Genomic DNA, 121,896 nt, shown 5'->3' with positions numbered 1-121,896 from the left:
CAGCTTTGAGCAATCTGGTGTAGTGAGAGCTGCCCATGGCGGGGGGTAGAATTAGCAATTATTGTATCACAAAAGTGGCTTACAGGAACAACTGAGAGACTTGGTCAAGAACAGAATAAAATTATCATAGGTTTTTACATTTAGAATAACATTACTCTCTTGTAATTGCAGGTATGCTGGGATGGGTGTGTGAAAACAGAAGGAGCAAGAACACAAAAAACAAGCTGCTGGTGGTGGATGTTTTCCCTGTGAAGGCCATATGGGAAGGACAGGAGTGATGGGAACATGGTGCCTCTCTTTTCCTCAGCTGTACTGGACAAGTGAGTATAGATGGTGAGATCAGAAAGGAGGACAATCAAAGTGTTGTGGCAGAGAGTAATATGCTCCAGAATAGAGTGTAATGAAACAGCCACAGTTTTTGAAACAAAGTAGTACAGAAGAAGTGACCTGAATATTGTTAAAACCACCAGAGGGAAATTATGCAAAAGCAGGTTTCTTTAGTTGGCTTTACACTGTCAGCTATAAAGTGAGCCCTCAGAAATGGCCGAGGGAGAAGCTGGGCTTGCTGGCTTTGGGGCTTTACTTGTTAAATGCTGAACTACATCAGATCATAGAAACCTGAAACTTTGTATCTCACAGCAAGACAGCGTCATGAATACCTAAATTTACCACCTGATTGCTGCGATACCTGGGATTTACTGCTCAAAGGGAGGACAAATATAGCTGTTACAAAACCACACAAATCTGCTTTGGTGCATCTTGGCTGTTGAGAAAGGCAAGAGTTTTTGAACACAGCCTTCCAACAGCCACTCTGTCCAAAGAACAGAAAGCTTGCTTTCTTAGAGAAGTTCTCAGAAGTCCTGACCTTGGTAGGTCCTGGCACCACTACACCAAAAAATTCCCCTAGATAGATCCGGTGTATGGGTGCTGCCAAATTCTGTCCACAAAACCTAGAAATTATGTCATCCTCGTAGAAATAAAAATTGCTTTCTATGATTCAATGAAAAAAAAAAAAAAAAAAAAAAGGAAGAACCAAAAAAAAAACCCACCCCAAACCCGCCAACCAAAAACGCCCGACAAAAAAAGCCAAACCGAGAGCAACCATGAGCCCCGGGATGCCACCAGCTCCGGACAAAACGGTACCAAGTGTCTCTGGCCGCGCTCACCTCCGGGCGCCCGCGGCGCTTTGCGCCGCCAGAAAGGGCGCGCGTGTGCGTGGGGGGTGCGTTTCGCTTTACGGAGTCAGGCAGGCGAAACTTTTTCTTTAAATAATTTAAATTTTGTGAATGGAAGGGGTTGCCCTGCCACCCCGGGGAGGCGTAGGGGACACGGCGTGCCCGCGGCAGGATCCCGGGCTACCGGCGGGCCCCGAGCGCCACTTCCGAGGCGCTGCCCCGAGGGCCGGGGCCGCGGCGGGAGTCGCCCCCCACGGGGCCGGGCGGGGCGGCGGGGCCGGGGCCGGGGCCGGGGCCGGGGCGGGCGGGCCGCGGCGATCGGCGATCCGGCGGGGGGCGCGGGGAGCCAATGGGCGGCGGGGATCCGCCGGCGCGGCTCGGGGGCCCCTGGAGGAGGAGGAGAGGAAAAACCACGGGATTGAGCTCTGTCAGTGGCGCTCGCGGCTTCCAAGGGGGAAGTGCCGGGGAATAATTAATGTTTTTATTAAATTTGGAGGGAATTTTTTTGCAGCCGATCGCCGCGCGTGGCCTTCAGGTGGGTCTTCCCCCGCAACTTTGCCCGCCGCCCCGCAGGATTGCGCGGCGGCGGTGGGGCTGCGGGAGCGATCCTGTGGGAGAAGGTGGCTGGTGCGCGGGGCGGGGGGGCCGTGTCTGTGTGTGTGTGTCTGTGTGTCTGTCTGTGTGTGTGTGTGAGGGCGGTGAGTGCGTGGCCGCCGGGCGCCGCCGCCGCCGCGAGGTGCGCGGCGAGCCCCGCGTTCGCCATTACGAGTTGAGCACACGCTTGCGAGAGCCGGGGCTGCCGCCGGCGCGGATCGCCCGCGGGCGCGGCGCGCAGTGTAAATAAAGCCCTGCCTCTCGCTCCGCCGGCCGCCGCCGAGTGCTTTTGCTCCTCCGCGTTTTGCTGGCAGGAGCGTGTAACCCAGGTGAAGGCAGAGAAGGGAGGGTTGTTTTTATGAATGGGACTCTTTGAGGTTAATTAGGTATGCAAATGCAAGCAGTTCATTCATGCTGCCTCTTTTTTCTTTTTTTTTTTTTTTTTAATCTAAAAGCCATCTTGTATTCCCCTCTAGGCTGATTGGAGTCCAGATCCCGAGGAAATCTCCAGATCAAATGCCCAGTAAATAAAAAACACTGAGCTAAGACTCGTGGAAGAGCTGCAGAATGGATGGATTTTATGACCAGCAAGTGCCTTACATGGTCACCAATGTGAGTGATCAGTTCAAAGTTGGTGTTTATAAACTTGACTCCGACTTATTTCTGTGGGGGAGTTTTACAGACACAGTCTCTGCTTTGTTACGGCTGTAGGGGCGACTCTTCATCTGGGAGCTTTGCTTGCAAGATGAGCCTATCTTCTTAGTTATTGCAATAAAGCATCGTGTTCTTTTAAAGACAGTTTTGGGATGATTAAAAAATCATGCACATGATTAGCGGATGAGGGAGGCGAGAGCAGCAGCAGCTGCATTCAAAGTTTCTGGCTGCGTTTGCCTGCAATGTTCAAAAGAATGAAGTTGAGGCAAACATTAACCTTTTTTTTTCCCCTCTCTGTTTTTGTTTTTTTTTCTTTCAGGACTTTGCAAACAATTTTATAAGTAACACAGGGAAACAAAGCAGTCTATTATAATTTCATGTCTGGGTTCTCCTGCATAGCTTATGCTATGGGGATTTATGGGCTATTGTGTAGGTTTGTATACTTTAGATGCTAAAAATACGATTGGCATTGTGTTGCTGCTTGAGCACATTATATATGTATTGTACAAATAGATGTCTACATAGATAGATAGAAATGTGTTGCATTTAGATATAGGACTCTTTGGGAGGATATTAGGTGCTCAGCAATATCTTTTGTTTGAAATTGAAGGCTGGCAAGAAGTCCCTGTTTGAAAATATAAAGAATTTATGCCAAGTTTGCATATTCCTGATTAATTAAAAAAAGCCCAAAACAAACCCAACCAAATCTCAAACCTCAGATTTCTAAAGTAACTGATCTTTCCTGTTTATAGAATCCGCGTGGGAGAAACTGTAATGAGAGACCGACAAATGTCAGGAAAAGAAAATTCATTAACAGAGACCTGGCTCATGATTCAGAAGGTGAGGGCTTGTTGTTTCCCCCCCCCCCCCCCCCCCCTTTTCTTACTAATGCAGAGAAGCTTTTTGAGAGCTCTTTATTTATTTATTTTGGAGATAAAAATATCTAGATCAATCTGAATAAACAAGACAAGAAAACTACATTTACTAATGCAAAACAAACTGGCAAAGGCAATAAATTTATAAAGTTGAAAGTCTTTCCTTGACTTACCCTGTTGCATTTTGTGCACATGTGGCACACGAATGTCATGCACTGAGGACAAGCCTTTGCGGCATCTGACACAAGTCATGGCACCTGGGTTTTCACCATCAAGCCTCTTCATATTTAGGGCATTCTTCATCCCTCCCATCTTTTAACGTCCTTTTCCCTGGTATGTCTTCACTAGTGGTAGCAGGAGTGAGAGAATGTGGGTGTGGAGATTTGATTTTCACCAGCTTTACTGTATAGTCAGGATTCTGGTGCCTGCTGGCCTGTTTCTCTTGTTGTATAACACTAACAGGGTTAAAAATCCAGGGAATTTCGATTAAGAGAACCTACAGTGGAGAAAGTTTTGGAGGCCCAGAGGTTTGTAACTTAGTCCCATCAGTAGCCACCCAGGACTGTAGGTTGAGAACTGTAGCTGTTAACACTTCTTTAGGTTACAAGGTCTGTATTATGCTACGCCTGCAGCCCTGAAAGTACATGAGACCTACAGGAAGATATGTAGAGGCCTATAACTTACCCCTATGTAAATCTTATCAGGGTAACAACACACTGACACACTTTTCAAAGTCCATACTTGCCTGGAAAAGTAGATTCAAAAAAAAGCAACTTTCTGATTTTCAGTTAAATCATTTCCCAGTGTGCATGTGGGGTATCAGTCCACAGGATAAATGAATAGCCTCTGTCATTTAAGTATATGTAAATAGTTATCTGTCAGCATTCATAAAAAAGGAAGTCTCTCTCAAAATACAGTAAATTAAAAATAAACCATTTGTTAGTTCAAATATCCTACTTAGTCTTAGCAAACAGAATTTTCGTAACTGAGTTTCGGAGGCTTGCAAGTAAGCTGAATGCTGCTCTGCTTTACACCCATTATAAGTAACTGATTTCAGTGCATTGCAAAAGATAAGCTGCTGCAAAATTCAGTCCATGAAGAAGGTGGTTTTAGTTTTAAAGAAGTACAGTGAGTACAGCATAGAGGAAATAGTGGTGGTTCTCATGTCATATGAAGTAAAACATTAGGGGAAGTACAAAAGATTTCCCATTTCTCTTTGCTATTGCAGCATCTCAGGTCACGGCTTCAGAATTTTTATATGATAGTTATGACCCTACTATTAAAAATTCTCAGTTGTTGCTCAGGCAGAACTGTGGAAGTCCAAGCAAGCTTTATCTGGGGCAGATATTACAGGAGGAGGCCTGAATTGTATAAGAAGAAATTGTTCACCTGTAAGAAATATTACGATTTTTAACTTTTCTATGTGTTGCTGAATGAGCCTTTTATACTAGAGAGCTCTGTTAAGATTCTGGTTATTATTTCAGGAGCTGAAAATACAGTAAGTGCTTGGGTTTTTATTAATAGGTGTAGAAAAATCAGTAACTGATGCCTCAGAATGCCTGCTTTTTCTGTGCACTTGACTGCCAAACCAGAATTAATGTATATTGCTCTTAAGGAAAAATATATTTTTGAACCTATTTTAATCTTTTGAAGAGATAAAATTTTATCCATGTCTTTATCTTTTTACAGAACTCTTTCAAGATCTGAGCCAATTACAGGAGACATGGCTTGCAGAAGGTAAGGGAAAAAACTGCTTGTAAAAAGAGGAAAAACAACTCTGGAGGGGAAAAAAAAAGTCCTGAACTTGCTGTCTTAATGTTCAGCCCAATTAATTGAGCTCTAAAAGAGCCACCTCATGTGTCATGCATACATTAGAGCCTCTGATGAGTTTGTCTTTGGGGACTCTGGGGCTGCTCTACCCAGTGTCATCACAAATTACCAGGAGAAATTGCTTCCAGCTCACAATCACATCTGCTTTTGGCAAGAACTAATGCACCAAGACTTCAAGTTCTAAGCCTCTGTTCAGATTTTAATTGCAATTGATCAGGTTTATATTATTGTACCTCGAGAGACTACATACAGCCAGAACTGGGCTTGCTGTTTCCTTTTCAGCAGCACATATAATTATTTGGTGTTCTGGTGGAGTACTTTTCTGATGGCAGAAATTAGTTTCTCTGGGTTCATCGGGACGGGATGCTTCAAGATTTAAGTGCAAGTGTCTTCTTTCCACCTTGTTCACAACACAGAACATTAGGTGTGTATGAAATGCTTAACCAGTACTTTTTCTTTCTTTTTTTTTTTTTCAGAAACCTTTAAATATTTTGCATGTTATTTTTGTCTTTGTATTTGTAGTTGTGAGATTCTGTACCGGGTGATTAGAAAACTAACATCGGTCTGTTTTACACATGCATGCTCTTTTAAGTATTTCAAATAATCTTGCAGAGCACATTCTAGTGAAGAGACAAGATTTAAGAACAATAATGTACAAATCTGAATTTCGAGTAGTTGTTGAGATATTCATTTAACAGTAACAAAAATGAGCTGCTGCATTAGAACTTTAACAAGTTGCAAGGTACCTTTTTGCTTGTTCAAGTCTATTTGTTTTCAGCAACATTTTCCGATTTTTTTTTCTTTGATATTTGCAGTACTGTTTATTTGAAGCATAAAGATTTTTGTGCATTATCTCTTCTCAATATTTCTGGTCAATTTTTTTATGTAAACTTCTGTATCTGAAATAGACATAAATTTGATGCAAGTTAAAATAATCTCTCCAGATTCATCCTGATTTAAATGAATGTGAGTATTCACAAATGTTTAAGTTTTTTCCTGTACAGGACTTATACTCTATCTGTGCAGCTGTTTATAGAAGAAATGGTCTGTGTTTAGTTTTTTTTGATTTTTTTTTTGGTTTGGTTTTTTTTGTTGTTGTTGTTGGGGTTTTTTGGGGTTTTGATTTTTTTTGTTTTGTTTTGTATTTGTTTTAAAGGAGGGATGTTGGGGTGAAATGCTTACTGCTTGTGTTCATAAAAAGGGAAATATTGCTGACTACTTGTTTATACCCTGATTCTGTTTTAGCAGCTTTTTGTGTGGTTTCTTTTACCTATTAGTAAGTTGTGGGGTATTGTTTATTTTGATGACATTTTTATTCTGCTAGTATTAGTTTTAGTATGGGGTTATTCTGTGTATAATCAAAAACCCCTCCTGAAATTAATGGAACAGAGGATATATTTTTATGAACTAATAAAATTCTTCCCTAATAATTGAAAACAGGCTGTCCTGAACTAAGATCATTTTTGTAGTATAATGGTCAGCTGTAGCTGTCTCCCTGTGGTGATTTTCCTAAGGAGCTCTTTACATTGTATCATCTCATTCATGTCAGCAATCAGAAACATGTTAAAATGCTACTCAAAAGATACTATATTTTAATTTAGAGGTTAACTTTCAGTTTGATTGTTTCACTGGCATGGATGTTTTTGTTTCTGAAAAATGATTAAATTTCTTTGATCTTAAGTCAGAAACAATGCAGGCAGATTCATAATGCATGTGCAGATAATAATGGAAGTTGGAAAAATAATGCAGAATTTAAAACTGAAATTTGATCATTTCCATAGATACATAAATTAATGTAATGGCAATTTTTTTTTCTGAAGGCACTGCTTATTTTAGACTAGAATCATTTGTTTGAGAGCCTTTTAACCTCTTTATCAGAGAGTATTTCACTGAATAACTTTAGATAGGTTTTGAGAGAGAAGGTGTCTAGTCCCATGTCAGCTAGGTTGAATAACCTTTATAAAGGCAGATAAAATAATCTGGGAAATGGTTAAAAATGAAAAAAAGTTCCTTTTTTTTTTACATTGCAGAAAGAAATAAACCTAACTAACACTATTTGTCCACGCTATATTTCAACTAAATATTACAGGTTTTGCAGTGTTCTAGAAATACTTTAAGAAATCTCTGTTTCGGGCCATGCCGTGGTTTGAGCTGTTTCATGGAACAAACTTTGCACAGCTTTTCATAAGGCTAAACTAAAACTGAAATAAAAAGTTAAGATGGCAACATCAAATATTGAACTGTTAGCTTCATCCCAAAGTTTTATGGAAAAAAATAAAAAAAACACCCTTAACAACTTCTGTTAGTCTTTATAATATGGTAGTGTTTGAGGACATTGTAGCTCTGCTCAAATGTCTATATGGATGAGCTTAGCCAGGAAACAGATTTTGAAATCAGACTTGTTTACCCATTGCTAGATGTGTCCATTTATGTTCTTCTGGACCTTCCTAGGCTAGAAGTCTGCCAATTTGGCAGCATCAGTACTGTTTACATATTTCTTTTCATAATGCTCTGGAGCCAGGGAAATGACCATGAAATTTTAAAACATCTTGACCCTTTTTAAGAAAAGCAGTGGCAGCTGACCAGGTTTCTCCCACAAGTTCAGATCCCCACTGGGGTGTAACCAGGTCAAAAATCTACTTATTTGCTAGGAGAAGAAAGTGAGTTGCATTTTATGACACACAAAAATAATGCTTGTGGATTTTTCTTTGTTTTGCTTTTCTTGAAGCTGTCCTTATTGCATCACATATTTTAGCCTGAAGACTTTTACAGTTAGTATCACCTGTGACAAGTTGGTGGTAAACAAGTAAACAGAAAAGATATGTATTCTTTTCCTCTTGAAAATGGTGGGAGGTTCACTTGTATTAAAGAATTAATCCAAATGTAAACAATTTGTGTAACCTGTTTAATATTTTATCACTACATAATTAACAAGCTGAATACTACTTACAGAGAGCTCACACATGTATTCCACTAGCTGCATAGTAGATTTTTATGGAAATGAGTTTTACTTCTTATTCTGTGTTGTATTATATATGTAAGAAAGAATCTAAATTATTTTGATGTAAAACAACTCTAAGATTGCCCTGTGTCAATTGTTATGCAAGACAGAAGATAGAGTATAAGTTTTCTCATGCTAGAAATTGAAAATGGGAAGCCTTTAATAATTTTTTCAATGTTCAACCTTGAAATAGTTAAACTTGCCTATTGCTAACCAAGACAAATATTATTTGGGTTTTATCTTGTCTATTTAAATAACTCAGTGGCAACATTTTGACATGATAATACTATAAAATGACTTTATTGATTCCATGTGTTTGGAATCAGATTGGTTCTGTCAGGTAGCAATTGTTCAGTGACTTGAAAAAAAGTGGTTAAAATATTAATCTAATGTTATCTTGTCATGGCAGCTCTACCTACTTGTGGAACAAAATGTAGAGAGAACAAATTGTTAGTGAGTGAGCGAGTGTCTCCTTTCTATGCTGAAAGCATTTGGTTTTGGGGAATACTAGATTAACAAAGAACTCCAATTTTTTTGAAATATTATTTAGACACTAATTTCTCCTACAGCTTGTTTAAGATACATAAAATGCATCCCAAGTGAAGACAGATAATAAATTTATGTACCAGATCTGCTTCTTGGAGCAAGCTAATAAGCTTCTCAGATGGCAATATGCTAAAAACTAAAATATAACATTTTTTGTGTGATTTGAAAAACATACAAAAAGATTAAGTAAACAGAAAGGGGTCTGAAATAACTGCTACAGGTAACGGGTTCGTGCCTCTACCGCAATTCTGCTAAAGTGAGGGGATGGCTTCTTCAGCTAGTGGTATTCAGAAGCCCCTTCTTAGTATCTGAAAGTAAGTAATTTCTCTCAAATAATTATTGGCCAACTTTGGAATGAACTTGAGGAAATAAGTTTCTTCCCTCTGTTCTCCTAATGTGAAGGTCCCACCAGTGTTGCAGTGCTGTCTAAGCAAGTGTTGACTTGTAGTTTGTTTCTTGAATGAGGAGGTGTGAAAGGAAATAGTTTCTAGGTCTTGAAGGATTGCTTTTATTAAAAGAGAGTACTGGATCTTCAAATATTAGTCTAGTTAGAGTGGCTTTGTTTAATCTGGTTAACTAGCTTTTTTCTGCCAAAAAGTTGTAAAATTTAGCCAGTGTAAGGCAGATGGTATGTAGCCACATTCAAGACCTGTCCACATTTTTATAGGAGCAATAAGAGTCAAGAAATTATAATTTAGTACCTCCATGACTGAAATCTGCCTGACAGGAACAAACACTCTTAAAAGAAGTGAAAACACTTTCAGTTTGTAATACAGAGAATATCTTATTCTCTTTATTTTTTGTGGAGTCTAGTGATCTGATAGATTTGATTTTCTAATTCAGCTCGTGATCATAAATATCTGCACAAAAAAAGAACAGTTAGATTAGGTAAAAAAGGAAGTCAAGGCATGTTACTAAAATAAAAATCCAAAAGAAATAAACCCACCAAAAATCTACAAGTCTGAAAGTCTGCGTAGTAATAAACTTTTTCATGTTTTTCTTGTTTGCTAGTAAAGTAAATACTTTTACTCAAAATCATAATTTTTAAATGCGGACAGGGTTTTGCTAACCATGAGGCATGTAGCAAAATACTAAATGTGAGAACTCCTTTTAAAACTAACTTTTTTTCTCATTTTTAGTATAGCAGCAAATGAAGAGCAGATTCTGCAAACCCATCCTCATATTCCTAGGGATTATTCACATAAGGAAGAATTTTGAGATCTGGAACTAGTTTTGAAGTGCATTTAAGTTTATTAGTGTGAGCATCTCACGTTATGTAAAAAGGGTTTGGGGTTGTTTTGACAGCAAATCCAGTGCTTATGGGTAATAATTTTTTTTGCCATCTTGAAATTTATCACTGTTTTACCTTCCCGATGCTTCTTTGTTAGAAACAGTTGTTCCCGTGGAAAAAGTACAGCCACCAACCAACACCCCCCCCCCCCAGCTCTTGCAGGAATACTTACAATTCAGCCAATCTTTCAGATATTCAGAAGTGACAATGAATCAAAGAAAACTCAATAGATCCATTACTGTTGAGGCCCAAAGTCTTATTTTAGCTAAGGCCAAAATGCTACTGCTCATATAGAATTTCCTGTCAATTTCAATTTCTTTTGCCACTTTGAATAAATGATGGATATTTTAAAACTAATTGCGCTTAGCTCTAAAAGTGAAGCATGAGGTCAGAGCACACAGTACCGCAGGAAGTGTTCTGCTACCCAAAATAAAGTTTTAAGTGAAGCATTTTCAGCTTCTTGTTTTTCTGGACGGTTTCCAGTTTGTTATTTTTTTTTTTTTTTTTTAAACAAGAACACCTTTCTCTGGAGTGCAGCTGAGCTTTTGGAAGCAGTTTTTGAGTGGGAGAAGGAAGAGTTAAGTTTAAACCCTTTATAGTTTGCTTAACTTTTCATTTATTAAATAACGTTCCTCAGCAGGTCTGTGCTGCATCTTGAGACAAAGCAGTGAAATCACTGTGTTTATGCCTAAAGTTCAAGTTTACTTTGCTGTAGCTTTCTGGAAGGGTGTGACATGAAAAGCTTGTGGTTGGGGCCACATGGTTCATGCTGGACTGTGTTTTTGTGAATGGAGGCAGAACTCCAGTTCTGACTGCTTGTCTTGAGGAATTGCTTCGGAGATCAGCTGTCTCATTCACTGGCAGAAAGAATGACTCATACATCTTCTGCCTTGTTTGGCTCCAGGTCATTGTTACAGTGGATAGAGCTGGTTTTAATTAAATATTAACTCCTTTTGTCCTGGATGCTTGTTAATGGGAACTTTTTGTGTACTTGCGATGAAAGCAAGCTAACAGGCCCAAGTTCTAAACTTTTTTTTCCCTCCAAATTGCTTTCCCTTTGCAAAATGAACCGTCAGTTCAGCCTTTCAAAGAGTGTTTAAAGCTTTAAAAACTACAAACAAGCATTAAGTATTTTTGTGCTGTGAATGTTTGCATATCTCAGTAGGTAGTGAAACTGTAAAACCTAAACTGATAACATCTTCAAGATCGTCATTTAAATTTCTGCATGCTTTTCAAATCCTCTTGAGACATTATAGCTATAGTCAGAAGGAAAAAAAAACTTTTGGTAATATTCTAGGCTGAGTTGGATAGCTTATGCTGCAGATGTTGTCTGCTTCAGGAGTCTGAGGCTTGATGGCTCTGAATGTGGAATGAACTCATGTAGCTGCTTCTGCTATAAGCAGTAAAAGCCACATGCTTAATATCCTTCAAAACCTTTTATCAGTCTTTTGGAATATACTTGCCTTCTCAGACCCCCATAATTAAGTAGCTCAAGGAAATGTTCTCATTCAGATAGGTGATCATTTCAGATATCTTTTTTCAATTTCCCTCTGAATGGCAAAGTAAAAAAAAAAGTTTTGCTGATTTCTGCATTGTGACTTGTGTATGTTAACAGAAGCTTTTATGGTGGCCTTGCTAAGTTGCAGTATTTATGAATAAAAGAGGAAATGAATGGCCATGTATATAAATGTGTAGACAGTTGTGATGCTGCAAGTTACATTTTCCGTTCAGACATTCATGTTGAGGTGTCTTTACCTGCCTATTTAATTTGCTGCAAAATCTACCTGTGATTATCCAAAATCCAGGTACAAAAGCCCTCCTCTGCCTGAGCGATGGGATGGTGTATCCCAGTGATGCAGCATCTCACAGCGAGATGCTGGTGGAAGGAGTCTGTATGACGATGAGTGCTTGCATTTCAGCAGTATGAGCATATGCAATTTCAGTTTTGCTTCTTTAGGAATAATATCAGATTAAGTGAAAGAAATAAGTACTCATTTCCACCCGTTAGCAGGTCCTTTTAATTTCTCCATATAGGCTTATGGGCTCATTTCTAAGGTACTGATGCTACTAAATTTGCATTCCAGTTGGAAATGCATGTTCCTAGTTTGAATGTTTTGGTTGCTGTTATTTGTTATGTTTATATTTGGTAGGGTTTTAAATACTCTTTAACTTGCATTGTTCCTTTCTCTACAGAGGCTTTTAAGGCTATGTTAATATTGCATTTAAAGTAAATTTTGACAGCATAGTCTCCACCTGTTTCTAGAGTGCCGATAAAATGATGTGCTCCATCTCTATTAAATATGCCTTCATAAATTTTGGGGGTCCATGAAAAAAGTACATTATTCTTGTTTACTCCATAAACAAGAGCAAATCAGTGGTAATGGCAGTAATGTAGTAGTTTCTATGACAGTTCAACCAGATATATTTTATTTTTTTGAGAAAAAAAAGGACCTTACTTACTGATATATACATAAATCTCTACAACAGATTTTTTTCTGGACTAAGTCAAATTAAACTGATAAAACCAGAATGAAGCACTGGTGAAGCTGTCCAGTGCACAGAGGATGCTCTCTGGAAAGTTATATGAGATTTCTATCCCTGTTCTGCAGCCACTAAATGTAGCTTCTTTATTTAAACAGAAGGCAGTTTTGTTTTCTTTGAGGCTTTTAAAGATATCCTAGATTCACAAATTTATATCTATATATCTCTCTACATATACATGTATATATGAAATGCAGGTGCATGTTAAAAAATTAATTCTGCTAGTCTTCCTGCTGCATTTGAAAATGATGTGTGGCTTAAGAAAAATGTGTGGGATGTGTCTTCTGTAAACAAGTTACTTAATTCAATTACTTTAACTCTGAATGTACTCACAGATGCTTCAAAAACAAGTGGACTTATTAGAAATCTTAGGTACTAACTTCTAGTAGAAGATCTTGATTTCATAATCAGATATTTCTGTGACAATCAAATAGTTAGCATTTTTGTAAGGAAAATGCCAAACATTCACGTGTAGTCAATTGCATGAAATGTCAGAAATTGTGGAGTGTGAGTATTTGGGCTCATTCTGTCCCTGAGTTCTTTCTTTGTAAAACTTGCATGGTTTCTCTAGAAGAAAGAGAAATTGAACACATCAAAATACTGGGTATATTTGGGTTGGTAGTGTTTTATACAACTTCAAACTTTGAGGAGCCAATATGTCCTCAGAGGTACTGGTTTATTATAAAAGGATGAGTTACTGTCAGGTTTGATTTTGTTCAGTTTTTTTTTAAATTAGAAACCTGAACAACAAAGCAACAGTAGCCATGCTTTTTTTTTCAAAGTAAGGCTAATTACACTTAGTGTATTTATCTCACACTTCTTTTCAAATCTGTATTTGCAAATTTCCAAGGTCATTTGTTTTTAAGGGGTATTTGCTGCAATTAAGACAGTAGGATTTTATTTTAAAACCCAGAGCAAATAGTTTTTCAGTATTATGAGCCTGATTCTGAACTCTTTACCCAGGAAAAAAACTTCCAGTTAAGTCATTAGAAATATTTCCTGAGTAAAGGAGTGGAGATCTGGTCCATGAAGAGCACTGTAATGCACATTCAAAATAATTGTGAGTAATTTTAATTAAATATATATTTTTAATTCAAACAAATTATATAAAAACTAGTAGAAATTGCACATATATAATGGGGACTATGCATTTCCTATACTAGAAAATGTTCTGAAGGGCACGAAAGTCACATTTTATCAATTAATGTATTTGAGAACATTTGATAATCACAGTTTCGATAAAAGATTATATAAGCAGCATTTACCTTTCCAATCTTATTGGGTAACCAGATCATGGCAGATGTTAACTTTTAATTAAGATTGTATGAATTATTTGCTTGTGTTTGGACAAGAACTGTGGAAAGTATTTTTAAACGGGAATTTTACGCAGCTTTGCTGCGGTGATTCCAGTTAGTGTGGATGCTGAGGAAAAGATGACAAAGTTAAGAGAAGATAAGCGGGATCTCTCTTGGTGTACCAGAAACAGTCATGCTCCGAGGACGCCGCTTCTGTGTAATGTTCTGCCGTTATTTGAATGTATTCATCTATAATAAACGTTTAGTGCTATTTCAGCTTAAATGGTTTAAATGAGTTTACCACACAGTTTGAGAGATGGATAATGTCTTAGATATACAACGAAAAGGAAATGTGGTACCAGAGGAGCAAAATTATCTATCAGCAGACCGTGAAATGATTGTATTTAATAGCTCAGGTTTGTGATGGCAGTTTCCTAAAAGCAAAGACGATCTTACAAAAGGCAAATGGATGTTAATCGTGATTTTTGTTTTAAGTAAATCTTTTTTGATGTCTGAAATGTTGTCTTTGAACCAGGAATTCTGTGGTCTGGTAAAATAGTTCTTTTTGAATATTTAAAATAATAACAGAAAATCCCTACTGTGTTGGCTGACTGCCATGAACAATTGGAATCACTTTTAAGTAAGCCCAAGGTGTGGTAGTTTCAGGTTAAAGAAGCATTGGTGTTAATCAGTGGGATTTGGTTTTATGTGGACTTGATGTGCAGATATTTTGAAAATAAGCACTGATGAGTTTTACCAGTGGCTTGGTGGGTCCAGATCCTGGTACAGGGAGTGAGGCAGGGCCAGTGAGTCCCCACATCCTCCCATTCACATTGTTCTGTGCCAGGACTTCTCTGGACTCACGCTGCACCACACAGCTTCACCCCAGGGCTTATCTGATATTAAAATGATGCGCTTGCCTGATTTTCATACCCAACAATGAAGAAACAAAAAATCATAATTTTAAATTTGACTGTGCTTTAAATTAAGCACAAGAGTCTTTATTTATGCTTTAATAGCTTATTTTAATTCTTGGTTTTTGTTTGTTTTGTTTTTGTTTTCCTTTCTTCAGCTCAGGTACCTGACAATGATGAGCAGTTTGTGCCAGACTATCAGGCTGAAAGTTGTAAGTATACTACAAATCATCACTTTCTTGAAATATACATATTTGTATGTTTATATCTGCATCTTCATACTTGTTATTTATTTTGTCATCTGCGGTCATGTGATAGCTCCTTTTGCTGATCAATGACATCAGTGTGATGAGTAGATAAAGCAAGTGGCATTTTGATGTGCAGCCAAAAGAACTTCTTTGGGCTGAAGGTATAACCTTTAGCATGGGGCCCTTCCCTATCATTTCCACCCACAGCCCCAGGGAAGCACGGAAAAACTTAGGTTGTGGAGGTGGAAGGAGTTTCTTTGTCTGTAGAGTGTGCAGAGGAGCTTTTTAGCCGGTACAGATCAGATACTGTGGGACGGAGGATGCCTCTCTGCTGAGCAGAAGTCAGGCTGCTCGACACATTTTGTGTATGAACAAATAAATAAAATTCTCCATGTAATCAGTCAAATACAGCCACAGCTGAAGCATTCTAAATTTGTCTTAGCATGTGGCATTTTCTTGCTCAAACAATATTTTCCTTTGAGTTAATCGGTGAAAACAGGAGTTATGTTAAGCTGGGTTCTTTGCATTGTTTTCTACTTACTTAACAAGAGTCTAAACTTATTTTTATCAGCCTGTACTCCTCAAGTCTTGCCTTTACGTATTAAAATGCTCCTATTCAGTTAAATGCTGGCTCCATTTTGCTGTACCTGATGTTCTGTGGTATTGGGTGATTGCAAGGGCATAGCATGAGAAACGTCTGACAGTCACAGGCTTCTTGGAGCTTCTTTTTGTAGTTCTGTTCTTCATGGCAAGGCTTCTCCCCATCATCAGAGATCTGTTCTAAAAAGTGTCTGCTGATTGTAGCAAAACACATGGTAGCTTTTCCATTTTGCTAAATAACTTAAATAGTTTATCCTATTGGAGTGAATTACTGCAGTTCACTAAACCAGATAGCTGTTAAACACGGCATTCATATACTGAAATATTAAGATTAATATAGAGAGATTAGGAAGAATTGCATTTAAATTGTCTTTAAACCAAAAAAAAAAAAAATCACACTTACTGAATTTTCCTATAAATCTTTCAGATTATTTTTTCCAGTTATTAAGTAGCTGTTTTAAGAAGAATTCATTGAGAGTATTCATAACAGCATTTTGTGAGGCAAAAAAACCCCCACACTTTTTTTTTTAATCCCCTGGAATTGTTGCTGTGCAGGATAGTATCCCTGCACAGCCACAATTTAAATTAGTTTTTCTCTCAAAGTTCCTGTACATATGCTAACCAACAATCGTGGTCACTTTTAAACTTTGAAAATTGCCTTTTATAAGAGAGGTGTCTTTTTTTTTTTACCTCTGTCTTCAAAGACCTTTTTTTTTAAATTAAATTATAATACAAAAGAGAGAACAATCTATACATTGAAAATCTGATATGTTACTTTACATATGGAACTGTGTCCAAATATAGTCATTCATGCATATGCCTTTGTGTAAGAGTACAAAGTTCAACTGGGGCTTCTATTAACCCACAATTATCGTTACACAACAAGTCAATGATTCTTGGAAAATAATTTGTGGACTATGAAAAGCCCTATTGAAGCTGGCCACTGCTTTTGGTGATAAAGAAATTTTCCTAATATGGCTATTTTATTAATGCTGTTGTGTTTCAAAGTTCCTTAGCCACAGCTTACACAGTATTATCACAGGAACATTTATTTCTTCATTTCAGTTGGTTTCTTTATCTTAAGTAAAGGTCAGGAGAGCTTCCTGGAGAGTTACTCTGGCAAAGGTTATGGAGTTTCAGACATATACTTGGATATAATGTACGTAGCTGTGGGCTCTGCAAAACAGGAACGGAGATCAACATAACCAAAGCCATGGGGAAATTACTGCTGCAGAAGTAGCACAATTGTGACTGTTTTCTCTAGATCCAAGCCTGCCTTCAAACTCCATTATAATGACTTGCTCTATATAGTCTATAACTCTGCAGTACTGAGCCCATTACTGGCAGCAGTCTGGCAGAAGCGCTTGATTTCCTTTTTTAAAAATCTACTTAAATTTATTTTATTTTATTTATTTTTATTTTTATGTGGGAGAGAATGGACAAGCTGTCATAGATTTATTGTTTAATACATTTAATTGAGGCAAAAATGAAGAAGGACACAAGTGTATACCGATGAAGGGGGTCACAGCCACATGAGTTAAGGCATCTAAACTAAACTGTGCTTTGCTACAGAAATTTCATTTATGGAGCTGGATACAGATAGGGGTGTGTATAAGTGTGTAAAGAAAACTGAAGTGTTCCAGTAAAACAGGTACAATCTGCAGTCCAGCTAGAAAAAATAATGACATTTTGTTTATAGCTTCATTGCTTGAGAAAGGGGCTTTCAATTTAACAGCACAGATTTGTCTCGGCTTTAAAGTTGTGATGTTAAATTGAAACATTAAAAGGAGACTTAAGAAGCTTCAGTAACAGTGGCAGTTTTGGAAGAGTGGGGTTAAAATTTTCTTGCCTAGAAATCACCAGCTTGGTGATCTGAAGAAATCAGCTCTTGAAACAAGACGTGGAAGATAGTGGAGGAGCTGCTATGCCAAGATCATGTGCTGTGTCCTAGCACTGAGCAGGATTAAATGCCCCTTGAAGTGCTATGGCTTTTGCCTTTATTTTCTGTAATAATGATTTTAACTAGTGAAACTGCACTGGTATTAGTAACTAGGGGAAACATTTAGTTTAGATTAGATATACAGTCCACTTTGTCCACTCAGGGATTTAACTTCAAAGCTAGCTTGGGACCATGAATATTTCAATTATGACTTGCTATTAAACTTCAATCAGTTTTTGAAAAGCAAACATAATATGTGTATTTATAGTTAGGTGTGGGCTTTAGATATTATGGGTGAGATCAACAGCCAGCATAACTTCATGTGGTATTATTGACGTTATTGGAATTATGCACATTTCTATTTGCTAAGGATCCAGCATGTCAAGCTTTAAGCTGTTTAAAAGTAAAATTTGTTTTGTTACTCCTTTATGTCTTCTGGAAAGAGGCCCTTCCTACCATAAGAATCTTAGTAATTCTTATTTACTGCACTTTCAAACCTTAATTTTTGTCATCATAGTCCCATCTTCTCTTACTCTTTTATTAAATATTTTTAACTTAGCATATCTATCACAAAGAACCTTTTTGTAATTTTATTTAGAGTGAGTGGAATTTAGAGTAGATAACAACTAGCTTGTTTGGCTGAAATTTGAAAAACAAAATGCAGTTTGGTTTCTTGTACCTTTCTACTTTCTTTGAGCACTGAAATTCTTGAGTTCTAAGAGGCAACAATGTGTATAAAAAAGGTTTTTTTTGTTTGAAATTATACTGGAAAAATATTGAATTGCATATTAAATATGTCATTTTCTTAGTTTTTCAATTTCATTCTCACAAGACATAAAAGTTCCACAGAAAGAGTGAGGAATCTTCTACAGGCTTTTTCCCAAAAATTCTGTTTTAGGCAGGTTGGTTTTGTCTCTTTCTGAATCTGCTTCTATAATGCGGGTCACTTGTTTGCTGAACATTCAAGTAACTTCCTAATGACTATTCTTTAACAATAACATGAAAAGTTGTGTAAAGCAAAGATGTAAAAATCTGTTTGCTCTAAAAAGGTGAATGTTTTGGTGTGCTTTTTAATCAACATACTTCATGTGACACTTTTTCCTAATTCTTATCCAATTCATAAAACCTAATTAAGCTGGTTTTCCCTCCATGTAGAGTCAGTATTCACATTTGGAGAAGGGTGACCTGTGTTAACTTCCTCAGATAAGGTTTCCTATTGTTTCAAGTCCATTTTCATATACTGAGGAGGAGCCAGATCCTGAACTGGTTGTAATCAGTGGCAAGGTTTTCAGATACCGTAGAACAGCAAGGACTTGCCACTCCAGGAGCAAAAATGAATAAAGTGTTGAGTTTGCTCGAAGTCAATAGCTGTTGAGGTGAAGATTACTTGCTCCCATTGTTTGGATGGTTTCTGTGACAGACACAAGAGGAAGTAGGTAGGATTTGCTGATGTTTAAAAGATGTAGTTGACAAAGAAAACTTGGTATTGTCAACAAAACACTGAATTGTAACGCGACCTTGGTACAGTTGGTTATGAATGGGGATTACTCGGCACCAAACTTGATTGCCTGGTGTCCTAATAGTATAATCATGGTTTATTTTGTTTTAGTAATATGTATTTGCATGGATCTACTTTTTCAGAGTTTTCTTTTTTTTTTTCTTTTGCCCTGAAGTGTTAGTTATGTATTTAAAATTAATGATAAATTCTAGATTTTGGCTTTTATTTGCTACGGAGTTTTAGTTAATGAGGATTTGTCTTGTGCTTCACCTTCTTGATCAGTTTCCTTCCTTCTTGTTTATTTTGTTCCTGTATTGTTTCTGAGATCATCACAGCCTTACCTTACCACTGCCAAGGGGTAAATGTTAGTGTTAGACCACATCTGTTGACAGTAAATGGGAAGGGCTGGCTGTAAAAATCCATGCTTCTCCACGTCTGATTAAATTTTAAGATAGGAAAAAATACTTTTTTTAGCAGTGATTTTGTCACTGATCTTTTATGACCTTTATTCTTTCTCTTACCTCTTTTTTTGTTCCTCCAGGTTTAGTAAAGGGGCGCTTTCAATGTAGATGCCAGGAATCTTAAATTATTCAGGGATGTGCTTTTTAGATGCTCTGCTTCCATCTTTAAAAGCCTGTTAAAGAGAGATTCTTTACATAGGCTTCAGGTAGCTGTATTCTTCTGTCATTTTAACTGATGGTGTAGGATATTCCAAATGCAGTTTAAATGAGAAAAAGCTTTAATATTTATTTATATATTTGCAGCATACAAAGGAATTATTTTTTTACATTACCATATTAAAAAATGCTTCTTTTGGTTTATTTTCTTTCTGTTTCTTTTTGTGATTTAAATTTCAAAAGTGAATTTCAGAATTAGAAGAGCATTTTCTGCTTGCTTTAGTATGGCAAGAGCTGGTGAGAAATTGACAGAGGTTAATTTTCCCTTCTTTTGACATATTTTGGAGAAGAAACCCCACACAATAAAAGTAGAAAACACCAGAATACTAGGTGTATTGAATAGAATACAGTGTACAGAATACAGTGACAGGTCTACTGAAGTCAAAATGAGGTATATTTACTGGAATTAGTTTTGGTTTTCATGCAGAATAGTTTAATTTTGCAGCTTCTAGAAGAGATTTTTGTGGACTAAAAAAAAATGTCATTTTTTAATGTGATGATTCACTTCATAGGCAGCTGGTAGTCATGTCTTGGTAGTGCACAATGTTCTAGAAATTACAGTTGGTAGCGTTTTGGTTGTGGCAAGTTGCACACACCAGCATCTTTTCAGAGTTTCTTTTTTGAGATTTATTTTATTTTATTTTATTATGCCTTTATTTAGAGTCTGTGTGTCTGGAATAACCTTTTCTTTGAGTGTAGCTCTGCCAGTGTGGTGCTACAGCAGGCAGTCTGACAAATATCCTGCAAGGTGGTGCTACTTATTCCTGGTGCTGAGCTATTCCCTGGTAGGGCTTTTGCTGCAGCTGTGTTTTGTTTCTTGCCACTTGTCTTGAAACTACTTCCTTCCATAGGTCAGATGTTGTCAAATAGAGAGACATTTGCTTACTTCTTTTAGTCCATGCCCGACTGTGATGGATTCTTTCTTAAGGGCTGTGAGAGTCGGGGCTCTGCGGTTTGTTCCTGCCTTTAGCTTTGCATGACCTTGGGCATGTTGCTTAACATCTTTGTTTCTGGTTTGAAGTAGGTACAGAAATGCATGTATCACTCTGCTGTGAGATACACAGCTTTCCTAATGATCACTTATCTGGAGATCTCAAAAGCATTTTACAAAGACAGTCCAGTGCAATTGCTGTTGTAAGAGCTGGAGAGGTCAGCCTGAGGAGTCGATGCTGACCACCTTATCTCCCTTCATAGTTGCCTTAGATAGCCTTGCTTCTTTCATTGTATCCCTGAGCACTTGTTTCCTTTGTTTAAAGCGACTGAAACTGTTACCACCTGTTAACTTTCTTTTTCTTTTCCTATTTTTTTTTCCTTAATTCACATTCAAAAGAAATTAGGATTTGGTGTCTTTCAGAAAACTCATTTTGTAGCTCATTGATGGGCATTAGCCTGTGCTAATAAGGGTTTTGGTTTTCTTCTTTTTCCTCTAGAAGGTTTTTGGAAATATTTAAATCTACCATATAGTTGTGACCATAATTGCAAGATTTGATTATTGAAAAAGTTTTACCATGAGGGAGAGTGTCGACCGTAATGCCTTTAATTTGTGATCTTAATAGTAGAGAATTTGTGGGCTTGCTTTGATTTTAATAAGCAATTTCTGTTTATTTGCTTATCTGCTTGTATTTTTATACTAAATTTCCAGCTTTGAAGGTGCAAAGATTGGAGATTCTCTAGGATTGCAGTACTGGTAATGTCTCACAGATTATGTAAATACTTGTGGTGGTAGTAGCCCTGTGAAACAAATTAGAAGACCCCCATCAAGAACATAGCTTTTGATTTTTAAAACTTCTAAAGCGGAAGCTTTCTTTCAGAGTGCCCAGCAGGCTGTGATGTGAATTTTATTGCTAATGGAAAGGTACCTCTGGGCATCCACAGAGACAGCAGACACCTCATGCAGACCGGTTTAACTGCCCAGCACCAATCTGAAGCTGATGGTCTCCAGCAGTGTGGGGCATGGGGGAGCCCAGGCAGCTGGACAGGGCTCTTCCTGTGGGGCTTTGTGCCCCTGTCTGCCCACTGCCCTTCCACTGCCATGTCCCTGCTCATCCGAGCTGAGTTAGTTTCCTTTCCTTAGAGCCCCGTCCTTGTTTGCTGCTTTATTGCAGATAAAAGGCTTGGGTTGCATGTGAAGGTTATCAGCTAATGAATAAACTTCAGTCATCCTGTCCTGTGATAAATCTGTCTCCTAGATCAAAGATGAAGCATGTAGACCTTTTTCCTTTCAAATGGTAATTTCTTAAGGCTGTCAGGTCACTTCCTAACGGCTGTTTACATGAAAACAAAAACATTAAACATATTTTATTCAAAATGTTGAATTCTCAGATTTGAAAAAACCTTCTATTTCCTCTCTGAGGGAGCCTCCCCTCCTTCCTTCTGTGGAGGTCTCGTCTGTGGAAATACAAGTGATCCTCACATTGTAACTTGTGGTCACGGCAGTATTTTCTTAACACTGCCATTATTTCTGTTACAAACCAGATAGTTGTTAATTTCATCAGGAGTATGTGTATGTATTAGAAATTTTTTTCACTTCCAGTTGTATTAAAATGTGCATAAACTTCTTTTAGCTGTATTTTCACACTGAAACCAAGCAAGGCAGACTGAAGGGTCTTTGTGATTCTATTTTGATACAAAACCCTTACTCTCCTAAAGCTCCTTTCCATGCAGTGTTTTTGCAAAATGAGTTTTGTATTTCAAGAGCAGTGTAAATACTGATTTGAAAATCTATAAGCTCTGGAATGGTCTAAAATAAGGAGGCAGTCTGCAAGCTGAGTTCATCCACTTCTATATATCACATATGTTTCTTTACAAAAAATGTGTTTGCAGTCTGTATAATTTTTTTATCTTTTTATTTCTGCTTGCTGCCTCAGCAACTGGAGATAGAAATCAGGCTCTCCTACAGAGTGCTGTGAAGTTTTCAAGGGATATACCAGTTAAAAAAAGGAGGAGAGAGTGAAACTCCTCAAGATGTCAGTTAAGCACTGACATGCTTAACACACATTTGTGTCATGTAGGACAGAGGTAGTCCTCTGTAAGCTTACAGGAAAAATAGCCCTTGTTTCAGGTTCTAAGTCCTTTTGTTTTGGTGCATTTCAGTACTAGGAAGTAGTTACAGTGAAGCCATTTATAAGCTGATAAATATGCAAAAATGATTATATTTATTAATTCTTTTGAAATTTAGAAGTCATCAGTGGTTTTTTTTTTTTAGGAATGGTCTAAACCTAGTTTAAACTTGTAAATGGAAAACTGATTATTTTATCAAGGCTTGTCTTTTCCCTGAGAAGGACTCTTTTCTTTTCCTTTCACTTATTCTTCATTCTCTTTGTCTTCAATACATTACTCTTACCAGTTCCTGGATTCTAGTATGACCTTGATGAGGTGAATGGAGAAGTGAACTGTCTTGGTAAAGGATATCTTAATTCTTACATATCTATTTCTTCTGTAAGCTGAGGATTATGCATGTTAGAAAAGAGTGAATCATTAGCAGCTTTATTTCTGGTTGTCTTTTTTCCTGTGGCTGTTTATGAACTTATTCAGCAAATGTGGTTGCCAGTAAGTTAATGTAGTGAAATATTTTCTAGCAGTGACATTTACTGCCGAGTCCTGCAGTCACCGAATAGGAAGGTTACTGACTGGCCAGGTTTTTGTCTTTGAATTTATATATTATGAGTCGTCATCAAGGACATTTGAAAAATTACATGTGCAAAAACAATTCCCAGTCTTGCTAATTTGATCCTCTTTGCTCAAAGGTTGTTTCCTTTCTGCTTATAATGTATACCTAGAAAAGATAAACAGTTTAATTCTTTTTTAATACTCTGTCTTCATGCTGTAACTGAATGCAATGTTTCCTTACTAACAATCTGTTAAAAAATTTCACATGGCCAAAGCAATACGAGAAATGAAAACAGCAAGGACTTTTTAAAGTGTCAGTATTCTGTAAAGACAAAAAGTTTCAAGCATTTTGCATTAGAATTTGGGAGCTGGATTAATACAAGTCTATATAGTCAGTGTGTGTGTGTGAATATATGTATATGTATACATGCATACAGGAAATACAACATGTAATTGTCAGTCTAACTGATTATATGTACTTGTAAAATAATCATAAAACTTTAGGAATGCTTGGCTTCAGAAAGCATCAGCAAGTGTATTAGTAATGTATGTTCAGCGAGTCTCACATACATTAGGAATGCTTTAAGTAGCAGCAGAAGCCTTAAATATCTGTGCTGAGCACGAGCACCTGGTTGCAGGTGGTCACACTTCCACTGGCTCCAGAAAGAGCACTTTGCTAAGAGTCTTTGAAAATCGGCCTACTTAAATATAGTCTTGACTTTATGTTCCCAGACGTAACCACTTCTGACAATGGCTTCTTTGTTTCCCTGTTGAATCAGTGATAAAAATTGTGAGCTGAATTTTACTGTTGACTTATTTCAGTGGCCTGCACCTTTTCCACTGGAGACTGCAGGTTTTGCAGTAGTGAAGTAGAGAATTTGATTTCAGCCTTGCTTGAATGATTTGTAAAAGCGATCTGTTAGAGTTATTACTGGTGAACATTTGTGAAAATTGAACATTGAAGCATGGAGGACACGTGTATTTAGAGTGGTGACAGTCCCTTTCTCCACATGAAGTAAACAAATATCCCATTAGCTACCCTGACTTAGTGTTGTTTTATGAATATATACTTATTGTTAAAGGCAAAATTGAATTAAAAATAATCTCAAAACACAGTTTTGTTCAGTTTTAGTGCCTAACATTGAGAGCCGCTAAAATAAAAACAAATTGTAAATAATCTTTTAAATTAGCTCTTTAATTCATGCTAGAGAGCACTCAGTGTGGAGTCCATTTCATTATTTGTTGTTTTCTCTTACTTTTGCATATACTTGAGTAGCTATCTGACAGGCATGATTATCCTTAAGGATAATCTTTTATTAGGATGCTCTTGTATTATGAGGACATTCCTGTTTTTATAGGGACACAAACTGACACATTGGTTATGGGTCTCTAAGGGTAGGCTCCTGAGGCTGAGCTACTTCAAACTAGAATCAACCTTCTGACACTGGTTGTTTGGATTATGGCAGAACCAGCAATTAAATCCAGTTGCTTTCACATTTTGTCCTGCTGCAAGAACAAGATTGGTGGCCCTCTCATTTATAGATGGCTGTTAGCTCTTTGCATGAATACATCAGAAAAGAACAACAAAGATAATAATTATATTGATGTAACTTGAAACTTTTCCGTAAGAGGCGAAATGAGGCAGAATCAGTTCTGTTTGTTTTCTGCTGTGGGCATCTTTCCTAAATATCAAGGTGATGATACCTTAAAAACAATAAATAGAAAATAAAAATTGTTCATTGTAGAGTTTATTGTTATGTTTGGTAAAAATGCTTGTTATAGTTTCCAGAGTTTTCTTCATAATTTTGTTTCTATAAAACTATTTAAATCCAGACCTGAAATGTCAAACTGCATAGTTACCTGAAGTGGAAAGTGTGCATGTGTGTGTATGTGTAAAATGCTGGTATATTATTGGATATTTTAGTAATGGAAACTACGCAATGCTTAGCCATTACCTCTCACAATTTAAATTAAATTTTGAAAATTGCTGCAAATGGAGATCCTGTCCTCAGAAAAGCACACAGATCCTGATATAGTGGCCAGCTCTTCTCTTTGCATTTAACTTTATTGATAATTCCCAGGTAGGAATACAATTTAAGTTTTCTCCCAGGCTTGATTTTACATTAAGAACTTCCTCTTTAGCAGAAGCTCTAAAGGTGGATTGCCTCTTTTTGCACCGTGCCTGGGAGTCTTTGAAGCCAGATACATTATCAGTAACGGTAGGAAAAAATGCCCCGATCTCCTCCCTGGATTTTAACAAAGCAAATGCAGGTGAAGAGCAGCCCTGTTTCTCTGTGGAGGTAGCAGATGCAATGTAGAGGGATTAAAAATTCTTCGGAATTTTTTTTCCCTCCCTATAATCATCTTCAGCTATCCACGTGTTTTAGTTCAATTGCTACAGAACCCAGCTGGTTTAATTTTATTAGGTTACCGCTTCCTCCTCCAGAGAGCCCTAAGCCTCTGTTTATTTTGGGGGCAGGGAGAACTCTTAGTCCTGCCTCACCTGCTCTCCTCAGACATCAAAGTGAGCCAGTTCACTCCTCCTAGCTTAATCCTTCCCTTCTCCCTCCCACCAATGTTCTGCAAATTTCCTTGTATTCTTCCCAGTAATCCAGTGCCCCTGGTATTTGTCAGCAGGTTCACTCTTACCCTGGAGGTACTTGCTAGGAGGCAGAGACCCTCTGGCAGCACTTTCCACTCGACTGCCTGCAGCTGTGAGTCTCCTACAGCTGGACAGGTAAATTGTCTGGAAAGGAAGGAGAGCACTGCAGGAAGGGGACATAAATCGGAATAAAACAGTGCCTGTGACAGCATTTCTGTGGGATTGCTTCTTTTGGAGGTTGAGAAACTGTGTTGGTAACTGCAGCTCCTGCTGCCTGAAAATACTTTCCAGACAATTCTTAATGGGAAAGTGAAAATCTTTTGGGGATAGAGGCAAAGAGGGATCAACTAACCACAATTGTGCCAAAATGTTCCATGCTTGAGGGTAGAAGAGTAGAGACAGTTTTCTAATACTGTATGGCAGTTCAGCCAGGTAGCAGCTGCCCAAATACACTGTCAGTTTGTGACAAAGGACCTATAGTGCCTTACCTAGGTATTTACTAGAAGCCTCTAGAAAAGTTTGCCTTGGAATTGCTCTACATTTGCATTTTAGCGAGTAGGTTATCTTTTATTGATATTTTCTGAAACTTACTCCCCCTACTCCTCAGCCCAGTGGCTTACCCTTTTGGGTGGGCTTCTGTTATACTGAATATACTCAGTGAATATACTATGAAATTTTTGACTGACATGGTCCTTTGACATGAGAAGTGAAGTGGCTACAAATATCTGAATTATCTCAGTGGTGCCTTTAGGACTCCCAGTGTCAGAAGGCTGCAGGTGTACCCTCAGTAACTAATGAGTATTTCAGAAATTGCATCTCCACAGATAAGCAAATCAGGGATATCTTGCACTAAAAGTGAGGATTTTAGAAGTGAACCAATTATTAAGCAGAATGCGTACAACCTCTAATATTGTGCTTCCTCTCCCACACTAACTGGGAACCCCTCCACCTCTCAGGGGAGGCTACATCTGTCATGGCAAGAGGGTCTTGGGTTAGCTGCCCAGAAATAGCTATACTGGCAGAATTTTTTAGTGTCTTAGCACACAAGCTGTAGAAAATTCCAGTTAAAGAATGACACTTGCTTTCCTTTGTGAAGAAGGTCCTAGAAGAATTTCTTTGCTGAACAGGGGCAGGACTATAATGTTTAATTGTCAAGATGTCCTGCAGGGAAATGGCATATGCCTGCATTTTCGTGATGTTTCGTTGGTCACCTTTTCCCTGGGTATAAATGCCCTTGTACAAATCTGCCTGATGGATACTGATGCAGACTTGGTGCCCTATAGTTGCAGTGAACTCTTCTCTGTTTTCTAATTCAACACTTTTTTTGGCCTCAGGTGCTAATCTCAAAGACTTCATGTTAATGCCAGATCATAGTCAGGATAGGGAAAATTATGTTGAATATAGAGAATTATCATAATCTAGAGATGAACAGGTGATTCAATTAATTTAGAATTGAGTTTCATCGATGCATTCCTTTTGTCTTTTAGTCATTAATCTGTAATGCTTTTTGCTTAAAAAATTAGGAAACAAAAAACCCTGACTCCAAAGCAAGAGCAAGTTATTTTAGCAAACAGTGCTGGCTAAGATGGATCCATTACTGTAGATCTTAATGTCCAGAATTTTCCAATATCAATTGTAGGAAAATGGGCTGTTATTTTCCATCTTGCAACTCCTTGTTTGTAAACAAAAATAAATTCCAGCTTTTGCTGCAGTTTGTTTTCACCTACTTGCTACTTTTTCCTAAGTCAAATTCAAAATAATTTTTTTTTTCTATTCTCATACCATGTCATCTGAGAACATTCCATGTAGGCTTTGAGGAAAAAATCCCACAATTTTGGGCTGTCTTTTATTCTTTACCTTCCCCCCACATCCTTTCCCACCCCCTAAGGATTGTGAAGGCTATACTATTGCATAGCGTTCATGCGATTCAAGTAGACCATTAATTGACATGTACAATATTGTAGGCTTTAGTTTGGAAGAGAAAAATAAGAAGAGAAAATAAGCAATTTGTTTCATTTTGCAGCATGAGTTCTAACTGTTATTAAAGTGCATTTGTAGTTGCATATTTTCCAGTAAAGGTGACAGATTACTTCAAAGCTGGTATTTTCTTTTTGTTAAACAAGGTTCTCAAATAGATCCATCTTGCCCACGTATTCTATTCTTGCCAGTTGGCTTTGAAAGCTGGTGCTTGGGCTCATCGTTCAGAACTAGCTTCCAAAAAATGAGGTCCCATGCTGTTTCTATCTTTTGAGCTGGTGGGAGCTGGAAGGATCTGATCTGAAGCCAAGGCGAAGACTGAATTGATGGAATCATATATAACGGCTTTGCCAAGTGCTGCCCAGTGATGAAGTCCCACTTTCTGGGAAAGAGCACTGAGACAAGGGGTGGCAGAGCATTCTCTGTGTTAAGGGCTGTCCAGAGATTTTCTTTTCTGGACTTAGAGCCAGGTTACTACATAAGAAAGAACTAGCTTTTTATTGAATGCTTTTTCACACATTTACAAGTTGCTACTTTCTTCTGCATGCTGCTTACCCATTTTCTCCCCAGTTATACATATCCATTTGAAGAGGAAAAAATCTTTCTGCTCTTTATTACAGTATTACACATATTTTGGCCATATGTAATGTATCATTGCAGAGGCATGCTTGCATGTTCAGTATGCTTACTTTCATTTGACTCTGTGTGCACACAGCAATACCCAAACACACATGCAGACTGTTTCAGGTGAGCGGTCACTACTTGGTGAGTCTAGATGGAGCCCAGCTCTCTTTAGGTCTAAATTCTAGATCTTGAAGGTGTTCTAGTTTTCTAGATGCAACTGTAAAATGGAGAATAATATCAAGATCATGTATTTCTTCAAAAAGATACTTGACAAGAATGCATAGATTCCTCCCATCCCCACCCTCCCTTCTCTTGCTAGCAGCAAAGGAAGGTAGTGAAATTTGTAAGGTAGTGAAAGTTCAGGTCTCTTGTCTATGTTCAGCTTTTCTATAAACTGCCAGAAGAGTCTCTGAAACCACAGTGATGATGCATATCTGTGTGTCGGATATCCAATTTGTCACCAACTTCTTCCAATATCTGGCAGAGAGCAGGACCTAAATGAAATCCAGTTGACTGGAGCTCAGCTAAGATCTGATAGAGGTGACTTTGATAGATAAATGGTTGAAGAACCTGGTGGAGTCTGTGTAGATGTAATCTCTTCAGCCACTTTTAAATCAGTCCACAGCCTTCAAGTCTTGCTCATTTCTGCAGCTCTTGCAGTGGTCAGAAACAAAACGTTTTTTTGCAAGAGATTACCTAGGGTGAAAACAACTGCAGATCTTGCCTCAGTCGTCCATGCTTGCAGTCACTTCTGTCTTCAGCTGTAGCAATTGTAGGTATTTATAGGCTTTTTATTCAAAATCTTTGGGAACAGTTTAGAGGGCAATTCTTGATTACCAGCCTTTACTGTCCCAGCTCTCTTCATCTGTCACCTCTCCTACATGATATTTTTATTTCAGGTTCTGTTAGTATACGAGGCTGCATACCTCATCCAGCTGCAGCACAATAACCTCTGGAGTATGAATGAATGGTCAGCTATGTCGAGTGCCTGCTTCTGATGACTCCTGAGCATCTCAAAGTTACCAGTAACACTTCTCATCAAAATATACAGTACAATGAACTTGAAAGAGCACACTGCTTTGGCATCCTGATGTCTTTAATCTGATTCTTATTGTTGAAATTCAGAGTGCAGCTGTCTACAAAGCTCTAAAGCTCAAATCATAATCATCTAGAAATAAATAATCAATACATGCCTTCCAAAATGCAGAAGGCTGTTTTTTCATGAGTTGAATGCACACTTTTGAAACCTCTTTGGAAAATATATATAAAGCCTGGCACTCCCACCTATAGAGAAGGTATTTAGTTTCATAGCTCATTCTTAAGGTAAGCAAATACCTATACTGAATGTATGATTCAAATGTTAAGGTGACTGTAACAAAAATAAGGCATTTTTAGGACTTGTGAACACACAGTGTTGTGCTTGGATTTTTTAAAAATGTTTTCTGATAAGAGCAGCTAGGTCACTACTATCACCTAAGACATAACTAGCATTTTATGCTCTTTGATGAACTGTTCAATAAACTGTTTAAAAGCAGCTTTTTTTTTTTTTACTAATGCCTACCTGTTGTACTTATAGCATAAATAATTTGTTTGAATCATCAGGTGAGTGCTGTTAAGTTATAGTGAGCGAGGAAAATGGCAAAAACATGAATTAGGGTCCCTGTCCTTAAGTGTATTTCAGTTTGCATTTTGATAGCAGTTTAGAAATGTTATCGCCTGTTTTGTCACAGACATAATTCACATCTTTCTTCAGGCACTGTAAACAAGAGAAATGGTTTAATGGCTCCATAAAAGGCACTCTGTGCTGATAGCTGAGATTAGACCCTTTAGTAATGGATTTTTGTGTGTTGGGGGAAGGGGAGGGCTTGGCAGAAGTAAATGTACTGGAAAAGAATCTTGGAGAGACTCTGATGTATCTGAAGTGCCTGCTGCATTGCTGTATGTATCGAGAGAGAGATTTAGAGTGTGACACTGTTGCCTTTATCAGTACAGGGGCCTTTCCTTCTTGCATTTGAAATTTTACCAAGTATTATCTTGGTTCACCTCAGTCAGTTTAGTACCTGGAATTGTAGTGGTATCAACTTAAGTATTTTTATGTCTTCTGTCTTTTCATCTTGCTGTTGAATCAAGTCCCCTATATTCAAGTATGTTCAAGAAATCTCTCAAAACTTACATTGCATATTAACCATTTTGCCTTAATTGATGATAAAAATCAGTGAGTTTATTTACAGAATTGTGTTTAGAGAATGATTTGAGAGCATAAATTTGAAAAACAGCTCAGAAACAGCGTGTTTAGGCCATGACTTACTGTTACTTTCTTTTCAGGTACTCAAAGTCCTCAAACATAATACATGTGAATATAGTATTAATTAGGTGACATCAGAGTTCACTATCAGGAGCAAGTGTGGTACAAAATCAACTGCTGTCAATTGATTTTATACCATATAGTAAATGTTCTTGACCCACAAGTGTGGATAGGGCATCTTTGTCTCTTTGGTCAGTAGTGTAAGCATTGCCTGCCATTAGCCAACATCACTGAATTACCAGTTATATTTCATGGCTTTTTAAAGTATGTTTAAAACCATTCTTTCTCAGAAATCAGATTTTATCATGTGTTCTGGGCAGGAATCTGAAGTTTGAAAGTTAAAATGTTACTTTTTGTTCAAAGGAGAAATGACTTGCCATTTCATATAACATATTCCTAATTTCTTCTTCATCTTGAATAGTCATCTCTTGAACTGAAAAATATTTTAAGCCATTGCTTAATGCTGTGTATTTCAGGGCTTTCTCAAAAGAAGTAGATTCTGTTCTGTTTGTACAGAGGTGGTACACTTCCTGTTTCTCAGGCTAGAAAGTGTACGTATCAGACTCCTCTGAGACAAACCAATTCCTCCTTTGACTTCAGAGTTCTTGATAAAATTGTTCTTCATTTGAGAGGTGTGGTTCTTCATTCTTTGGGTGTTATTATGAACAAAATGTTCAGGGATTAGGCTGTTGACAGATAGCAAAGTAGAACAGCACTTCTGAAGGATGGATGGCAGGTTTCACCCCATGCTTTTGCATGTTACATGTGAGCTTACTTTGTGGTGAAATCATTATGGCTTTGTATAAAATCTAGTTCTGTACAGCAGCACATTATGTATAATATGCAAGCCCTTTTACTCTGCAGATATAAATAGACATGTTTATGCACAGAGAATATGCATACAGTAATTTATTATACCTTCATCAGTTTGCTACAAATGGCAGCAGTCATGCTTGCCTTATATCTGTGTGTTGGCTTTGGAGATGCTCCAGACAGGGTCTGTGGGGCAAGGGTCTGTTTCTGATACCGATAAGCCTGACTTTGGGTGGTAGTTGAGATGAGGTGTTGAAGCCATCCATCTAAATACACGTTGTAAGATTGTTTGCCTTTCAAGTTCGGAGGTAGTTATCTGTAAGTAATCACTCGGGATGAAATCTTGGCCCTTGGTCACTGTTTAATAAGACCATTATTAAGGCAGAGAGCCCCTTACTTTAATAGGGTTGAGACTCTTGTTCTGGGGTTAAGTAAAATGAATTTACCATCAGGAAGAAAGAAGTGGTAAGGAGATGGTTGTTTAAAATGTCATTTTGTTAATATGAATGTGTTGGTAGCTGGTATGCTGCACTAAAATTAGATTGTATAAATAAGCAACCCTGCTCTCCTCAAAAGAAAGAAAATTGAGAACATAATATAAAATCCAGTTCAGCAAAAGAGTGTATGTTTAAATTCTCTTTTAATAGGTGCACTATAGAATGAGTGTCACACTAAAATCAGAAGTGATGGGCAGAGGGTTTCAGTGATGGTATGAAAACTTCTTGAATGTTTGAAATTGTATTGTTAAAATAAGTCTGTCATCTTCAGCCACACTTAAGACATGTCCTGAAAGGGCAAGTAGCCTTCAAGAAAGGCCCCCAAAAAGCAGTAAGTATTTTTATCAGCCTATCTTTTTTCCTTTCTACCTCTAAAAGTGGAGTTACAGATAAAGCTTAGCATGGTGACTGTGTCAGGGGACTGCCCGAGGAAGGCTTTAAATTTTACAGCTACATTATCTTTCTGGCTGTAGTTAAGATAAAGATCTAATATAAAATCACTTTGGTCTGTAATGCTTTCTCTAAATGAAGTGAAGGTGTTAACCTACTTGATTTGATACACTTTACCCTAGCTTATAAAGCTGGTAGGAAGGTGAGGTAAACTTTAATTAAAACTACAGCACAGATGCCTTCTAGCAGTGTGCCCTGTACCTTGCTAGGACTGTACAGTAAGCAAAATAAAATGTACCTCGCAGTTGAGGCAGCAGGCTGGAGCCGTGTTCAGTGAAAGTAATTTAATTAGTGTTGATCATGACTCCAGATGATGGTGATTTGATAAGGAATAATTTAGTACTTAACAGCCTTTTACATGCACCAACTCCATGTGGGAAGGTAAAGCAAATTGCACAAAATGAATGTGCTGCTTTCACTTGTGCTTGTGCCAGTGAGCTGGAAAACTGCCTGTTAGCAGACGTTCAGGCTCTCAGCGCTGTGATGAAATACCCAGCCAGTTCTCCGCACAGGGCTGTAGTGTGGGAGTCTCTGTACTCCCGTTATTTAAAAATAAATAAGGGAAGTAATTTTTCATAACAGATTAACTCCAAGGAAGTAGCAAAGTAAAAAAAAAAAAAAAAAAAAAAAATAGAGCAGCATGTGGCCTTTGTGCAAATATGTGATACTGGCTTTAAAAAAGTGTCTTGTTGCAGTTGTGTTTTAATTTTTTGATTCAAGTTAAAGAGATTGCCTACCTTAGCTTTGGAGCCAGCATCCCAGAGTTGCGGGGCCCATCGTATACATTAAATGTATATGCATGCATTATTTGACCAGACATACAAAGGAGAGTCAGCAGTAAAAGTTCACTAGAAGCATCCTGAAACAAACTACTGGATATCAGCCTGCTTTGTGATTGCTTTGGAAAACTGACTGAGCTGCATTTTGCCATGTTATTAAGTCTGAGAATCATTTTTCAAGAAGTCTATGTGGGCTTTTTTTTAGTGCAAGTTCAAACAGTTTTATTCAGGAAGAATTCTTTTCTTCTTGTGATGTTCACATTTTCCATCTCTGTTTCCTAAGTTGCTGTGCTGTGCATATGCATTTCTATATATTTTATTGTCTGCTTCTCCTTTCTAATCTTTCCACATAACTGGTATTGTCCACAAAATATAATAGCTGAATAGAAGTTTTCTGCTAACTCTTGTGAGTTTTGTGAAAATACGTGTCAGAATAGTGTTATGTTGCAGATGACTCAACTGAAAGGCAGTAGTAGAAGCTGTCATGTAATAGGGTATGAGAGGATCTATTTGTGAAAGAGTTCTCTGAACATTGCCTAACCATGAGAAAACCCAATGCAAAAGCCTGGAATCCAGACCTTACTCACAGATGCCAGAGTTTAGTGGTTCTGATGCTCACTTCTTAGCATTTCATTTATCTCCCCACTGAACCCTGGCATGTGTATGCAGATTCATTAGTATCAGAAGATATGTAGTCTAACAAATCTTCTTTCCCAAGTTCAGGTGCAAGAGAAGGCGTAAGATGCTACTTGATGGTATTCAATGATAGCCTGGCTTTTTGCTGAGATTCCCTAACAGGAACTGCTGCATGTACGTGGATTTTTATGGAGATACAAGTGTCTATGTCAGGCTGGAATGTGATGTTCATACTATGGTGTTTTGGTGACAACATCAAAGTGATAAAATTATCTCTGAATTCTAGGCATCTTGGAGTTCAAAAATGCATTAACAACCTCATTTTATTTAAAACTTGAAAGGTGTGTTTTCAAGCTGTTACATACCTGTCTTTTAGTCCTTTGTCCTTCTAGCCACTTACTTAGGTCTGTCAGTGTCAGGTGAACTTTGAATTTTCTTCTGCTTTAATTTTGGTTAAGATTGGATATGAAATAAGGAAAGTTCTCTGGTGTAAACTAATTTGCTTGTTAACCTTGATTTTACTTTTGGCCTTTCCCTTAGTACAGACCACCTTGTGCTTCTAATTAATGCTGCGTTTCTGTCACACCTCCTCTGGGGTTTTTTTTAGCTTTTAAAAAGTATGACTTTTTTTTTTGTTTGTGTCTATATCACACCTACTATTGAATTTCATCAGGCCAGGATTTTATCTTGTTTATTTTTAAGAAAAATTGCTTAAACCATTTATTCTCATTTTTAAATTATGTTATTTATAATTAAAAGTGCATATAATCATCCAGTTTCAAGGGGTTTCACTGCAAATTTTCAAGCATTCTGTGGGATGAAAACATTACTGATCATACACTTGAGGCTGATATATCTTAAATTTATTTTGGAGTTGTTTGTGTGACACTCTTTGAAGTGGACTACTATTGCATTTATAACTAAAAGCACCCTCTGATATTACTTAGAAACATTTGGTGCCTGGGAAGTATTTTGCCTCTGACAACATTTACAGTAGTTAAGCCAAATATAAGTGGGCTGTTATTTTCCTGCTAATGAGATGGGATGCTGGCCATCATTCTATTAAACAATAGAAGTGATAATAGCCAATGTGAAGGATCTCTGGTGTCTATTTTTCAGTTGACACTCAAAGAAATATTTGAAATGTTTATTTCCTATATTGTTTTTATTATTAGAATTGTTTAATTAATCATGTGTTTAATTAGCAGTGTCGAGCTTAGTTGGGAAAGCTAATTGTTGATATTGTACTTGGGTTTTAATTGCATTCTCCTTCTCTTTCCAGTGGCTTTTCATGGTCTCCCTGTGAAAATCAAGAAGGAACCCCATAGCCCATGTTCGGAACTTGGCTCCGCTTGCAGTCAAGAGCAACCATTCAAGTTCAGTTATGGGGAAAAGTGCCTGTACAATGTCAGGTAAAGTAATTAGGAGCATATTTGCAGTGAGAACTGCTGGCTTAAATGAGGACTGACGAAAGAGTAATAAAACCATAAGAGAGGTCTTAGAAAAGTTACCTCTTCAGCAGATAAGAGACTGATGAGATAATGCATTTAGCTGATGAACACTGATGGATTTGTTTACAGTTGTGTCAAACACTTACATAATAATTTTAAAGCAGTGTTTTTCATCAAAATGCACATCCTCTGTTCCTCCTCCATGGGAGCTAGCCAGAGTTTAAAAACCCAGGGTACAAGCATGAAATAGAAGAAAGGAATATCTTGTGTTGAAAGTACTTTCAAAGTGCATTATGTGCATTAGGAAAGAGAGATCTGTGTAACAGGCAAGGGATTGGCAGGTCTGAGCAACACATTAGGTATTTGACAAATTGTGCAGATGTTGTATCTGTATATTCCTGGGTGATTACCTTTTAAAACAGTGTTTCATTAGTTGCATTCAAAAGCAAGTTGTCTTCTTTTATAGGCATAGATAATAAAAGCTTTATTTATTTGTGGGTGGTGGAGGGGCTTGATACCTCTTCATTCCTTATTGACTTTCTTTTGGTTGCATTTACATGTTACTCCTTCCTTTAGTGTCAGCAGTGAAGGATTTCTTATTGACATTTCAGTCTATTTTAGAATCTTTCATCTAGCTTTGATTCTCATCAATGTAGTATGAAAACTGTTAGCACTTAAAGCATTATAGCATTTAACTTTTTGGATATGAATGGGGTAAAAAAAGGAAAAGGCTTTTTTTATTTTGCCAGTTATAAGGAGTGATTTTGGTTTCAAAAATCAAATGAATCCGTTGATGGATTTGATGGGTGCTAAGGGACCTGATGCAGAAAAGCATGCAAGCTTGTGCTAACTATATTCCTAATGACTGCATTTCTCCTGGTTAGAAACAGGGATGATCAAAGTGTTCTCAAGTCCTTTCCTGATGTGAGACACCCTTGAAAATAGCATCTATGTATTTGTAGGACCAGCAGTTTGAGAGAGAGAGGGGTAAAAAAACCTGTCAGGAGAGGTTGCTGACATCCTAGTATGGGTAGCTAAGCCAGCATACCATTGTTTTTCTGGGTCAGATCACTTCCCTCTGGCTGTATTGTTTTACTGTCTCACTTTGTGGTTTGTGCAAAAGAAAAAGAGCCTTGACAGGCACTGTCAGCTCTTTGTGCTCTAGTCCAGGTGCTTCTAATTTTATGTATTTTGTATACCTCCTGTTAGAATGTGACTGTAAGACTGAGTCCTTTAAAAATACATTTCTGTGTCTCAGAGAAGCAAATGCTGTGCTGAATCACTTGCCTCTAACATGACTTCTTCATTGCTCTTCCTAGTGTAAAGTTGAGAATTCTTCTGCCCCAAACTGATTCATAAGTTAACTATAATCAAAAGCTTCTAAATGGGGCACTTGTGGTGACTTTTCTTCTGGATGTAGATGCTATGGTTTTGGTTTTTCTTCTTTCTTTGGAAAAAAATAACCTACCTTGCTTTTCCCTTGCTTTACTAATAGTGCCTATGATCAGAAACCACAAGTGGGAATGAGGCCCTCCAACCCACCGACGCCATCCAGCACTCCCGTGTCGCCGCTGCACCATGCCTCCCCAAACTCCGCTCAGACTCCTAAACCTGACCGCGTTTTCCCTACCCACCTCCCTCCATCCCAGTCCATTCCAGACAACAGCTTCCCTATGGATCACAGGTAAAACACAAAACATGGGAAGGACCCATGCAGAAGGTGTTTCTGTTGTGGCTCTTATATAGGGTAGTACTGGCTTTCTGCCCACCACTCTTCCCTTTTAGGTTGGGGGATTGGGTGGAAACCAGCAAAGTTGGTAGTGTCAGAAATGTGTGTGCTTATGAAAGGCTGGCACCCAGCTTGGTGCGCTAGTGTATGAGTTCATATTGGCAGTGACAGAATTTAAATTACATGTTGGTTCTGTCTTGTGAGGGTGGTTACAGTATGCTGGATAATCTCATCTAGCCTCTCTTTCCCACGAAAGGTTGGTCCCGACGGTCTTTCAAGGTCTCTTCCAACCTGGGCTCTTCTGTAGTTCTGTGATTCACTTGAGGCTAGAAAGCCCTTCAAGGTGATGAAGTCACTAGCAAGCATGTTCCTAACTATAAATATCTGGCCTCTTGCTAAGCAGTTCACATATCTAAGGGATAAGTGGCTATGTTACAGTGTTCCTTCTTCAGAATATTCTTTAGGAGGGTGGATCATTTTTCCAAGCCCTTCTGTAATGTAGCATTTCAAAAAAAGATGCCAACATAAACTGTGCTTAAATAACATTAGTCTGAGTAAAAGCCACAAGAGTTAGAAACTAGAATTAAAGCTTAAACTGTCCTTAAGTCACCCTGTTTTGTTTTGATATCTTAGAAATCCCCAGACAACTGTCTTAGCTCAGTTTTGCAACAGATATGTTCAGTGGATTTCCCTGTTTTTTCAGTCCAAGCACTTGTTTGTGGAATTCTATTTACCCTAGCCTTTATTGCATGAACCTGTTTTTGTACTCTGAGTTTTGATTGCTCTCGAACATTTAAAATTCCAATGGTGTGTAAAGAGATATATGTTCAGAAACTTGTTTTACCTCTTAACCATTATCAAGTTAAGAAAGACCTGAAAAGAAAAACAGTTGTTGGGAGTGTGATTTGCATGTTTCTGCTCTAATAAAGGCTGTTATCTCCAGGGATTTGTGCAGATCACTTTTGAAGGAGGTTGCTAACGTTAATATTGCTGTTTTGTGCTCTGCTGAGATAGCTTTAAGTACCACCAAGTCTCTCTACAAGCCCTTCTGGCCATCAAGAAACACTGAATTGTCCCCTTCACCTGTCATAGTCCCCATCTCCTCCCCAGCTGTGGACTGTGGTCTAGCCACAAAGGCCCCCAGTGAAGGCAGGCAGTGGTTTGGATTACAGGAGGGTGGATAAATGTGTTCCTGTACATACACCAAAGTCAAGCTGCAGTATTTATAGACATTTGCATACATCCTAGTATAGTTTCTGTACCCACAACTATTGGAGTCCTTGCTCTGTGCAAGCTTTGTAGGTTCTTTACATAATTTCTGCTCCCTCCCCATCTCTGATATCCATGTTCTTTAGGGCATTTTGCCCTAATCTTCTATTATAGAACATCATGTGTTCTAGTAAAGTCCAAAATAGCTGACACAAGGAAGAAAAAAAAATCATCTCATTTTTCTCCATTTTTAAAGAAAGGTGGAACTGTAGTGGGAGATATTTTTTTCCCCATTTTCTTATTTATTTTGAATCTTGTGTATGAAGCAAACATGTACTTCATATTTTTCTGAAATTCAAATTTTTGTGATTTACAAGGTGAGATACTACTAGAATGAATGTATTCAGAAAATGTCACTTAAACAAATGACCTGCCTATGTGAGTTCATATATGCATTTATAACTCAAGGCACAGTGTTTTTGGAACATGCATTGGTGGCACAAGATAGCATTAGTATCTAGTACATACAGCCCATACATCTTCATACAGGGCATGAGTATATGAACGATAAGTGGTCCTAACAAGTACCAACAGGAAACAAATCCACTTGTATAAACAAATGGCTTGATTCCATACAAAGCTTCCAGTACAACAAGTATTATTAACTTCCTTTGAGGCTTTGTGAGTGAGCCTGTTTCTTATTTTATCTTCAAGTTGCAATTTTCTGATTCACTCCTTGACAGTTCTTAATGATAATTTCTGCTTCTTTTTTTGGCTAATGAAAAAAGGAAAAAAAGGAAATGAATGCAGTGCCAGTCAGCCTAACTGTTTCATAATACATTTGAGTTTCTAAGTTTATTTTCTGCAGGTGTAGGTGGAATTGCAAACCCCAATGTTACAGCACAGTACTCTTTCTACTGCAAAAATTATAGTATTTACAGCAGCATTGGAAAAATTCATTTTGTCTCCACTACTGCATGGTAATAGTTTCTATCTCTGTAGTTTCCACAGTATTTATAATTAAGCTATGATAGTAAATATTTGTCAGAACAAGTTACAGCAGTATTATGACAGATGGTAATAGAGTTTAAATTGTTGTAGAAATATGTACTACCTATGAGTTGATAGTCAAGGGTTTATTGCTTGTGCAATCAAACTCCTGCATTGTACGTCACTCACACAGTTTTCTCCAAAAGAAAGTCTTTTGCTTGCATGAACCAAAGCTGGTTCAGACCCGAAGTACAAGAAGCTCAGGAATGATCAGGTCTCCATTTTTCTTTTGTGTGACAGTAAGAAGCTTCCAAAGAAAGGCACAAGTTTTTTGTTTTTTTTTTTTTTTAAGTGTCTTGTTTGTAATAAGTGCTAACAGGACTAGTAAACAGTTTGTTGCAAGAGCATTGCATTTGCTGTTGGTTAGTGTGGACACAATATTACTGCTGTGGCGATTACTACTGTGGTAATCACAGTAGTATCTGCAGGAGATAACTGGAAGACATCATGCAGTTCATCAGGGTCCAGTGGGAAAAAAGCATCCTGGTATTCTTCTGTATGATTCTGAACCTGCAGATGTCCAAGTAATTACATTCAGGCCTTTTAGTTCAGTTAGATAGGTTTTATCTAAGAGAAAACAAGCATAGGCTCTTGAGAGTAGCATTTCATGTAAAACAAGATAATTTGAAATGAAATTCTCTTCTTTTTTGCCTACTGAAGAGCATTTGGGAATACCAAATGGCAGTGTGGCTTGTACAGATTACAACTTTCATGTAGAAATAACCAAGGGGAAAAATTAAAGCAGGAAGGTAATTAATTGTCCTAGCAAAAATTTGCACCCTCTCCTTTTACGGGGGTGCTGACTTTCCCTTCCTGTTACAGCTGGAGTGCAGTGACATCCTTGTGAATCGATCTCTCACAACACTACCCCTGAGAGGACAGAACAGTGGACTTTTACCCTGGAATGTTTCCAAATGTTAGAGCAGACAGCACTCTATAAAAAATGTGTTTCTTGTGGTCAGAATGATTTCTGTGTAGCAGTAAGATGGGTGAGAGTATATTAGAGTAGGAGCAAGATGTTGCTAACGTTTGTGAAAGAGCAGAGAACTCTAACTACGCCTCCGTCATGTCACTGTGGTAGAATGTCAGTCTTTCTACTGTTTTGGAGCTGGTGCATTTCCTGTTTGCCTCTTCTGTTGAGGGAAGATATTGAAAGCAAAGAGGATGTGGTGGGGACGGGTCTTAGAGCTGGTATTAATAGGTGGGATTTTTGTTTCTTTGCTTGCCGCTGTTGTACAGTGACAGTGACCCTGATGGGAGCACTTGGCATGATCATAAGCAAAATGTTGGTTATTGAGAAAGTGATACAGCCACTAATAACGACTTCTGAAGATCTTTGGGAAATGGAACGTAGCTGGAGTCCTTTACATGACCTCTCTAATTTGTATTCTAGATTTCGCCGCCAGCTCTCTGAACCTTGCAATTCTTTCCCACCTTTGCCTGCAATGCCAAGGGAAGGACGTCCAATATATCAGCGCCAGATGTCTGAACCAAACATCCCTTTCCCACCTCAAGGTTTTAAGCAGGAGTACCACGATCCAGTTTATGAACACAACGCTATGGTTGGCAGCGCAGCCAGTCAAAATTTCCCCCCTCCTCTGATGATTAAACAGGAACCTAGGGATTTTGCATATGATTCAGGTAGGTGAGATTCTCCTTTAGTTCTGCACAGCAAAACAATATGTGACTCTAAGCCAGTGCTATTGATGTTTTCATTGTATGAATTGAAACTTGCTCTTTTGACACTTACATCTCACAAATTATGTCTGAGAGAGCTTACAAAGTATTAAGATTGCTACATAATACAGTGTGACTCGTGCTTGCTCTTGCTCTTTAAAGGGCTTCATTTTCTAGAAATTTCTGTCCAGAAGCATTAAAGAAGTCGAGGAAGAAAGTAATGGGTGCAAATTTGCTTTGTTAAGAGGGAACTTGTTCTGTACTATCTCATCTTTGACCTCTGAATTTGTGTGCTCCATTTTATGAGTTCTTCCATTTGTGTGCCAGAAATAGAGAACTCTTTCTTCTCTTGCTTGCATTACTTTAAATCAGGAGTAACTCCACTGAAGTGGGGTTTATACAGCTATAAAACCGATGAGGGAGAAGAATCGGCCAAATTGGTGTCAGCTCCTCAGTTTGTGCATACTGCTGTGTTTGTGGAGGTACATAATCTGAGATGCCAGGTTGCTGATGTAGAGAATACACTGTTGCTATTAATAATGTTTATTATGATTGTGCTTATAGGGCAACTGGAATGGAACCTTATTGCTCTACAGACAGTACAAAACAGAGGAGGTGGTGGCAGAATATGCTCTCAATAGCTTCTGATCAAAATAGAAAAGAGAAGCAATAGGAAGGATAGAAAACAAGGGAATAATACTGTAAATGTTTGACAAAATTTCAACATAATATTTCTATTATACTTGGAAAAAGAATGAGAAAATTAAGAAGTCAAAAAAGAAATTTAGTAATGAGTACTAAGTAACAAGGCAAAGGAAGCTACAAAGAAGAAAGTTTGGAAAGGTGGTATGAAAAGAAGCTGAGATTAAAACATGAGGAATGCTCTAGGTGGGGTTAAACAGTTGATTGGTATGGAGCCAAGATAATGCAATCAAATTGTTGTTCAGTTTTAGTGTAAGTGATTTCTGCAGCTCCTCTTCAGTGTCTGCCTTGGTCCTGCTTTGTGCATGCTCCACTGTTGAAAGGGAGGGATTTCAGCATGTCCCAGCTGTGCCTCTGGAGGAGAGTACATTGCTTTTGTACACATCCATGATCACTTGGGCAGGGGGAATGGATGGCTCTGTCTGACTTCAGTCTGACTCCCCCTTCTTCTTGATGCTGCTGTACTCCCAGGGCTTTCCTTCTAGTTCAGTCTGTAGCTAGATGCTTTTGCAGTTTATTTTCCAAAGGCTATATGACAGCTGAGTTGAAGTGTCCTTTGAAATTTCAGCTCATGCAAGACTATCTTGCAATTTGATATAGTGCAGAACAGTTTTTTAATTTTCTTTCTGTAGCTAACTTAACACTGTTTATCTGGTGGGGTATTTTGTGGTTTCATTAATGTAAAGTGCTTGTTGTAGAGTTGATCTCGATGTTAGAATGGGGGAATTTGGCAAGTTTTCCTTTCTTATTCTTAACAAGCAAAAAACCAAAGTTAGGAAAATTTGAGTTAGCCCTTAACAGGGAGGGGACCAGGGGTGAAATATTTCTCCAAGCTGAAACATAAGACAAGATGAAAGTGAAATTGAATTACAAGGATCAGATCCAGAACTCAACCCATTCATTGATGAGGGTTCTGAGATCTGTGGCTTTGTGGAGTTATGTATCTCTGGTCCTAGAGCATATGGGAGAGACTGTGTAGTTCATGTGGCAGTGGATAATAAATGGGGGACTGCAGCTTCAGGCACTGCCAGTCCCTTGAAACCTTCACAAGCACCATTATTCATCTTCCTAAATTAAAGGTCAAAAAAAGACCCTTTTGTAAATATGCTTCTTATTTGGCTCAGAAGTGGGATCTCCTTATTGCATACTGTTGCTTTAAATCTGGACTGGCTGCTAACATTCATCTTTCTTTGGAATATTCTGTATGGAAGAAAGCAGGAAATTTTATTCTGAAATGAAGATGTACAAACTTGTATCCAGTCCTGTCATGTCTATTTATTTTGTGCCAGCAAGAACAACATTCCACTTTATAATAATTATCTCCGAGCAAAATTGTTGCTTCTTTTGTAGATGAATGATTAGTTTTTAAAAATGTAATAGCTGTGTAACCAGTGGTCATGAAAAATTAATCTGTTGGTATCAGGAAGTACTTTTATTGGCCTCAGAATCACTGCATTTAAGTTGACACATCTGTACACTCCATAAATTGCAGTCAACAACTGTGGTCTGTTGATATTTTGTCTTGTTACCATCTGTTCTCCAGAAACCATCATTTTCCATCCTTGCTAAGAGTACATTAAATAACCCCTTAGGAAACATAATGTATTTGTCACTGAATCATTGATTTCATTTTTCACCTATGGATGTTCAGGGAAGAAGGAATGCCAGAGTAAAAAGTCTTTTTTTTCATTGTATTTTATTGCAGCTCAGATAAGAATATAGAAACACATTTAAAAAGTTCATTGTAATGCACTGAGATGTTCCTTTTGGGATGTTTTTGAAAGGGACTCGTAAAAGTTCATCGCTTTTGTGCACTATTCTTTTATACTTTGTGGGAAGCTGATGAATGAAAAGCATATTATAGAATGATTACAACTCTATTAAAACATGACATTAATTATGACATGGGAAATGGCAGATCAATTAGTTGTAATTGTAATTGCAGGTATGCAATTTCTACTGCAGAATAGAGATAATGGAGATGTTTGAGATAATGGAAAAAGAAAAATGTCAACAGAGTAGAGTCTCTTCCTTATCCATCCACGCTTCTAGAAGTCACAGTGCATCATATAGGTTCAATCAGACATTTTCTGTCATGGATGTTTTTTTTTTCCCATGTCTGACAGTCAGATGTATTTAGTACTTGATGGTAAATCTAGCAACTTTAGTCACAGATGTGCAGCCAGGGACATACAGAGCTTTGAGATTTTGCATAATTAATGAATATACTCCAAAAGGCTTCCTAGGACCTTTGTTTACAAGGCCTAATAGTGGGTATTCCTGTACAGTTAGCACTGCTAGAGTTCAGTAATGTATCCAGGTACTTAAACAAAAAGGCCAAACTTGATATAGCTTGTCTCTTCTGTGCTTTGTTTTTGAGCAGGACCTTCACAGGTTTAACCCTTCTTACATGATGTAGTGTATTTGCAAATATAGTAAGGTATGACTCTAGCTGTGTGTATATCAATTAATACTAAAAATCAAGTTCTAAAGTGACATCTTAAATTATTAAATCTTGTATTTGGTTTTGCCCAATTGTCCAATATTTGGTTTTGCCCAATTGAAAATAGTTATTTTGCAAAATTGAAACAGTTATTTTGGTTGAGAAATTTTTATAATCATGTCTTTGGAAACTGAAATTTTCTGTCTGAAAACTGTCACACAGTGGTAATGGAGATGAATAGAGGAGGAACTGTTGCTTGCATATACTACTTACTGATTGCCAGGAATTTTTCTGTTGAAATTTAGATAGATTCCATACTTCCTGAATGTGTTACAGGCATTAGCAGGGCTGTTCTCACAGTTTCATTTCAGGGTAGCCTTACAATTAATACGCTTGAATGGACTTTAGAAAATTTGGATTCTCTCCCTGTCACTTCTGAGACACTAGTCACATCACTTAAAGAATGAACTCTCCAGACAGAATTATTAGCCTCCATGTCTTTCTTTCTGAGTCGCTCATCCCTTTAATTCCTGAAGCCTCACAAGCAAATACTTTGTGTTTGCAAGTGAGAATGGATGGGGAACTTCCCCTCTGGTAAGAGAAATGAACGGAGGCCGAGAGACAAATCAGATACATAAACCTGTTTGTTTGGATACCCAATTAGAACTGGGTGATTTTTAAAATAACATTATGTACAACATATGTTCAAATCCTAGCTCCTAGGGACTTTTTTTGTGTTTCTAGATGAAGAATTATGGGAACATCAGATAAGGGTCTCAGTATAAGCAGTATAAAAATACATAATACCAAAAATCTGGCAGAAGCAATGTGGCTACTTTGAAAAACCTTGTTGGAGCTGGAATGGCTTTACTGGGACTTAAAGTTGACCATTCAGCTGTATTATCTTTTCTTTTCTCAAAAACTTCTGCCTCAGTACATAGACAACTTCCATCCCCTGTAACAAATGAAGCAGGGGCTCCTCCTGCTAAGCTGTTTGCAGCATGGCTCTCCTTCCCACAAAGAGTTTTGACCTGTGCTTTCAAGACAAGAGTGATGGAGCAAAAGGCTGTACGATATTTGCAGCAAAGGAATTGTATAAAGTTTGTGCAGGAGGTTGTTAATTATGACATTTACTAACCTCCTAAGTTTGCTCTCCTAAGGAAGAGAATGTTGGTAGCATTCTGCCATCCATGTTATAAATGTATTTACCTAACGATTGGAAACAGATTAAAATGCAAGAATTCTCTCAAATACCTGATGAAGTGTTTTTTGAAAAGCAATTCAGTGGTTATTAAGGGGGAAAAAGACCCCTAGTAGCACATTCTTCCCTAGGTGTCAGCCAATGTATTCTTAAATTTGGGATTTTGCAGAATAGCGTAAGAGAAAGTGTTGAATTGAAATTTCAAGGGGGAAAAAATATTTCTTCAGGTTATATTTATTTGCAGGTTGATTCCTCCTCCCCCCACCTCCCTCCAATTTCTTTTTTAAGCAGTTTGTTATTCTATTGTATTTCTGAAGGAAAAATTTAGATATTTGGAGATGCTAGTGTGAAGAGAAAAAGTCAATTGGAGGCAGTGCTGGTTTGCTTTTTCCAGGATATTCTCTAGTACTGCATTAAATGCATTGACCAGTGCAGCATTTAAAGTGGCACAAGTCATGGTGCTTCCACTACTGTTTTTGATTATATTGGCTAATTTTTGTACCATGCTCCGAAAATACAAATTTCTGTGTGATTGCTAAGTATTATTGCTTCTATTTTTCCCCCTGAGAGATTATTTCATAGACAAATAGACTTCACTGTTAAGAAATATTTCGTGATCATAAGCCTAAATTTTCTCTTTGATTGGTTGCATTCCCTTGCTCATAGCTACATCTCATGGAAAACAATTTATTGGTATTAATGTACCATCTCTAAATCACTGTAGATGGATTGTGAGTGTGCTCTGTCAGTGTGACTCAAGATTTTGTATCTTGCTTCAAAAGTCTTCCAGCTGCTGCATCTTTTCCTCAAATTCTCTCCAAGTTTCCTTTTTTCTTTTTTTTTTTTTTCTTTTTTTCTTAATCAGGCTGTTTTGAACACATTTTTATAAAATGGTCTGTGAAACAAAACTGACTCCATCCTTTTCCTGGGTATGGTGCTTAGCACACACATCTCAAAACTGCATCTACTTATGGCCTTAAAGAAATTCTTATACACAAAAGTACAATTGTTCTCAATGAAAGTCCAGATGGCATAAATGCAGGAGGAGAGAAGGAACAGGGTTTGCTCTTGTGTTAGGAAGTTTAAGAACTCTCCCCACCTCAATTTTGGTTTTGCAGTTTTCCCTGTGGTTTAAAATATTTCATCCTTGTGTTTTGGGAACTTGTCTTTGCTGTGTTGCTTCAGTGAATGAGTATGAATTTTGTTCAATAGTTAAGCTGCACTGGACTTTGTACTTGCTTTTAAAAGACAAATCTGCTGTCGGACTGTGTGGCGGCAGAAAATAAGAGCATCTGACAGGGAAACTTGGGAAACCTGGACTTCAGAAGTTTGCTGTGAAGGGCAGAAATTTAACTTTGCTGTCAATCTAGCTGATTCCCTCTGTTCACTATTTCTGCCTGAAATAAATCTGTAGCTAGAAATGATTTCATTTTGCAATGTTACTTTTGTGAACAAAGGAAAGCCTGATTACCAAGTTAATGTGAGTATATAGGCAGGAGACCATATATGTATTTTTGTTTTCAAGGCAGACAATACGATCTGAAAAATTGTCCTGCAGTCCCTGTTTTTCAAAGAAATGGATAAATATCCTCTAAATCTACAGTTACAGTAAGTGGCACTGGCTAATGATTTGATTTGAGGATTGAGAGCGCAGTCTGGATTTACTCTTTGTGCATTAAGGCAGGTCAAATGGACACAGGCTGCATTTTAAATCAGTAATGGAAGGCTGAAGCCTGCCTTAAACCAATCACATCAGCCTTGCTCAAGACCAATTGATCCCGAGAGACTGAGCCCTGTGAGCATAGCTTTTATATGAATGGACTCTGTGCAGCCTGAAGTTTCATTCATAAAATGGATGCTGAAGGGAAAAAAAAAAAAGAAAGCCAACCCACACACACCAAACCCTGGAATGTCCATTTATGCGGAGCTGAAGGGTGTAGTGTTCCCTCAGCTGCTGCTTTTGCCAGTTGCCTTAAAGTAATGATTAATGCTTCTTGGCCCTGCCTGCCTGCAACCTGACACCATTTATGGCCTTGGTGTGTTTCTAATGTATAGTGAATGAGAAGGCTACATTCTCAAATCAGAAACATAAACAGGAACTGGTTGGTCTGAATTCCATTCAAATATGTCACTTCAGCCGTGCAGTGTTTGTCCAACTTCGATTTTACAGGCAGGGAATGGGGCGGGGGAGAAAAAGCAACACAGACATTTTTGCAGCAAGATTACCAACAAAAGGAGCGAGGAAGAGAGAAAATACTGCTGTCTTTTGTTGAATTCAAAGGAGAGCAATGTTTAAGACACATTTTACAGTTACTGAGGTTAATAAAAGCAAATACATGATTTTAAAGTATGCTCAAAAGATCAGCTCCATGTGGAATTTCAATTCAGAGCTGAATGTATGAGCCTTTGTTTTCCTGTTCTGCTGTACAAAAAGTTACACATCGCCTAGACAGGCTGTTGACATCTGGTCTCACAAAATGCATTGGATGTTGTCATAGATCTAAAAACCAAAGTTGTGGAAAGGAAGATGTTTGCTTAAGGTTTTTTCTGTATCTGTGTAATATTTCCACTTAGACATGAGCCGGTGAGGCCAAACATAATTCTCTGACAAGTTTTTGTGAAATGAGGTGTAAGAAATTAAACTTTAACAATTTTAATCAGCTATTTTTAGAAGGAAGCGTATGTGTATCTATGAGTGCACATTCTTGTAAGTTTGTTTTTTTTCCTAGATTGCTGGCACAAAGGCTGGTGACTGAGAAAATGCATAAAACCTTCATTCAGAATGTTTCTAAATTACATAAAGATTTGGGAAAAGATTGCCTGATTTTTAAATTGATTTTTAGAGAATTTTTATTTGTTTTCACCCATGTAATTTCAGTGCATTTCACCTACATTTTTTTTCATGCTGAATCTGCTACTGAAAAAAATAGTGCTAACTTTTGTATTGCCAGGACTTTACCAGTTTGTAGGACTCTGTTCATTACATAGCTTGTGAGGGGATAAAGCTTTTAAAGGTGGTTGAACTAAAACTTGATCCACCAGCATTTGAGTGGTGGGTCAATTTCTCAAGCAATTCTTGTAATTAGTTCCAGTATTTTTACCTGAATATCTCCTTTTGGGGAGATATGAGTTTGAAAATAAATGTGTTCTGCAGGTTTAAAAATCCAAAAGAATAATTTGTTACTTTTCCCTGCAAAACACAAATCATGCATTTTTCTTAGTGACTCCTGGTGCTACCTGAGCCATTTGTTGCGATCTTTTTTGAAGAACTGCCATCCTTACCTAAAAAGGTCCTTTTTTCTGGTGATTTCACTATTATCTTCACCCTTGAGCTGGTCAGAACTTTCTCAGTGATGTTGTAAACAGCTGCTTTCCACCAGGAGGCTGAATGTGTTTCAGTGGTGGATGAAGTGCTCCTTTGTAAACAGTTTGTCAGTGCTCTTGGAAATCCATGAACAGAAAAGTTATTTGCAGTGATATTGTGATGTTTTAAGTTTTAATGCCAAAAGTATGATGTGTTCTAGTTTGAACATTTTATTTTTAAAAGGCTACTTTTGTCTCTGCACTTGGTAAAAATCTCTCCCAGTACACCAACCACCTGCTCATGTAGCAGAGAAGTGCTTGTACTGTGCAAGGGAAGCTCTGAAAGGCACCAAAAGAAGGGCTGGTGTGTTCACAGGGTCAGGCTGGCACATGGGAGTGACTCCAGGTTTGTCCCAGCTACCCAGGGGACTTGTGCATGTCCTGTACCCAGTAGTACAATGGGAAAGAATCTGAAGGTGCTGCATTTCTTGTCTCTGGGAAGGCAAAGTGGCACATTTAAGCCTATCTGTATAGACACACAAACTCTGAATTAATGAAATAGGGGCCAAAATTCAGATAATTACTTTTCAGACCAAAAGGACAATTTAGAAGGACATGGTATAAGCGAAAGTGCAAGGTTTCCAGTGAAGTCCCTTCAATGTTTTGGGGACCAGGTCCTTTTGAAACAGTTCCTTATGGAATCTGTTGTTAATATGCTATTACTTGGTAATAAATTGTAAGTGGAAAAGTGGGCAGGAAAACATTAAGAAGGTCTTATTATCACTTGGTTTTAAACCTTTAGGGAAGTAGGCATGTTTCACTGTGAGTTGAGTATTTGGTGAATTTGGGTGACTTGTTAACAGGCTCCCTGACTAAGGTAGCTGCCTGCCAGTGCAGCACAGTTTTCACCTGAGCTGCCACATGGAGGGTGAGGCCAGGCAGGCAGTTCCTTTCTCATCCCACCCTGTTTCAGGTGGCCTGTGCCTTCTAAGGCTCCATCTCCACATCTCCCCCTCTGCACGCGTACATGTGCAATGCCACTCCTCTGTATGGCACTGTGCTTTGTCACCAGCACATGGGCTGTGCCCTGGGCCTCCAGACCTTCAGCTGATGTCGATAAAGTGAGCTGAAAAGTTATTCAGAAAGAATTAAAAAAAGAGTTAGAGTGTAACATAACAACCTGCCCTTCAGTTAGGGAGACTGTGTAAAGTCAGAAACAGGAACAGCTGAAGAATAAATCGTGGTTCAGGTTTCCAGTTCCTGATTTGCTCTGCTTCATTCAGAAGAAGATGGTCAGTCACTTCTCCTATAGAATACAGAACAGAGTTTTGTCATTTCATCCCTTTGCCTGCAGGAGCTCCATCTTCCCTGTGTCTACTCTGCCTAGGGACGCAGGCTGAAATTGTGGTTTTTTTCTTTGCAGGGTGGGATTGTGGGAACAAAATCTCATCCTTATATCTGAAAACCAATCAGAAGAGAGGATTTAAGGATTCTTTACCTGCTCTGAGTTATACAGAGCTGCGACAACCTAACCTCTTAAATTCTGACATGATAATTAATAGGAACTACCTTACCAAGGGACCACTCGTGTCTTACCTGATAATGAAACTTAGAATCCGTGCCTGCTAAGTTCAATAGCAGATTTTTCTTGTCCTGAGAAAGTCTATTTGGGCTTTTTGTGCTTGGATGTATTTTGAAGGAGGCATAGCAGAGCTTATTTCCATTATTTTTCTCTGTGACGGTCCTGGATGAGAAGGCATTTTTGCAGTGTCTAGATTATGTGTACTTTTTGAAACAGCACCTATTGTGAAAAGAATGGTTTCATGGTCTAGGATATAAAACCATATTCATTGTTTTAAGATGATTGCTATGTTTCTGTTAATAAGAAGAGCAATTAAGAATGGCCCCTAAGTTTTCCAAAAGAATAATAAAAGATAAGCAATTGTTTTACATTTCCATATTTTTAGATAGCTTTTTGTTTTGTTGTTTTTATTTTCTTTTAAGGAGCTCTACTGTTCTTGAGCTGATGTAACCTTACAATGTGAATTACTTCATTAACAGTCTGAAATAAGCTTGTTGTGTGTCTAAATCCAGGCACATTTTTCTTCAAAGACCAAAACTTGTAAATAGATGATCAATCAGTCATCTCTTGGATCTTGCCCTGGAAGCATTTCATGCTTGCTTCTGTCTTATTTGTTGTCTTGAAACAATGGTTTAAGAAGAAGGAAACATATAATTGCTCTGTAATTTCTGCACTAAAATGTTTTCTTTTGAAGTAGCTCCGCTTAGCATGTAAAAATACTTCTGGGTCTTAGTCAAGCATTTAGTACAATTTAAAACTGCAATACTAAATTTCATTGGTTGGACTTTTTATTAGATAAGGTAGAAATGAAAGCAGCAGGCAATTTAATTAGCAGTAATTTTTCTGGGCAAGTCATTACTTTGATGAACTTCAGAGCAATGTTTATGGCTCCTAATTAACCATGTTAGTCATTTGATTGAATAATCACTTTGGAAATGTTTCTACAATTTGATTAGAGTCTGACCCACTCTGATAGTCATAAATTAACTGATAGCACTTTAGGATAACAAGACTCTAGTTACTTTACGAGAAATAAACTCTTCGTTGCTGTATTTTTTTGGTCCTCTGTGGACTGTTTAAGCACAAGCTAACCAGAAGATTAAGTAATGTTGGTACAAACAATGCTTGCCTTAAAGAGACTCCAGATGTTAATTATAATTGACTTAGGAGCATGGGAGATGAAACCCCAACTTGGCTAAGAAGACAACTTTGTGGATGCATGCGTAATTCTTTATTCAGTATACTCTGCTCTATCACTTTGCAGGAGCGGAGTTCATGAGTCAAAAAGGGCTTTGCTGCCAATACTAGAGAAGCTTTACCTAAAATAGAAAATAGCATCTGTTTCAGTTCTACAGCTTCCTCTTTTTTACGTAGATTTTTCCATTCTCCTTAGAATTCAATCTACTTGCTAACATGAATGATTCCTTGCAGGTGAAGCACTGCTTGTAGCCTTGACTTCTAGCCTGCAGAGCTATACTTGACTGGGGTGATCATTGAGTCACCGATTCCTGTGGCTGCTCAGAATAGCTGCCTGAGACATTAGAGATTCTCTAGGCCTGAGGAGGCAGGCACCCAGTGTTTTATCAAGAGAGGAGGTAATGAAGAGTTTGGCACAGATGTGCAAGAGGGACCATGGACTGTTAGAGGAAACTTATTATTATTACTGCCCTGTGTTTCACTTGTTTGTGAAGTCAGTGTAAAACCTCATTTTCTTATCCTGCCAAATCTTTGATACTCATCACTAGTCAGTGAACAGTGAAATTTGGAATCACAGTCTGAAAGAGTCTGTAGGCGGTGTTGGAAAAATAATGTCTGCTCTTTCGACCTCTGTTTGCATCTCTTAAGGAGTTACAAGTTACTGGTAACAGATTGCATAGCTTAGGGTAGGAGTTCATCACAAGATCAAATAGACTTTGTTGAGCAAGACTTTTGATATCCTAAAAGTAGGTTAAACATGGTCCAGAAGGGCAAACATTTACGGTGTGTTTCTGTTTGCAAATCCCTGTGCACAGGATGTGACTACTTGGGGACAGTGCAAGACATGGGGAAGAAAAAGAAAGACGTTTTAAGAATACGTTTTTCATCAGTTGTATTTGGCTTTTCTCATTCTTCCTGCAGATTTGAGTTTAGGTGGAGAATAGCAAATAAATATCAGTATTATTTAGAATATGCACAGTATTTTTTTAAGGTGTCATTTTTGTTTTAAACACATAGAAGTGGAGAGTGATATAGATAGACCTAAATTTCTAGATAAAATGCTTAGCAACTGCAGAAAATTTCATTAACCCTTCAAGTCCTTAGCCAGAGTCTAAAAAGCATTATCCTACTCTAAATTCACTTTGACATTCCTTGTGTAAATGTAGTGTTTATAAGTGTGACTGGCAGTCTTTTCAGCACAAATGATTAAAAACTTTGGGTTGAATTAGATACGAAGATAGATATACAAGCAGAGGGTTTAAAATATTCATGGTCACTGGTGGGGGTTTTTTGGTGAATGGTCCACAGTGTAATTGCCATGGCAGTCAGCTTTTAGCAAAGTTGATTACAAGAGGTTTGGAGTTCAGGTGCCTGTGGTAGGTGGGATCTGTGAGCCTCACTTCATGACTTTCTCCTTGGCCATGCGTGGTGTGTGCTGCTATGAAATGCTGTGTGTTGACAGGTTCCCTCTCACTATAAGCTGCATCCTTTTCTGTTGCTGTTGTGCTTGCAGCTTGTCCCATTGATAACCTGCACACTTTTAATTCCTGACAGTCTTTTGACTTGCATTGTCATCTTCTCCTTTCAGAAGTGCCTAGCTGCCATTCCATTTACATGAGGCAAGAAGGCTTCCTGGCTCACCCAAACAGAACAGAAGTTAAGTTTCCTATTATGTATTACTTTTGTATGAGAGAAATGTAAAAAAAATTAAAAGCCTGGGGGTACCTGGGGCTCACTAGTTTAATTCTGGTTCTGGGAAGACTTGCATCATCCTTCTTTCCCTTTTCAGTGTTGAGTTTCTGATGCACTGAATTTTTGTAGTTCTTTTAGTGCCATGGGTTGATCAGGATAGAAGCAATTATATTATGAACTTATTCTGCTTTTCAAGGCCTCTAGCAGTTGAAAGGAAGACACATTAAAAATTTGTCTGTTTCACCCATTCTGCTCAAGTGGTATTTTCCAGGCTGTTAGCATGACAGGCTCAGTTAACTGTGTTAAGTAATCCATTTTATACTTTAAATTCAGTGAAGGTTTTGGGTTTTTCCTTTTGCTATTACTTTTGCAATGTTTTGATGCACTTTATGCCCAAATTGAGATGTACCAGAATTCCCAATGATTTCAGTAGGACAGAGCTTACATAATTGTCAAAATTAAGAATTCTGAGTAACAGAACTTTATATGTACTAGAAATAAGAAGTCCAACAGAACTAAGATGACTGTGAAAGAGAGGTTGTAGCCTCGACTGTTCTGTTTTAGTTTATCTGTCTTAGCAATATATTATTTTCTGCTTGTTTGTTTAGGGTTTATTTTTCTTCCAGTGGGCAAATTTCAGAAACATGAGCAATCTGGTTTTGAGATTGATGAGAATCCAGATAGACGTATGAATCAAAGTCTTCCAGGAAGACTTCATTTGCTAGTGTAAAGATAGAAGCAAAAAGATAACACATCTGGCTGAAATCCCATCTGCTTCTGGGTTGAAATAAAGACAGAAAAAAAGAGATAGTGTTTAAAAAGGAAGGTAAAACAGGAGATGGAAATTTCAAGTCTTGTTACATGAAATTATATGTAGTATTGAAGTTTGGTAAGGGAGGTGAGAGACATCAGGAAGAATATAAACAAACTGCAGGGATAAGGGCAGAAGAGTTTTAGTTTTAATCATAGCACAGATAGGGGAAAACCCATCTTATCCATATTATGGTCTTATAAGGAGTTGGAGGTGGCAGAATTTTCATGAATGACGTAAAAAAGCAGTGATGTTAGCTAAATATTTGTTTTCTGTATTTGGAAATCAATCAACATAATTTTACAGAATAAAGGTCATGTCAAATCTGATTCTGTTCTTTGCTGAAAATAAAAGTTTGATTGATAAAGATGCTTGTATCGTATAGTTTGACTTTTTATGGCATTCAATTTGCCTCCGTGTTACATTCTGATTAAGAAGTTAGCACAAAGCAATATCAATAAAGTACACATTAAATACATTAAGACCTGGCCAACTGACAGATCTAAAAGAGGCTGTCAGCAGGCAATCATCTCTGAATGGATTATAGTTCTGTAGGAATTGATATCAGGAGTGTTGCTATTCAATATTTTCAGTAAAGATATGGAACAAAGTTAATAGATAACTTTATGGCACAAAGATAGAGCAGTAAATAACGGGCAGAACAGGGCAGTCACAAAGCAGTTTGAATTGTTTGGTTATCTGGGCACATTAAACAAAATGTTTTTTTAATACATGAATGTAAATCAGGCCTGTGGAACAGGGAAACAATATATTGGAAGAAAGGATTTTGAGGTGGGCCTCCTCCTCAGCTTCACAGTGGGAAACCAGCCCAACCAAGCACTGTAACCTTAAGGCAAAAAGCCTTCTGCAATGCTTAGGCAGTCAAAAGGAGGGTCCCAGGCTGCAGGAGAGGAGATGTTTTGTCTCACTCAGTAGCACTGGTGAAACTGATATCGATATGCAATACAGTTCTGGTTAGGCAAAACGTGAGCATAATAGGAAATAGCAGGAATGTGTACAGAATGGTGTGCTAGGAAGGCTGCTGGGTTGTAGACAGTGTCTTTTAATGACAAAATAAAATTTTACAAAATTATCTTAATTGGAAGGAACATCAAGAGCAGCATGTGAGGGTGACCTGTGTGGGTGTGAGGAGGAAATGCTGAGTGGTACTTAGTCTTGCAGGGAGAAGATTTGCAGGAACTAATGGTTAAATGTCAAAGCCATGCTAGTTCAAACAGGAAATGAGCAAACATTTTGTAATAATTCATAGAGAAATATGGGTGCTTTTTCATTTTAGCAGGTGGAGATTAACAGTCTTTTGGGAATGCATATGTTAATTAAACACCCTTGTACTTAGGCCAAAATGTTGGGATTGGGCGGTGTCTAAAGGATGTGGGATATTAATCTGATTTCTGTATAACTTAGTGTTCCCTCTGGCATTAAGCCTGCGATCTCTTTTTTTCTCCATGCATCTTTTATATAAACACCTCTCTCTTTTCAACTTACAGGCTGTATGTATGAAAAGGGACCTAGGCAGTTTTATGATGACACTTGTGTTGTTCCAGAGAAGTTTGACGGTATGTATGACACATCTCTTTTTCCTGTGCAGGGAGATGAAAAAGAGATAAGGGACTTTTCTCTGTTGCTGATCAAAAAAGCCCAGTAACGTTCCAATTTAGGATTCCTTAACACACCATTTGTGGTGCACCCAACCAAAGCTGACCTTTGTCTCTTGAAACCAAAGTCTCCTCTTCAAGAGGATGTCATTTGACTTTTGCCAGTGAAAGATGCTGCATCCAGACTCGTGGCAAAGGAGCTCAGTTTTGTACTGTTGAGAAGTCATTAGAGGATTTCCATTGCACTGATGATCACATATTGTTGCTTGAGATGTAATGAAAGCTGTACTTATAATTAACAAAACAGTGGAGAAAGCAGCAGCTTTGGTTTTACTGAGGATTAAGCCTCTTGTCTTGCTGTCTACAAAGTGATGAATAGTGAGAAGTGAGTATATAGTGCATTTCTTGTGTTTATGCCAATGTATTTGCGCTAGGTTGAATGTACTAGTGGTTTATTTTTCAGTGGGATTGATAACAAATCAATGACCTGTTCACAAAACTACCAATTACAGCAGATTTTTTAAAGAGGAATTCTGAGGTCAATTAAAATGAATGGTCCAAATTATCCTCAGTTACTCTGATGTAAAATCAGTTTCCTGGTGTAACTCAGTTGATTTCAGATTTATTTCATTAGAAGCAAAGTAGATGGACACTGTATTTCTTGCCAGTGACTCTGTTAGTCTGCAACTTTGGGAAGTAATTTAGAGACCAATTACTTAAATTTGCTAGAATGGCATTATATTAGTGGATGCATGCTAGTGTAGTGTTGTTAGTATAGCTTTTGTGTTAGTGTGTGTATGTCTGGCTTTATTTATTTCAGCAGGAAAGATTAGATATTTCCTGATAAACTTGAGAACAAATCTTTGACCACAGCTGAAAGTAGGGCTGTAGAATTGGTGTTTTTCTCCTACTTTATTTTGTTTGTTTTGTCCTGAGACTCACTTATGGATTACAAAACTATTGTGTGTTTAGCAGCATTTGTTGTATTTGCTGAAAATCTGGAGACTCTGAAATGAAAGTAACCCAGAGAACTGCACATTCTTCAGAATGTCACATGTATTTTTATGTTGCTAAGAAATAGATAAAAGAGTTTTAAACAACATTAGACCTAACTGAAGGCTGCTCAATTCAGTATTGCATTGTCACTGCATTGACACAGTCACAGAGTGTTTTATTGAAAGTCTGCTTTATACTGTGGCTTTGTAATGTGAGCTTGTTTGGATTTTTTTAACATTTCTTTTTAAAGCACATTGTGTCAGGTATTTTTTTTTGTTCCCCAAAAATGATTGTGGATCTGATCTAAGCACCAGTGTCAGATTTATATGTACATTTATGGGAATGGGATCAGACCCTGTACTACAAGAAGTTAAGACTCATTAACAGTAGCATTCGTCTATGTCTTCCTTAAAAAACCTTTTGGTTAATTTGGGTATTATACAGGAAAGAGAATGAAAATAAAAAAAAAATACAAGTACAGTAAAAGAATTAAATGTTAAGAAGTATTTTTGTGCCTGCACAGCAAGCAGTCTGCTGCTAGTTTCTATTACTGTCCATTGAGAGAACACCTTGTACTCTAGAAGATTGAACTCTTGATGCAAATAGGTGTGTTTATGCTTGCAGCATGATATTTTGAGGGAAAAATAGCAGATGTGTCATCATATTCTTGCCAGTAAAGGAAAAGTTGGATTAGCCCAGGACTTGCCATGATGTTTCAGAAGTAGATTCTCAGCTGCTTCATTTGAAATCAAAGATCAGCACAAGGAAAGAATTTGATCCTGTGTAATACTGTGCTTGCTATTTGCACATTGCACAGCTATCATTACAAGGGAAAAACCTGCCCTTGAAAAAGAAGGACTTTCAGGACTGGAACTTGAACCTCACATAAACCAAAAAGCCTTGTGCTGATTTATTTGTTTTCCACAGCTATTGAGTCAATTTTCTTTCCTGATTACAAAAGGAAGTGCTCCATTTTTAATATTATTATTCTGCCTTTCACTACGCAGAGCCATTCTGTAATGGCTGGCAGAGCATCCTAATGTTGTGGCTGAATTTAAATTCCTGACTTTCCTTATTAAACAGGTCACACTGTTGGAGGCTTTTGCTGTTCTGATAGTTGAAATGAGGAATTTACCAGTATATGTAGGATTGCAGTCATTGTGTGGAGAAAAAAATACTGTCTGCTTCAGCATCAGACCTTTCAGTTGTTGTTGTTTGCATGAGTTGTTCAGTATAAATATGATTTAAAAACAACAAAGACAGCATGGATGTAACAGGATGGTTTTCTCATTGGCAATTTGTGGAACAGCTAGTCGAATGTTACTGATATTTTTAAAAATGTTTTTCTAGACTTAAAATTTTAGAAAAATTAACTTGTTGCTTTTCAAAGAGAATACTAATTTAATATGTAGATATGAGTAAAAGTAATTTTGCTCATATGCAAGTCCAGTATGCCACAGAGGAACTCGTGTATCTGAAGGATTTACATGCCTATACATAAAGGACATGCTGTTTAAGTCCAAGTCAAATACTATGTCAAAATTTCCTTAGAAGCATTTGCATGCAAGAGAAGTTTCACTCAATAGGGTTTTGCACCTTTATGAAGCCTACATTACCAAAACTGGGGCCTGTGCAAAGTATAGTACACAAACACAGTTCTGCACATTTCAGAGTTGCTTCAAAAATAGTTAATGTGCTTTCAAAGAGAAGATATTACAAAATGGTTTGCAAGAGATTTGCATTTATCAGACCTACACGACTTAGTGAGACTTCCATACATCATGAATGAATTTAAATGCTTTTTAGTATATTAATATGTTATTGTAAGTCCCCAGCAAACAGGGGAATGTTGCATTTGAGGGTGGCTGATTCTTCCCTTTGTTTTGTTACCCCTAATGATTGCTTTGCCAACATGTCTGACGAAGTGAGTGATGGTGTTCCAGGGCATTGCTCCTCTAACATTGCTGCTGTTGTGTGCAGGAGATGTCAAACAGGAGCCAGGCATGTACCGCGAGGGACCCACGTACCAGCGGCGAGGCTCGCTTCAGCTCTGGCAGTTCTTGGTAGCTCTTCTGGACGACCCATCAAACTCTCACTTCATAGCATGGACTGGCCGAGGCATGGAGTTCAAGCTGATTGAGCCAGAGGAGGTGAGCTAGACAGACAGCATGCCCTCACATCCACTGCCCCATCCTGCAAACTTAACTGTGCTGCTTTGGAATTAGGCCTTGTTTTCCTTCAGGATTTTGCTTCAGTAGTGCTTTAGAAAGGTGACAGAAAGGACTGGCAAGAGAAGTGCTTCAGTTAGGACAGAGGTGTGGCTAAGCATAGATTTGACTCCTAGTCCCACAAAACAATAAAAATGTTGCAAGTACCAGAGTTAGTAAATAGTTCACAATAATTGTGGGGTCTGCATATTTCAGAATCACTTTATGGATGTAACTATATCCCAAAATCCTTTGAAAACTTGTCCCTTATTAGTCTTTCAACACCAAATATTGGATTCATTAGATTGTTTAGTACAGGCTTAGATCCTAGGCTTGCAGACACTCATGCACACGCATGGCTCTTCTGTACCATGAGGTAGATAAAATTACTTATATTCATGAACATTTGTTGAAGCATGTCTTAGTTCACTTGTGTGATAAACAGGAATAAATTGAATGTTTTATTATGTAAACTGTTTTGGACTAGGTAATGTTATGTAACCTAGCCTGCATTCTAAACTGTCATGGAAATTGTTGGAAGATCAGGTGTATGTGAATTTTGTTGTAAAATTTAAGTGGAGGATTTAATTAGGGTTGTCAAAAGGCAGTATCATTCTGCTTTACTTTTCTTGCCCCTTGAATATGGTTTTCTAATAGAGAGGACTTCATCAAATTTTCTGACAGGATCCCCTCTGAGTTAGAGCTGAGTGGGAAGGCTTGGGGGTTTATGGCTGCTTCTGCATTCCACCAGCTATTTCTGCTGTTTGCCATCCATCTACTGGCATTAGGAGTCTGAAAGCTTTCTTGCATGTTACTTACATTGTCTGCTAATCCTGTGGAGAAGTTGGAGCAGCTGGGGATGGTCCCAGGACTGATGTCCCTTTCCTTCCTGACGTGGTCTAGTTTGAGGAGCAGGTTGCTGCAAGGACGCAGGTGCTGGCTCTCGTTGTCTGAGCATCCCCTGCTCTAGTGATAGTCACCATGGCAGATCCTGCCGTTGTGTATCTGAGGATTTGAACTCAGAATAGTTCTAGTCAATATGACCCTGAAACTTTGCTGGCAAGCCTGCAGCCTTAGCCGGCTACATGGATTCCTTAGTTGTGTAACCTGTCTAAGAACAGAGCAAAATCTTTGGAAAGTTTTTTGTTTGGTTTTGGTGAATGTTGCACATGATTTTTTCCCCCTACCCTAGTCTCATATTTTTACTCTCTCAGTTTTGTCTTGTCTTTGAGGTATGCCCAATTTTTTTAAAGATTGAAGCATTTTATTGAGAAATGGTTTCCAGCAGATGGTGCAAAAACTTTATAGATTTATTAGCTAAGGAAAGGAAAGTAACAACCCCCTGTTTTCCTTATTGTGTAATTCCCTGAAGAATTGGATATTCTAATTTAACTTAAACAGATCATCTGCATGTCTGGCTGTGTAGAAGTTGCTTTTTGAGCAGCATTGCATCCAAGATCTGGAGGAGGCTTGAAGGTTGCCTAACTCTGTGTGTTCCTAGAAGTACAAAGGACTTTAAGTTGTTTTTTTAATCAATGTCATGAATCTGACAGAAACAGTCAATTAAAATAAGAATAGCCTATGGGAAGTTACACAATTCTGTTGGTTGCCTAGTATAAATTGAAGGGAAATCAAAGAGCTTGTTGGTTCTGCTGTGGCAAGCTAGGATGTCAGTGACATGACCTTTCCATCCATTCCTTATTGGAGGTTTACGCCCTCTTAGAGAGTGACAACAAAAATGAATATGTATCAGCTCCTGGAGTGCCATAGTTCATTCAGGAATTAAGTGACTGTGAACTGTGGAGCCTGAGAATTGGGCATAGGTCCATTTATGCAGGCTTGTCACAGGGACCACAACCTTCAGCAGGAAGGTGGGGTAGAAGAGTGGAATCCTTTCCGCAGAGCAGGACTAGGTAAATGCTGTGCAGTTCAGGGATGGGAACTGGACCTGACTGCTTGTTTAGGAGTCTCAAAATATCCCAAATGTAACATATTCTTCACCATTACTTGTTGTTTATCTTTGTTGTGTAATTATTTATTTTGCAAGCCTGTTATGTTGGGGACATTTAGGACTCCGATTAATGCAGAAAAAAACCTTGGAAGGGATAAAAAAGGAAATGATGTGCTCATGTGTTACAAAAATGAATAGGTGAATCAAAGTTAGACATCTGGGCCAAATCTGCAGCTGGAATAAATGTACGTGATTGGAGGTGTGTTTCAGTACAGCTGAAATGTAGCTGAAGTTAGCAGAACTGTGATAATTTACATAACCCTGAAAAGCTGCACCACTGAAAGGAAATAATGCTTTCAAAAGAAATTTTAGAAATTATAGTCCAGGTGGACACCAAAATCATAGATTTTTCTTAGTGCTGCGTGTTGCCATGGCTTGCATCAAAAAGCTCCAGACACCTATGGGAAGTTTCGCAGAGCAGTCTGCAGAGAAGCTGCTTGGCTACTCTGTCCTTTTTCCAGAGCTGTATGCATATGCACCTCTCAATCATTTTTATAAAATGTGCTTTAAAGAGTTCATCAGCTCTGCCTTTTTTTCCCTCAGGTGATATTACAGTCATTTTTACAGACAGTAATTGAAATGTCACCAATAGCCGATTAAATTTCAGGCAAGGAATAAGAAGTTAAGCTCTTTAAACAAAGGGTCGCTTTGTCCAAAACTATCTTTAGCAATAAAACAGGAAGCATAGAGTCAAGTAGAAAACATAAGTCAGAGCAGAAGGCATATTGTTCTCTATGGAATTGTTTCATGAGTTACTTGCAATTCACTTTTTATTGTTATTTTTAAGGGGAAATTATAGAGCTGAAACTATGAAATTTCTGTTCCATTCTTCATACCACCATATAGTTCTTCCAAGCGATTATTCTGCCTCCTTAGATAATTAATTTTTTTTACTGAAGTAATGTTTAGGGCTGGGAGTTGTCTTTTGACTTGTATCTCCTAATAATTGCAACACAGCTGTCATTCCAAGTACAGTCTGTATTAGTTCATGAACTAAGTATGTATGCATGTGTTTTTAAAATAACTTACTTTTTTTCCTGACAGCAAAGAAAAGATAGACATGGTACAATTATCCATAGTATCAAACTGAAGAAAGGTTTTGTAAAAGTTTTCTGGTAGAACTTACTAAATGGTTTTTGTCCATCCATTATATGGCTTTATTTTTTCATTGGTTTTCTTTATTAAAAAGCAAAGAAAAACCCTAACCATCCACCACATTGTCCAATAAGTCTGTTACAAGTTTAATGATGATGCAGATCCAATTAAAATTCATAGCAGTACATGGGAAATTCAGGTCATAGCAACCTTTTCCTATTTGTTGCACCTGCAGGGTTTTCCCTCCTGCATCCCCAAATAAAGTATCTGATGATAAGATCTGCTTGTTAAATGCATTTAACAAATCATTGCTAATCCATTTTTGTGGCAGGTGGCACGTCGCTGGGGGATTCAGAAAAACAGGCCAGCTATGAACTATGATAAACTTAGCCGATCGCTTCGCTATTATTATGAAAAGGGAATCATGCAAAAGGTGAGTGGCTAATTTTGTATTACATTTCACCAGAGTCTTGCATGTTAATCCATAGGTCAGTTTACAAGGAGTTCTTGTAATTGCATGGTTAAGGTAGTTTTTTTCATCTGTTTTGGCAAACACTAAGCTTTTGAACCTACTATGTACAGCATATGCATTAAGATTTTTTTCTCTATGTAAAAAACATCTGTGGTTTCAGTTCACACAATGCATTTCATGATTATAAGGAAAGAAGTAACATTCAAAAATATCCAAAAGAGCTTCCTGGCAGCTGGAAAAGGCAAATGGTAGAGTACAGTATGATTAATGTTTTGCAGATCTAAATTATCTGCCCAGTGCTTGGGTACTTTAGTAAGTGCAAGATAGGGGAGAATAATTATGCCTATTAACATACCAAGTACTTTAATATTTTTACCAATAGTGTTGTAGTAATAGTGGTTTTGAATGGATTTTAATATTTATAATAGACTGAATTAAGAGAAATGTATAACAATAATTTATCTATTACGGGCTAGTCTTGCTGACAGTATTCAAGCCATCCTCCTACTGTGGCCTGCTGATTTTTAAATCTTGCTGTGCAGTACCGTGTAGATTGACTGAGAAATCAATAGGAGAGGCCAGTCTGCTGTATCTACAAAACTGCCAGGTGTGATCAAAGATCATAATAAACACCTTGGACTGCAAAACTTATTCCATGTCTTTTCATATTGGTCTTGTGACCAGTGATGATGAACATGTTTAAACTTGTCATATGCCAATTCCATGAATGGAAACAATGCTCTTAGCTCAGGTTACCGGGCAACGTTTCTGGTAGGTTTTGTGAAGTCTGAAAAGTTCTCTTTCTTAGATTATAGGATTGTTGTAGTGCACTCCTTTTTCACTATCAGTTGTCAACTGGGACAACAATCTGGGCTAGTATTGGCTTACAGTTCTTCAGTAGCTCAGCACCTCATTCATTTTTGTGTGTCATGTAACAGTGCACAGAGTCTTTGTAAAGTGGATTTGAGACTAGGTCTGATCAGAGAGAACCAGAAGTGTTTGGTTTTGCTGACTGGTGCTTCAGGCAGAGGAGCTCCTTGTTGCAGGTTACAGCTCAGCAGCATAGGCAACTGTGCTGCCAGCACACTTCAAAGGCAGCAGAGGCAAAAAAAAGTAGCAGAGTGAAGCAAGTTGAAAAGGTGGGGATAGAAATACCAGAAGGCTGATAATGCTGCCCCAACCCACACATCCATTTAATGTGTATAGCTTACAAGTGCTTTGGACAGCTAGCTTGCTACATCCTAAACTACTACTTTATTATCTACAAGAATGGGTTTAACACATGTTTTGAAAGCTAGCTTGTATGCTTATTTTTCTGACATAGCAATGTTTTGTATTTTTCCTGGGATCACTCTGTCTGGCCAGTTCATGTATGTTAAAAACTAATGGGCGTAGTAGATGCAAAGCAGGTTTCTTTATGGCAAAGTTTGTATGCATATTTTCCCTCCCTTTTTTTTAAATCAACAATGATAGCAGGTTATGCAAAAGCCTGATTTCTGAGTGCAACTTCTAGTCTATCAAACTTGCTGACATTAATTTGATTTTTAAAATTCTGCTGCAGATACAGTCCATACCAAATTCTATTTGTAGAATAAATAAGCTGAAAGTTTAAGGAGGTGCTTCACACTATTTTGCACCCATAGGAAGAGAGTTGTTGAGTTTGCAACACTTTTTCTCTCTTCACTAACTCACTTCATTGCTATGGTAGCTGGAGTTGCAAGAAGCAGACAATATGATTTTATTTTAAAATCATTTTAATAAATTGTGAGCATGCAATCTAATGCATATTTTTAAGCACAATTTTTAAAATAAGCTACTTGAGAATACACTATATTGACTTCTGTTTGTTGCTTGTAATAAGACAGCAATTTTATGTTGTTTTTAGCATTCTCTAGCTTTTAGGAAATTGAAGCCTAGACATTTAAAGCTGTTTCTGATTAAGGGAAAACTTTAGGATCTTTGGACAAATTGCCCCTCCATAAGCAAATCCAAATGTCCCAGCTTTGCATGAGCAATTGCTAAGTACATATTAGCCTACGTATTTGCTTACACTGTCCCTGTACAATCAGCAGGCACAATAACTAAAGTGCTTTTATACGTAAGCATGAATCAATCTGTGTAAAGTGAAATCCAGATCTCTGCAGTGCAATGTGATTCTTTTTTCCACTTCGCACACGGAGTGTGTAATTTTATTTTGCCACTGTAGTGACAATTTGTTTACATTTTCCAATAAGAACAGTTCCATTTGTGGTTAAGTATAGGAAGCGGTCTCAAACAAATGTTTAGAAGCAGAATACTTAGTTCATCATCCAACAGGATGTCATGAGTGGCAAAATCAAGAGCATTCTGCACAGTCTGCTTTGGCAGGTCCCACTTGCCTTTGCGAGGTTGTTACCTCACCAGTTCTGCTGTCTCGTTATTAATTGTGTAACAAAGGTGAGTTCTTTGCAAGACTGTTGAACTTGGAGCTGCGAAACACGGGGCCTTACACTGCACCTTTTTTTCCCCTTCTGTTGTCCTAAGGTGGCTGGAGAAAGATACGTCTACAAGTTTGTTTGTGACCCTGAAGCGCTTTTCTCCATGGCTTTTCCCGACAACCAGCGCCCCTTGCTGAAGACTGACATGGAGCGCCACATCAATGAGGAGGACACTGTGCCTCTGTCCCACTTCGACGAGAGCATGGTCTACATGCAGGACGGGGGCTGCTGCAACACCCACCCCTACAACGAAGGCTATGTCTATTAACAACAGTGACACTGAAGGGGTGTTTCCCCCTCCCTTAAGCTTCTCCTCTTTCCCAAGACCCAGAGGAAAGCTGAATCGACTTCAGTTTGTTTTTTAAATAGTACACTAAAAAGGGGCTTTTCCTGTTGCATTACTCCTATGGTCTGCCATGGACAGCGCACTTTATTTGAAAGGGGAGGGTTGGAACCTAAATGTTATTCTGTGTAAAAGGAGGAAAAGGGTGGGTTTGCTTTTTACTTAAGTTTGGGAAGGGAACATACAGGTTTTAAGTACAAAAAAAGCTATATCATGTCTGTTTTGTTTCATATCGGCATAAGATATTGTACATTTTCTCTGGGTATCCGTAGTACAGTTAATTCTCATTGTGCAAAATAACCACTTTTGATGATGATATCAGCACAGCATGCCTAGGGCATTTGTTTCTTGCCATTCCTAATTGTCTTTCTGTAGTAATAAAAGAGAAGCAAAGCATATACCACAGCATTTAATTTTGAAGTTTCCAGTGGCAGAACTTGTACCTTGCCTCTGTGAACAACCAGATAGTTTTGCTATTTTTTTCCTTTCTTTTTCTTTCTTTTTCTGTTTTTTTCTTTTTTTTTTTTTTTTTTTTTTTTTGTGTATGACTTAAAAAAAAAAATCCTATTTAATGACAGACTGGCCATAAGTACAGTGACCAAGCAGTGAAATCCCTGACTTCAGACTGCAAGCTGCATGCTGTATCTGGTGCCACATTGCTATACATATATGGCCCATGCTATGGCGCTGATTTTTCAAAATCCATTTGAGGGTAGTAATTACATGGAGTAGGCTTTCTGGTGATCATGTCAGCATTAAATACAGGATCATGATGAGGAGGGAGAAAACATTTTGTATCCTTCCATTTCCTTTGGTACATAAATAAGTTATTTAATCAATAGGAATTAACTGTACTAAGTCACATATCTAATTATGCTGTTTAGACACAGCAAGCACTCCTTGAGAAAAATATCCAATACACTAAATAGGTACTTTAGTAATTTTTAGACACGGTACCCATTAATATGCATTTAAACCTTTTACTGCTGTGTTATGTTGATAACATATATAAATACTAGATAATGCTAATGCTTCTGCTGCTGTCTTTTTCTGTAATATTCTCTTTGATGCTGAATTTACTATGACCATTTATAAGCAATGCTGTAACTACAGGTAGCATTTCAGGACAAAATAGATGACTTGAACCATTTATTGCTTAGAAAATAGCTTACGCCATAGCTGTGCTATAAGCAGCTTTTATGCGCATCCACAAATGACTAGTAAGCTTCAGCTTGCTAAGGAAAGCTCTGCAGAACCTTTTGTAATTTTCGGTGGAACAGAGATGAACTGTCAAAGAATACCATGAAGTTGCTGTATGACGTTGTAGTGCTGGCACTGGTGTTACCAATCAACTTCTTTTGGACACTAAATGTAAATGTGATCGGATATGCTCGGAAGACAATTTAAATTTTGAGGGGTTTTTTTGGTTGTTTTGTTATTTTTTCAAATTGTTTTATGTTTTGAGAGGGGTTACCTTGGACACAAACGACATGTGCTATTCTGTATGTAAAACAAAAAGCGGCAAAACCCCAAAAGTTTAAAATATTTATGAGCACCTTTTTTGAAATACAATAATTCATAAGTTGGAGGGATGGAGAGGAAGCTAAGAATTGGATTTAATTTTTTGCCCAGTGAAATTTAAATAGTTGTTATATGAAGTACCTCGTTTTCCTAGATTGTCAAGAAGTGGGAGAAAAATAAATACATAACCATAAAAAGACAAGAATAACTTTCATCATAATGGATGGATTTCAAAGACAGTCCTAGGTGGTGGGTTAATCTTCCATCCTTTGTCAGTTAAGACACTACTTAAGTTATGAATATTTTAATACACATTTAATCAAAATAAAGAAGTAGTGGTCACTAGAAACCACAGGTGCATAAAAAGCATTTGGGCAGGTATTTAATTTACCCAGATCCATGAGACAACATATTTTATGATATATGCCTTAATATGCCACCTAATTCTGTCATTCATAGGTCTCAATGGCACTTAAATACTTGGTGATCAGCTGAGAAAAAGAAGTCTAAAATTGCAGAACTAGCAGAAAGGAAAGGGAAAATGTTCAGTAATATTGTTTAAAAAAATGTGGTTTCCATTGAAATAAGGTTCAAATGAAACATGCTTTGATGAAAAGTTCTTGGATTGGTTTTGGTTCTTTAATGTCAGCACAGAGCGCCTCTTGGCTGTGGCAGGATGTGGGTATTTGGGAAAGGGGTTGGACAAAAAAGAAAAAAAAGATTTTAAAATTGCACTGAATGTGTAATATTTAAGAAGAAAAAATATATATATATCTGTATACGGTAGTGACTCACTGAACAAAACAAGCAGTCAGACCAACATTACATGATCTCTCAGCAGAAGACAAAAAGGTCTTTCACTGAACTGATTAACCCTTTTTAAAATGTACCTAAGAGGTTTATTTAAAGTCTATTTTTATTCCACTTTTTTGTTTGTTTGGGGTTGGGTTTTTTTTTTGTTTTGTTTTGTTTGGGGGTTATCAGGTAGAATAATAAATCTGGCAGCTGATTTCTGCAAGATTGTTGTGTATTGGATTCCTAACCATTTGGATTGGAGAGGCCCCTGCAGAAAGGTTACTCTTTTGGGAGAGGAGAGGATGGTCTGTCCCTGTTGCCTAGAATGGCTTGCTTCAAAGGGTAACCAAAAAAAAAAAAAAAAAAAGATCGGGGAAAATACAGGCGGCGTATGTACAATTACAATTCACGTGTATGTATATATGAGTTATAGTCAGGAGTTAGATTACCAAAGCATTGTATTTGACTGACAAAAGGGAGGAGGATGGTCTATGTATATTTTGGGATTGAGTCCTACTAAGAACACTTAGACATTTTCATTTTAATACCTTACTGGATTTGAATGTGGGATGTTTGGGGCTGGGGTAAGGGGGCTGGGTTTTCCTTTGGTTGCTTTGGGGGTATTTTAGTTTTGTTTTCAAGCTGCACCACAAGTGGAGGGAATATGCAGCTTTCACCTGTTTTTAGTGGGAGCTGTAATAGAATGAGCTTGTCTCTGCTGGTCTGTCTCTGTGCTGGGCAGAGCAGTGGGGCAGACAGGGCAGAGCTGCTGTGAAACAGTCAGGAGGCATCACTGGAAAGACCCAGCACTGTGGAACAGCTGAAGGGGCTCAGCTTTCATGTGCCATCCCAGATCACCTGCACCAATAGCTGAACACAGGTGAAGTTAGTGAAGGACTTGGCAGATTCCCTCAGATTCCATTTGAGAGTGTTAACATTACAAGTTTAGGACAGTTTCTTTTTCTTTAGGGATCTGACTTCCATGGCAGAGTCTGCCCTTTTCTCTCCAAGGTTACAGCAGTCTAACTTTCTTACATTAACAACCTTAACATTACATTCACTGAAAGAGCAAATTTCATCTGCTTCTCAGACCAAATCTGCTTGCTGTCCTGACCATGGTCTGGTGAGGTTACTAGGGGAAATTAGGATACATAAATGCTTTTCTCCAGAAATTCCCTGGAAAGAGGCCTTTACTCAGAACCTTTTCATCTTTGGGATTCTCTGCAACATGGTACTATTCCCCAGGGATTAATGCTTAGAGTTTTATTGCCCTTGACATCTGACTGGGTAGGGCTTCAAGTCCATTTTCACAGGACAATATCATCTGTTAAATATTTTTGCCTTCTTTGTGGTTTTTTTGTTTGGTCGGTTTTTAATAGCAGGAAACAGATCAATGTGTACAAAAGGTATTATGAGGAAATCTTTGAGTTGTTAATGGCTCTACTTTCTCCTCTGAAGAGCATTAGCTTCAGTTCATGTATTACAGGTAATAGCACCCATAAACAGCCCTATTCAGTGCTCACATTAATAGTACTGAGGACTTTTCTAAATAGTCTCCTTCAAAGATTTTTTTGGGAGTCTTAATTAATATGGTATGTTTACTCTAAGAATCATCACTTTGGAATATTCCTCTAACATAAGAGCCTAGCATCTAGTAATAAGAGCCTAGGAAATTAATTTCTCAGTTCTCTACTTATCTGAGGGTTTTTCTGTTGTGTGTTTGAGTTTTTGGTTGTTTTTTTGTGGTGTTTTGTTTTGGTTTTTGTTGTGGTTTGTTTTGTTTTTTTGTTTTTTTTTTTTTTTCCTGATTTTGTTGGTTTGGTTTGGTTTTATATCAGAGGCTACTCTGCTTGGAAAGGAGGTAGCAGCTGAGAGCAGGTGCCTCTGCATCAGAAACCCCAGTTCAAAGTCCACTGCATTTTGCTAAGCTACCAGGCTGAGAACTAGAGTATCTACAATACAGCACTGAGCCCTCCCCTCCCTGTGCTTTTACAGAAGAGGGGACAACAGTGCACTGTCTTTTGTTTCTTCTGCTACAAGAGCAGTAATCTCTGGCAGAGCAGCAGGATGGAAAGCTAGGGGCAGTAGCATTTTTAAACTGCAGAATTACCCAGATCTGTCTGTCTGAGACACCAAAAATGCATCAGCCAAGTGCTGTCCCTTACCCCCCAGCTTTCACGATTGGTAGGTAAAGTTAACTTCAATCTTCAGGAGGTTGAAATATTGGTTTTCTCCCTGAACACCAATTTAATTTCTGTGGGAAGGAAATATCTGTGCCATCTTCTTATGTAATAGTCTGAAAATGTCTATGAAGTATCTTGTTGACATTTTCCCAAAGAACTTTTTTTGTGTGAAAATGCCACAGCACGCATCACCACAAGAAAGGGTAAATAAACTCCAAGAAGTTATCCATACATCAGGCTCTCCAAAGCTATAGTAGTATTTACTCTAGCAATGTATCATGTCTTTAATACTGCTGTATTGTCCTTATTACATAGTTTCATTGGGCTGACCTCAAAAATACTCACTGTACCTTGAAATTTTGTTCATTTTAAATGAGCTTTTAAATTAGTTACAGGAAGGTAACCCTGAGGCAGGGTTACAATCAAGCATTTGGATCTGGTAAGCCATAACTCTGAGTCTTTGTCTTTGCTCTTACAAAGCTCTGTGGGGACATATACCCATATAAATGCTTTTTAGTTGTGTGGTAGAGAGGAAATTACAGCCACTGGCTGGATTTGGGGGGTGAGGGTGGTTTGGTAGCTTTTGGGTATCTACGACTGGCTTTGTTTCAGAAGGAACATCTACATGTATTACATTCCACAGTTACTTTCCAAGTAACCAGGTATAGAATTGGTGTCCAAAATAGCATTTTTGCTGTGTAATTTACAGTAGAGGCTATGGTATTTCCTTGCTGCTGCTCTAGAAAGGAAAGAGTTGAGGAGATTTCACCATTTTCTTTTCCCCTCCCTTCAGTGACAGGACCCAGCTGATTTGCCTGAAGATAGTTCAAGCCAATTCTTCTCTCACCCATTTTAGTGAACAAGCTGCTCATCAGTACAGTGGCACTTTGTAGAAGCTCAGGTACAGGGTGTTGAGTATTTTAGATGTACTGCAAAAGGCTTTCTATGGTGGCTTTCAGTCAAAAATCTTGCATGGGCAGTGCCATATGGCTACACCACCTAAACAGAGGCAGAGAGAGATTTTTTGCAGAGGCACCAGCTCCTCAGCTTGAGACATTTGCTGAAATCTGCAGTTTAGGCTGATTCCTGGCCAGCCAGGGTGAGTCTGCCCTGGCAAGGAACTCAGTGTGTATGTAGAAGACCAGATAGAGCACTATCCCAGCATGCCTGAGTGAGGAAGCACAGAGATGGGAAAAAGTCTGTCAGGGGCAATCTGGCTCTACCAAACAGCTACTCCAGAGCTGATTAGTACAGGAAGAAGGAGGTTATATGACCAATACAATAAATCACAAAGATAATTATTTGAATGACATGCTGCAGGAGAATCATAAGAAATTATGGAAAGCAATAAACTCTGTAAACAGCAGTGATTTTTTAAGACCCTGGTGCTTGTGGGAGTGCTTCAGGAAAAGGAAGAGAGAAAGTAAAACACAGAAAGGGATGATAATATTAGATGAGAACAGCAGGAGTCAAACCATGAGCTGCATTAAGGGACTTGGAAGATTGCAGTGTTTTAGATAAAAGGAAGGGACTAAGATAAGTGCAGAGTCAGTACACTGAGATAAGAGCAAGAGAGAAAAGGTAATTGGAGGCAGTGCACTTTGTGGTCAGTGGGCCAAATGTGTTAGGCTCAGAGCTGCACTGGGGATGTGTATGGCCCTGGTAGCATATCCCCAAGGACAGGAATACCAGTTCTGACTTTGGAGTGATTGTTGATTATTTAGTAAAATCATCTGCAGAGTGTTTGGTAGTTGTTAAAAACAAGATACTGGAATATGCAGAGAGTTTTGGGCTGTAAATGTAATGTCTATTTCATCCCACTATACTAAAAAAACCCAACAAAACCCGCAAACACAAAAGAAGAATACCTTTCAGGATAATGGGGCAGATTGTGGGTTGGTATAACTCAGCTTGGTTTGCTCAAAATCAGCTATGTAGCTTTATGTTAACAGAGCCTGTATTTGGTAATGTGTATGCCTGTCTAGCGTAGTATATACACAGGACTTTTTTACTTGTTGCATTATTCAGAAAGTTATACAAATGATCAAGACCTGGGGCGTAGCATGAGACCAACAATAAAACATGAAATTAAGCAAAAGTACATGTCTTCTGAATTCTACTGATGTAGGCAAGTCATTATGCTTTTGTATAAAGCTCTCTGATGGAGCTCTATACACGCCTCTAATCCTTGCAATTAACTTTCCTGACCAATGCTGGCAGACTCTGTGTGCTGGAGTCTCTGCTCCCAGTGGCTCAGCACTAGTCTCTACAAAGGTATCTGAAATCTGCAGGGTCAGGCTGCCTGTCCAGCTTGTCACAAAGACCTTGTGACCACTTAAGTCTTAAGGACTGTACTAATCTTCCAGCCATTCTCTATATTAGGGAAAATCAGGTATATTTCAGATTTAGCAAGAAAGGCTAGACCAGCAAAGGAATATACCTTTGGCTACAGATGACTTGGGTATAACTGGACATGAGTATTTGAAATGAAGTTACAAATTTCTATTGGTACAAGGTAGTTCTGTGTATGGCATTTTGTTTCGGTCCTCTAACTGAACTGAAAAGGAGGCAACACAACTCACTTAAGTAGTTTGGATTTCTTACACTAAATTGCAAAGGCCTGTGCATGATGGCAAAACTGCTGACATTGGGGTTGGAGTTCTTTTTAAAGGGGAAAGAGAAATATTGCTGCATTTATGTTTAGCTGGGAACTGTATGTCTTTCAACAAAGAAGAAATGAAAAAAAATCAAGAATAAAATTTGGCGAATTAGTGAGTAATACTCATTTTATATCACTACCACTAACACCTAATTTTCACCATAATATTTGCTCGCTGCAGGACATTTTTGCATATAGGAAGCTAAGGCTAGATAGTAACATAAAGGGTTGAAATAGGGCTAAGAAGTTATAACCCCCAAAAGTAAGGCGAGAGAGAAAAACAGGCTTATAAATGTCTTTCCATTCTCATATTGCCTCTAAATTTATCAGTTCCATATTCCATAATGCTCTGAGTTCCAGCCTCCACAGATAACATTAAGCAGTACATATTATAATTTCATCAGACTTGGACTCTTCCTTAAAACCTCAGGTGACTTCATGCATTTATATCAATTTTATCAACAGAGCAGTGCATCTGACTCTCTGAAAGCAGGTGTGGATCCAAGACCAAATTTCTCATGACAAGAAGGTTTGGATTTTGATGGGATGCTTATGACAAACACAGACAGCAAGAGACCAAAATTTCTCACATAAAATAATACAAAATACTCTGGAAATACTGTGTATGTGATGTCTTCAGTTAGTAATATTTTTGGAAGACTAAGGGCAGTTTTATTTGGCTGATTTGTGTTACTTGGGGGTGACCATGTGCATAAACTATAACGGGAAGTCAGTATTTCTGAAAATTTATATAAGAGGATTTAGCCAGAAAAGTGTGACCTGCTGACTCATTGTCCCAAAATGGTATCAGTCTAAAATATCATTGCAAGTGTGAGCTGAATTCTCATACCAGCCCTAAATGGGACAGACAGTAGCTCCATACATTAGGAGAACAGGCTGTCATAGCTGTATCCAGTAGAGAAGAGCAAGGAAAGAATCCTAAAACCATTAATTATAAGGACAAAAGATTCAAACTTTCAGTCTTGGTGCAAATTGGCAATTGCAAGCTGTAAACTGTAATTAATGAGAAACAAAACTTTGCTTAGAATGGCTTGCTAAGAGACCTTTGATTCTGGGACAGCAGATGAGTTCAGCTTCTGTTGGACTGCACACCTAGGATATGTAAGTAACTCAAGCCAATGAATTTTTGAACTACATGAAATGGTCTCAAATTTGCTTATAAAAATCTGGAGTGTTCAACGAGATGTGTTAAAGAAAATATCATCACGTAAGAAAATGAACCTCTAGACTAACAAGAGAAAAAAAATTTGAATCAGTTAGTGGATGGTAACATTATTGGTAAAGAAAAGGCCATTGGAAGACCCTATATACATAAAAAAAAAGGACACCAAGAAAAGCAAGCCTCCCCAGTGCCTCAGGTTTAAATGTTTAAACAGTATAGGGTAGCTTCCTTTTGTCATGACCTAGCTTTTGAAGGAAAAATAAGCTTCCCCTTTAAAACTCAATAGCTATCAAGATTCCTACTCTTTTCCTTTATCCTTGTTGTTGAAAGGTAAAATTGAGATTTAAAGCTAAAGCCTCTAACCCACTCTACTGAATACAGCTGTTGCTATGTCATAATTATAGAATAATCATAGAGCAATGTGGTATAGGGTTTTTATTGACATGGATATGAAGGAGTTGTATTACTGTGCCCAAGCTGCTTGTTACTTCCACACTGTTTGTTTCTGGAGACAGAAGTACATTTTACAGCTTTCCCCCTGCCCAAATAAAGAAAGCTTTTATAGCAACAATCCCAAGCTATTTTTTCCCCTGAACCTCATATGCTAAAAAAAAAAAAAAAGAAAAAAAAAATAAGGAGAAAGAGAAAACTATTCTTCAAGTGTTTAGAAAATTTTAAATAGTGGCACAGGTTTCTTCATTTTTCTGCTTCTAAAGTTAATGACTGTGATGGAAAATCTTAAGTCCTGACAAAGAATTTTGAAAGCGAGGTCCAAATAGAGCAACTCAGAGAAGTAACATAGCTAATATTTATGTGCTCACACACATATTCAAACCACTTCTTTCAACAAAAGTTGTCAATTATTTCAGATGTTTATAAGATAGAAATTGGTGTTTCCTATTTTGCCCTAACTTTAGATTTTGTGAGAAAGGAAGGAAAACTTTATCAGAAAATAAAAGAAAGGAAGACTAACTTTTCTAGATTGCTGGAATATGAGATTGCCCAATGGAGCAGGAAAAAGGAAGTTAAAAATGAATGGATAATTACAGTTGACATATAGCTTTGTGATTTACTACATGGATACTATTCATGTACATAGACTCTATAGGCACTTTATATAATAGCCATGTAATTAATGTATACATTATTAATACATAAGTGCTTCTATTAAGGAATGTCATTAATGATTCTGCCATCCTCAAGCTGTAAGATAGAACTTAGTGTGATCCCCATAAGGTATTTATTCTGGTCTGTCAGAATTAAGACAAAAATGCTGCATTAAATTCTTACCAGTACATAAAATCTTCTAATAAAAGCCTAGGAAAGTAGCCAGTCTAATTGCCCTGGAAAGGAAGCACACAGGCCAATTTTTGGTGAAATGGGCAGACAAGATATGGAAGGGGATCAAGGAGGACTTAAAATATACTCAGGCCTCAAAATATAGTCAGATCTGTAAGAAAAGGCTATAGGAAGGACAGCACTGATATATATTCAAAGTTTACAAATAGAAAACTTTTTGTTTTTCCTGTGTCCAGTTTCAAAATAACTGTGGAAATTAGAAAGGGACTGAGCAGTTCTGAGAGGAATGACATTTAACAGATTCCTATTACTGGCATAAGATAACCCAATTATTTTTTGCAGGTTTCTGCATAACAATAGAAAAATGTTCACCTTCCACTGAGAACTGTAAAACAGAATGACTTCACAAAACTTCAAGAAAAAGAAAAATAATTAGTGAGTTGAAGGTTAAGTATAATAATTACAGCTGGTAGCAGAGAGTTTAGGATTGAAATTTAATCAGCTCTGTCAAAATAAGTTAAAGAGAAGAATATTTAGTCACAATGTTTTAATGTACACAGTTCAGGTGTTTTCTCTGAGTCTGCCTGGAGGTCTACAGACTTTAGGTCCCTCTGCCTTTTTTATACCTGTAAATGATGTATGGTTTCCTGAATGCATGAACATTCTCTGCACAGGTGAAACTCTAAACTGTGAAGGAACAGAGTTCAAAGGCCAAAGACAAGCAGAAGCATTGGTTTTTTTCAACATTTTCTGGCAGCAGAGCTCCACTCAATGGTGTGGTAAGTTCTCCAGCATTTCCAGAGGCTCTATGAATTTTTCTGTACAGTTTAGTTAAAACAAGAACTCAGAAGTCTGTTTAATTCAATAGGGCTGGGCCTAAGATTTCCCTACTGCACCTCATTTTCATATGGATGAAGCTAATCTTATACGCCTTATTGGATTTTTTGTGTATGCCTGCTATGAGAAGACTGATTCATTCTGCCTCTGCCCCTTCTTTATACATTTATTCTTGTGTAGAGGGTGTGAATTGAGCAAGGTCAAACCAATCAGCACAAATGCAAATGAAGATAAAAACGTAAAGAATTGGGCTGTGGCATCCAGTTGTTTCCTATCTTCTCCATGCAAATCCAAGAGTTTTTCTTCCTCTGTTTTTTAGCAATAACAGACTATTACTTATTTTTGTTCTGTATCTCTGTCAGCACTAGAACACTGCAATCTGCTTTTTCACCTCTTCAGATGAGAAAAAATCCTTTTTTCTTTTTATCCCATGCATTTCCATTTGCTTAGTTTCTTCTCTGTTTCATATGTGAAAATCCCATTTTCAGGAAACTAAGGCAGATATAACGACATACTCAGACAGGTTGACATCTCTTACTGGGAGTACTGTGGCAGAAAAAGCATTTCAAAAGGCAAGTATCGGTAATATTTTGTCTTAGAGTATGAACTATTCTAGCATTGCCCACTAAAATAAGGCCACTGTAAGTCTGTAGAAGGATATTGTACAGTATTATATACATCTTCCTTGCTGAAACATGGACAGAACAATTTCAAACACAGAGAGTGCATTACACAGCTCTGCCTTGTTCTGCTCCTGTTTTTGAGGTGACCATCATCCTGTAATGGGATGATATTATTTTTACACTGCCTATTGCCATCAATATATTTCAAAAAGCTCCTTTGATTGTCCTCTGGCCAGCTTGAACTCCAGCTGAGCTTTGGCCACACAAATTTTCTCCCTCAAGTAGAAAGCTGCGTCTCTCTATTCTTCCCGTGTCATTTGACCTTGCTTCCACTGCACATGCACCTTCCTTTTTTGCCCTATTTCCAAAAGAAGATCTCTGTTCAACCAAGCCGGCCTTTTCCTCACCTGCTTCTGCCATTTGGGAATTGCCTGCTCCAGTGCCCTTAGGAGGTGATGTTTAAAATGTGCCCAGCACAGATGGACCCCAGCAGCTTCAAAAAACAAGGGCCAATCCCTGATTTCTGCAGGAGTGCTGTCAGCACAGGCATCTCCTGCTAACCACAACCCATGATGGCAGCTCCACTCAACTGAAAAGTATGGAATAAAGTTGGAGATTTTTGTAATCTCAATGAGAGAAAAGATCAATCAAAGTGCTTGTGTATCAACTACACTCTGGACTTACTAGGAGGTTTTTCTATCCTCCTCCAATTCCATCTATGCCTAATGAATTTTGCATTGTCAAAGGAATGACAGAGCAATACTGAAAAACTAACATTTTTACTACCATTCCCTGACTCACAAACCAGGATCTGTTTCATCTCCATATTCTTTATTCATCAAGGAGGATGGTTCTTTGTTTTTCACTGTTACTTTTAATAAATTAAATAAGTAGCTAATAATAACAGGGGCTAAAGATCTATTGTGCCATCCATTCAAATCACAGTGACCTTTCTTTGAACATGAGCTATCAAAAGTACATCATGATCATGACTCATATGAGACCTCAAAAATTGTTTGCTTTTGTGCCTAATGCCAGAACTTAAACTCTGTTCTCCCAAGGCTGAAAGGCTAATGTACTAATTCACAATGTCATGCAGCTGCCTATTTGGTTGAGTTTTCTATTCTTCTCACAGAAGGTTAATTTCCATAAAAGGGATTTTGATTTGACTGGGCTTGTTTGGACAAGATTTTAGGGGATTTGGTTTCAGTCGTGGTGTTTGATGTCTCATTACATAAAGAAATACAGCACAAGAGCAGAAAATACTGTTGAATTTTTCACTGCACAAGCCTTTTTGTATTGAATGTGTGTGCAGGCTATGTTGTCCTGGGCTGATGGAGTATTTTACTGTGTCTAGCAACATTATGTTAAGCCAGAGCTCTTTATCACTCTGGTTTTCATGGTGCTTATTTTCAAGGGATATATATCAGAAGATAAAACTGATTGAAGTAGGTGATAGGCAGTAGGAACCAAACAGTTCCACTTATCAGGCCATGGGTTCATAGGGATGTGGGGAAAATATTTGACTTCAAGAAAGTCTTTGCAGAAATCCTGGGATTTTCACAGCCATATGTTAGAGGTGTGACAAATGCACAACCTCAAAGAGACAAAGCAAAGTTAAAGAAGTTTGTAGATCTGCACCTGATCAAGGCACACAGATCATGTTGAAGATGTTAATTTCCACCAGTTGCCTTGTAATTAGAGCTAATACCATTGATTAAATGGAAGGAAGGTGAAAGAACCTGTAGATTGTCATGACTCAGATTGTTTTTGTGTTCTGGCCTCTCCAGCATGCAAGAATCAAAATGTAGAGCAAAAATTTCCATCAAGAACCAGTAATATAACTAAAGCAGAGGAAAGAAAAGTCTTAAGGCAGTAAACAAATTCATCTTCTTTAACTCTAGTGGATGAAATCTAAGTTGAGATCAGTCTTCTACAACCTTGCCAAATTTAAAGCCATCTGCACAGGGGTAACTGATGGCAGCATTTGCCCCTGAAACTCATTTAGAAATACATCTTCATTTGGCACAATCCAGCAGAGATGAAACGCAGCAGCACTTTGTGAGCTCTGCTGAGCAAAAAGGTTTAAAGCAGCTGACAAGCACCATAAGATATTGTTGTACCAGTTTGTATTGATTGTGCTGGAGGGCACCTCCTTCTGGAAGAGGATTGATTTTTGTGTGTTTTCACAAAGAGATTTTAATAGTCTTTGTACTTGCTGTCATGTTGCAAAGACCCACAAGCAAGGCCTGCCTGACACCACAGCTTTAAATGATCAGCCATCCAGCTTGTAATAAGCATCAATTAATACTGTATAAAAACATCTCCAATGCACTTATACCAAAACCCAATTTTTATAAGCTATAAGGTCAAATTTCTGCTATAGCAAAGAAATCAGCATCATCCAGGAATTAAATTAGCTCAGCTTCAGAGAGCGATTAAGAGAAAGAGTACTCAGTTTCTGATTCTTTGTTAAGAAGGTCAAATTCTTTCTTAAACTCATGAAAATGTGAAAGCTGTTAATTGCAATCATTTGAGTCATTGAATAGAAAATTGTTCCTAGAGTTTTTTCTTTTGTTACTTCACTCAGAAATTTAATGCCTCTATAATTTCCTGAGGTAAAAATTCACAGCAAAGAAATGACTAGCTAAATAACTTTTTAAAATTTGGACAGAAAAAGCACAGAAAAGAGTGTACAGTTTTTGTGCCTAAGTTTTTTGTGTCATATATGTAGGCTAGGTCAAATGACTATAATATTACTAAAGCTTTATCATAGATCACTGATACTGCTATCAATACAATAGTACTTCTCCATTTGGAAAACTCATAGAGAATTCAACAGAACGGAAACCAGAAATGGAACACAGAATATTATGTGTAGATTTAAAAGAAACATCTTTTCAGTGATGTGAGAACTATAATAACTTTTAGCAGGTGTGTCAGAAAAAAAATTATTCTCATCTATTGAGCTTTTCCATAAGATGAGGAAATCCTTTATAAATCCATGTCCAGTCTGCCATCAGATTCCAGCTCTGCTGGGGTGCAGTGAAACATCTGTTGTAGCAGAGCTGAGGCACTGGTGGTTGTAGATGCTCCAAACAGCAAGTGGTTAATTTGTGGTTTCTCCTGACCACAGTAGGTAATGCCCCTTGTTGAGTCAGTAGTGACAGAAATTCTGGAATTGCTTGGCTGCTGCAAGTGCTTAAAAACACAAGTGAATGTGGCACCTGGGGACATTGTTAGTGGTGGACTTGGCAGTGTGTGTTTAGTAGCTGAGCTTTACATTGTTAGAGGTCTTTTTCAACCAGAACAATTATTTGAATTCTCTAAATGTCCTCATGGACCATGCCATGAAGTACTGAGCCCTGTATCCCAGATGCCACTCCAGATGTCACATTCTCTTCTTCCATCCCTCCCACAGGTGTAATTCCCACCTTCTTTCTTCATGTCTCTTACTATGGATATTGAAGAGAAACTGAAGTTTTGCCAGAAAGCCAACAGGAAATGCTATCTTTGCTTTCTGATTTGGCTTTTAGAAGCAATACTGACAATGCACATGCTTAAATTAGTTGCCCAAAGTCAGGGAAAATATTCTCTGCTGCATTGGTTTTGTTTTGTCTTAGTGTTAACAAAAGTCTTCTAAATTTTCAGGAGATTGTATGTGATTTGCAACCATTATAATGCAAATTACAGATTGAGCCCAAATCATCATGGAGGTAAGTAAAATTAATAGGACTATTTCCACCAACACCTAGAGTAGGTTGATCAGAATTAATAAGATTTCTGAATAAAAGCTTTTCTTTACTATATATTCATGCAATATTTTGTGAAGTGGGGTCTGGAATCTGTTTTTTACTGCTGCTGCTCTAAAAATAGCAGTGATGTAATGTACTTTGCAAATACTGCGCTTCACTTGGAACCTAGAGTTGTAGCTTCTAACTTTTTCTAGTTTATAGCTGCAATTTGTCACAACTCTACCTGCATATTTGGATGAAGAAAGCTCAAATGCTTGAGTGTTGGGAAAGTAAAGAGCAAAGAAATGAGATGATGGAAAATGTTGGATGGTTCTTAGGACATAAAGATAGCTTCTATTCAAAATAAGTGAAGAAAATTTTCTTTGTCATTCGTCTAGAACATAGAAGATGTGAGAGTGGACAGAAAAAAACACGTGTCTTAATTTTAATGAAACACGAATATGGAATATATCAAGATAAATCATACTCTGGCTATTATCAGAACCATCAACACTATTTTTTGTGGAACAAATATGCAAAAAAAGAAAAAAGAAAAAAAGAAAAGATTGCATCTTTTGTACAATACTGATCAGAAAAACAGGGAAAAGAGTAGAGAAAATGTGGAAGATGGAGAGAGAATGAGAGAATGAGTAACATGAGACAAAGAGAGAATGAGTAACATGACTTTGTGAATCAGCAAGTATTGGCAGTGCTCCTTAAACTCTTAACCAGCTGGGAAAAGTTGGCTCTGACTGTAAGCTTAGATACAGAATATTTATATTCTTCAGTATAAAGGAATAAAAAAGAAAATATATTAACTAATTGTTTGAAAATGAAGGAAATGATAAGATTAACTAATATACATATAAAATTCTTTCTATGCTGTGTGTTGTATATTATATATTTTACATCTTGTACATGGGGAACAGCTCCTTCAAAACTATAAATCTTAATTTCTAGTCTAAGATGGTAGTAGGTCTTCCATTATAGTGTAACTTTCGTCTTTTCTTCAGCAGCTTTTTGGGGGAGAATGCAAGTTTGAATTCATTAAAAAGAGACTAGATGAACAGTAGAAGAGTCTTGAAATGACAAGGTTTTTCCCATGGAAACCTAGAAGAAGAACATTCTGCCTCAGAGTTAATTTTGAAAGACTTTTGGTTTTGTTTTTGTTTTTTTTTGTGTGTGTGTGTGCGTGTGTGTGTCTGTGACACAACCTAAGAAGTTTTTAAAAGAAAAGTGCTGTGTGAGAACATCTGGGGATAAAAGCAATGAGATCCAAGGCACTCTACCTAATTAAAAGAATGGATCTTAAAAGGCAGCTTAAGATGTTCAGGGATCAACTGCACAATTCTGTCATTCAAGGAGTATAGAAGCCTGATCACGGATGCTTGTAAATATCATTTATTAGAGACAGAAAAATACTGTAGATGCATTATCTCACTCATCTCTCTGCTATGTGACTGTTTCATACAATATTCATTGTACTGTTTTAAAAATATCACTGTTTAACTTCTAAGTCTGCCTTTAAAAACAATGTTGAGTAACTGAGATAATATTCTTATGCAAATATGATGCTTTATTCTTAGAATTAGCATGGAATAGATAATGAGAGAAAGGTAATGACTTGTGATTGTATAGTTGATACTGCATAGACTTTAACAGCTATCGTTACGTGTATGAGATAGATGTCAACTATCTTCTTATGCAGTCCTCATTTCACGTGATCCTCTACATAGCCAAAGAAATTCCTGGCTATTTCTTTCTAGTCTCTCTGCACCATTACAGATACAGCTGTATTCTGCTTTTAGGACCTTGCAGTATCAGCAGATATCTTTCTCAGACAAGGGAGGTAGAGTGATGATAATTACAGGTCAACTACCTGTGAAAAGATGAGAAAGGAATGAGCCCACGGGCTCCATTCTTCACCCAGAAACATGAGCATGTATGATGAGTTTGCTGTGTTCCTTGTCAATTTAACTCCTTTCGTTGCATGATGTTCTCAATGATGAAGTATGTTTTCATACCTGACAGTGAAATTAGTTTCTAGATTACATGTTTTCACCTTGGTATGGAAGATTTCAGGTGGGTGACTTTTCTTTAATGTTTATCAGGGGAAAGTATGCTTAAAATTTGTTATCAAATATTTGTCATATGCACTAGAGAAAATGAACAAACCTCAGAGCTATGTGTCCAGAGATCTGTCTGCTCACTCAGATCTTTACCTGAACTATTTTACAAGGATGGTCACTGTCTTCATTTTTTTGTGCTCAAGTTCTCCATTGTCAAAATGGGAGTAATTACATTGATTTAATATCCCCAAATATTATTGGTAAGCATAAACAATTGTTCATGAAACCTGCTACAAAGATTGGGCTTTTTCAGAAGTGGCAACAGGGGAGGTTGAGAGAAGAATGCCAAGCATTCAGGAAGTACTGAAAACTCAGTAAGTTTTACTAAGCTGTTGACTGATTTTTGCAGTGTGGTTGCTGACATCCCTAGGACACACGCACATATATAACCATAAGGGAAAGGTAGAGGACTGGCAAGGAAGGGGTGAACAAAGAAATGTATGTACTTTTCTAGGCATTACAAAGTGAGATGCAAAGTGAAAAGAAATGAAGTGGAGGTTAAGTAAAGAAAATGAGGAAATGATCATTCTGTGACTCAAACCGTATGAAGAATTAGGGTTGTTGGAGAAGGAATAGAGTTTAGGGGGAATATCTAGAAAAGACTTAGAATGGAGAAAACTGGAGAATCATAAATGAAAAAGAGGCAGATGCATCTGAATGAGGACTCTATATTATTGAGTTTCTCCTGAACAATCTAGCCTTCAAGCAGATTTTACACAGATGTTCTTGCCTGCTGCAGAAGGATGTGATCTGGCCATGAAAAAGCAGATGAGGTTCTAGACTGGATCAAGGAAGTTATGACCATCAGACACTGAAACCCATCAGTCTCATTGCTGCTTTGTGCTGTGTTGATTATCTACTTGGATTGGTCATCCCTAAGGACTTGTAACTGTGATGAATGCACAGACAGGAATGCCCAGGGCCTGTTTATTCTAGACTGGTCCCAGGACTGGAGAGTCTGTTATGTGCCAAAAGATTCGGATGAGTACAGGAAAAGGGAGTACTATTAGTACCTATAAATACTTTCTGTGGTTCCAGGCAGCAGCTACTGCCTCACATGGCTCTTTGGTTCCTTTTCCTTGGTTCCTAGCTCAGGTCACATGTGGCCCATCCTGTTTAGGATGGTGATGCAATAAGTGGCATTTCTAGGTGGTCCATTCCTTCTGTGGAATTGAAAAAAGCGCCATAATATGACTCATTTAATGTTAGGAGGCTTTATTGCCACAAATTTTACTAACAACTTCCATATGTGCAGTACATTTATTTGTACAAAAGCTAAACAGGGAGTAGGAAAGTGTTGTTATTGGTAGAGCATTGCTGCAATTGTACATCTTGTACAGTATTTCAGGGGAGTCAGTTGTGGTGGAATCCAGTCAGTAAAATACTGCCGAAAGCTACTTGAGAGGAAAATCTGATCAAATTATAGGAGTTTGAATAGTATTTAAAAAATGGAATTGTTGAGATTCTGAAAGTTATTAGAAGTTATTTCTAGCTAAATGAGATGGATTTGGTCTCAAATGTATGTATTTGGAAAGCAAAAAGCCAGCAATATTAACCTACTGGTTTATTATACTTAGAATAACTGCAGAGCACTCTTGGAGAAAAAGCCAAAAAAGGAGGTTATGTTTAAATGGACCATGGGAACTAATTTGTAACTGAAACACTGATGATATTTTTATGCTTATTAGCTTCTATCATTTAGGAGGGAGATTAAGCTTTCTACAGAACCCATAAACATTTAGTTTGTTGTAACTACAGATTTTAATGGTTGAAAAACAGGCTTATCCATCTGTTGGAGATCAGCAAAACAAATACCTTGAGTTACCTGTATAAGCTGCTTTGTCTGTACATGTAGCTCTAAATAAGCATGACATGATAATACTGATCATTTTTTAGACAGGATGTCAAATTTAGGGTAAATGATGCTAAAAAATATTGTAAAATGGTCCCTAGCCTCTCTGAGTGCAATAAAATGATCACAGCAGGTTTTTTTTTCTCATCAAAGCAGATGGCTTTAATGATTTTTCAAGCCATGCTTAATTCATCTGCAAACAACAGAGATTGGTTTCCAAATGTGTACTGAAAGAGAGAGATGTTACTGTTCATAAATGCTCTGCAAGTTTGTTTTGCCCCATCATTAGTGGCAAATGGTGTTTACTTAAGGTAAATTATTTTTTGTGAACTGCCTTGGAGTTAGTGTTGCAGTTGCAATAAATTACCTGTAAAATGAAATGAGCATCACCTGGTTAATGTGGCTAGTAATAGACCTGATGGAATATACAAAATTATCTATTTTATTTTGAATTAAAATTGCATTGTAGAAAGACTGCTATCTTTTCCAAATACTTGTTTGTTTTGTACTATAAAACTGAATGTTTTTGGGTTTTTTCATAATTTTCTATTGTGAGTTTGTTATTGTTGTCATATTGTTCTTTAACACCAAGTAGAGAAAACCACAAAAACACATGGCCAATTCCCATATGGGTTCATATTTTAAAAAAATCTTTGTTTTTTTATTGTGTCAGAAGTTAGAGAACAACAGAAGAACTAGTCTGCATAAGATATCTTACAGGAAGGGAAACATTAAAATACACTGAGTAAATAAAAACAATGATTCCAGCTTCTTTATGTCTTCAGAGGAGGAAATGCTGTTATTCCTAAGATTATATCATTCCTCCATTTAGCTAGTGACTGAAATATAACTGGAGAAAGAAAGTTTGCGTTTAATGGATGTATTTCTGAACACTGAAACTAATGTCTGCAGAGACTTCCTCACATTAAAAGCCTTGGTTTTATCAATAATATTGTTGCTCCAGGCCATAAAGAAATGGAAAATTTTGTTTCTTTCTATAGATACATACCAAAACTCTAAAAAAAAAAAAAAAAGTTTTCCAGAACAGGCATTTATCACTTATAGATGTGAGTAATGTACACATTTAGGCCATAGACTTGTTTTCTTTCTAAACTGATCTTAGTTGAAGTTAAAATATGTCTCATGATTTATGATTGATGGCTTGCCAGCTAAACCATTTAAAATGTAGCAAGAACAGACAAAGGTGTTGGGATGACACTGACTATAATAAATAACATGAGATATGTGTTAAGAAAACTGTGAAATTAGATATTGAAGGGCATTGATGCTTGGGGTTGTAGATGTTCTTGATTTCAAACTGGAATTATAAACAAAAGTTTTCACTAAATAATTTCAAAGAAAGTTAGATGCAGGTGGTATTCCTGATATGAGTGTTATGTGTTTCTTCATAGTCTAGACCTTCATGCTCAAGCTTCATAAAGTATTGAAACATGTATGCAATTAATAAGATCTGCTCACTTCCTTACTGTGTCATAATCTCTGCCCTTCCCCATCGTTCCCATTGAATGTTGTGAAAAGCCACAGTCCCAACGTGTCAGAAAGGAAAGTTCAGGGCTATGCTGTACAGAGTTTGAGTATGCAGAGCAGTCAAGCAGAGGTAAGGAGACCTGATTAAATCAGTATCTACACAAAAAAGGATTCGTTGACCACTCTCATTTCAGACCATGACCTTCAGATTTTTCAGTCCTGGTAAATTCAGTCCTTCAGTAAGAGATGCACGGGGTTTATATGTCAATATAAAATTTTAATTAGGCAGACAATAGAAAAGATCTCTTCCAAATAATCTTCTTGTTGCCCAGTTAGAAAGAATATTTTTAAATCATCCTTATTTTAAAACTTTGCTGATGCAACATTATTCATGCTGTTAGTTTTCTGGGAGGATGATAGCAAGCTACTACATGCAAAGATGTGACATTTTTGAGTCACAGCAATTAGTTCAGTTATCTAACACAATACAAGTGGAAGTGAGAAAGAATGGGCCAGAACAGGAATAATCCTCAACATGTCTTTCAATTCAGAAGGGGGGTCAGGGTTAGAAACATTGCATTCAAGATGTCAGAGACAGTGTTAGAGAGCATAATTTAGCTGTGACGTTCATGGCTAGTGCCAGGAAAGCAGCTGGCATCCTACAAGAAATACACTTGAATAGAACATAGTTCAAGACACTTAAGACCTTTCTGAGAAGTGAAAACCTAGATGAAAATACAGCCTCAGAGTATAAATGGAGGATCTGTCTAGCACTGTGTTGTTGACATTCTGTCAAAAAAAAAGAAATAACCCACAACAAAACCCACAGTTGGAAGGTGGGAGGAGGGGATTGTATCCTGCTAAACTGTGAGTTTCAGTAATAAGGCTTCACTAAGAAAAGTGCAGCATAACTAAATTTAACATACATTCTAGAAGAGCAATCAAATCATATAGCCAGAGTTTCAGTGAATTATTCATGTGAAACCTGATGAGATAAAAGGACTGACATGAGAGAACACCATAAATAACATACTGTAAAAAGACTGAAGACCAAAGATCTAGGCTTTCATCAGCAGATATAAGGCAGCATTCTCTTTTGGAAATGATGGTGGTTCTTCACTCAATCTAGTCAACTTGCATTTTCACAGTTTTTATCTGGGAAATTGACAGAAGACAAATTTCCCAGCAGACAAATTTAGTATTGCTAACTTGCTGCTAAACTCTAATTCTTGCCAATTCCCTAATTTTCTCAAGTTGACATTTTGCTGAACAGGATAATAAATACAGGATCTTGTTGACATTCCTGGTGAGTGTAAACACCAGAGTGATCTCTCCTACTTGGTCTATAATCCACACCACACTTTTAACCACTTCTTGTATTTGGCATAAGATCGATGCCTCCTTGTCTGAGTCACACTGCTTTTCTTCATCTGATCTTCTAGGTTAGAGTAGAGAGATGTAAAGCACACACTGAAAGACTGAAAATCACTTTTCTGGGAAAAATGAACTTTTTTTGGAATATGTCTCTGCTGCAAAGGATTAACGTAAGTAAAGCAGCACTTTAAAAATAGTGATAATCCACTACTGCAATGGACCTAGTGGCAGTAGTGGAAGTACTGCATTGACTAAAAGTCCCTCCCTTCCCTTGCATAGCTGTGTTGCTCTTACCTGGGCTTTTTGTTTGTGGTGACTAAGACAGTGTGTTTTTCAAGTTGTTTTTTTTCTGACCTTTGCAAGAACACCTGAATGGCCTTTGTCAGCATCTGCCAAAGTGCAGCAGCAACAATCTGCTTTATTGCTTCTGATAAAAAAGGACACCTATGCTCACGCCAAAGCCAAGCTGAAGAAGGCTGTACAATTTCTTTACATTCTAGATGTGTTATGGTGTGCTGTGAAGGCTTGACAAGATATAAACCACTCTCCTCCTCAAGTATTTGCCTTAGTCAATGTACTTCTGACTAAATGTTGGGATGGGATGCAGGCATAGTCCCATTTTTCTTTGTAAAAAAATACTGATATACAGGGAATAACAAAGCATCTCTGACTTCAACAGGTTCTTTTGGTGTAAATAATCAGACCAAGGTGTGTGGTGGCCCACTGAGTTTCCACTGATGGGAGTCAGCTAGAAACCACAGTGAATTGCAAATTATGCAGGTGCAGTATAAATGCTGGATTGTTCTTGTGTTTAAAGTTATATATACTTTACTCTGCTTTACTATGCCAAAGCCAGGATGCCCAGCACTTTGTAAACTCAAAGGGCTTATAGCATTTAAACTAGACCTAGTCATACTATTTTCAATTAACATGTTTATTCTGTTCAAAAGTGCAGATTTTTCACAGAAAAAAAAGGCAGAAAAAGAAAAAAATACTTCTATCAATATGGCGTGATAACATATAATGTCATAACAATGATTTATTTTGTTAACTTAAATTAATTTATTTTTAGATAAATTTAATATTAAACAGTAGTTTCTGACTTAGCTTTCTGTGAAAAATTGTTCAAGTAACTCAATTTTACATGGCCTGGGTTGTTTAGAGCATTGTCTTGAGTACATTGGAAAGGAGAATTCCACTTTTCATAGCATCTTTGGAAATCCAGAAAGAGTAGAACAGTATCACATGGCTCACATGAATATGTAAGACATATTCAAACCAGATTCACTGTTTCATAGAAGGAAAAATGTCTTCCAGCTTCACTTCTAATTGGTATAATGAAATTGTTTGATGCTGAAATGGCCAGAAGCAAATTGCTTCACCTTTGTATAATGATTTTAATTTTTTTTACACTATACTCTGTGAGTAGTTCAGTTTTAAGTTGCCACCCCAGTTTGAAATAATGATAAATATTGATGTATGGCTATTGCCTATAAAGCATGTCCCCACTCCTACCTAGGTCTCAAAAACCTTTATTCCTGGTCTGTCAGAGCTATTGCATCTCAGTGAACATTTTCTAAACCAGCAAAACAGCCTCCCACAGCCCATTTGGATTGCTGTGGTGGGCCAGTGCTTAGTTCACTGCAATGCAGTGGTAAGCCACAATGTCTCAAGAGATACTGGACTCTCTGGAATGCAAAGCTAGCAGCTGTCATTTTAGTCTCCTGTACATTGCACTGAACATTTTGGCATTTGTACATTGCACCGAACAGCTCTGCCTGCCCCAAGGTTAAGGGCCAGAAACTAACCTTGGTTAAGCATTGGATTCATTCTTCTGGCAGTTCTCTCAGCTGATACTCCTTTCCTCAATCTATGAAGATATTTCACAGGCTTTCTATTTATAATGCATTTAATGTCCCCTACTGGTGGTTTACGCGTGGAGGATAGTGGTACAAAAGTATGTATTAGAAGCAGCCGATATTAGTCCTAGATGTACTTGTAGTCTCTGAATTTTATTGAGCAATTGCTTCTCTTGCCTGCAGGCACTGATTCATTACAATGCAATCCAGAAAACAACCTTGGATTTCAAATAAGTAACTGAGGTCAGAAATTTGGCAAAAAGCTCTAAAACCAATAGTGGAGGAAATTACTTTATTGCAGAGTTAGGCTGATATTTTCAGAGGCAAGAATAACTCCCATTAACATTGCTGGCAATCACATAGCCTAATCCCAAGCACGTAACTTAGAAAACTTCCCCCTGTGTGGACAAGTGTTCTCAATGAGTTTCTAAATTTATAGAAGCCTCAAAAGCCCATAGTCTCTTTATTCTGTTGTTAGAGTCTGCAGTCAATTCCCAAAGGTAAGACTCCAGCATAGCAACAAGCAGCATTTTTATTAGGCCAACATTCAGCAAAGCAACATTGTTTATATTATACATTCTTATTTTTACACATAATTTTCATGATTCCATTTTAGCTTTATTCCCAATAGATATCTGAAGTACCATTGCTGTAATCTCTACTGACTAAGAAAACATGCAGTAGATTAGGCAGTGGTAATGGTTACCAAGTGTGGGGCCCCTGCTGTTGAACACAAATGACAAGCTCATCATGAGCTGTTTCTGATGTTCAGCTGTTTTACTTCAGTATTCTTCAAGAAGCAAAGCTGGCAAGGTCTCTCCTCTGAGAACAAAGTGACAACATAAGAAAATTCAAGGCCCAAATCACGATTTTCACAGCCCTAAAGATTCCAGGAAAATGACTTCTTCGTTAGTATGATCTGCTTTTAACTTTCAAGGACAGCACGAAAATTACTTTTAAAATAATAGCAACATCAGCAAGAAGTCACCATGACCTATAAGCTTGTGTTGTAATATCTATTCTCTATAGTTCAAGTCTGTCTGAAATCTGAATGCAAGTCAGGCTTGTAGTACTGCCATATCTTGGAGATCATGAAGCAGGAGTTCCTTGTGGAACAATTTTGTTCTTGAGTAATATAAAATTGCAGTAGCTGTTAATGTGGAAGAAAGAGAAGAAGCTGGAACCAGAATGTAACATCTGGATGTACCCTGAAGAAGTTCCGATTTCTCAAAGAGGTGAGGTATTAATTTCTTTACCCTTTTTGGTATTGTGATTGTTATTAATTCTGTTTGGATAAAATTCAGAGCCTCACACTCCTCACCTTCACAAAGACAGGACTTTCAAGCTGTTTGTAGAGAAATATTGAGTCAGGGAACCCAGCAACTCCTTTGTGGTTCCCATCTTCCATGGTTTTGAGGCCTGTCTCTGTACATTCATATGCAGCTACATTAGGTATATTCCAGAGCCTCCTGAAACATTGGTCTGCCTTTTGCTGGCCCTCAGCCTCTGTATACAATTACCAGGAAGAAATCTCCCTGGGAGGGAAAATGTAGAGGAGAAACAGTAATACTTGCAAAATGCATGAAATAAATAAATAGGATGCACAGAAGAGTCTTCCAAAATTCTGCTGGTCCTTGTCCTGGCTCAAGCAATAGAGACTATGTGATCCTTGAATGATGGATATGCCAGTATCTAGCAACGTGGTTCTACTCATTTTCATTTTAGTATGAAGATCAACACAATTCCAGCATTACCAGGAGTGCTCAGGGTCCCAGCTTTCTCCAAGGAGGTAGAGAGTGCTGCTCACCCAGCCCTTTGGGGGACTCATAAAACCTATCCTGAAGCTCTGTGTCCACTCTTGGTTGATGTTTTGGGAAGGAAGAAGTGATGGCTACAATGAGCTGATGAAACCTGACAGGAGCAGACATGGTATGGACAAGAGAGGCAACCTGGATGGTGACATGTAGCAGGGGTGGAGACCTACAGGCTCAACCCAGCCTTTGAATGAGAGCAGTGGTGTGTGGTTACTGTTGTCTGGGTTTGGCCAGGATAACAGAAAGTCTATTTGGTCTTGACAGAGTGAAAGACAAATATTTGGAGTGAGATAATATTTGACTGAGAAAGACAAATAGGGTGTGGATGATGAGTTATGTATGAAAGAAGATAGGAAATCTCTGGAAGTCATGCAGGACAGGTGTGTAGGCCAAGGAAAGTGAACAAAAAAGCAGTCAGTAGCTGACAGGATGGAGAGAATAAAATAGGAGAAGGGAGGAGTGCAAGTGGAAGTTATAGGTAAAGGTATATGAAAAATCAGGAGTTTCCAGTATTTTTAATGACATTAGGAATAAAAAGGTAATGTTTGACTGAGAAAGAAGACATTGTTGTGATTGATCAAGCTATTGTTCTGAAAATTATCTAATAAGCAGAGAGACAGGACTCCAATGATGCTTTTTACTTTTTGTTTGGTCTTTAGGGGAGGTTTTTTTGTTCCCAGATAAGCTGTTTTGAGAAGAATTTTCACTTTTCTATTCCAAAAAATATATTTTTTGAAGACTCTGGGAAATACAGATCTGGATTTTGATCCACTCATGCTTACTTTTAGCTGTGTTGTTCAAGCAAGGAAGTAATATTTTTAGATTAAGAGAACCAGATGCTATATCTTAATAAAACTTCTGGAATCCTCTCCTTGTAAATTCTTCACTATTTTGAAGAATTTGCATGAAATAAATAGAGTACAGAGGAACCTTAAGAAAGAACTGTGTAAGAAAAATCAGTTCTCCAGCACCAAGGTTAGATTAAATATTTGCTGCATATCTGTGGCAAGAAAGAGCCACTTCAGTATGAATTGATTTAGTACATTGATGGCTTTTACCTTATTGCCAATGTACAACTTGGATTTTTAAATTTTTTAAACATTTTTTAAACTGTGCTTCAGTTACAATGTGTACTAGGAAAGGGGATGCAGAAGGACCAGTACGGGCTTAATATGTAGCCTTGTCTGTGACAATTTCCCAGCTTCTTCCTGAAAAACTCAGTCCCTTCTGTATTCATGTCAAAGCTGATATGTGCAAATTTCTTTGCAGTGGTAATTACTTGGTAAAAGGGGAAAAAGTAAATTAATTTCCTCTGAAAGCTGAGCTTGATTATGAACAGGTCAGGCTTACCCAGTAATTGTCTAAATTCTGGGTTTTTAGGAAGTTGATTCAAGACCCATGACTCAATCTTTAAGATACTGTCTACCTAGGTTTTCAATGATGCTGGTTAAAGAGTGTGTACTGATTCATAAGACATCCCAATAGAATGCCTATAGTATGGCTGGAATGGAGCAAGATGCTATGAGCATCACATTTGGAAAAAAACAGATCAGTATCGGTCTGGATAATTTTCACATAATCAGAATGTCTGAGGTTGGAACAGACCTATGGAGATCATTTGGCTCAAACCCCCCACTCAAGTGGGACCTCCTGGAGTCAGTTGCCCAGGACTGTGCCCAGACACCTTTTGAATGTCTCCAAAAATGACCACTTTTGAGTTTCTAGAAGTGCTCCAGCCATTCCCCTTTGTATCTGTTACTGAAGGGGCAGGCTATACACCAGCATGCACAATGCGTCACTAAAAACTCACAAGTGGACTCAAGAGCTTTGGTGTGAGCTCTTGAGCTCATGTATTTGTATTTGCCCCATCCCTCAGAGCATTATTTTACAGTGGTGCACAACCAGCCAAAGTCACAGCTCTGCCTCTCTTCCCCAGCCTTTAAAAAGAAAATGATCTTCAGCTGACTCAGCTCCATGAACTAGCTCAGTGCCAAATCACAGAAATGCCAGCATGGGTGACAAGGAGGGATTGAAGCTGTATGGCCAGGGGAGAGATGAGGAGTGGCAGGATTATTGGAGTTTGTGTTTGAGTATGACTTAACAGCCGCAAATGACATAAGGAGGAAAATTGAAAAAAACTATGGAAAAATATGAAGTACAGTTTATTCTCCTCATTGGTGAAGAGCTGATTCGACTCTCAGTCCACAAAGTGCCTCTGTCATCTAAGTAAGAAAAATATTAAGATATCTTTACTGAATTTTAAAAATAGTCAATTGTACTTGCAGAGTAGGGTAGAACACAGTATAAATAACAATGATAATCATATTGATAGCTAGATGTTTTCTATTCAGACTTACTATCTTCTTTGGTTAATACTCTTAGGTTTTTGTTGTAAGTGTTTAAGTATTTTCCTTCAAATATCATGGACAAATTGAAGCTAAAGTATCTTTTCTCATTCTGTGTCATGCTCAGCTACAAGAGTCAAACCAAGTGACTGCAGTGACTTCTGAAGTAACAAATTATATTACTAATGTGAGCAAATATTGTAAGAATAAAAAATTGATTAGATCGAAGAGATTGTTGAATTTTGTATTTCAGCTGCTTTGGATTTTACCAAGAGAAATTTAGATATCTCTTCCCTAATGCCATGTATATATGCCATTTTTTTTCCTGCCTGCTATTTCTTTATAGAAATATCATTATTCCAACCACATCACTTTTCAATGTAGAGACCTACATGGGCAGTGATTTGTGAAGGATTACTTGCAAAGCTTACACTATAATTGTCTGAAGTAGAAAAAAAAAAGAAAAAATAAAGCTTACAGTAGGTAATGTATACTCGTAATATCAAATTGATTCTACATGCAAATTTTCAAGCCTGCTCTGTTTGCACGAAAATATTGTTCAGTTTCTATATGTCAAAGAACAATAATCCATCTGCAAATAAGGATTTGCTTTAAGCTGTCTTGTATATCAAGATTTCAGCAAAAAAACCTGATAACTAAAATTTGTAACTTCTATTGTTATTATTATGCTTAAGGGTAAAGGGGCCATTTTAAACCTATGAAACCAATGAAATTTCTTATTATGATTAGCACACCGATAGCACAACTTTGTTTGCACCTCCCTGTACTAGATACTTTATAAATCCTGAGGCTTAAGCATCAAAGCTGTTGTTCACTGTGTGTCTGACCAAAGGGACTAGATACCACCTTGTTCATATAAAGAAAATGGGTAGGATAACTAAACTAATCTCTCCAGCTACACCACTGTAATCCTCTCAGATACAGCCTCACTGCAGTGAACTGAAACTGGCAGCATGTCAGCTGTGCTCAGTTCCCTGTTGCACTCCTCTAGCTGGAGCAAAAACATCACTTTATGCATCATTCCTATAAATATAGGGTCTGTTAGAAATGTAAAAGAAGAGTATGCAGTAAAGCTGGCACATGTCACTGGAAAGCATATGTGTAGTGGCAATCAGGTGGTTTCAAAAGTGAATGTCATAGGAGGAGTGTAAGATTTGGTCTTATCATCTGTCTGTGCAGCACAGTGAAGCACTGATGCAGTGAATTATGTGCTGCTTTCAGCTTCCTTGTCTTCTGTGATGTTTCACTTTCTTTAAGACTGGTGTAACTTCTGTTCATCTGGTACTGAGTTCTATTTTTCTCCCTGTGGGACAATCAGGTTTTTTTTTATTTTGGTTTTGCACTTCTTCTTACCAGTATCCAGACACTGTAAGTCTTAGGGTATATCAATCTTAAGCTTCTATAAACAAAATTAATATTTACCTCCTTCCTTGGTTGTGCCAAGGATGAGGAGCAGGGACTTTACAAGATTCAGGACTCTCTTACTGGAAGGGTTAAAAGTGAAAACTAACAAGATAGACTCTAAACTTTCTAAGTGACAGGTACCAGCTTGGCTTTCTTGAGACTCGGCATAAGCCAGAGGCAGTGCAGTCATGCTCTAGTCTGCTGCTGGATATTTATGCCTAGATCTGATCTTCTTTATAGCATCAGAGCTCTGTAATAATAACATATTTTCAGTATTTATCAATGGCTTTGATAATTTTGCTGATCTTTTTGATCAGATCCTCAAGGGCCACCTCACTTTTAATTCATTGAACATTAGATACCCAGATGCAAGCTGGACACACAAATAGGTTTGAGGGCTGAGTGAAAGTTTTTTTGCTGTGCACCCTCCCCTGGCTCTCCTTTTTAGGTGATCCTTGACTTTCCTTACTTTCTTCACTGTAGTAAGGGTTTCAGCCATGTATTTTGCTTTCACTATTTGCATATTGCAAACAGACAGCCCTATAGTATTTTAGTGCAAAACCTGTTCTGGTGAGCTTCAAACTGATCATAAAGCAGTTTTCCTATTGACTTCACTTAGATTTAGGTCAGGCCTAGATGCTGGGATGGGATATATACTTAAGGATACAGAGTTATGCAAATTCCTGTATTTTAGTAATGAGAAAGTGGGGCATGATCCTTTCAGATAGTTACCTGCCTCTTATTAGCAAAGTGTAAGGCACTGTGTGTTCTACATGGTACTGTCCTGGGTACCTGAAAATGCCATCTGGTTTAGGCAGGGTTTTTAGCTTCTGAATATGGGTATAATTGTTGGTATCACATAGCCTAGGCATGTAACAATTTGCCTGTGAACTCTGGATTTCCTTAAAGGAATGGCCTAGGCTTAAGTCCAGGCATGGAAAGTCAGGGCAAAAGGAGGGAAGAATGGGTAGCAAGTGAAGAGAGGCAGGTAACTAATACCTGTAATTCTTTACAGCCATAAGACCCTCTGAAATTTGGAATGAACTTCTAAAAATTTCTAAAGCTGTTAATGTTGCAAACAGGCATTTGTTGCAGTGAAATGGAAGTCAATAACAACTCTCTTGCTTCTAAGCATGCATATCTTGCTTGGCAGATCTGAACTTTTGACAACCTAAGGATTAAAGTTGCTCATTTGAAATCACATGATCCTTTTCCAAAGAATAGATTAGAGATTGAAAAGAAAGACGAAAATATAGCAAAAAAAAAAAAGGCAGAAAATAAAAGGACTCTTTCTTCTATTATATCTCTCTTTACCTCTCTCCTTCTCTCATTCTGCTTTCTTGCTCCACCACTTGACTATATCATACTGTGTTGCTGGTTGCTGAGGTGCTGCTTCACCTTCTGCAATGTTGCTTGATCTTTGATTTCCTGTGAAGCACAATGAATCTTACATTAGAGTGTGCAGAGTCAGGTGGTGCACCATCTGTTCCCAAGCTCTGAAAACACTGAGTAACAGAGAGCAACAGAAAGCAACAGCTACACCAGTTTCATCAGAATATTCATATTCACACAGTAACAAAAAACCAGATGACTCTTATTTTCAAGCAGGAAAAAAAGCATTTCGTTTTCCAAGTTACCTATTAAATCTAACATGTTGGGCTGGTTTTCTTTCATTTTGTTAAAATATGCTTAATACTCATTAATATGGCTCAGTCATAAGATATGTTAACCAATTCATACTGCTTAAGTGATGTGATGTTATGGAGACCATGTGACATGGACTGCAAGTAGTGTTAATTTAACTGTATTTAGGAACACCTGTGCATGCAGCGACCAAAAGACTGCTGGAAAACTATGGTGGTAACATTGTGAGGAGCAAGTAATGCAGAGGATTGGTAATTCCCTGGCCACCAACATGGGATAATACTTTTTTCTTTTAGTGTGCACTAACATTCTGTTGAGAAAGCATTGTGTATCCCTGACTTAGCCTTAGAAATCTCTGTGCTACCCTACTAAATATTGATTATGAATCATTGGCTAGAACTATTTTAATTATATGTTTTCTTACCTGTGGTTTAATCAGACAAAAGAGAAATACCTTGAGTGCCCTAGAACATGCTTTTTGGTTGAAAGTAAATCAGCTGCAGTCAAAGTTGCTAACAAAAGGGCCTCTTATTCTTCAAGGTTCCTCTCCATGTTGATGCTAGAACAGCTTAAGTCAGATTTACAGGAGTCCAAAATCTCTTTAACTACTTTGCTAAACATTGTGCTTATTATAGAAGAAACTAGAAGAAACATTTATCACATTTTTAGAAACCATTTAAAAAGCTTCATTGATCTTCCTGCACTTTAACTTTCTGACACTCTTGTTTTGAAGCACTATATTACAAGAAGAATATAAATGTTCAAAAATAAAATTGCTTCTGCCAAAAAATGAAGAAGTCAGGGAAGAGAGAAACGCTGTTTTGTTTAACACTGGTACATCAGTACTCTCTCTAATGTCTTCCATTTCTCAGTACACAGCACTGAAAATAAATTGTATCTCATGGGTAGGGTTGCCTATTCCCAATTGTGCTCATGATTTGTTGAATGATCTTGAGAATTTGCTATGTGCTATAGTTCATCCAGACATGAATAGAGACGATGATGATTGTATATACAATGATTTTGTATATGCAGAATCTTTGACTCAGAAATGTTCACGTATTTTACAACCATCTAAATATCTTACTCCATAATTTCCTTGAGGGAATACATATTCCCTCAAGGAAATCATGCAGTAAGATATTTGCCTAGCTGGCAACCACATGTAGTATTGTATAATCATATAATGCAAAATGTGTTCTAATACTTGTATTATTTTACATATGTGCATATGTGTGTATGTGCTATATGGATTTTATAAAATGTGTGTAAATTTAGCTATACAGATAAACAAATATACAACCCCCATGATATGCAGTAAGGTTACTGCATGGTCGTAAAACATTTGAAGATATCTGCATCAAAGATATTGTACTAACACAAAGTGAAAAAAACCCTCCTACCTTAAAAAAATGCTGAGCCACTCACTGTTGGAAACAGGGCAATGGGAGGAAAAAAGGTAACTCAAAAAGCTGACACAAACATATTCTGTGTCTTGGCAAATGTTGGTTGCAAAATTGATTTTGCATTGTCTGAGTTTGGAATGGTTGATGTTGAGATCAAGCTGCTAGTCTGCAGAGGAGCTAAGACTTTTGGCAGATAGGAATAAACACAGCATGTGCAAGTAAAATGCAGGGCCAAAAAAGACCCCAAGTCCAGTTAAATTAGAGATAACTTCTGATTTTCAGCCTGGACAATGCCAGTGCCCAGCTGGCTCAGCCTTACACTTCATGGCTAATCAGGATGATCAATTGAAATATTTCCCATTGCTTAATGTGCAAGTATGTCCTAGATCAATGAGGCTTAGAAGTCCTACAATCAGATGTCCTAAGCTTTTAACCTTTTATAATTGAGCTGTAAGAGAAGCTTCCTCATTCTTCTTGAAGCCTTCAGGAGTACGTGTCAGTTTATTCTTTGCTTGTTAATTGTTCATTTGAATGTAAGAGAGTCTGACCCTGTGTTTGCTGACCTGAACAGAAATATTTCCATTGAACTCAATGGATTTGGCTGAACTGTTGCTGCCTGGGGGTTGGTCATCTCTGAAGCAATGTCAACACATGGGTGTTGTATATGCTGGGAACAAGCAAACAGCCAGCCAGAGATGAGCTGTTAGCAGGATAGGTTTGATGCCTCTGCAGCTTGTGCAGCAATGTTGGTGAATATAAAGTACTCTGTAGACAGTACTGAGTTACCCCTAAAGAAGGAATTAGGATCACTCCAGCTGCAACACTGAAATGGTTTTCCAGCATTGGAACAGGCTGCCCAGGGAAGTGGCTGAGTCACCAACCCTGGAGGTATTTAGAAGAAGTGTAGTGTAGATGTGGCACTGGAGGATGTGGTTTGGTGGTGGATGTGGCAGTGCTGGGTAGATTCCATGACCTCAGAGGTCTTTTCCAACCTAAATGATTCTGTTATTCTATCTGCAAGTTTCATCCTGGCTAATTTATTTTGTTCTGAAAAGTAAATGTGGGATGTCTATGTCCTTTGGCTCTCCCACAGCTATAGCATATCTTTGAAAGATTTACTCCTTCACAAGCAAGGAAAAACAGCCTCTGGTCTAAAAACAAGCTACTGAGGCAGAGTCTGGTCCATTAATTTGTCCATGCTCCCACTGGAGGTCTGTGTCAGAGCTAGAAATCAGAGACAAATATTGCTGTATCAAGATGATTTGAGCCTTATTCCTGTTATTCTTATGGCAAAGGATCCTCATTGTGTGTTAAGAGATGAGCATCAACACCACCCCCCAAGCTCCCCAGTCATGCATTTGTGTGTATAAGTTCATCAACCAACACTCATCCCATTCCACTGGGACCAAGTTCTGGATTGAGCCTCCTTGTACTCTTTTTAGATATGGGCTGGATTTCTTGAACAATGTAGTGATGACTAGAAGAGATAATGTTTTCCAAGAGCGAGTCTCACAATCAATTTAAGGTTAACTGACCTGATTATTACATTTTTCTCTCAACAATGAGGGTAGAAGGTGTGTGTGAATCTGTAAGTGCAAAAGGTAGAAAAGACTTTATTCTTAAGTTCCCTCAAGGTGCTGTGGGATGTCAGCTTCTGTTCAGGAACTCCTGGGGCTGTATCATGTCAGCAATTGCTATGGACTGATCTGAACTCTGGTGCAAATGTGTCTGGGGTGGGACTATGTGCAAAGACCATCCAGTTGCCAGGGTAATGGCCCTGAAGGCAGCAGTGAATACATTCTCTGGGAAGGGAATGGACAGAGTAGGGAGGGGCAGCAGGGATGGTGTGAGATTGGACTGATGCATATAACTCTTTGGATTTAAAACTTTAACCATATAATCTTTTTTCTATGTTGATTTTTAAAATTTCATTATGTACTGCAATAGAAGTTTAAATTAAAATTAATGCTGACCCATTGACTTGAATAGGTGATGGCTCTGAATTTCAGGGAGCTGAATTTGCCTGTGTTCACATTTCCTTCAATTGCAATGACAGCAGTTTTAATTTAGAATAATATTATCTAGTACATAGTTATCTTTCTGCTGCCAACTAAGATCTCCATGGAGAAACTGAAAGATTGTGACATAATTAGTAGAGACAATTTCCAAAATGCCAGAAGTGAGTAAAGATGCAGGCAATCCCCTCTTGAATTTACCTGCCAATATTTTTTCTAAAATGTGTTATGATTCCCATTTGTTTAATATTTATGAAAAACTACAAAGCTCTTTCCAGTAACTATGTTCTGCATTAATCACGTTTTTACTATTATGCCTGTTTATGACTTAATTGATTAATTAATTATCATTATTAATATAAATAATGTTTACATTTATTAATTCTTAAGTATATTAATGAATTAAATGCATTTTATTAAAGAAAGTGGAAGTGAAATATTTTGAGGCCCAACTGCCTCTTAGATTTACTGTAAAAACTTGCAACGATAGATGCAACCTGAAATTATCCCACGGATGAAAAGCTATCCTGTAACAGGTTCAGAGGGCTGCCTGACTCAAGTTGCCAACAATCTCTGCCATCATGGACCAGGCTCTAAACCCCAGATGAGATTTCACCAGACTGGACATGTTCTGTCTGAAATGTCAAAATGTTACTGAATCATGGGTGGATGTTTATTTTGTTTGATTCAACCTACAGCAAGGATCAATCCTGCTCAATAAGAGATTTCTGAATGCAGCAATTCATTTTAGGATCTATGCACTAATAACTACTTTAATTCAAACATAGGCTGACAGCTGGCATCTCACTGACAGGAACAGTAGAAACAATTTTGCTCTTTTTGGCCTCATGAAGTCAAAAGTCCAATATCACTCTCATGTTTTGGAAGGTAAAATCACATCAATTGTTCATTCTACTATAAATTACCCCTTATAAATGTTAACCTCATTTTGTGCTCTACCATATATGCTTAAGGAGAATAGAGTATCTAGATTCAAGCTCAGTTTTGTGAATATATATCAAAGGTTTTATACACAGTTGACAAAGAACCTTATTTGTCAAGATATATTTCCTTTATCCAAAGCTAATAACTAGTTTCATTTGCATCAGCTGCAGAAAGTATGTGTGAAGCTGGGACTGAGATTTTGCCTTTTTTGACTGAAATGAGGCAGGTGAAAGAAAAGAGGAAAAAACCCTAATAGCTGATTTTAGAAAAAATCTGATTGGAGGGTGTTCATTTTGCTGAAAAAATTCTTGCTCCTTTTTAACAAAGTTGATCTTCCCTTTTGACATGCCATATCATCTTCTGAGACAAGACAGGATGCCTTGAGATTTCCACTGAAGTATAAAAAGCATAATACTGCTTTATTGGGGGTTAAGTTAGAGCAGCAACGTGCAATATGTTGTCAATGCCTGGTAACCCCTCAGCCGTGTCTATTCCTGTGCCTTCACACGTGGGTGGTAGATTACCCAGGAGCAAGAACTCTTCTGTATGAGGTAACATGCCTTGATATTTTAAGTGCCTACAGGTAAGCTGAACCTGAAGCTGGATCCAGTCTGATTATATTTAGAGCTTATTTTATTTAAATAGCAAATTTGGGGTTTTGTCCCTGCTTCTAACATTAAAATATACAGATATCTATCGGCCCTCGTATAAGTGTGTTAGTGATGTTTAAAAAATAAGTAATTTTCACTGTACTTGTTGGATTTATTTCAAAGGTTTGGGAATTTGAACTAGCACTTACAGCCCTCTTAGTAATAAGAACACTGCTGGATTTGAAAGAAAACAAGGACAAAATTATTTTTTTGTCATTTGATAAATGTTATGAAAATGTTTTAGATCAAGGTAAATCTGATCTGATAATTGTGTAACATAAACATTTTCTTGAACATGAGTGTAATTTGGAGTTCAAAGAGAAACCCTGTTTTCTTCTATTCCTACCAGCAGCTGAACTGAATATAATGTAGTTATGTAGAGAAATGACAGACCCTTTACATTCAGGACCTATGGAATAACAAAAGGAAAAATATTGAGAAAGCTCTTCAACTTGGCAGTGGTTCTGTGAATTTGCCCACTGGTTTTCAGGAATACTGACATTACTTAGGTTTTCTTACAAGTGAGACTGAAGAATCCTAGGTATTTCTGTGTATATGAGAATTTTGCTCAATATAAACCAGACATAATGTAGGACTTAACAGCACATTTCTCTAGATTTTGTGTGGCCAGTAAAATAAGTTGTTTGGAAGTTAAACTGTTTATTCAGCTTTTGACATCTCTGTACGTGATGATGACCACCACCAAAAGAAAACACCCTTCTTCCCAAACACAGGTAAAATAATACCATTTTTCTACTCATCCTCCTGTGGCATGCTACACCTTACAGGTCTGCAAGAAAGTATGGTTTTATGTAATAAACTATCCACAGGCTATACAACAGATGTTAGGATGAAAGCCTCCTAAGGAATTTGCATCATGGGGTACAAACCTACCAAGAATGCTAGAAAGGGCAATGCATACCAAAAGTTAATAGTGTCTGAGAAAACAGTGCTGGATTTTTAAGAAGTAGTGTATTATTACAGGTCAATACTCCCAAAATTCATAAGCTTTTAACAGCTTCACTTGTGCCGCTTTACTTTGCCCAATGATGTATCTTTTGTTCTTTGTAGACTATCTTTAATTGGAAAATTGTTTAATAAATCCTCACATTTTATCTCATCAAAGACAGACATAGCATGTGTAAATATTCATTACCACTTCATGTTTAAAACCACTTTGATAAATTAACTTCATAACCTTTAGAGAACAGGAAGAGACAGGAAGCCTGGATGTAACTGAGACGGTGCATAAAAAAATGGAATAAAAAAAGTAACCCAACAAAGTAATTTGAAAATGTATTTAGAAAGATTTTGACTGTGTCTATTAGTCAAAAGGAGATTCACATGAGCTCTCTTAGAGTGGAAGATGAATTATCTTCTTGAGCTGCCAATCTCACTCTTCTGTCTGTAGATCTAGCTTCAGCCACTGCCTTAATATAACTTTAAAGTCACTATTAATCTAAATTTTGTGGATATTTAATAAGTACAAACAATTAGTTATTAAATAACTATTTAATAACTATTTAATAGTTATTAAATAACTATTTAATAACAAGTAGTTATTAAATAGTTATTTAATAACTACAAACAAGTACATCTTAGTACTGTAGGATGTCTTAGTCCAAGTTTTATGAGAGTCTGGTCTCATGTAAAATGCTGTTACAATCATTTCGTTACCATCTTTCTTCAATCTTTTAAAGGACTGATTTTTTCCTTTTTCTGCATCTTTTCCCACATTTGTTATGAAATTTATTGCTTTCACCATTAAGTTTCTCCAGACCCTGTCTCCACCATTGATATCCCTCCTATTCACACCTGAGTCTTCACTATTCACTGGTTTTATCTTCTATCACCTCTGAACTTCCTCTCCCCCTGCTCTTCATCCTGGGGAAAAGCTTTCTGTTACCATATACACAGCTACTTTATCATCCTCTTTTCATTCCCTCCTTAAAACCCTCTTCTTTGGGATCATAAATTTTAGTGAACAGCTGACAGCAATTATGATGTGGATGTGCTTTGACCCCTATCAATCTTAGTGACCAATATCGCCTCATTTTTCCCTTGTATTTCTCCATATGTCTGTATCTGTTGCCTCTTATCATACCATCTCCATAATATTTATGGAGCTGGCTGCAGAATAGAAAGAAAATATCTGAAATATCTTTAAATGAAATGACTTTATCATGAGCAGCAGTCTCCTGAACAGTATAGATGTATCCTTAAATTGCAATATTGCTGAAGCAGAGCCTGCTTTTTTGGCAGGAGTAGCATAATTTCAGCTTGTAAATAAGTCTCCTAAGTACCAGGGCAATGCAAATAATTATCAATAATGCCAACAAAAAAAATCCAGTAACCAGACAAGCTGATTAGCAGCTGAAGCAAAAGTAGAGGTCTTGTCTGCATGAAGTGTTAAGAAACAAGCAAGTAAAATATCCTATATCACTTTGTACCAGCCCTCTTCAAGGTTTGCTTGTGCTAACGCTTAACAGCATATGCACATCATGCAATTTCTTCTGCTTTAATTAGAGATCTGTGAGGAGTGAATTCTCTAGAGATAAAACTTCTGCTTACCCTATCCACTAATTATCTGCTTTTTCTTTGAAAAAAAATATTTGATATTAGAATCTACTGTTCTTGAGTTGGAAAAAAGTTACTGTGACCTTTGATGTGACATAATGCATAACAAATGAATTTAGAGAATATGATGAAATGTAGTTAGACCAGTCTTTGCAGGAGTTAATATACAGCACATAAAAAGAATTATATGAGGAATCTTGAGAGATTGCTACCTTTTTTGCTTTTTTTCTCCTCAATACTACTGGGTGAATCAGGTTTGACTATTGCTATGGGAACTATATTTACAGGGGTTCTTGCTGGAGAGTAGGACAGCAGGACAATGGTGTGGTAGTATAAATTCTCCTGGTAAGGAAAGCAAAACAAATTGGCAGTACAAATCATGGCCAGTCACCACTTCCTTGCTGCAGTCAGACCTGTCTGTGCAGTGCTGGCCCCAGAAGCTGTGCTGGCTTTTCCACCAGCCACATGCTGCTCAGGGGAGCAGGAGGAAGGAGGCACCCCTTGGGTTCCCTGGCTGGAGCAGCTCCTGGAGCTGCTAATTTCATGCCCCCTCAGGCTGAAGAGAGCAGGGTCCCCCTTCACTCTCCTCGGGGAATGCTTCTAACCACTGAGCTATTACATGTGGCTCCTCCATTGGATTTATTTTTGAAATAAAACAATGAGTTCTGCACAAAGAGCAATTGGTAAAGCTTCCTTCAGGAGAGCATTTGGGACTGAGGGTCCCAAGTGTGAAAGGAGTATCTGTCTGCTCACAGCTCAGATCAGAAAATCAAAATTCCAGAGGAGAGAGAGGGGATTGCAGACATGATTGACATTTCCTATTAGCTAGACATAGGAGATTCCCAGCTCCTTAGGAAGCTTCCCTTCGCTATATGATTTTGTTAAGGATATGTTTTGGTGGTGCCTAATTTTTAATGTAAATGGCTCTGAGAGGTTAGATATCTCTTGGGACTCCAGCTGAGGGGTTAGAGATGCCTGGCATGAACAATAGTGGGAATAGTTGCAAGAGGCTCATGCCCTGGGTCATACTCTCCATCTTCACTTTGATTTATTAATTACCTTGGATCTGATAAATTATGACTGTTTTCAAAGGGCTCAGAAAGAGGACATTAAAATACAGGGAAATTTTAACTTTGTTATTTGACAATTAGACAATGTCAGGTTGCTCTCACCCTGATGACTGAACTCTTTATATGGCAGCCACTGACTTCATAAATTTTTGACCTTTCCTTAATGCACAGCACTTTTGTAAACAAGGCAGAGGACCACAATTGTAATTCATACAATTTTATATGTAAGAAATCTCCAACCAAAGGCCTTGTACCAGTTTTAGGTCAGTTTGACTTGGACTTCTGAAATGTTACTCCTAATACATACTTATCAGATGAGATCTAAACCAGGCCCACAATACTGCTGAGTGTTCAGCGTACTACCCTCACCTCTTTGTATTCCAGGCTTTACAATAATGTTAATGTATTTATGAGGAAGACAGAAAAAATAGTGTAAGAGTACTGAGTAATGAATGTTTTCCTTTAGATAAAGTATATACATTTGAAACAAAACAGACTTGGTCACTTGAATAAACCCCACAATATTTTCACAGAAGTAGGAGGATTGGCTACAAATTCCCAGTGGATTTTCATTCCTCACTCTTTCCATATAAATGATCTTGCCCTGGGAAGTTAGATTTGTTTTGCCTGCTCTGGGTACCAGGCAGGTTTTCTAGAAGCCCCCAGAAGCCAGACAGTTTTCAGGGATGCTAGTATGCATCACTGGCACATACAGAAATCCTAGCTCCCAATGAATGGGGACAGTTAATGACATTTGTACAGACAAGGCTACTTTGTCTGATAAAACATAGATACCTAAATTCAAGAGAGGGAGTCAGAGAGTCTACTTTCCATCACTGCCTAACTCTGATGGCCAGAATGAAAACAGATAAGTGGGACAGCAAATCTTTATCTTATTGATTAAGGATGCTGGCAGGGTTTATGTGAGATCTGGGTTTTGATCTGTGTTCCCTGGACTATTTATCCCTTATTACATTCAATGGTTTAGGTGAAAAACAAACAAAGAGAAAAACGAGGCCAGACTGTGAGAAAAGGCCCTTGACTTCTGCTCAGAGAGGCACCATTAGAGACCACCAAGGACTGCTGCTGCCTTGCAGAGCCAGACTGCAGCTTCTGAAAGGCTGCCTGCCCCCAGCCAGGCAGCACAGCTGCTGAGGTGTCTTCTGTGCTGCATGGAGTCTTCCTTCTGGAGATGAAGATTTACACCTGAACCTCTCAAAGGCTGCCAAGGGAATTGAAACACAATTTCACTGACTTATAGGCATGACTATTAGCAAAAAGATAGGCTGTGCTGTGACAAAAAACCAGACTTTTCAGTAATTTTGTATTAGCCAGGTGGGCAATTCTCAGGGCTGCAGTAACTCAGTTGGCCATGGTCTCTTGTTCTTGAAAGCTTCAGAAATAAAATTTTGAGCCATAGACTTGCACCTAGGTCTTGGTTTCCTACTGAGTTTGCATAATGCCCTGCCTTGTAAACCAGGCACCTTGTAAACCAAACCTTGTACACACATCTGCCTTTCTTCAGAAATGACACAGGGAGCTGGGCATGATAGAGTCATAGAATGGTTTGGGTTGGAAGGGACCTTAAAGATCATCTAGTTCCAACCCCACTGCCATGGGTAGGGACACTCTCCACTGGACCAGGTTGCTTAGAGCTCCATCTAGCCTGGCCTTGAACATTTCCAGGGAAGGGGTGTCAACAACTTCTCTGGACAACTTATTGTAGTGCCTCATTACCCTCACAGGAAAGAACTTCTTCCTGATATCCAATCTAAACCTGCCTCCTTTCAGTGTAGAGTGTGCATGTGTGCTCTGGCTTACCCTCCTGAGGTGTGTGGAACATCTTCTTGGCTAATGAGATGCCTATATTTTATTTATCATTGTGGCTTTGAGTAGTGCTTGTTTAGCCTGAGAATAGCTTCACATTTCAGGTAGAGTCTAGAAAGTTAAGCTTTCATGGAATAACATTTTGTCATGCTGCTGGAAGAGGTGTAGCCCATGATAGGTTTAGGTGAAGTTACCTTCTCTAGTTTACCTGCTGTTTGAGCCAGATTGCCTTAAGCTACATAAAGATATCTCTAGATCAGTCAGATGTGTTTGCAACACAATGTGCTTAATTGTGGAATCCTCCACAGATTTAACTGTCATACAGTGCAGATAAGATGTATCATGAATGACTATTTTTTGTAAAAATATTTCTGAATAAAAAATTCAAATTTCACAATCTCTTTTTTGATGCTACACTTACAAAAAACACTTAGAAAGAGAATTAGAACTTTCAGAAGCAGAAAAATGTAAGAAAAGCATGACAGACAAAAAATGCTGACTCTTTGATGTACTTGATTATAAATCCTGTAATGTAGAAAATTAACTCTACTGCAGCCAAAAACCAGCACAAGCATCATGTCAGTTACCACGTTACTGGCAGTGGTTGGTGGGAATACAACTAAATCTCTTTTTTTCTTTCTCTGAGACACTGTCATTCATGGGTGCCTGTTCATGCATAATGTGATAGCCCTGGGGTCACATACTGCAGAACATAGTATGACAATGTCATGTGCTTAACTGAAGGTTGTATGATATTACCTTTAATGAGGAAAAAAAGAAGAAATTAGCCAGGGACACAAATATACTAATTAACTTAATAATTGGCTATGTTTTCAGACAACGCATTCTACTATTCTGTCACTCTCCTAGCTGTTTTAAATCTTTGGAGGACTGACTAGCAGAAAGGATGTCCAGTTCTGGGGAAGGATGGAGGGTAGGTAATTCTCACAGAAAACGAAGCATATTGACTGTTAATGCTGCTTAACATAGGAAGCTGATTTACATGTTTCTTAAGCAGATGTAAATGAGATATGGTATAACTTTGTTTAATACATGAAGTAGTAACAACAGTTTTGCCTGTTAAATAAAGTAAACGCCTTTATCATTGCAAAAATGTCAAGTTTTACACGCTCAGCATAAAAATGACTTTATTAGCTTTCTTTTAGTCACCAATGACAGCAGAAAAGGCCAGATTCATTCCATCCACGGGTTCTTTGTAAAATAGTAAAATAAAATCATGAACAGAAAACTGATGCAAGGATGAATCTGTCTTTCTATTTGGGGGAACATACCATGGCCATGGTAATATTTGAGAATTGTCCTTCCTAACTCAGAAGCTTCAGGTTCCTTGTTATTCTGTAAAATAAGTTCTGTTGCACAATGGCCTTCTAAGTGTGAGGTCTGCCTTTCTAGTGGTTTTTGAAGTGTCTTATTAAAGAGTATTTAATATATTACTGTTGCTCTTTTCACTTCAGCAAGATGTTTTCCTCCACAATCTTGTTGAGGGGACTAAAGAGAGACTGTCATAACTTCTCCCATTTTTCCAGGCTCTGCCCTAACTTGTAACAGGAGGGTCCAGCCATATGAATTTATCCTCCTCTCCTTTTCTTTCTCAAGACACAGGAGGGCAGAGAGATGTGTGTCACTTACTGTCCCAGGAAGACACAGTAGAACTAGTAATCTCCTTCTCTATTGGCTTATTGTAAGTAACAAAACAATTATTTGCAAGGGCATGGGAAGATATTAAAAAAAAAAGAGAAGAAAGCATATCAAGATGTGTATTGAACTAGAGCAGATACTTTTAAAAGCATAATTGAAAGGATAATTTTATTTATTTTATAATTAATTCAGTCATTTTTTGAAAGGCTGGGAACAAGTCATTGATATGATACAATGTAGTGGTAACCCTACTTTAATTTTTTATTTTTTTATGGTGAAAAAATTATTGCCTGGTTAGCACTACTAAAACTAAGTTCCAGATGGAGCTCTTCACTTGTGCAAAGTCTGAAATACAAAGACTTAAGTAAATTATATAGTAAAAGCTTTTTAGTTTTCATTTTGTTAATCTCCCCATTGCATAATTAACACACAAAAAAGAATTCTCAGCTTCTCAAGGAATGATTTGATGTTTCAGTGCTGTTGTATGGTTTGAATAATTTGTTAGTTTTTTTTAATTAGTGATTTTGTTAGTTTTAGAAGACTATCTAGCATGGGTTAGCATTCTAATTATTATGTTGTGACATACAATATATTACTATTTTACCGTATCAAATGATATCATTATGTATGGTTATAAATTATATGTACATTTATATATGTAATAGTCTTATAAACAATAGTTGTAGTTGGAACGTTAATTATTTTTTTATGTAATCGTTTCTTGGTTTTTTTAATATAATTAGTTCCCTGCCATTGAATACAGGCAGAATGTACTCAGAAACTTCTTCTCATTTTCTGTGGATCCTTATGCAGCTTTTAATAATCAAGTGGTTAGAGCATAGAGATAAGTGTAGGTGTTATTGGCGATTAGTTCCTATGCCTGCTTCTTTTCCTTCTTATGAGAAATATGGGAGGCCACACAGGAACTGTGTTCCTATTGCCCTAAGCAGACACAGTAGGATGAGTAGCAGATGTAGTTAGCCAGCTGGATATGAGCTGCAGTGCGTCCAGGTGGCCAGAACACCAATGGCATCTTTGCCTGTATCAAGAGTAGTGTGACCTGCAGGACTAGGGAAGTGATTGTGCCTCTGTACTTGGCACTGGTGAGGCTGCATCTCAAGTTCTGTGATGTCTCAGTTTTGGGTGTCTCACTTCAGAAAGGACAGAGAGGTGCTGCAGTGTGTCCAGAGAAAGGCAATGGAGTGGTGGAGGATCTAGAAAACCTCTTGTGTGAGGAGGGGCTGAGGGAGCTGGGATTATTTAGTCTGGAGAAAATGAGGCTATGGGGTGACCTTATTGTTCTCTACAGCTCCGTGAAAGGAGGTTGTAGCCAAGTGGGGGTTGGTCTCTTCTGCCATGTCTCAAGTGAAAGGATGAGTGGAAATGTTGCACCAGGGGAAGTAAAGATTAGATTTTAGAAAAAATATTCTCTGAAAGAATGGTTAGACACATTGGAATGAGTTGCCCAGGGAGGTGCTGGAGTGTTGCAGTCTGCAGTGGTGGCGGACACAGCCTTCCCTGAGAATGTCTTGTGCCAATGGGTAGGAGCCACAAGAGCACCAGCACACACAGACACAGACAGACACACAAACAGACACACACAGGCACAGACAGACACACAAACAGACACACACACACAGAGTAGCTCAGCAGCAGCTCAGCAGTGAAGACATGGGAGGGACCAGGCACGGAGTTCCAATGTGCTTTATTTCAGGCAACATTGAAAGGGTCCAGGGGCCAAAAACGAAGACAAAGGAGAGTCTAGGGTACAAATACAGGGAAAGAGGGGGCAGATAGGAGCATCAGGGATCCAATGGTCTGAGGGCTCAGGGGTGGTACACAGGAAAGAGACTAATAGGGAATGCCAGGGTGGATGGGTGGGGTTACGCAAACCAGTGGGATTACAAGGAGTTGAGAATTTACTAGAACTTGAACACATAAGGGTAAAAGGGGTAGAGAAGGCCAACAGGCCAGTGGGGAGGACAGAACTGGGACAAATTAACATAGTGCTGCAGAGCACCATGGGGAAAGCTTCTTTCCTCACCCTGAGCTGTGAGGAATGCCCGGAGCCTAAGGTGGATCTCTCCAGGGAATTGCTGTCGCCTTCTTCCCAGTAGGCTCAGAAGCCCCCACACTGGAGTTGCTATGTCTGGATGGGGCACTTAGAGATTTTGTTTAGGGGTGATTATAATAGTACTGGATTGAAGGTTAGACTAAATGACCTTTAAGATCTCTTCCAAACCTAGATGATTCTGTGGTTCTGAGCCCTGTCTAGTTGTTATTGGTAACTTGAGGATATGGGGGAAATTTTCAAAATTAAGATGAGAACAGGTAATCTTCTGAACACTCATGGGTAGCTTTGAGAATGGTGCCATGAAATTTTTTTAGTTTTTTGGTGACACAAGGACAAGGAGTGATTTACCTATGTAAGATGTAATTGGTGTACTCTTATAAAACCTGATTATTGTTGGCTTTAATCAAGAATATACTTCTTCTGAATCTAAAATATTTTGATAATTTTCATTAACAGAGCTTCCTCCAGGGAACAGGTTCAAGGAGTTCAGATATTGGAAGTGGACTTGAGTCCTTTATTTGATTTCAGCTGATGATGTTAATGATTATTTTTAATAACTCAAATAATTTCAAGTGAGGTAAAGTCTGAAATTTAACTCTGGCTCTTCCACATCAATTGCTCACTTATTCATTACAGTCAGTCTCTTTTTTTCTCAAGAACTGGTAGGGTAGTGAAAAAGTTTCAAAATTATTCTTCCTGATGGCATCATAAAGCTAATTTTAAAATATCATACAATGATAAAAAATATATAGGTAGTTTTGTTCACTCTCCAGAAAAAAAAAAAATCTCTTCAATATGTCTACTTAAAATTGATGACAGCAGACGTATCTATTCAATGCGGACTAAACAGTCTACATTTCCAATAAGAGTGAAATTTGGAAGCACAAACAGAATATTCAGTGACATAAGAAAGAAATTTGATGAATTGCAGTGCATCTTGTGATGTAGTTCCAAATGCATAAGGCCAAAGAACATCAATAAGTCTGAGTGGTCATCATCTCTCTAGAGAAGCAGATGCTCCTGGCTTGCTCTTAGTTTATGCCCTGCACTAGAGAAGCCATTGACAGACAATGGCAGTCTTATTTCCTACCACATTTTACACTAAAAGAGGTTGTTATAAGACAATTCAGTCTAAATGCCTTGAGCCTCCATAGTACTTATGAAGAATTTTTACTATTTTAGTAGAAGAGAGTGAGGAAAACATGCCTACTGTTATCAGTAACTTTCTAAATGTGATTGAGAAAGGAGCTTGAACAGGTCCATTCTGTTTTGTCAGCAAGGTGTTTTTTTTCATTACTGAATCAAAATTAGACTCCATTGGTTCCAGGATGAGAAAGGCCCCTCAAGGGCTCCATGGCAAATTTCATGCCAAAAACTCTAGTGCTCTTAGGGATCTATTGAGCTCAAATTATATGCTAGCTTCTATGGATCTGGCTTTTGTACCTAGATGAGCCATTCAGCAAGGGTACCAAATAGGGCAAAAATACATCTTTGTTGAAACAAGAAGGTGTCTCCCTGGCTGGGCTATCTGTGTGCATGTATGCATACATGCATTCTGCCTTCTCTCAGTGATCCAGCAACCAGAGAACTGCAGCAGAAATGCTGATCCCAAATGGCTATAGAGAACATGACTTAATCTTAAAAAAATTAACCTTCTCCTTCAGCTAGCTTAATGGTGGTATATTCCTTTAACCATTGGCACAGAAGCCCAGCACAGGCACTCTCATTCCCACATACTTGGATGGGAGGCTGACCTATTGTACTCAAACGTGATGCACATACTGATTCTCAGCATGCCAACACTCATGACCATCTGCTAGGGTGGCACTGTGCCCACCACAAAGGTGGGACACCATTCTCAAGAGGCCTAGGTGCCAATTGCCTGTAGGTTGAAAAGCAGAGTTTAGACAATACAAAAAGTGGCACTTTCTTTGTGGGTGTTCTTCCTGATGCCGCAAACTAACTCAAATATTGTTTGCCTGCGTCAGGCAAAATTTTGCTAATTCTGCCTGATAGCATGTATCACCAGAAATATGGTCTTTGAAATGATTCACAGACAAAATTCCAGACAGAAAAAAAATCTTAAAAATGTTGCTAGGCAGAGTCAGAAACCATAAGCTAGAAACTCCCCCAAAGTTGTGCTGAAAACACAGAAGCTAAGCAACAAGCATCTGGAGGAGTGGGGGGGACCTGACACACCCACTGCTGGGACATGGAGCTTCATACAGCTGTGTCTCTCCCTTCTCAGTGCTCCTTGCTTTATTTTGGAAAATGCAGTTTCTTTCAAATCAAAGTGGTTGCACACAAAGCTCAATATGCAATCAGTCAGATTTTCAAAAAGATTCTATGTGTACCAAAACAAATATCATATTTCCAGGGGAAATGAAAAAGAACAGGGATGGGGGAGGAATAGGATTCTCAGATCCTTTAAGCTTGTTTCACCTTTTTCTTTTGGCTTTTAAGGATAAAAAGTTTCAGTTTACTAAAATTTTTGGACATTAAAATTCTTTTGAATCTTTCTAGAAGCAAACACTGTGCTCTGATACTGATGTCTGGATATTGATAAATCTGTATCAGAAATACCCTTCTGTGGAAAACATGGGGGTGATGGTAGTGGAAATTTATACAGGTTAAGGCCCTGCTGGAGGCATCACAACTGAACATGTTAAGGGTCACTGGAGAAGAAAATTTCAGGAAGTCAGCACTTGTGAAAGTGAGGGGAAGAAGAGTTAGATGAATCTTGTTGCTGAGCTTGATCTATTTAACAAATCCACCATTCTTCAAGTCACCTTTCAGATCATTGCCTTATCCATTTCAGTGTTATTGGATTTAAGTCCCCAAAGCATGTCAGGTGTATTTGACTACTCAGTCAGTCACTGCTGAGAGAAGAGTGACATCCCACAGAGAGTCAGTGATTTTGAAGGGGTATGCACTGATTTGCAATGAATTTTTGTCTAATGTGTATGTTATACTTTTCTTTATAAAAGCAAGAAATGTTGTGATTCTCATAGCTGAGCATTTCAAGTTAAAATTTAGTTTGCACATAGACACATACATGTCTGTGCATATTTGTTTTACAGTAGGCAATGCTAGAAAAGAAAGAGCTTGTTTCTATGGTACAGCTTTTAGAATAAATGCTGGAAAGTTTGCATATTAACAGAACAGCATTCTTAAAATTTCAGTACCTTAAACCTTTATTCAAACCTATGCCAGGACATGAAAGCAGAGCCCCAAATGGCTCATGTGTCAAGCTATACTGGTTACAACTTCAGTAAAGATGCTGAGGAATCCCTTATTTCCCCATAAAAAACTCATGGTGTTGAAAAAGAGAGTATGTCTCACATATCTATACTAGCAGGGAAAAATCATTAAAGTATTTTGTATCTTTCTGGGAACTTAAATCTCTATAGAATGTTTCTGAAACAAGCCTAGATTATTTTCATTCTGTGTTCTATTCTTTCCATTTTCTGACTTTTAAAATTATTAGATGTTTATGGAATGGTTGCCATGATTAGACATTAACACACTATTGATATGGAGTTAAAAGGATGAAGTGGCTTGTGTTTTACAAAGGTAATACTAATATTCCCTGCTGGCCAGCAAACTTCATTGATTTGGTTTTCTCAGAAAGATTTTTGTCTCCTCAGAACATTATAAAATAAAATAACTGAAATCATAAACAAGATTGAAAAGAAACTGCTTGCATCTCATATCTGTTTTTGCAGCATATCTTGACCATAGCATGATCAAGATATGGAAAATAACCTGCAGATTGAGCATGCATGCTTAGCTAATTTTACAAATAGCTTTGAGGTTATATTTGTTATGTCTGGCTTGTATATAATAAAAGGATTTATTTTCCTCTCTTTCTTCCTCTTTGCTTTCCTGCAAATCAGAACCCGTGCAACTGGCCTATCCTCTCAATCAATGGTGTCTGCACAATTAACTACTAGAAAAGAGCCAAGCCCACTAGGTAGCTGACAGCTGCTTGAATTTAGGCTGACACCTTTAAACAGGAATAGAGATAGCAAACGTAGCTGATGCTGGGATGCCTCCATGGGGAATACAATGGATTAGCTAGCTCAGTGTATAGCTTCTGTTGCATAAATACAAACTACTGAGCATTTTATGGGCCTGATCCTTTGAAGCACCAGTTTGGCAGCATCTCCAGACCCTGCTGAATGTTCAGGCAAAGTGAAGATAGCTGTGTTATACATAAAATTTTCTTACCATTTTCTCACCAGGATCAGGTCAATTATCTTTTAAGTCCTTTCTAGGAGCTAATAGAAGATTCTTTCACATGTTTAATTACACAGAGAAAGGAAGAAAAACAGACAATGGACAGAAAGAGCATAAGAATTGATTCATTGTCTGACCACAGTGAAGTAGAATGGCAGGACTGAACTGAAGAGCAGTTTGGGCCTGGATGAACTCCAGAAAGTACCCAGACATTAGCATGAAATAATTTAACTTTCAATAAGTCCCCCTCCTTTCCTTTCTCTTTTTACTCTCCTAACCCTCTTAGTTCAGGAAAGAGTTCTAGAGCTGAAACTCTAAGTATGAATGAAGATGGTTTTCAATGTATATTTTTATTGTACAGATCTTTTCAGCATCTAAAAAGAGATGTAGTGACAAACATTGAAGACAACACATTTCCACCTAAAAGGACTAGCCCAAGTCACTGTGTTGTCAGTTTAATCTATCTCATAATCCATTCAAATTAGTCTTCTTAGGACTTAACTACAATTTCCCAGTTTATGAATGTTGAGAACTGGAACATGATTATTTATCTTACAAATGTGTATAACATATCCTACCAAGGATACAATAATTTATTTGATACAGGAGAAGGAGTGTTTGCTGTGAGGGTTTTAAACTCTAGGAAAATATGATATTCAAAGAAAGAGAAAAAGAAAAATCAGCATCCCTGTCTGAGAGAATGGAAGGAGATTTTCAGCACTCAGCACATGGTCATGCAGAAATATATGGCAGCTGTAGGATTTAAGCTAGATCTCCTGACTTTCCATCCAATCCCTTTCTATAATTATTCATTTCATCTAAAAAATTTGCCAGCAGAAAAGTCTTGTGCTGCATCTAGTAGTAGACAGGATATAGAACTTTATACAAGAAGATTCACTATCATTACTGGCATGCAACATGATTTCAGCAGAGCTGTATTTTGAATTTTCTTTAAAATTCCTGTAAAATGAAAGAGTGGCATCCATTACTAACTCACAATAACTTTTCTTTGCATCAGGATTCAAAGGCTGAATACATCAAACTTTACATCTTTATTTGCAACAGGGGTTGCTTGGCTTCCCTTTTATTTTGTTGGTTTTGGGTATTTTCCCCCCAATGGTAAGAGTCCACAGGAGAATAACTTGAGAAAAATTGTGATCAAGGCCAGAAGAAAAATATGTATTGTTGTCTTCCTAGATGTTCTTGGCCTTGACCAACTTTGTAAGTCTTCACAAATTTTGGCACAAAATAGTCTTAAATTTATACTGATTAGGCTGCCTTTGTTTTGGGCACATAAAACAAACTAAGAGGTTTGTAATAAATATGGAAAAATATTGTTCTAATGAGAACAGCTGCTCCAAATAATTTATTCTTTATTTAACCAATATGCAACTTTTTTTTTCAGGCAGTTTACTCTTTTAAAACCTTTAATACCCATATTTAAATACATTTGTCTTAAATCCATAGTAAATGGAAGTAGTATATACAATCACATCTCATTTTTGGTTTGTACCCAAAAACTTAGAAACCACTAAATGTTGTTCAGTAATATGTAGTGTTGTCTAGTAAATGTTGATGAGTAATAGAAATGAGGCATGTATAGAGGATGAAAGTATTTACTATGTATGTGACCGGATCACTTATTTGCATTCTTACTTAGTCACATTTACCTTTGTTGTTTCTAGGTCCTTTTCACCTTTCTCTTTTTGTTGGATTGCAGTCCTTCTCTGTTTTCCCTGCACTTGGATACACCTAGGCTAGAGCATGAAGGTGTGTTTGAAAGTATCAACACTGGTATTTGGAATATTTGTCATCCTTCTCACTTTCCCAGTGAAGAGACAAGATATGAATAACTTTGACGCTGGTGACATTGGCATGAGTGTCCAAAACAGAGCCCTGTATCAGTGCTGCTGATTTGGAATCCAGTAATATTCTCAAAGATAGAGGAAATATGCCAAGGAAAAAGTCTGTTTTGTTACCACTTTGCAATGTCAGCTAGAGATGGTTATTCTTCACTCCCCTTTTTCTAATGTGAAGACACTGTTCGAATGGCTCCTACTTTTCTTTTTTGTGTTTCAGTGATACATAAACACTGTTTTACACCTCATTTACTTAGCAACTCCATGTGTTTCACAAAGGAAAGGTAAAAACCCCGACTGGGTTTCATGTCTGCTCTACAGTCTACAACACATATAAGGAGAAAGTTCTCTCTGAACAGGGTTTGGATGAAATTACTGTATAAGACCCTGTTCTCAGGCTTACATTTAAAAAACGCCTGAGGCATTTCTTGAATGTTTTTTTGGGCTTGAAGAAGCAAATTCCATAGCACTGAATGTCGTGGTACCCCAATTACATCACTATCATTCTGGGTAACATAGAGCCATTCCTTCTCCACACTGTTAGGTTGTACCTGTATCTTATAAGATACTTAGTTTAAAACAAATGATCACTCTTCTGCCTATTGTGCTCTAAGGCAACTCCACTTTTGCTTTTAGTGAAATCTTCTAATCAACCAAATCAACTTCCAATGCTCTATATTTGTGTGGAAAGCAAGAGAATATTTTTAGAAAATGCCATTTTTTATAAACCAAAAAATATGTAGCAGGAAAGGCTGTGAAAGGACAAAACTATCTATGGAAAAAACATGATTATTAAAATCATAACACAGAGTTTTTTAAAGCAGTAAACCTGAAGCTGTTGATAAAGCAATAAAGAGAAATGTGAACAGGAAGACTCAATGGGAACTGGTGATGAGGAAATTGGGAAAGCTGTGCTCAGATTCCTGCTCTGCTGTGCTGGGCACATTCATTGCCTTTGTGCCATCAGTATAGTAGAACGAGACAGGGCAACAGGGCTTCCCAGCCTCACAGGAGCATTGTTTGGGTAAATTAATGAAAGACTCTGAGATGTTCAGGTGTCATGGTGATAGGGAAAGAAGAGAAGGAGGGAGAGGGGGTGAAAGAGAGAATCCTGGTGGCCATATATTCCAAACAAGCAAAAGAAAACAGTTCTTTTCCCCCTGCTACTTAAATAAATTATCCCAGAAGCACAACCACAATTGGTGATGGGCTCAGCCTTTGCCAACAGTGGGTCTGTCTTAGAACTGGCTGGCTCAGTTGGACATGAGGGCAGCTTCTGCCAGCTTGTCATAGAAGACACTCCCTGTAGCCTCCCAGCTGACAAAACATTGCCATGCAAACCTATTGCATGTGCAGACCAACTCCTGCAGCTGTGGCTTGGGATGGTATGACAGGAGGGCAGGAAGAATACATTGACTGAGGATGCAGGGACAACCTCCAGGCACTGTGGCATTGGATGGGAGGGTGCACAAACGGATGGGCATGGGGCTGAAAATAGGATTTGGACACATACTCAGACCATATTGCTTCTTATTTGTCCTTACTGCAAAATTCAGGACCACAGTTCAATGCTTGCTATGGGAATTATTATGGTTAGCTTTGAGATAATTACCAAAAGGAAAATAATAATTATTATGACAGCCATCTATTGTCAAGAAGAAAGGCATTTTCCTTTCATGCCCTCATGCCCATTAATTTCACCCTTAGCAGCGATGTTTTGCAGAGGTAGTAGTGGTAAGAAGTGCATTGCATCTCTTTTCTAGAAGCTCTTTCTGGGACCTCAAGCAGCTTTCTGGCCTGTTGAATGCTGCTTTTTCACTGTCACCCTGCGAGACTGGTGGTGGTTGCAGGGTGCTTAGCCCCCACACATCTTGTACACAGTGCTCTCTCCTGACCTGAATTGTTTGCTGAAGGACCAGCCACATTTACTGCTGCCATGCTGAGAAAAGCACAGGAAATGCTTCATCTCCATTCTCAGCATCAGAAAACAGGAGGGCAGACTGGTGGAGGAGGAGGAGAGGAGAGTTGGTAGCCAAAGGGCACAAGGGTCTTGGCCCTCTATCCATGAATGGGTTTGTGTTGGAGCTGTAGATAAATAGGGCTATAGAAGATTTGAAGGCTGTATGGAGCATTCGGCCTCTGTAGCCATGTGGAGACACTTGAATTAATTTTTAGATGAAGGAAACAGAGAATGGGGTATTCAAAGGTCATGGTTTTTCAGGTCAGATTTCTAAAGGTTTGCATCTAAATCTGTTCTAAGTAAAGCAAGTAGAGATGTTACACCTTGAGTCACTGTTTTGTGCAAAAATTATGGTAAAAACACATGCCTTAAAATATCACAGGGAATAAATTTCCCTGTTAAGATATGTCCTGGAGAAAAAAAAAAAAACCCTATGCTTTCCTTGCACATATTTACAAAACAGAGATTTCTATATTTTGGTATTTAAGGGTCGTTAAAACTTATGTATCAAGCCAAAACCATAGAAAACCTGCTTTTTGGATGTTGAAAATAGAAATAGCTAAATATGAAATTGCATGGTGATTTCCAATGAATAGCATATTATATATTTTTTGTCTCTTGCAAACACTGGATGTGTGTCTGTATTTGAAAACTAGTTAGGTGCAGGTAGGTAAACTGCTTTTTGGATAATTTTAAATTTTTGTCTCAATTTGGTTTTATGTTCCAAACTTCCCATGATGAATTTGGACCTTGGACTTACTGAAAGTGAACTGAACTTTTTCTTTGGTATCTGCAAGAAGGTCTTGTTATTCCTTTTGTTTTGTGTCTGAATCTAACTAAAACATGATTTTGCACAGTCTTTTTGTCAGACTTCTCCAGTTTTCTCTCTAAACTGATCTGTGCATTCACAGTGAATCTTCATTAAAGATCAAGCCAAGCAGTCTTTAAAAAGTACAGGGCTTCAATGATAGACAGATGGTGGCTTTCATGATGTCAGGAAGTGTCAAATATTATGGTTGGCTGCAGAATGATGGCTACTTTCCAAACAGATTGAGAAACAGACAGAAAGAGCAAGAACACCATTTGTTGTATTTAGATACATTGTGAACAGAAGGAAGCAAGACAGAGCATACTTTTACACATCTTTTTTCCACTACTTGTGAAAACAGTTTAGGATTTGTTACGTTATATTAGCCCTATCATTATGCAAAAACATGTGAAAGCCAGAAATGCTAAGATAGATATATATATATCAATAGAGAGATAGATAGAGATATCTAGCTATAGATATGTATATGTTTATATATTTATATATATATATATATATATATATATGTGTGTGTGTGTGTTTCCATTTTGACTTTCTGTGTATTTCTGGTTCTGTGGATAACTTTTTTTAATATTATAAGCAGATAGGAACCTGACATTTCATTTCATGGATTTATTTATTTATCAATTTATTTTAGGTACAAAGCTGTGCTAATCAGCTTTGTTAAAAAATTATGGTTTGCAAAACATTATGGTTATGGTTATTATTATTATTATTATTATTATTATTATTAACCTATATGTTCTTCTGAACCTCTGCTTGGGATATTGCTCATTAAACCACTTACATTTAGACAATTGCTTTGGTGCTGAGTAGGGGTGTGGTTTGTTCAATATTTGTGTTGGTGCTTCTGGAGTTGGGACAGTTTTGGTTCTTCAGAATGGGACAATATTGAAATATAATATGTGTCAACAGCTAAATAGCAACTTTTAAATAAAAATACTGAAAGACAAAGGCCATGAATTGGTCTGTGCCTGGATGAGGGGCTTAAGCTGCACAGAGCCTGAATGATATCAAGTCAAAGATTGCTCCTGAATGAGGGACAGGACAGGTTTTGGGCCTAAGAACTAATTAAGAACTACAGTTTTCTACTTCAGGTTTTTTTTTGGCCCATAGAATTCTGTGTAAAGAATGCTGAAATGCGTACCCTTAGTGCACAGTATTATACTGTGGGAGTCTACATCAGGTCAGCATTTTGGTAGAGCAAATTGAATATTCTTGATGACTGTAATTTTGAAAAGTAAGTATTCTATATGGGTTTTATGTGCCTGGCACAGTTACTGGAGAGTCTGTCTGCCCTCTTGGCTAGAAGGGAGAGTGGTCAAGTTTGCCTTTGCTTATTTAAAAGCTTGGTTAGGCTGATCTGTCAGATGGCTTAAGCAATGGCTGCTTTAAAGGTAAAGCAAGGAGCTGGCTGTGGTCAGGAGGAGTAAAGGGGGAGAGAAGGCCTGTAGAAAAGAGACATCTGAGAAGCTGGGAACTAGGACAGCTGCCCTGTGTGTGTTCGTGCTTATTTTATTTATTTATGAGCTTTTCCATGATGCCATTCACTAGCTGTGTATAACCACTCCTTTCCTCCCCAGTTCTCTCACAGAAAATCTGTTCCTCTAAATTATCAAAATACTTAGAAAATGCATGTTTATCTTTATAATAATTAAACCCCTGCAAAAATAAATGACCACATCTTGGAATATTCTTTTATTCTTTTTGCTTGTTATCCATTCAACAGTGGACTAGCTGAATCCATGGAACCATCACATGACAATAATTTTACACTTCCAAATTATACCAACATTTGCAAACAGCATAGCAATTATGGTCCACAAGGAACCTCCTTAACCAGAATCCTGTTGCTCTGGGGAAAGAAAACAAAAACTGTAGATTGGAGCTTATTCCTGGCTTGTTAAATTGTGTTTTTTGATTAATGGTGCAAAATGGAGTGATGGGATTTTCCTGTTTTTCTGCTTTTGCCAAATTTGCTGTATGATTCAGCAGTCCCCTCTTTGAATACTGGAAATATTTATTTTTATCTTTTTTGTTATTTTTGGTATTTTTCTGTCTTTTGTAAAGATGTTTTAAAGACTGAAGGCCTTTTTTATCTAATTCATCTTTTGTAAATAAACAAACATGGCATGAATAATATAAAAAAACATCCACAAGAAATCACTAAAGTTCTTAAATGAATTCTCTTTACCCATAGTCACACAGAGTCCATTCAAATTTGCTTCTTGATGAAAGAACAATCAATTGAGATTTACTTTAAGCAGAAAGGCATATAAAAAGCAATAATGCAAATTTCATTTCACATGAGCATTTATGAAAGTCTGATTTTAAGGAGGAACACACAATTGTGTGCACAGGAAGTAGTGTTCCTCACACTACTTCACCAGAGAGAACAAACAGTGTGACCTGATTTACCAATCCTAAATAAATGATGCAGCTTGAATTTCAAATATTTGCAATCTGTTTGCAGGGTAAAATTCAGACATATTTATTGAGTACGTTTAAATGAGAAAATCATGATCTGCTGATGGATATTGCATGGGAAGAAAAAGAGGCTAATTTAGTAGAAGAAATTACAGGCAGAGAATTACTCACTCAGCGCTACTGGCAAATAGTAAACGAGTGGCACTAAGGTTTCAATTCAAACACTTAACAAAGAAAGCAACTAATAGCGTCTTCCTTTTTCATCTGAAGTACTATAAAGAAGAGGGCTAGCCCTTCTGCCAAATTGCTTTTGCAGAAATGTGACTTCCGCCTTCGTTATTTTTACTCAAATTGCCTTAAT

The 121,896-nt window shown here is 37.8% G+C and overlaps 1 protein-coding gene across 6 annotated transcripts; it reads left to right on the top strand.

The window, feature by feature from the left end:
- The first annotated feature begins 1,020 nt into the window (after positions 1–1,020).
- On the top strand, positions 1,021–67,374 carry ETV1 (ETS variant transcription factor 1). 6 transcript variants are annotated; one of them, XM_071429102.1, is made up of 13 exons: positions 1,021–1,139; positions 2,246–2,381; positions 3,176–3,263; positions 4,988–5,035; positions 14,875–14,928; positions 35,253–35,382; positions 36,917–37,105; positions 40,803–41,050; positions 53,103–53,171; positions 55,526–55,594; positions 58,610–58,779; positions 62,274–62,375; positions 64,938–67,374. In XM_071429102.1, exons 2-13 carry the CDS (start codon positions 2,337–2,339, stop codon positions 65,157–65,159), a joined length of 1,434 nt encoding a protein of 477 aa, XP_071285203.1. In that variant the 5' UTR covers positions 1,021–1,139; positions 2,246–2,336; the 3' UTR covers positions 65,160–67,374. The 6 variants fall into 6 exon arrangements, with proteins under 6 accessions (XP_071285203.1, XP_071285204.1, XP_071285202.1 ...); XM_071429103.1 differs by lacking the exon at positions 1,021–1,139 and adding an exon at positions 1,225–1,246; XM_071429101.1 differs by lacking the exon at positions 1,021–1,139 and adding an exon at positions 1,509–1,710.
- Positions 67,375–121,896: the final 54,522 nt, after the last annotated feature.

Source organism: Agelaius tricolor, unplaced genomic scaffold (genome assembly GCF_023055355.1).
Source record: "Agelaius tricolor isolate 1412-34295 unplaced genomic scaffold, bAgeTri1.0.p SCAF_6, whole genome shotgun sequence".
Taxonomy (NCBI): domain Eukaryota; kingdom Metazoa; phylum Chordata; class Aves; order Passeriformes; family Icteridae; genus Agelaius; species Agelaius tricolor.
This window is presented reverse-complemented; position numbering and strand designations above follow the sequence as displayed.

Coding starts and splice junctions, on each gene's coding strand:
- ETV1 (XM_071429102.1), top strand. CDS start 2,337: ATGGATGGATTTTATGACCAGCAAGTGCCTTACATGGTCACCAAT. Junction 41,051..53,102: donor GGATTTTGCATATGATTCAG/GTAGGTGAGATT, acceptor TTCTCCTTTCAG/AAGTGCCTAGCTGCCATTCC. Junction 55,595..58,609: donor TGTTCCAGAGAAGTTTGACG/GTATGTATGACA, acceptor TGTTGTGTGCAG/GAGATGTCAAACAGGAGCCA.